At 35.9% G+C, this 144,179-nt stretch overlaps 1 protein-coding gene across 1 annotated transcript; it reads left to right on the plus strand.

Annotated features, from left to right (window-relative positions):
- Positions 1–10,855: 10,855 nt before the first annotated feature.
- Positions 10,856–101,597, plus strand: LOC131054454 (sodium/calcium exchanger NCL2). The gene is made up of 7 exons (XM_057988970.2): positions 10,856–11,638; positions 30,834–31,022; positions 78,798–78,979; positions 99,980–100,122; positions 100,216–100,483; positions 100,603–100,902; positions 101,210–101,597. The coding sequence occupies exons 1-7, from the start codon at positions 11,203–11,205 to the stop codon at positions 101,456–101,458; spliced, it is 1,767 nt and encodes a 588-aa protein (XP_057844953.2). The 5' UTR covers positions 10,856–11,202; the 3' UTR covers positions 101,459–101,597.
- The last annotated feature ends 42,582 nt before the right edge of the window (positions 101,598–144,179 follow it).

Below are 144,179 nucleotides of genomic sequence, written 5' to 3' on the forward strand. Positions count from 1 at the left end.
AAATAGCTCCCTTAGGTTATGCATATTGAGCTAACTTTACAATTTGTCAACAATCAACTCATTTTTGACTAACTACCTTGATGCTCTAGCTAAAGATTGATGTGATGGCTATGGATGATCTTATTTTCACCACTAATTCTTGTGTCCTAGATCCTATTCTCATGCTTCTCTATTGGCAATTTGTTTTGAAGGGTAGTTCTTGAATATCACCTGTTTCAGTAGTGAAAGGTAAATTTTGATCAATAAAAACAATACAATTATTTGCCACTTTTTTGTTGTGGGTGAGGTATAAAATTGCTATTTGATTGGTTGACCATTGAAGAGTGTGATGTTAAAGTAGAGTTGTTAAAAATTGTCATATTTTGACTACTCAAAGTTGGTCAAATCATTCATCAAGTATGAGTGGGTGATATGTATTTTTGCCATTTTTTGGTTTGTTGTGTGATTGAAGGACCAAACATGCTCTTGCGTTGAGAGGATGTTGCAATAACTTTTGTAATCTACACATACCATTGAGCTACAATTTTTTGAGTTAGCTCAAATCTTACATCAAGTGTGTGTTGCATGTAAGTAACTAATATAAAGTAGAAGCGTGAATCAAAACCGATTACAATTACACATGATGTTCATGATTCACTTTAAAGAATACTATGCGCATACATTTTTACTCCAATTTAGATAATGTCCTAATTACTCCAATATCCACTGCCATTTTATCATAGTCTTAAAATCCTTGAGACCATATGAGTATGATAAGATTGTTGGATAAGTTAACTAAAGGGAAACAATATACATAAATTGTTCCATCCTAAATATTGCAACCAAATATAATAGACTTAGAAAAACTAGAAATTCAATCATAAGAATGACATATTTTTCTTGAAGTGACTATACACTCATCATTGACTAGAGAAAATCCAATTGCCATGAAATCAAGTCACCTCTTTCCAATAGAGGCGATGTAGTCAGCAATCATAGTTGCTAAAATTTTCACAAAGCAATAATTCAAATAAAACATCCATCATTTCGAAAAATTAAATTAAAGATTGATAAATGCTAAATCCTACACCTAGAACATCAGATTCATGTCATAATAGATAAAGTGCTAGTATAAATAATACCAAAAACTAATTAGAAAAACTTAGAATCTATGATTCATATTACATAGGTTGTTATCTTCACTGTTTGGGAAAATTTTGAAAAATGGAAAATTCTTTACTAGTGTAGAATCATAAGTGAACCTTATCTTTAAGGATATAGTCAAACTATCATAATTCATTTGGTGACTTATGCTTAATTCTTCACTATTTTTAGTATCAAAAGCATACAATTTTTAATAATAATGTTGATTGGTTGATAATTTTTTTGAAATTTTATGAGAAACAACCCAATTATGAAAAGCTAGCTCATAAAAAGTACTTACACATCAAAGAAAATTAAAACACCCTAGTTGAATTAATCTGCAACACACTTAATAATAAATTCAAGCTTAAATGCCCCCATTCTAGTCAAGTTTAATGACTAAAAGATCAAATTTTTATAAAGATAGCTACCAATAGGTAGACACAAATTACCACAATTGTTGTGTACAAGAAAAATCTGAATATGTCTAGATGATGATAATGTGCATTGACTATTATAGACAATTATTTCCACATAGTGATCTTAAATTTGTTAAAAAATGACACATGAAATTAAACAAAAATATAAGAGAAAAACAAAGGTACCACATAGAAAATAACCATGTAACTTGTTCTACAATCCCTTCATAGTTAAAAACTATCATAACAAATAGTAACTATTAACACTTGAAATCTTCGTGGCCTTTTTGAAGTTATTTGAAGATTTTTGAGGCCACATGTCACTCCTTTTTGTTTTATTATAGGTTTTTGTGTGTTAAGAAGATTCCCGACAAAATATCTTGTCAAATAAAAATTGAGAAAAATATAACTTTTCTTATTCTCTATAATTATTTTTTTTATAAACTTTAAAATAGAATTAAGAAAAAAAAAACTAATGTTTTTTATTGGCTTAAATAGAGAGATTTAATCACTAGTTAAAAACTACCCCCTCAACTATATATTTCCATGGCAAAAACTAATAATTTTTAAATTAAAAATTAAATTTATGTATCTATATAGTGAATAAAGTAAAATAACTTTAAATAAACTACCTTACTTAACTTTACAAAAAAATATATAAAAGATGTGAGAAATATCATTTTTGAGATGTCTATTTTAGATACAAATCTACATCTTGATTGTTTGATTGTTAAATCTTTCATAAACCATACTTTTATGCATGTTTGTCCCCATACCTACTAGCACACCTATTGTAGACACCAATTTTTGTCCACCCAATTAAATAAATGATATATTTGTGTAATTATCAACTATTAATTAAATTAATATTTAATTAAATCATCCTATCTATGTCCTCCTATTAATTAAATAAAATATTCAATTTATTTGATTTAACCCACTTAACCATATTCCGACAATTAATTAAATAAATAAACCATATTTGTTTAACTAACCCACCTCTCACATTTAATAAATTTACATTTATTTAAATCCCTTTATCCTCACAATCACATGCATTTACATTAAATAATCATCTTATTAATTTAAATGCCCTCACTCACTTGCACTTTCTAGAAAATGCAAGTTGCAAGTTAACCCTCCTCCTAATCATTTCTAAACCCCTATTATTAGCCAAATCATTCTCTAAGTGTTTGCACATTCATAAACAAAGGGATTATGGAAGAGTCATTTCTTAAACATTAAGGCTCTTACAAAGTCTTAAAGGCCTTTTGACTTCCACAAACAAACCCACTTGGTTTTTGACCAATCTAACCCACCTTTAACCCTTACACATTTCCCCAACCCTTGGTTAAAGACTTATCCATTAACCCAACCATCCATGGTAACCCTCAAGTCCCTTGAAGCCTTAAAGGCTATAATCAATCTAACCCTTTAACCCTTGCACATTCCTTTAACCCTTGGGTAAAAGCTTTATCCATTAACTCAACCATCCATGGTAACCTTCATGTCTCTTCAAGCCTTTAAGGATTTGTTCATCCCCTCTCAAGTCTTCCCTTGTTGACACTTGTCAACATGCAACTGCTTGAGGAAGAGCACATGGATTGAGGATCATGGAATCCTCGAACAATCTTAGCCCCTCTTAAGCCAAATCAATCTCAACCCTTCATTGCCTCATTTTCCCTATAAATAGAGCTCTTTCCTTCATTGTTAGAGGTCACAAGAGTTATCCATATGCATTGTTACTTTGTTTTTGAATGCTTGTTTAAAGAAAGTTTTTGTATTATGTTTTAGCTCTTCCACTAGTTGGAATTGCTATTTGACATCTAACACTCCATTCACATCTTCAAACATCCACACCTAACTATCATCAACCACGTCCCATCCTCCATTTGACATCCTTTTGTGCTAATGCTCAAGCTGATGGCATACTTCATGCAATAATGAGATCTTTGAAATGAGGAGGACAAGGAAGAGTCATGGCATAGGGAGCATCATATTTGTTTTGTTTTTTTATTTCCTAACTAACTTCTTGTGCTAATCTTCTTTGGTAATGCTTTGAATGGATTTTTCTTCATGTAATGCTTATGGCTGAAGGCTCTTTACTAACATGATTTCATATTGATTTATACTAATCTCCATTTTCATTGCGTTTCACCTATATTTAAAAAAAATCTATGTAAACTACGTCAATCAATATCTAGTTAAAATGTAACCGTAATAATAGAAATATATATTCTCTACCCTAATTGAATGGTAACATTAATTGTAACCATTTCTAAACCTAACATAATCTTAATCTTAAATGAACCCTAACCCTAACCCTAATTAAACCTTAATCCTAAGTCCAACCATGATTAGATTCTAAAAATAATGTAACCATAACTAAAATATGACCCTAAGTCAAACCATAGTTTAACTCTAACCCTAACTCTAACTAATGCTTAACTCTAGAACTAATTGAATCCTATCCCCAACCCCAATGGAAACTATAATAGTTACCGTAGTTAAATACTCATTTTTCTAGTTTAAAAAGATAAGGCTTGAAGAACGAGTTTTTCTCTTTGGAATGTTATCATATCAAATGGATGTGCGATTTTGTCATTTCATTTTAGTCTCATCATTGCTAGTGTAAATCATGAATAGAGATGATAAGGTTCAAAACAGAAAACAACATCCATAGATCTACCTTGTTGCAACAATCACCCAAAGCACTATCCCATCCTCATGAACAAATAATTATGATAAAAAAATATTTTATTGGTACATCGATTCACATCACATGATTTATTATTTTTTCAATCTATAGAATACATTTCATTAATTATGACTATAAATAATCAATACTAACAACTTTGAAGTCATGTCTATTTAAGATTAAATAACACATAATCACAACTATTGAAACATTGTCTACCTTATTAAAAATAGTTGCTCAACTTTGAAACATTAAATTGACATATAATCACAACTATTGAAACATGCTCAATTATCATACCTCATTCAAGTGTCAACCCCAATCATTTCCTTCCTCAAAAGAACTTAGTTGAAATTAACTTAAAATAATAATAATAATTTTTATTAATCTGAACTAGATGCAACTTCAAAGTTGAAAGGATAGTGCTCATTTTTCCATTTAAAATTATTTTCTAATAAATCTAAATGGACATAACTCCATATCTAGACTGTCAATATATGTAAATTCTAAAATCCAATATATTTGTGTCACAACCATTCATATATATATATATATATATACTACAAATGTTACAGACTTGCATAGTAAAAAACCAAGATTGATGCCATATTAAATAATAACATTCATTGGGAATAACATTGGAAAGATAACCTTAAAGTTCATATTAGAAACACTTCATTTCATATTTTAAAAGGTTTTAAGAATTTCACTTTAAGAAATTGTAAATCTTCTTTCCTCGCATCAACTTCTTTTTCAACTTTCCTATAAGCTAGCACTGCATAGCATAGCTCGACTTGTTCAATGTCTCTTCTTCATCATTAACTGCCTCTTGGTCATTCAATTTCAACAATTACATCTCTTCTTCATCATTAACCACCTCTTGGTCACTCAATTTCTTCAAATTTCAACAATTTTTCTAACACCATTGAATGTAGATTCATGAATGTTTTAAAGCAAAAAAAAATGATAATTTTTTTTTAATACCAAATGAAACTCTAGTTTTTTGATTAAGAAAAAATAGGTTTTAAGGGACCCAAAACCCGCTTACAATACGAAAGATGAGCAAGAAAGAAACAAGACAAAACAACTGCAAAAAACTAGCACAAAAACCAACAGCTAGGACCAAAAGATAGCAAAGAGCCAACAAGAAATTGACATCCAAAACCCAGCTTTACATATCAAATGAAAACTTTAATAGACTCCTCAGTGTTTTGAACCAAAAGCATCATAGCCTTCGCAGCTTCTCTCAGATCATTGCTCTCCTGTTTCAGTTGGATGTCTTTCGTTTTGGTCTCCATCTCAGTGGTGTTCTGCCTAGTCCTTCGCCTGGAGATTTGATGAGTGGAGCTGGAGGTCGGTACATCTTCAATGATTACCAAGTTCTTATCCTGATTTTTCCTCTCTAAGTCATCCACCAAGGGATTCATGTTATGGGACAAAACTCTTAAAACCTCAAGACTGTGGTTCATGAAGCTTTTCAAAGCCTTCTCAGTTCGAGCAACCTGAGTGATGATGTTACCTTTATCCTCCTCAACCTGTTCTTTTACAATTCTGATAACATCCTCCAGATGTTTCAAATCCCCTTTTATAAGGTCTTTTTCTAGCCAGTCCTCCATTTCAATTTCCTCCTTAGCTTCACTGGTATCCATCTCCTCATTCTTTTTCCCTGAATTTGTTTCCTTAATCAAATTGTGTATCTTATTTTCCAGGTCCCTCTATTTGCTCTGAATGCTAGTAATGTTGTCAATAACCCATTTTCTGGAAGTTGAAGGATTCCAGAGTACAATTACAGGCAGTATTCAGAATAGTATTCGCCGAATCCCTACCCTGCTCAGTGCTCGCAAAATTAGGGTTGTCTTCCTCCATAGAGTTCAGGGCGACATTCCTACTATCCGAGCCCATAGGGTTAGAATAAGGGTTTTCAGAATTAACATCTTTTTTCCCTTCTTCCTTTTCTCCAACGTTCTCATCCTTCTCACTCTCCATTTTTGTCTCACTATCCTTCCCCTTTTCCTCCTCCAAATCACAATGCACCTCCGTTTCCTCATTATCTGTATCAACTCTCTGTTTTTTATGGGTAGGGGCATTAGACTGATCCTCATCCGACTCGGAACAAATGAAACTCTAGTTGATAAAATGGAATATTGTGATTTTTCCAAAACTTAAGAAATGAGACAAAGACATAACATTTAAAAAAAAAAAATATAACATTATAATTTATATAATATTAATATGTATCATTTTATAAATATTTAGTAGAAAAAATATTAATTTAAAAATTTTAAAGATAGAAATAATTGTTTTTGATTTTTAAAATTGTCATAAATATTTAAAAAAAATGAAATTAGAAAATTACTTTTTACATTGAGAGTCAAAGTAAATGTACATAAAATCTTTTTATTTATTATATAATATTTATTTTTTTTATTTGTAAGAATATCTTTATCTATATCATTCTTATGTTTTTTTAATATGACATAGTTTTTTTATTACTATCATACCTATATTTAAAAAATCTATGTAAAATATATGAAAGTTTTATCCTATAAGCCTAACTCTAATTGAACAAATTGATAAATAACCCTAATTGAAACCAAACCATGATTCTAATCCTATTTGGATGCTAATCATAATCTTAATCCTAATTTATCCCTAACTCTATTTGAACCCAAACTATAATCCTAACCACATTTGAATCCTAACCCTAACCCTAACCCTAATTGAATCCACATGAGATGAATTGTCAAGAAGCTTGATCATGCAAATAGTATTGTTAGGATTCAATTAGGATAAGGGCTAAGGTTAGGATTTAAATATGGTTAGGAAAGGGTATTTGAAGACAACATATAATTTTAAGTTTTAAATAACTGAAATTAATTTCTAATTTATAAAGATTTAAATTATTAAAAACTAAATCATAAAACTTATAACTTAAATAATTTGAATTTTAAGACATAAATTTCTAGGTTATTGAATTGAATTCTAAAACTTAAAACATTATTAATTTTAGTTTTTCATTTTAAAATTTTAAACTTATAATTTCACAATTTTAAGTTAACTTCAAAATTTAAAAGTTTTAATTTTATAAAAATATTTGTTCATTTGAAAATAATTAATACATTTCACACTTTGATTGAGTTGGTGGTGCTTATTGGTAAAAATGAAGGCAACTAAAAAAGAGAGAAAAAATAGTGATAAAGCCATGTTTCATTTCTCCCAATAATGGAGGTATCCCATGGGAGCTTAAGCTTCTATTTTTAAGGAAGAGGTGGTCTCATGAAGATATATTTTTTTTTGCTATAAGATTATTTGGAATCTTTTCTTAAAAATAAGAGCCCCTATTTTTTAGGCATACAAATTTAAACATGAAAAAGAAATTTAACAAGTGAAAAAGGGGTGGCGCTAGAAATTTAGGAGCTTATACTTAAGGTGATATGTATTTCAAAGTTCATGGGACCACCGACTTTAAAATATTTCAAAGTTCATGAGACCACCGACTTTAAAATATTTCAAAGTTCATGGGACCACCTCCAAGTTTAAATGTTTAAGCTCCTAAATTTAAGGATGCGTGAACTTTGTAGTGCACATCAAGTTAAGTTTAAACTCTCATTAAGCAAGTTGGTGGTAAATAAATTTAGTTTTTCCTCTAAAATTCAAATGATTGACAAATGGCATAAAATATTCAAATCATGTAGAATTTTTTTTTTCTTTACCACCAACTGTTTAAATGACACTTAGTGTTTATTAATAAGCTGTTTAAATTATAAATTTCTAATATGTTTTTTTTATATAAATTTAGAAACTTTGTCAATTTTTTTTTAATATTTTTCATAAGATTGTCTTAAATATCAATGCAATTTTGTAAGTCTTGTTGCAACCTATTTTTCTTTTTTATGCACAGCGTCTACTCTTCTATGTCTCCTTTCTTGCTTTAATTCAATATCTTATTGCAAAATAATATTTTATACACAACAAATTTTTTTATATTAAATTGATAAAAAATGTTTAAATATAAATTTTTTTACATTAAACTATTCACAAATTAAAAAAATTGACACTTACTATTTTTATTAAAACGTTAAATGAAAGGCATTAAAATGACTAAACCGTCATAAAAAATTCATGACAGGGAGGGATGAATAGGACCACCTCATCCTTAAAAATAAAAATAGAGCTTAAAGCCCTCTCATGAGACCCTTGCCTAAGTAGGAGTTGCTTATATCCATCTTTATTTTCAAAACTTATTTCAATTTTTAAGAAAAGTTGCTCTTTAAAAATAAGAAAAGATTCTAATTGTTCTTTTTCCATTTATTAAAAATTTACATGAGAATACTTCAGCTACTAAGTAGCCATATAAAAATATAGAATTAGTATTTAATAAATCTCAGAGATTATTCTTTTCGTGCTGACTGATTTAAAAGAAATTATTCTCTAGACATGTATTTAACAATTAAACAAGAGCGCTCAATTACAGTATGATAAAATTTAATATGTTTCAATTTAACCTAAATTTTTAATTACTTTTTAAGGGACATTCTGCAGTGATCACTAAAAAATTAAACGAAAAACGTTATCACTGTCGCTTCTGTGATGTGTTCGCTATATTTGATGTCACTCTTTATTCTGATTGTCTGCCACTTCAAAGAATTCTTCCACTCCTTTGCAATCAGAGATTTCGATGACAAAATGCATCATAAAAACGACAGGCAATGATAACTTTTTGTAACAATTTTTGGGGATTCATCATGTTTTGGGTTTTTCACTGTGTTTTTATGGTTCCTCTATGCATTTAGGTTTCCAACTTTCTAGAAATGTATGGAAAGGTGAACAGGACGTCTCCTATTACAGGAGACACATCCATGCTTAGTTTTATTGAGACAATATGTTGCAATAATTGAACTAGTAACAATATATGTATCTATTCTCTCATACTTTTAGCTGAAATCCGACCTTTGTATGATCTCATGACAATACTTTCAAAACAAAATGCAGAAACCAATTTGAATGCGCGGTACTGGTATTAATTTTAAAACCCTAACCCTAAGTAAAACACAAAATGGTCCTATAGACAGTACTACTCTAAGAATCTGCCGTGAGATGCTTTATTACGAGCAGTATCCTCATTCTTTCTGTGAATTTGAAACCGCAGATGCAATAAAACCTCGGAAAAACAACTTGAATAGCTGGATGATTTCCAGAACATAACATCCAGACCCCAAAGTTAGTTCCTCTGCACCAGGTCGTTATCGCCGATATCAAGATCCGCCATGGCAGATTTCACCTTGGCTAAAATCTGCGAATCGTTGTAGTTCCAAACAGACTGCAAGAATGCTCGAACATTAGACACCGGATTGGAAACCCCAAAAACAGAGGAATTAGTAAAAACCCTATCGTAGTCGATCTGCATCATCATGGCGACGTCGACCAAAGTGGCACCAATTCAAAGGGCACCGATAAATACTTGACAAAGGCATAGGGCTCATCCTTGTCAATAATGTAGGCGCCTCTCATCGGCCAGCACGCACGCTACGAACGGCCTCCAGAAGAGGTAAATTGTTGACCAATATTCCAGTCCAGTGAATTTAGGAAGCGGCTAAATTCAACGCATGTAGTACAGATTTCAAAAATTGAAAAATTGCAAAACACAATAGATTATTTAAAAGTTAAATCTACATAATCTGCATTCTGTTAAATCAGAAAAATTTGAAGAAAAGTGTTATATTTTACAGATCTGAAAGTTTTTTGGAATGTCGTTTTGTATGAAGATAAGCCTGTACCGTGAATTTATTGTCAAGCCAGTGAATTTATGAACACTATCCCCAGATCAGTGAATTTATCGCAGTTAGAAACGAATTTCTTCATACAAAATGTAATGGTGTGCAAATTTACTAACAATAGGTTTCTATGTACAGACTCTGACTGAAGCGCGTTTTCGCGTGATTAATAAATAATATAACATAATATTTTCAATACTAACAAAATATTTATAATTTTAAAAATAGAAATTTAATTTAATATAAATGAATGTTTAAAATTATTTATATATAAAAAGAACATAATTTAAATCATATACAATTTTTATTGATAATGTAACATCAATACGTCTCTCAACTGGAAAAATAAATATTATCTATTTATATTATTAAACTATAAATAAAAAAGAATAAACTATTAAATTTTTTATTAAAAATATTTCTTTTATTTTATAACTTTAAAATATTTTTCTATATCCTCTTCTAATATTTAACAATATAAACATTAAATGTGTTTAAGACTTCTATCAGTTATTATCAACCGTACTCACTACGGAACAACCGCCTTATTTTTTTTATTGTACTTTAATAAAATTCCCGGGCCTGTTTTCTCCTAGAGACTGTGACGTGGACGTCATTAAACTTTTTATTTTACTATCTGAAGGCCGACGAAGGTGTCATTTCATTATTGATAGATGTCGATCAGCTCTTGTAGTAATGCCAAAATTTATGGCAGCCATGACGGTTTAAGGTCAAATCAGCGGATAGAGGAATAGCGTTTAAAACGTTTTCTTCCAGTGAATTTTAAACGTTTGTGGTGGGGGTAATCCGTGTACCATTTTAATTAGGTCTCCTTAGTTGTAATTAAAAAAATCATCATTTCAGGAAGAGAAAAATCCACCAGCCTGTAAGGGTCAAAGTTCGAATTCATTCCGTTATAGAAAATTTAAAAATTTAAAAAGAAATTAATGAAATTAGTGCTCCCATAAAATCTACCTGGTATTGCTAATTTTAGACTGATTTTTTTTATAATGATTAAGGGAGAGGTATGCTTCCGTCCAGAAGATTTGAAACCAATATTTTATCTACGCGGAGGATGCTAACCGTCCACGTAAATATCTGAGGCGTATGAAACCTTTGATCTGATTCTTGTGGTTTCAGTTGGATCTAGTTATTACAGAAACCAGTCTGGAGAAAAAGCTGTTATGTTATGAGATCTTCATCATCTATGGCTTCCATTAAGCTTTTGTTGATTGGTCTGCTCGTTCTGCAATGTGGGCTTGCGCACGGTAGAGGCCAAAACAGATTTGTTCTTCAAGGCCTTACGTCCCAACAAAACTTGGTATCTGATGGAGTTCATAAATCCAATCTAGGGGAACTTCCAGAAATGTTTTTGATAGAGTCGGAATCTGTAAAAGCCAAATCTTCTTCTGAGGTGTGCGAAGAGACTTATGGGTTTTTGCCATGCACAAAAACCGTTGTTGGTAACCTGTTTTTGCTGGGGGTGTATGGATTCTTCATGTTCAAGGCGGCCTCCCTTCTGTCCGATGGGAGCGAGCTTCTATTGAATGTCATGGGCCCAGGCATCGTGGGTGGCTTGTTTCTTCCAATTCTTGGAGCTTTGCCTGACACCCTGCTTATATTGGGTAATGTTTGTGGCCATTTCAGCTTTGGAAATCCATTTTTTAAGAAAGTTTGCCTTGCATGGAATCCAATTAGATCTAATAGTTTTGTATTAAGAGATAGCACCACCGCAGCCTAATCGGAGACTTTAATAGCATGATGGTGGCATGATTCTGCGGAAACTTGATCCTGGAGCACCTTGATCCTTAGCTCTAGCATTGTTTAGATAGAAATAATTTCTCTATTTAGTTATCAAATTGCAGTTTTTAGACGACACATCTGTCATGAATAGTCATTCCTCGAATGATCCATCTTTCATGATTAGTTATTTCATCAATAAGTATAACCCATATCTCATGAGAAATCAATCCTTTAACACCCCATCTTTCATGTGCTTGAATGGTCTACTCGCAATCATTGCATATGGTGACGTTCACACTGGGGAAAAGGTGGGATTGGAAGTGGCAAAGTGAACCATTGCCTGGCATTAGTTGGGACTAATGAACATGCACCCTGCTTCATAAGATAAAGAAAACCCCAGTAGTTACTCTGTTATCTGCAGTTGATAATCTAGCTTCTTACATAGATTATTTCATCAGGTCATAGTCCTGGAAGTGGTTAAATCTGATGTTAAATATAGACAATTCACTCAAGGAGACGCTAGAATAAAAGGGTTATACTTATTATACTTCTGTTTTCTTTTGTCCTGTGATGACTTGTACAAGAAATGTTCGATCCTTGTCAGATTGGGTGACTTGTTAAAGTTTTCTGACGCTTGTACATCTAAATTGGTATCGGGATGGGATGAGGAAATTAAAATTCGGATCCATGCATAAACGTCGGCAAAAGGCAGTCAATTTAAAGGAAAGGGAAAGCATAGGAAGTTAGGTTCTTTAAACTTAGATGGTCAGTTCTAGAGAAGGTTTTTAACCTAATTTGTTTCCTATGATTTGGCCTTTGTTAGATTGAATTTTCATGGCTTTGTTTCTATCTATTTCTTAACTTCTATTTATAGATAAATTGTAACACTCAAAACACCTCAGAAGTTTGAACGAAACCTAGGATTGCACAATCAAGCTTGAAACATTTTGTTTTTGGAAGCCACTATTAATACTGTAACTCATGGGGTTATCCTGATGGGCTTCAACTTGGGTCATCATTATGACAGTCTCTTTCTTACCACTACAGCAAAGCCTACCAGACTTGTGCATTGCAGTACCTGAATTGAACAATCAAGTTTGGAACATTCTCTGTTTGGAAGCCACTCTTAATGCTCGAACTCACGGGATTATCCTGGTAAGCTTCGACTTGGGCTCTCATTATGACAGATCCTTTTTCTTACCACTACAGCATGGCCTACCAGACTTGTGCATTACAGTACCTAAATTGCATATTTGGTCCTTATCATCAGTGTCTGAGGTATTGATAACAGTGAATACTGGATCTGAGGGTTTTGCTTTGTTCTAAGAGGCAGATATTCTTAACATAACTTCTATTAGAGTTATCTAAACTAAATCAATTTGATTATAATTTCTGGATAAATTGCGTCATTGTTTCTGGTCTGATAATTTCAGTAAGTTACATCTCTTATCCTCAGGGAAATATATGGGCAAACTCACTCAAAATGCTAGATTAAAAGAAAAATTCATGTAGGATATCTAATAACTACTAACATATATCAATCTCTGTGAAATTTGCTGTTCTCTAGCAAATATCTTAGTTTCACATTTAGAGCTTGCTTTGTTTTACCGTAAACAACTCTGCCGTTTATCGAGAAGCTACAAGAATCTTGAATTTTTATGAAAGCCTATGTTGTTTTAACAAAATCATTTTTTGTCCAAGGGATTCCGTCAAATAGCCGGGCCTTTATATACATTCTAGAAAAAATCTCTTGTAAGGTGAGCACAGATCATGCGGTTCATAATTCCGCATAATGATGTTGAGACATGGACCAGCTAGGACTCGAACCTAGGACCTTCCATACACTGCTGGAGTGCTCTACCACTGAGCTGCTGGCCCCTCTTGGACCAGTCCATCGTCGGTCCGGGTGTGGCTTATTTTCAACACCAACAAATGAGACGGGCATCATTAATTTGTAATTTTGTAAAATTAAGGAAAAAGTAGTGGATATAATAGGATGTGTCTAGAAAGTCTAAAAAACTAAAAGAGCATGTTTAGCAAACAATTATGCCAAGCACATTTTCTAGTGCATTCATTGTTTGGTGAGTTTGATTATTGTAAGCATTTTTGTTGCAGAAAGCCTGTTCTGCACAAAACTTGATGTAAAGCTGACCTGTTTTCCCCTTCATTTCCAATCTCATTTCCATTTCTGATATCGTGAATTTGCTAATGTGTAAATGCTCAGTTGTTAACTTTAGTTTCATTCCGCATTAAGTATGGTTATTTGTTGTTTAATCATTTTATCTGCTCACATTTATGGCTTATATTTAGTTCTGTTCTCCCAACATAAGCCTGATATCCTTATTTAACCACACAGACATCCCGTGACTTTGAAATCCATTGTTAGGCATGGACACTTCACTCATGTAAAGGAAACTTGGAAGGAACAGGTTGCTATGTTTCTTCTTTCCATCTTCTTCACTTCAAGGACTTATTTCTTGCGAGAGGGATTAATTGAAAACACATTGCTGGCCCATATATATCTGGATTTGTAGCAAGATAGGATAAGGAAATCAGCAATTCCAGTTCCAGGTAGAAAGAAACTACGAACAATCTAGAGAGAAAAAAGGACAATTAAAAGAAGTTGGCCTCTTGAAATTTGCTCAACGTGGAGCAGTTTCTTTTTAGCTATGTAAATTCGCCCCTCACATGGGAGTGGTTTTTACGGCGTTTGTCAGAAAATAGTTTGCTTGAATTCAGTCACCTTGTCATGGCTCCCATTGATGAGGGATCGGTTAAAACTTGAAAGGAAACTGAAAACTCCTTTGCCAATTCATGCTTTATGTTTTATCCTTCACGTAATTGAGGTCTCATAGAGACAACTCCAGACTCTATATATCCTGCTATTTTATTTCCAATGCCCTTAATGACCTTTTATAAGTACACAGAGTTTCTGTGTTTGAGACTGTGGTAGATATATCCAAAATCAAAACACTGCAAACCTCAATTGATTCCTCAATGAATGCTTGATTGGACACCACACGTTGCGTAAAGTATAATGTTCTTTTAGCACTAGATCCTTTCATGAATCCTTGAAGGTGGCATGGTCTAAGAGTCAATTTGCCTTTAACAAAGATGGAATAGAATATTTGTTTATATATATAAATTAAAATTAAGATACAATACTTTTTGGCCACAAGTCCATTTCATAAACTTAAACATTCACTTGTCTTCTCTAGTTGGGCTAAAGTGCTTTTCCTCAAAGAATGGATCATATTCTAATGTCGTTCATTGTGGCCATTTCTTTTAGCTTTTATGAATATTATTGAGGCAATTATGTCCCATATTCAGGAACATATTTTTATGGCTTCCTCATAAACATGGTGAATGCTCTAGTTATGGGAAATATATTGTGCCAGACTTCTACATCTTTGCTTCCCTGTTGTATTCTAAAACTAAAGCACTACTCTGTTTTTTAGTTCTTTTTTTTGTTTTTTGCAATCTATGGTACGTGTGAATGATATACTAATTATTAACACGGCTTATATTCTCTCTTAAACATTCTAAGGTTATCGCTATTATGAATAATTCTGACAATCAATCCTTCATACATATTTTTTTCTATTTGTTTGAACTGATAATAAAATTTGGGATGGAATGGTGGCAAACTGTCATGAAATCCTATTCAACAAACCATTTGCAATTTTTTTGTTTTCATACAATGCCTGTCAATTTTTTTTTCTTTTTTTAAATTTAGTCCACAAGAAATTGTTAGGTTCAACAACGCTAAATGATCAAGAGGGCCTGCCTAATTCAATGTATTGGGTATTATGAATTATCAATTGTATTGTAGATATCTTAGCCGGAGGCTTTTGTCCAAGTGTCAGGTTATTCCTCTAGTGTTCAAGCTTGTTGCCTTCTTTGATTTTATTTGGGAAGAGTTCCCGGAACACACTTCTAGATGTTGGTATGAGTATAATCACCAGATTTCAAATTTGCAGGACATTGCACTTCTCAACTGATAAATTCTTGATCTGTCAATCATTCATCTCTGTTGGATACTGCTCAAGCATGGCATAGCTGTAACTTTTCTGTCCCATCTACTTGTTTCCTATAACCTGTGGATATTAGTATGGGTTGTTTACTCTTTCCTCTTTATGAGATCGATCTGATTGTTTTCCTACTGATGCAATAGCTAACTACGGATAGAGAGCAGTATACAGCAGCCTTTTCCATATATAGTAAATGAAAACAGTTTTATTTTCTGGAATCATATTTTCAGGAACTTTATTAATCTCTTTGTAATGACTGTATGTAGGGGACAGGCTGGTTGCGGTTAATATATACCCCTTTTGATCTTTTATTTCGATAGGCTTTGATACTGAGAGTTATGATGACTGTAGATGGAGGAAACGGGTTGAATACAAGATTCAATCTTCCAACATCCAGCAATGAAGTTTTTCCTGCAAAACACACACATGCAAATTAAAATCTAAGCTAAGAACACACATGCATGCGGTGGTGAGTTTAAGTTTGGTTTAGAAGGACAAGGGTTGTCCCACCGGGCGTGTCAATTGTAGATGGAGGAAAAGGATTGAATACAAGAACAATGATAAATGTGATCCACTTTGGAACAGTGAATAGACATGCATTGAAGCATAATGTAATCTTTGTCCAAAGTTATAGTTAGAAACGAGCAGAAGCAAGGCAAATGCATAGACAAAGCATATCAAAGCTCTTCAAGGTGAACATATAGATAAAGCATACGGATCAGTTTTTTTTTTTTTTTAGATGCCTGCAGCAAAACAAATCTCATAAACCATTCTGTAGAATGCAAGACCTGAAAACAAAAACAAGATTCATAAAAGGACAAGGGTTGTCCCACTGGGCGTGCCAATTGTAGATGGAGGAAAAGGATTGAATACAAGATTCAATCTTCCAACATCCAACAATGAAGTTTTTCCTGCAAAACACACACATGCAAATTAAAATCTAAGCTAAGAACACACATGCATGCTATCAAACTCTACTCCATTGCACTCCTATTCCTCAAGATTTCACATTTAATATATTTGCTCTCAGAAGCACTTATGCAAAAAGCTATGAGGAAATGGAGATTTGAGAATGCAAAGATAGCGAATAAGATGTAAAGATAATGGGATGCAAACTGACATAAGTTCGACGCATAAAGATGAGATGCTCAAATAAGAGAGAGGGGCTTGTTTAAATAGATTTTCTCCGGGCGAGTTCATGTTGTGGGATGAATATGGGATAATGCAAAATGAGTGGTATAGGGAAAATGAGTGGTAAATGGGAAATGGTAAGTGGGAAATGGTAAGTGGTAGGAGGGGATATTTAAGGGTTTTATTAAATAAATAGATAAATGTATATAAGGTGAATGCATGAAGGCATATAAATGAATATGATAAAATATTTTATTTAATAAATTTAATGGATAAATGGTAAGATATTAATAATAATAATATAATAAAAGATGGGAATTATGAATAATGAATTATTGAGAAATAATAGTGTAATAATGACTCACCCGATGTTCAGAGAAATTTGAAATTAAATGTAGACAAATTAGTGGAAATTTTTATGTGTCTACATTTTGCCCCTCTTTGAGACAATGCAGCGTGTCGTGTTGTTTCAAAGAAAATGATCAACTGATATATGCCCCAAAGGTGTCTTATTAAGGGTGATGATTGATTGGTTATGCCCCCTCGAGAGATTGATTGAACAAAATGATGGGGATTGATCTCTTGATAGATCATGGGAGAGAAGATTGGATGATTGATATTGCGCAAGTAATGAGATTGAGATGTACATTTGATGGAAATGTACAGTTGATGAGGCATAACTGAACAATTGATGGAAATGAACAGTATAGCCAAGTTGATAAGATGATTAAGCTGATTGAGCTGATTAAGCTGATAGGGATTGATGCTAGCACAAGATAAGGTGATCCAATGATTGATTGATTGATTGACTCCAGGGGCATTGAGATGGCACGAAGCAAGTTGGTTGAAAAAGACATGCATCAGTTGGATAAAGTGTTTGATCGATCTCACTGCAATAAGAAGAATGAAAAAGATGATGAAAAAGATAGATGAATAGGAGGATGAGAAGAGAAAAGTGATGATTATGAAGAATGATGAGAAAGAGGATATGAAAGGTGATGAGAATTCTTGTGCTTTTTAAGTGCTTGTATCATCATCGAGCTTATTATAGCATAAGGCAAAAAATATCTGGATATCAATTAGATCCAAATGAATCAGTCACACCAATTGTGTGAAAGAAATCATATCAGACAGTAAAGGAATGCCTTAGTGTGTATCGGACCAATATGTCCTCAATGATCTTAAGTGATCATGTCCTAAGACGTGTCGTCATATTCCTAAGGAACATCCCGCAAGCAGCAAACAAGTGAACATGCCCCATCCCCGCCTTTCTAGTCAAAGACATCCTGGAGACAAAATCTCTAGTCAGAGACATCCTGGAAAAGCTAAAAGACATGTCACCAAAAAGGAAAATAAAAAACAATAAAGAGAAAATAAGCAAACAATATGTTTCACGTTGAATGATTTTTTTGTTCACAGTTGATGGGTTCGGGTGTATAAGTTGATCAGATGTTGTTCTGTTTGCTCAATTTAAGTGTCGTCCTGTCATGAGTCCGTTGAAATTCCAAAGTTGCATGCTTGTCCGAAGTGTTTGTGTCATTGCAATGTTTATTGCATGTTTTTAGGAGTTTTATGATTTTTAGGGTTTTATGAATGTTTTAGTTTTTAGGGTTTTTTCAGGAGATTTGATAATTTTAAAGATTTTTTCAGGACATTTTATGATTTTTAAGATTTGTTCAGGACTTTTTATGATTTTTAAGATTTTTTCAGGACATTTTATGTTTTTTAAGGTTTTTTCAGGACTTTTATAATTTTAAAGATTTTTTCAGGACATTTTATGATTTTTAAGATTTTTTCGGGACATTTTATGATTTTTAAGATTTTTTTTAGGACATTTTATGATTTTTAAGATTTTTTTAGGACATTTTAGAAGATAGTTCCTCCGACCGTGAGACATCGACTATCCCAACCCATTCCTAAGTTTAAGAATATGCCCCAATGAGGGATAAGACTAGCGTAGTATGCACGAGAAGTATTGCGCGGGGTATGCAAACAATCCACAAGCTATGGTGGGGGGGGAAGACTACCATGGAATGGGAGAGCAGATATGGATAAGGCATTGATCAAGTAGAGTACTGAAGGAAAGAGGAGCCAAATCTTTACACATGGCGCCGATTGCTCGGTTTTCACCATGGTACTTGCCCAAGGCGCCTGTTTGCCATGTTTTCACCAATGGATGAACTTTTTTTTTTAAATTTCTTCAGGATCTTTTTCTCATTTTTTTGTATTTTTTCAGGGTCTTTTTCTCATTTTTTTTTGTATTTTTTTTTTCAGGATCTTTTAAAGAAAAAATTTCTGAAATACTCAAGCATAGAATCTACGAAGGTGAATGCTATTGATTGGATCTTCAAGCAGTTCACCCTCGGGAGTTGCTAGTTGATATGCTCCTGATCCATACATAGTAGTGATAATATATGGACCAAGCCAATTAGGTTCAAACTTGCCTCTTTTCTCTCTATCTTGTTGGTTTTTTGGATTTTCTTTAAGGACAAGATCACCAACCTCAAATGTGCGAGATCTGACTCTGTGGTTGTAACTTCTACACATGTGTTGTTGATATGCTTTGAGGTGATCAAAAACAGTTTGTCTTCTTTCATCCAACAATTCTAAGTCATGCAAGCGGGAGACTCTGTAGTCTTCATCACTGATCAAGTTATGCAAAGAGACCCGTAGGGAAGGTATCTTGACCTCAATGGGTCATATAGCTTCAGAACCATAAACAAGGGAGTATGGAGTGGCACCTGTGGGAGTACAGACACTCGTGCGGTAAGCCCACAAGGCAGGGTTCAATTGGATATGCCAATCAGGACCTGCTTCATTGACCGTCTTTTTGAGGATTCTAAGGATGTTTTTGTTAGAGGCCTCAGCCTGGCCATTACCTTGAGGATAGTATGGTGTGGAGAAACGGTGTTGGATATGAAATTTCTCACAAAGCTCACGGACATCTTGGTTCTTGAAGGGACGACCGTTATTAGTAATGATGGAAAGGGGGACACCATACCGACATATGATGTAATTCAAAATAAAGGTGGCAATTTGTTTTCTAGTGATATGGGTAAGAGGAACAACTTCAATCCATACCGACATATGATGTAATTCAAAATAAAGGTGGCAATTTGTTTTCTAGTGATATGGGTAAGAGGAACAACTTCAATCCATTTTGTGAAATATTCAGTAGCAGTGATGATGAATTTGTGCCCATTGGATGAGGGTGGATGGATTTTGCCCACGAGGTCGAGTCCCCACTGACAAAAAGGCCAAGATGTAACAAGCGGTTGCAATTCTTGTGTTGGTGCATGTATCAAGTCTCCATGTATTTGGCATTGCTTGCACTTTTTAACAAACTGATAAGCATCCTTCTCCATAGTAGGCCAGTAATAACCATTACGCAAGAGTTTCTTAGCCAGGGTAGGACCACTCCAATGCGCCCCACATATACCTTCGTGCACCTCTTGCAAGGTAGTGTTGGCTTCGTCACGCTCAAGACATCTAAGTAAGGTACCATCAAGACCCCGACGATATAGGGTGTCAGCGAAAATGGCATAACGGGCGGCTCGACGAATAAAAGTTTTTCGGGCTTTGTTGGATAGATCAAGAGGTAAGGTATTATCATGTAAGTAGGCATAAATATCTCCATACCACTGGGAATTAGGACCAACAATGAGGCATATCATTTCAGTTTGTGGTACATTGTAGGTAGGCTCCAAGAGCGGTTCAACCAAGAACTCATAGTATTTGGCATTACTTGGCATTATTACAAGGGAGGCGATTGTAGCCATTGCATCAGCTGCTCTGTTGTTGTCATGAGGAATTTTCTCAAATGTGATTGTGGTAAAGTAAGTCTTGAAATCATCCACCATTCTCTTGCATGGCATAAGCTTTTCATCCTTTGTCTTATAATCATCATTAACCTGTTTGATCACTAACTGGGAATCACCAAGAACACACAAATCTAAGATCTTCCATTGTACAGCCATATGGAGCCCAGAAAGTAATGCTTCATATTCTGCAATATTGTAGTACAAGGAAATTGTATTTTATAAGCCTTTGGTATGCAATCCCCTTGTGGTGTGACAAAGAGAATTCCAGCGCCAGAGCCACCATGTGTGAAGGAACCATCAAAATATAAAGTCCAAAGGTTTGAAGATTCCATGTTAAAGATTGATTCATCAGGTAACTGTGTAACAAGTGGATGATCATCTGTGACAGGAGCATCAGCGAGTTGATCAGCTATAGCTTGTCCTTTGATTGATTTTCTTTCTACAAACTCAATGTCAAACTCGCTAAGAATCATGACCCATTTAGCCAGTCGTCTTGTAAGAGCTGCTTTACTCAGAAGATATTTAAGTGGATCAGTTTTTGCAATGAGCTTTGTTTGGTGTGTAAGCATGTAATGTCGCAGTTTTTGTGAGGCAAAAACTACAGCAAGACACGCTCTCTCAATAGTACTGTACTTAAGCTCATATCCTACTAGGGTACGACTGATGTAATATATTGCACGTTCTTTTCCTTCAGAGTCATGTTGAGCCAACAGTGCCCCCAGTGCTGTAGCAGTTGTAGATATATACAGTAGTAGAGGCTTGCCATCTGTAGGAGGTACTAACACTGGTGGTGACATTAGGTATTCTTTGATCTGTTGAAAAGCTTGTTCACATTTGTGATCCCAGTTGAATGAAACATTTTTATGTAGCAGAAACTGAAATGATTGACACTTATCTGCCAGTTGTGCTATAAAGCGACAGATAGATTGGAGTTTCCCTTGTAAAGATCTCAATTGACGGATATTCCTTGTTGGTGGCATCTCAAGTATGGCTTTTACTTTTTCAGGATCAGCTTCAATTCCCTTAGATGATACAATGTATCCAAGGAGTTTCCTGGAGGTTACCCCAAAGACACATTTCTTTGGATTCAATCGTACTTTATATTTTTCCAACCTTGTAAAGATTTTATCCATGATTTCTAAATGTCCCTCTCTAGTGTAAGATTTTCCAAGCAAGTCATCTACATAATCTTCCAGATATATATGCATCATGTCATGAAAGATAGTGGTCATTGCACGTTGATAAGTAGCTCCAACATTCTTCAATCCAAAGGGCATGACATTCCAACAAAAAGTTCCCCAAGGACAAGTGAATGTTGTTTTGATCTGGTCTTCAGGAGCAATTTTGATCTGATTATAGCTCGAGAACCCATCCATGAGGGATAGCATCTCGTGTCCAGTTGTGGAATCCACTATCATGTCAATATTTGGAAGTGGGAAGTCATCTTTAGGACAAGCTTTATTTAAATCTCTGAAATCTGTGCAAACACGGACACTCCCATCAGGTTTTGAAACTGGTACCAAGTTTGAAATCCATTCAGCATAGTCAACAGGTCTTATAAAGCCAGCATCTAGCAGGTTTTGTAATTCTGCTTTTACCAATAGTGCCACATGAGGATGCATTTTTCTCAATTTTTGTTTGATAGGTTTTGCCCCCTGTGGTAAAGACAAGTGATGCATAACTAAATCAGGGTCAAGTTCGGGCATGTCTGCATAGGACCATGCAAAATTAACCTGTCTTTCCTTGTAAAACTGGATATGCTCTACTCTCTCTTCAGGGGTCAATGATTTTGCTAGATGTATAATCTTTGGTTGCTCTTTTGTGCCCAAGTTTGCCGGTACTGTCTTTTCCACTAACATAGATGACTTTTCATGGTATAATGCTAGGGGAAGCGTGTCAAGCCTTTCATCCTCAGGCGCCTTAGAGAGGTTTTCACCTCTGGATACGTCCTTTATTTTTACTTTTTTGGGGTCTAATAGTGCCGCAAAGCAGTTTTCACTAGAAAACCTATTGATATTTTCCATAATTTTGCGACTGAAAGGCTTGGCACCTTCTCCAAAGTAAGCCGCACTGTTGAGCTCTATGGTGAATCCAGCCCTATGATCTGCAAGGGGTAAACCACTTCGTGCTCCAAGAAAGTTTATGATTGCCTCATCATTTTGAAAAACATCTAACTGGGGGTCTCCCTCATGGTCCCAATCAATAAGTTGTGAGTGCACAAGAGGTAAAGGATCATGATTAGGTTCAAGGTTATGAACAGGCTCAAGGGTACAAATAGAATCATATTCATATATATCAATGAAATCGTTAGAGTCATCGATGGTACCTTCCTCATCAGTCTGTGTTGCATTAGAAGACTCCCCTACCTCACTTGAGTTACCCTTAGTACTCAAGGTCTTATCGTTCTGCGTATCATACTCTAGACCAGGAACCTTACGCCCACCATTAGGTTTAATCGGTTCAAGTATACCTTGTTTGTGTAAACCAAGAGGATTGTGACCATCATAGCCATATCTTTTCATTATGTTCAATCCCTTTCCATATTGCTCAGCGGGTATTTTGACTTAAGGTTCTGCAATTTGTGCTTTCTCTGTATCTTCATCTTTGTATAGCCATTTCAAGAGGTCCTCTTCTTCCATTTCATCATACAAAGCTCCCCATTTTCTAAAAACAGTAGGTTTACAGACTATAGTAGTGGTGTCTGATGTGGTCTCAGTCATTTGTGGTTTTCCATAAGTGCGAGGGGACAAAGGTAGCTTTCCAACGTAGAGAGCACGACTCATAGAATACTATCCTATTCCATGGTCTTTTACTTTTATTCTAGTCTCAGCTTCGTTGGATTTGGAAGTGGATGCTTTTAAGGATTTAGGATCAATGTATGCTTGGGAAGGAGGTGCTTCACGGTTACTGGGAATGATGGATTCAGTCTTAGAACTCAAATTGTTGCAATACATAAAAGGGTTTGGATCTCTTGGTATAGTTACTTCAACACCATTGTATGGAAATTTAATACATTGATGGTAGGTAGAAGGTATAGCTTGCATTGCATGGATCCAAGGCCTTCCAAGGAGAATGTTATAGGTCAACGGGAGATCAAGGACTTGAAAAACCACATCCTTCACCACTGGTCCCACTTTGATAGGCAATGTCACTGATCCCTTTGATGAGCGTTCCTCTTCATCATATGCCTTTATTGTAATCTTTTTTTTCGGATCAACTGCCTTTTCATCAGATCCAAGCTCTCTAATCAATTTCAGAGTACAAATATTTAGACCTGCTCCTTCGTCTATCAGAACTCGCTTGATCTTAACTCTATGGACAAGGACTTCAATATGTAAAGGTGCATTATGAGGTTGTTGCATGGACAAGTCATCATTCTTGGTAAAAGTGAGGGTATGAGGGGAGGCAATATGTCCCACCATAGCTTGAAATTGATCTACATGTAGGTCTGTAGGCACAGTAGTGGTAGTGAGCGCTTTATCAAGGATGGATTTATGCTCAGGGGATAATCGTAGCAACTCAAGTATAGAAATCTGTGCAGGCGTCTTCCCTAAATGCTCTATAAGGTTGTATTGTGAAGATGGTGTAGCAAGTTTAGAATTAGATCCCTTAAGAATAAATGTGCCTTTGTGGGTGGTAACATTGCAATCAGTTTCTTTCCCTTTATGATAAAAGTGTTCACATGATTATCGACCTCTCTGATGTTGTTTATGGTATAGTCATATTTAGCATTGGTATAATTCACACTATCACCAAATTTTGGGGCCTTCCCTTTATCTTGGTCATGCTTAGGGAAAGGATTTTTGAATATCTCACGATCGGAGTTACTGGAAGGAGTATGTCCATCAACTGAAATTTTTCCCTCATCAAGAAGGTCTTGTATGACATGTCGGAGTTTATTACAACTATTAGTCTTATGACCCTTGTGTCTATGGTAGTCGCAAAAGTGATCATCATTCCACCATGGGGGTTTAACTTGAGGGTTGTATTCTCGTATCTCTGGCAATGTGATAAGATTATTTTCAAGGAGTTCTTTCAATGCTGATTCAAGTGGTTGTCCCAATGGTGTAAAATTTCGTTTAGGGAAGCTTCTTTGTTTTTCTTTTCCTTTGTCTGAGGATGAACCCTTAAGGTTGTAAACAGGTGACGATGTTTTAGTATTCTTCGCATCAACAACTCCGTCATTAACCACATTCTTGTTCTTGGCCCAAAATGGTGTTTTATGATTTGAACTTGATCCTTTGTAATCTTTATCATCGTTTATCTTTATAGTACCATCGTCAATAAGTGTTTGTTTGATGCGGAATCCCATGTCTATGACCTCATCAAAGGTGTCCAAACACTTGAGGCGAAGTTCTCTTCCAATTTCCTTGTTTAAATTGCTACAAAAGAGGTCAACGAGTTGCTTATCGGGAATGTCATAAGGTGCCCTTTTGGTCAAATGTCTCCATCTTTGTAAAAATGATATGAAGGATTCTCCTTGCCTTTGTTTTGTGTTGAAGAGGTCCATCATGGTCACCTCATGTTCACAGTTGTAGGCATAGTGTGAGACAAACTTATCAGCCAATTCTCGAAAAGATTTGATAGTCGGAGGTAATCGCGAGAACCATTCCATGGCACTTCCTCCAAGACTACGAGAAAAGAGTCTCATGAGGTACGTTTCATCTACTGCAAATTCTAAGGTAGCGGTGCAAAATTCTCTCAAGTGATCTCTAGGGTCTCCATTTCCTCTATACTTATCCAATTTTGGTATTTCCCAATGACTAGGAAAAGGTGGCATCGAAATACTTGGATCAAAAGGATAGGGACATATGTCCTCAATAGAAAACTTGTGTGACGATGCCTTCTTATTCTTGAGAGTGTTTATTTCTTGTCTTAATGCTCTCAATTCACTCAAAATGGGATCATTGGTATGCATAGGTCTCAATGTTTTCGTAGATCTCTTGTATCCTAGTTGCAAGTAGAAAGGTCTATGATCTTTTATCCTCTCCTCATTGTTTGTCCTCGCAGGTCTAGACTCACTAACTCTCAGTTTGTCGTTAATTGTGAGCAATGATATGTCAAAATCAGGTGGCAATTTAATTCCCTCGTCAGCAAGGGCTTTGAAGTATGCTTGTGGATCACGTTTAAGCACCTCTTTAAGGAGTTTAGTAAATCTATGGCCGTGAAACACTTCGTCAATAGTGGATTGATTTATTTCTTCATCGCTTGTTTCACTAGTTTCACTGGTCGCAATGCTAATGTGGTCTTCTTCATAAAAATTAATAAGGTCATCTCCATCTTGAAATAGATGATTTTGAAACATTTTGATTCTCGAGTTAGGAGACAAACGATTGTTCTGATCTTTGACCTAGGACAATGTATGAGACTCTAGATGGAATGAAAACCCTAAAATGCAAAGGGGGAACTATATGATATCAGTGAAATTGGGATGCAACTAAGGATCAATGTAAAGATGCAATCTATGTGATACGACTACTATAGGATTGATGCAAAAGTGCAATTTATATGATATGAAAGTGATGTGCAGCTAAGCCTTAAATGGGATATGAGAATGAATGATGCTTGATGCAAGGACTAAGGATACTCTAGGTCTGAAAATATTTCCAATGTGGGATTTGACTTGTGCTATGATGGATAGACACAAGGATAAGTTATCAAAGAGAGGGCATGCTATGATAGGAGATGATGAACTCCAAGCGGAATACCAACTCAAAGACACTGATAGATTCCCTAACTCAAGGAAGATGCACCTCAAGTGATAAGGGGGATTGATGATCAAAAGTTGATGTCAGACCTAAGATGAGAAATCCTAAGTGCAAGCAATGTTTTTGGGTTTATTTTTTTTGGATTTTGATATGCAAATAATAATGAAATTCTAGGACCAATGATGAAATGACCTAAGGCACTTATGGAAGGTTTAAGATTATGTCCTAAAGGAATGATGGAAGGCTATGCAAAGATCATGGGTATTATGCAAGGGTACAACCTAATGGCGGTATGCAAAGCTATGCAAAAGTTTGTTCTAGGAGTGGTATGCAAAGGACTAGGTATAATTAAATGAGATATGCAAGGATGAAAGGTGAAACTAGGTGAATACTATGCGAGGACCTAAAAGGTATGAAAGCTAGAATGATGTGGCTATGTGAGGACCTAAAAGATCAGAACTTCAAAAGCGATGTCTCAAGAGATTTGAAATGATTGTTTTGAGAACACAAGTTCAATGTTTCAAGGACAATGTTGTTTTACAATGTGGATGGATACTCCAAAGCTTAGACCAAGGTTTTTGTAAAGTGTTTCAATTTCAAGTGTGGTGTTGATTGTGAAATGTTCTTGTTTGTTTGCACACACATTCCGAAAACATGGCAGACAAAATGTTTGTTTGATTTTGCAATAAAAACACATTCAAGCACAATCCCAAGGCTGGCCAGGACAATAGTTGTTGAATCTCACTTGGGGGGTTACCTCGAGCTACGCAATTCAGAGTGGATACTTAGATGTTTGACCCCATTGGCTCCACCCTCGGGACTCACTTCTTCGGGGCAGCCAAGCATCAGTCCCCACGAAAACTCCCCGTGGCGAACTTTGTATCTCTACTAAGAACCGTAAGAATGTGAGCCGCTTCAGAGGTCCGACCTCCTACGTCAACAACTAGGAAGGTTTTTGGATTCTAACACAAAAGGTGTCTAGTAAGGGCATCCATTCGAGTGGCCATACATGTGGCGGCATACGCTCCGTTAAGGAAGGCTCCCAGCCTATAGAGGTTGCGCTCTATAGGGTTTATGGGGAGACATGCTGTCGGTATGAACTAATCAGCACTCGTTGCTTGCAACTTTCGTCACAAACACATTTATTTATAGTGGTTCGGAAGATCTTGGCTTTAGCTCGTTACCACTTGGGTCGTTCCCTCTCACGGAGCCTTAAGGGCTTCTTGGGAGGCAGGTCCTCTAAAAGGTAAACACAAAAGAGCCTAATGCTCAAAACATGAAAGACACTGGTTAATTTTAAAGCACCAATTCGAAGTGAGATCTATTCTAAAAATCAGACAATCGGTTTCAAATCACCATTTCTTCGACATGCGTCCTGCATCAAATGACAGTAGTTTCAAGAGATTATCTTCAATGCACGAGATTAGATGCCATAAGAGAGAACCTGCACAAGCACACAAAGCAACAAAGATTAGTTCATAAAAAGAAATCAAAACACAGTGACACAAAACTAAACATTAATCTAAAAAAAATTAATAGTTTAATCTACTTAACAAAAAATAAAAATCTAAACTAACTAACAAATTAAAAATCTAATTTCTATCTAAAATTAAAATCTAATCTAAATTAAAATTAAAATCTAATCTACATTAAAATTAAAAATCTAACCTAATAATAAAATCTAAATTAAATTTACTTAAAAGCTAAATCTAAAATCTTAAAAAAAAATTAATTTAAAAACTAATTCTTAAAAAAAGTGGATAAAAACTAATTTAAAAAAAACTAACATAAAACTAATAAAACTTATTTAAAACTAATTTAAAGAAACCTTTTTCTAAAACTAATTTTAAAAAACAAAACAAAAAAAACTAAAGACTAATTTACAAAACTTAAATTAAAACTAACTTAAAAGTAAAATGTAAAAGAACAAGCCTCACGTGGGCTATGAAATGGCTCTATGTGGGCTATAAAATAGCTCACATGAGCTGTTAAACAACTCCACGCAGCACTACAGGATTTTAAAAAGAAATGCAGATTTCTGATAAAAATGAAATGAGGACAGGCTGCTTGACAGAAATGTGGTCACACGGTCTAAATAAGGTGCAAAAACAGAAACTGATCCAAAACAAAAACTCAATCAACAAGGCCAGCAATGAATACAGGCACCAAAAAAAATGTTATAGCTGGAGGATAGCTAAAACAGTGGATAGCCATGCTTGCAAGGTATATTTAAAATGGACTGATTTTCAACCTCCACGCTCATGATATGGTTGCATGTGCTTTTCTGTAGGTTGCGTGGGCTGAAAGAACAACTGCGTAGGAGCATAAGTAAAGCAGATAAACAAGGCAATGACGACAGAATATGCTCAAAATAGATGTGCTAAAACAGTTCTCTCAATAGACAAAAGTTTCAAAAACCTTCAAACAAATACAATCGGTTATAAGCGAGGCTGAATTCCAAAACATTTGCTAGTAGATTTCACACCTTTGTTAAAGATAAAAGCTTTGGAACAGTGAATATAAAGAACAATGATAAATGTGATCCACTTTGGAACAGTGAATAGACATGCATTGAAGCATAATGTAATCTTTGTCCAAAGTTACAGTTAGAAACGAGCAGAAGCAAGGCAAATGCATAGACAAAGCATATCAAAGCTCTTCAAGGTGAACATATAGATAAAGCATACGGATCAGATTTTTTTTTTTTTTAGATGCCTGCAGCAAAACAAATCTCATAAACCATTCTGTAGAATGCAAGACCTGAAAACAAAAACAAGATTCATAAAAGGACAAGGGTTGTCCCACCGGGCGTGCCAATTGTAGATGGAGGAAAAGGATTGAATACAAGATTCAATCTTCCAACATCCAACAATGAAGTTTTTTCCTGCAAAACACACACATGCAAATTAAAATCTAAGCTAAGAACACACATGCATGCTATCAAACTCTACTCCATTGCACTCCTATTCCTCAAGATTTCACATTTAATATATTTGCTCTCAGAAGCACTTATGCAAAAAGCTATGAGGAAATGGAGATTTGAGAATGCAAAGATAGCGAATAAGATGTAAAGATAATGGGATGCAAACTGACATAAGTTCGACGCATAAAGATGAGATGCTCAAATAAGAGAGAGGGGCTTGTTTAAATAGATTTTCTCCGGGCGAGTTCATGTTGTGGGATGAATATGGGATAATGCAAAATGAGTGGTATAGGGAAGATGAGTGGTAAATGGGAAATGGTAAGTGGGAAATGGTAAGTGGGAAATGGTAAGTGGTAGGAGGGGATATTTAAGGGTTTTATTAAATAAATAGATAAATGTATATAAGGTGAATGCATGAAGGCATATAAATGAATATGATAAAATATTTTATTTAATAAATTTAATGGATAAATGGTAAGATATTAATAATAATAATATAATAAAAGATGGGAATTATGAATAATGAATTATTGAGAAATAATAGTGTAATAATGACTCACCCGATGTTCAGAGAAATTTGAAATTAAATGTAGACAAATTAGTTGAAATTTTTATGTGTCTACAATGACTTAGTAATTGTGACTGGAAAGAGATTGTCTATCTTTTCCCAACTGTTATTATCTCCTTTTGTGCATTCTTTACGTTTGATATTCTAGTGGAAGTTATTATTGCTTCTTATGTAGATTGAACATTTAATAAATAACATGTTATCTAAGATACATTTCTAACCTGCAGATCCTTCAATCAGTAACAGATTAAGCTATATATTTGTTAGTATCTTTTCATGGAAAACACATGTTTCTGACTTTTATATGACCAATTTCATCTTTTTGTGTTGTCGTTCTGATTCTGAAGTCGTTCACTTTATCATCCTCTCTTGACAGGTCAGATCTTGTATCAATATTGTAGAATGATTATGTCCATAACAATTTTTTTCATTTGTATATCTAATGTGATAGAGGAATTATGATTGTCCTATGTTTCAAAAATTGCCCATGAGTAGTATACATCACTAGAAGAGAAATACCTGATATCTTTGGGAAGATAAGACACGTCTTTTTAAAATGCTTCCATTTATATAGTGCATTTGCTGATATTTTTTTATTCTGATGTATATGACCTGCAGTAAAAATTCTGAATTCTAGTAAGGGGATTAGTTGAATTGACCTACAGATTTAATGTTTTTAAAAGTTTCTGTTTACAAAATGTACTTTGAAAATGGATGAGGTCATTCTTCTATAGACTGAAAATGAACTTGCATTTGTTTGAATGGGGGAGAAAGCACCCTCTTGAAGCTAATGTCATGTGCATGGCTTATCTGTTGCACTTTGTAGATAAGGATTTTGCATGAAATGTCAAACTTTAAATTTTTAACCATTTTAGTGTGGGCTGATATTGTGTAGTGTCTGGTATATCTGGAAGTAAGGAGACTGCTCAACAACAAGTGCTCATTGGAATGGGTCTGCTTGCCGGGTCAACTGTTATGCTGCTGACAGCTTTATGGGGGTCCTGTCTTGTTGTTGGGAAGTGTGATCTATCTGGAACATCAGGGGCAATTGATTCACAAGATACAAAAGGCCTCAGTCTCTGTGGTAAATGCCTTCTAAACCTTAGAAGCTCTGTATATGAGATAGACTAAAAAATAAATTGTTAATTTTTTGCATTTTAAAGGTAGGCGAGTTTTAATCTCCTTGCTTTATTAGAATTTTGTGGAGGAGATGCTTTTGCACTTCTTTTCTGTTACTTCAACTGACATATTGGTCATTTTGGGGATGTTCATTGTTCATAGACCACTTTAGTTACATTACTTTTTCTGAGTTATAATGCTTGATAATAAAAATGCTTAATAGTGTGGTTGATTCTTTGTTTTAAAATCATTAAACTCCCGCGTGCTAAGGAGAGTCATTAATATCATCCAGCCAAGCCCACGATCAAGAAGCCACGTTAGGATTACACACTTAATCCAAATTTGAATTTGAAAAATGGTAGACCCTTTCTGCCCCCTTTGTTTAAAAATCTTTTTGAATACCATGGTAAGTTTTATTAACAAAGGATTAGAGTCCTTTAGAGAATTCTGACCCCTCTCCAAAGAGAGAATCTCTTTAAGACTGGCAGGGCACTGAGAAAACATAAGGAAGGTCTAGTTAGCATACTTAAGGCCATGATTGGTCAAATCATTGACCTCTCTATTTCCTTACCAAAAAACATTTTGAACTTTAGATTGAGGGAAGCTTTGAATCAATTCTTTACTGTCTTCCATAACAATTTTAATTTCCCATGGGCAATCCAATTTTCCATTTAAGCAGTCCACAATCATTTTGGAGTCCCCTTCAAGGATAACTTTTTGATAATTTTTCTCCTTGAGTCTTTTGAGGCTTTGCCAAGCAGCAAAAGCTTCCACCCGATTGTTGGAACCCCTGCCTAGGTTCATACAACATCCTTCAATAAGGGCTACCTGCCATCTCTAAGAACTTTCCCAGCACTAGAGTTCCCCAGATTACCTTTAGAACAACCATCAATGTTGCATTTTATCCACCTTTCTTGTGGAGAGGATCACTTGCACTCCTTAAGGATTAGCTTATTCCAGTTAATCATCATAAGATTATGATTGATCTCCCAAATTTGTTTAACTCTAAGATCTTGAAGGCTTGGCATAGTTTTCAACAACCCGAAGGAAGAAGCTTTCACATTTCCTTGATTTGCTGTTTGATAATCTAGAATAGTGTATAGCTGTTCCTTTCAGTGTCCCTGAAGATTCTGTTGTTTCGCTCCTTCCATATATTCCAAACCATGGAGGGAGGAATTTTAGACCAAAGGTTACGAATAATAGGATGATTGAAAGGGCGGTGACCCCAATGCTCCATTAAACTTCTCATATGCTTGGGAAGGAGCCAAGAGATCAACAATGCAGCAAAAACCTCAGACCAAACCTCTCTGGCATATTGATAGTGCAGGAAAATACGGTCAATGTTCTTTGAGTCCTTGCAGCAAAGGGAGCACCTGTTAATAAACAAAAATCCCCTTTTATTCAGATTATCTATGGTCAAAATGTTGCTCTGAACAGTGACCCACCAGAAGCAATTAATTTTGGGGATAAGGCTAGTCACCCAAATATTATTCCAATTAAAATTATCCACCGCTAAGTCCTCCATGGTCCTACAGGTAGATTTGATCGAGAACGCCCTCGAGGATTGATATCTCCAAATCCAAATATCCTTCCTATTTGTAGAAAAGAAAGTGCTAACCCCAAGATACGATTGCAGCATGGTAGTCTCATCTTCCAATTTCTTAAGATCAGAGTCAACAATACCTTTGACATCTCTTAGCTGGTTCCTGAAATTCTTCCATCTCCCATGGCTGCCCTGCTAGCAAAGGTAATTATGCAGCAAGGTCCCATTTTTCTGGATTAGGAAATCTTTAATCAGATTAAAACAGTTAGTAGCGGATAGGGTCACTTCCTTAAACCATAGATCATCCCAGAATCTATTATTTTTCCCATCTCCAACAATCTTCTTACCCCCTTTTTCCAATACATTTCTAATTTTCAACTTATTATTCCAGATATAATATCCTGAGGGTATGCCAATGTCATAAAACAGATTATCGCAAGGGGCATTACGTAGGTATTTGGCTCTGATATTTTTCACCCAATCCTTATCCCCTTCAATAATCTGCCACCCAATTTTGTATAGAAGAGCCTAGTTAAAAGGTCTAATTTTCCTGAGCCCAAGTCCGCCAAACGTTTTAGGCTTGCAAACTCTGTCCCAAGCAACCATAAAAATGCTAGACTTTTCTTTAGTCCTAGTTTGTGATGTCCCCAAACTGAACCCCATCAAATATTGTTAATATTAAGAAAGCTCCTTGTATTATCTTTATGAATGACGAGGATGAAGATAGTGAATAAGCCTATGATTTATGACAAGTGCACTTTGTATATTAAAGAGAGAGAATTGTTTATGTTAGTCAACCTTATGTAATAGTCAATTTTCTAAGACAACAGATAAATAAATATGTGATTTACTAGTTACAAATAAGCAACCTCGATATTCATTGTGAAAAGAGCAGATCATGTATGGCACATACGATGGGAGGTAACAAGTAAAGGGACATTGCCAAGAGATCGACATAGTAGCAGAAGCAGTTGACTCCATTGATTTGCGATTGGCAATTATATTTGAATAACCAAGGCTGAGCGGATTACTTACAACATGGTCGACGTCCCTAGTTATGATGACTGTGACTTAAAGATTAAACGGGATCTTGTTATTAGAACAAATAACAAACATTGATCAGCGATTATAATCTTTGAGATAGCGATAACTAAAGAATTGATTATGTTTGTCAAAGCAGCAATGATTAATATGTTTACATTAATAAACTCTAAGGTGGCAACTAATGTGTTACGTCAGCAATCATATAGAAGAAAGAGTATCAATGATAAACTAATTTGTGAGTCGATATTATTATGGCACCAACTATAATACTATCGTATAATTTGTGGAAAGGCATGAGAAACAATCTATCGATGGAATTCATAACTGCGATTACAAGGTGACTGTTTGGCATAACAAATCGGAACTGAGGTAGACAGTGGACATGTCTCTTGAGGACAACGCATCCTATGGTAAGGTATAAAGAGGCACTCGATATAATTCCATTGGGCATCAATGGTTTTATATACTGTTTCCTATCACAGTTTGAAAGAACCGAAGGGAAGATTGTTTTGTATATAACTCTTATCCAAATTTGGTTCACGGAAGGGAGTTCATTTGTGGCACTTGAAGTAGTAGAATAGATAGGAAAATGCCACGATCTTCATGAGTAAGAAGACCCCACAAATAATAATTAATATACTTGACGGCCAGACATTAATGACACCCTCCATTCATAGTGAAGGTGCGATGGGTACAAACAAAAGTATATTGGAAGTAAAATACGTGGAGTTTTGTATTCCCGATATCGAGCAAAGGGGAATTTACTTTGTGTATTGTATTGGATTTACTCTGCTCATTGGAGCACTATCAACCATGGGTAACGATTTCGTAATTCAAGACTATCCCAGGTGTAGCACCAATACATGACGTCAGGCTATATTCTTGGATTTTAGTAGACGAGTATACTCTAAATGATTTAGAAGTAGTTATCATTTTGGAAGGAGCGAACTAAAGGGTGATTAAGACAATGAGCAATTTGGCGAAAGGGGGCCGATTAGTCAAAATAAACAAAGCATCAACTCATATTAGTGAAAGGGTGTTACAAAGAGTAGCAATTATCTAAAGGAGTCACAACCTTTTTGAGAAAGATTATATTAACGAGGAGATGAAAATCATTCCTAGAGAGGAAGCAAAAGGTAAAATGTGGTGGTATATGTGTTGGAAGACAATCATTATATACATTGAATTGTAAGAGAGTTGGCAATGAAAGTATTATATCAGAGGAAGTGACAGCAATAGATTTGGATTATGTATCATCTACCCATAAGAAGCTGTCAAGATAAGTTCTTTCCTCTAAACTATTCTTAAAATTTTATGTTAAATATTATAAGGAAATATAATCAATTTTGATAAAGTTATTTTTATTAATATATTACAACTCCCATATTAAGTTGGAATGATTGTCTCAGGACTAAAATACAACAAACCTTAAAAGGGGACATTACATAGTATAGAGAAACCTTCTTTGAATTTTTTCAATTTTATTAGCAACAACACCGGGAATTTTGAACAAAGAGAGATAATAAATCGGGATATTCTAAAAACAGGATTTAACAAGTTGAACTTTGCCTGCAAGGCTTAATAATTTTCCTTTCCACTCCATAAGCTTTTTTTGAAATCTCTTAATTAGACTATTCCAAAAGTTGTTAGGAGGACATTTCGAAATAAGAGGGAGACCCAGGTAAGAATCTAGGAAAGAAGCATCGCTGCATCCAAGAATCTTGGTGATCTTGGCTTGTAAGGAGGGCAGGACATTGAAGAAGTATATTATGCTTTTATTATAGTTGATATGCTGTCTAGATAACCAAGCATAATTATCCAAGATCTCTCGCTGTCCTTTAGCTTCAAAACCATAAGCCTCACGAAAGATAATGGTGTCATCCACAAACTACTGATGGGTAATAGGAGGAAGATGGGAGGCAACTTTGACACCTTTGAGCCAATTCTGATCTCTATATCTCTGAATGTTTCTTCCCAGGACTTCAACAACAATGATAAACAAGGTGAAAGGGGGTCACCTTGTTGAAGCCCTCTACCATAGGAGAAATAGCCTTTTGGAGAACCATTGACTAGCACCGAGCACATAGGAGAGGTAACACACTCGTTAATCATCTTCAAAAATCTACTTTAAACCCAAATTTTTTTAGCACCTCAAAGAGAAAATTCCAGAAGACTCTATCATAAGCTTTGGAAATATCAAGTTTAAGGGCCATGCCTGCCTTCTTGCTATATTCCATAGAATGGGTCATTTCATGGGTAGTTATAACCAGAACATCCAAGATATGTCTGCCTTTAACAAAGCCTTTCTGGTTATCAAAAATCAACTTATCCAATATAGTTTTTAGCCTGTTAAGCAAGATCTTAGACATGACCTTGTAAAGGGTATTATAGAGGCTGATAGTTCTAATATCTGTCAAGGAAACATCATTTTCATACTTGGGAATTAAAGCAATAAAAGTAGAATTAACTTGTTTAAGGAGTTTACTAGTTCTAAAGAAGTCTCTTCCTGCATTGTAAACATCCATCCCAAGCACATCCCAAAAGTCTTGAAAAAAGGCTGGTGGGAAACCATCCGAGCTAGGGGCTTTATAAGCTCCAATTGAAAAAACTGCCTCCTTATCTTCCTGAAGGGAAACTTTTGAAGTCAGTCGTTTCAGGTCCAGATCAGTAATCATCTCAGGGGTAACATCCAACATCCCCCGGCAATCCTTGGGTTAATTTTGGCAATTACCATGCGATTCAACAAAGAAGGAAACAACCGACCTAGCTATCTCAACATCATCCTTTGTATGAGTGCCATCTTGCCTTTGGACACGACTTATCTTATTTCTACTCCTATGCTTCATAACTGATTGATGAAAATTTTTGGTATTCCTATCACCCTTAGTAAGCCATTGCACATGAGACTTTTGTTTCCAAAAGACTTCTTCCTGTTTGTTCAGTCTAACCCATTGATCTCTGAGGGATTTCTCCTCCATACTATCTTCCAAATCAATCTATCCTAACTCTAATCTATCTTGAATGGAGATCTATCACGTACCGGCATTAATCATTCCTCTATGATCGTATTTATGTAATCAGCATCTAATCTTGCTTAGCGAATATTGTAATATAATGTGATATGAGGCTCCGATAATTTATTATTGATTTATATTGAATGTTTATTATGCATTGTTCAATACATGTAATAAAAGAATTTATTAATAATTAAAGAATATGTTAATAATTAAAAGAATATATTAATAATTAAAGAATATGTAATAATTAAAGAATGTGTTAATAATTAAATATTCATTTGGGCTGAGTGTGTATTAAACCAAATGAGAAGATTAATTAATGCAAGCGAATCTCTTATATATCATTTAAGATGGGACGATGTGACTCAAGATTACGTCACGACCCTCCCATTGTTTGTGCCCTTCACTCACCATAAAAGCTAAGCTTGCGTGGGAGTCAAAGGACACATAGAGGGAAGAAAATAATAAAGAAAAAAGGTAGACTAACTTTAGGAGGACAACAGATCCAGCAGATACGTAAAGGTCTGACTCTACTTCACCATGAACAAGTAAGGAAAAATGCTTCCATGCTTTTATCAGAATTCACAGCACACACTCCAGTATTTATATTAGTCAGATTTCTATCAGTTTTAAAAATATCATGAATGCTGGTAATGTAAAGTGTATTTTTATACTGAAATAATATTGTTCTGGAAGTTTGTATATACTGTGTGAATATGTCTGATTTCTCACTGTCTGAGAACATACACTGTAATAATATTTGAGATAAATGCTGATTGCTCAGTAAGGAGCTTTAGGAACTGTTAATATGTCCATCTTGGTGAGAGTATGGAGAGGGTTTCCAGTGGTGAGGAGGGGCTTTCACGTGGTCATAGAACCCATGAGGTCAAGAAACCAGTTACTTTCTCCATACCAGTCTTACCAAGTTGGAAAGGATTTAAATGTTTAAAGGTATAAAGCTTGGAAGGATAGCAAACAGGGCCGCCAAATCTAGCAAGGGGGTTTCAAGCAACCATCCCTTGGTCTTGGTAGACAACGGACCCAAGCTGTCCCTTCAAGCCTCTTATACTTTCTTTGTGTTTGTATTATTAATAGAGTAGTGTATGCTGATCAGAAATAAATATGTTTGTAGGTGTGTATGCTTCCTTGTGGTTGCAGGTTCTCTCCAATCAAGTCTTTTTTTCCGGAATAAGGTAAGTTATGAATCCTACTTTGGATTTCCAAATTTTATGAATTAAATGTTAGGTGATTAACTGATTGATATAGTAATCTTTGGTTCAGAAATTCACTATAATAAGTTTAATTAGAGTTTGTCTCCTAAATTGAATAGGTTGTTTTAAATTACAAGTATTTTGAGTTAGTCAATTATTTTTAAACAGACTCACTACTAGTAGGGAACATTACAATTTCAGTTTTGAGGCAATAGATTTCTTGTGATCGAAGATTCTTACCAAACAAACATTTATTCCACCCTTTCAGATTATTTTTGATTATTTTTTAACTTCTCCACCACACGGAACATAGGAGTCCCATCCATTGGAGTGTTCCACCACTGAACCACCAAATTCCTAATGTCTGGATGGTGAGTCCACGTAATCTCATATCTGAAAGGAAAGGGACCTCTCTTTAAAACATCCTCCCAAAAGAGAATAATAGCATTATGGTCAAACCCTGTTTTGGGCAGAGTTTGCAGTGAAAGAGCATCCACATTATCCTAATTGCAAGAGACAAGAAACCTGTCCAATCTTACTTGGATTAAATGATGACCCTGCCTCCTATTAGACCAGGTAAATTGAGAACCTTGTAAACTAATATTCATAAGGCCTGCAGTAGTGATAAAGTTGGCCAAGACACTCATACTTTCAGAGAAGTTATCAGAGCCTCCGAGTTTCTTTGGAGGGTATAGGGGCGAATTGAAATCTCCACCCAACATTAGGAGCATATATATTACCAAGATTCCACCTTTGGCCAGACTTTAGGTTTTGCATCTTAACAATTAAGCTGTTCTTGGAAGTATGATACAAGGTTCCTGTTGATGTATTTTTTATGCACATGCAAACACAAACTAAAATACCCAAAAGTATCTTATCCTCTCTTGAACAAAGCTACTCAGATGCTGAAGATTAGCTTATGGATCACTTGAGATAACTCCAAGGTTTTGGTATGTCGGGTCACGATGTGTGGATAAGCTCGTTGGTTTGATGTGATTATGCTGGAATCACAAGGGGACTTACGTTTGAATGCTTGATTTGCTAGAACTTTGGTCCTATCTATTCATTTGGAAGATAAAAAAGAGCAAAAGAGATGGGGTTTGAGCAGTCTACGCTACTCCTAAAGCCTAGAATGTAAGAAGATGAGTGAATGACTAGATGGAATCATACTGGGCAAGGTCTCACCATCAACCTGAACAATTTGACACAAGCCCAATGCAATCTTCTAAGGATAATTCAAAGATATTCAAATTATTACCATCAAACATTGATTATCATCCAAGTTGATGCATAGACAACAGACACATAACAATTTGAAGTTAGGCTCATATCATTCCAGTTGACCACGCAAGGCACACTTACAATCAACAAGAGCCTTATGGTAAGGGCTAAACAGATTCCACACAAATGCATTCAACAAATTCTTCCATTCAATCTAATCAACACGAAAACAAATTAGAAGTAGAAACCATGTGACTTGTTGAAATAACACATCTCACCATAACTTCAATGAAAAGAGCATCTCATTTACAAGTCTTGACAACAATTCCTCCTTCTATTCTAATCTAACTTCTAAGGTCTAATCTATCTATTCCTCAATTAACTTCCTATTGTCTATCCTCTTCCATTAACCTTTACAAATGAAGATTATGAGCTTTATATAGAGAGCTCATTTACAATGAACGACTAGGATTGAATTTCCATCAATGGCCAAGATTTTACAATGAAACCCTAATTAGGGTTTGTTACAACAAACTCTCCTAAGTCAATGAGAAAATTACTTTCAGTGAATGCGGACCAATAGATATTGAGGGTAGGTACATCTGAGTTTGTGCATTCATGGGTGAGCTTGGTTCATTGAATCAAGACGCGCTGATGTGGACCTCTCTGATTGGTGGAGTAGCAACTGGAATGCCACCTCAATCCTGCACTTGTAAATTCGATCAGATTCTTCATCTTGAAAGAGTGATGAGCATTATCTCTTGATACTCAACGTTATCCAGTTTGCTCAGTGTATTGATGACGAGAAGCGGACTTTGATTAACTGTTCTGAAACTATCTGCTCCCTCGATCATGTTCGATGTGGGCCTTGTGATTACTTTGATTGATTCTTCCTTGTTCTTGATATACTTGATGAAGGGTGCACCTGGTTGAATGTAGCTCTTCAATATTCTGACTTTGATTCTTGGATTCCCGAAGGGAATTCAAGATTGTCAAACATTGTTCGATCATGTGGGTTATCTTTCTTTATGTACCACGGCCTTGAGGTAGTTGAATGATCTTTCTTTACAGTCTGTGATATCCTCATGCTACCATGATGTGGTGAAAGCCTTCGAACACCTTGAGATCTTTTCTTCTTTGATGTTTGTGATGAAGTTCTTTGAAGGCATTTTTCTTGTATCTTGACCTTGATGTTGAAATTCTCTCCTCGAGATACTTGCTTCGATCCTCCTCCAACCTGGTCTCTCTGATTTCTTTCCTTTCCTGCTGCAAAACAAACAAATGAGCATCAAACACATATGATATACAGCTTATACAATCTCTTAATTTGACCTAATCTCTGATTTTATGTGATTTGCAGATCTGATAGGTGCAGGTTTAGGTGAGGTCAATCCTTTGCTTGAGCAAATTTGTTCTTTTGATGAATTCACAAATTCCTTTGTGAATTTGCTGTTGTTATGATAGAATTCACCCTTCTTGATTACTGGATCTGATTCTTTTGTGGCTGAACTCACCCTTGTACTGATTGAATTCACTTTTGGAGAAGAAAATGTTTTGAAGTGATGTCCAAATTTAATAGTGGAATTCGCTCCAAATGGAGGGCAAAGGACATACCTTAGGTGAAATTCACTCTGATTTAGGTGCAAGGTACAGTCATGAGCAAAATTTGCTCCAAACATGGATCAAGGTACACAATTCTAAAGAGATTCGCTCCAATTTAAGAGCAAGGGACAGGTTTGGTTGAAAATTCACCCCAAATATGACGTAAGGTACATGACCCTAGATAAGATTCGCTCCAAATATGATGCTAGGAATGGATCCAAGATAAATTCGCTCTAGTCCCAGAGCAAGGTACATGAGTTTAACAAATTTCACTCTCAACTTTGTACGAGGTACACGATTTTGACAAACTTCGCTCCAAATATGATGCAAGTACATGGCTTTAAGGAGAAGTTCGCTCTAATTTGTGAGTGAGGTACATGTCCTTTGATGAAAATTCGCTCCAATTAATGAGTATGGTACATGTCCTTAGCAAGGTATGGGGTTTCATGTTCTACCCCATGTCCTTAGCAAGGTATGGGTTTCATGTCCTTAGCAAGGTACGAGGTTTCATAGAAAATTCGCTCAATTTGGGGGGCAAGGTACATGATCTTGAACAAATTTTTAACTCAATTCCCCAACTTTTTTTCACTTTATCGAATCATAGCCCAGGTCTTTAAATCACCCCAACATGAAACATATCAGATTTTGACCTTTAGGAAGGCTCAAGGAAGAACTTCGCTCTAAAAATGAGGCAAAGGACGAGATCTTAGGAGAAGTTCGCTTGGATTTTGGAGCAAGGTACAAGACCTAAATGAAATTCAAGGAGGACACTATTCATTCAACCAAGGTTTGCTCTTGCAGCTAGAAATATGATTAGATAAGACAAGAAACCTAGGTATGATCGAAGGGGTTTTCAATTGCTCACCTTATCTCTACTCACCTGACCTTCTTCATCATTGAATCACTGTCAAAAACATGCTTGCTGACTTACTTCACTCCACTCACTATAAAGCATAGAGAAACTAAGCTGAGAGAAGGTAAGACATGAAAAAGAAGGGGGGTCCCCATCTTGATGGGGCAATGTGTGAGAACGTCACAACAGTTCTCGAAAAGGAGGCTGGGTTCCACAAAGTAGCAATACCACCTAAAGCATCCTCAACATCATTAGCAAAATAATCCGCAAAAGGTCAAAAATGTTTGACAATATTTTGGAATGCTTCTTTTTTCATTTTGGTTTCTTGTAAAGGAAGAATATCAACCCTCCATTCCATCAACAAACAATTGAGCATATGTTGCTTAACAAAGCTATTTAAGCCTCTCATATTCAATGACGAAATCTTCATCTAAACAACTAAGAGTATAGATTGCTCAACCTTGAGCTGCCCTAAGGTCTCTTCACCTGAGGAATCCATCCATCACTTCTTTTTCTTTTGTTATTCCGGGAGGCTATCAAGGGTCCTCTACTTCCCACTGGCCACCTCTCTAGCTGCATCCCTACTTCTCGTATCCATTTGAGAAGGTCTTCCAAGCTTGGAATCCCCTCCCACATCTGCCTGCTTTTTCTTCTTATGTTTTGTACCAACTTGTGTCCATTCCATTTCTGAATCTTGCTCATCCAAAATCTTCTTAGATTTACTTGGAGGAGGAGTAGAAGAGAACCCTAACAGATTTAGGTTTTCTTTTAGATTCTTAAACCTCATCTCAACTTTTTTATTTTCCACACTTAAAACTTTATCAAGATTAACATTCTCCTTATTGTTCGGGCTAGAAAACATCGTCTGGTAAACAGTATCTTTCATTGTCTGTAAAGGTCAGGAGACAGTTAGACTATTATCTTTTTGAGAATCAGTTTTAGGATCTAGAGGAAAGCCATCAGGCTCTGAACACATATGATCAGGTTGAAGTGACCTATGATCAGAGGAGACTAGATCCACCACAACCTGATCAATAGTATTACCAGAACTTTCTTTACATTGACCCTTCATCCTACTCTCTTTTTGACATGAATTGACCTCCAGCCCAATGACAGACTCCTCACACTGAACAACATGATGTAGCGCATCTTTACCCCCAATACACAACCAAACCATAGAGGTCTTTTGAGCAAGGTGGTCCATCTTGGAAGTAGAAGTAGTCAGATCATCCAGCTGCCTCTTTTTATCTGCTTTGTGACTCTTTTCCACTTCATTCACCAAAGGAATGCCTTGGCCTTTCACACTATCCAAAGATGGCATCGGGCCCTTGGCTGAACCATTGTTCACAGTAGCAGAAACAAGAACAACATTGTTAAAGGACAATTGCTTCCTAATGGGCTGTTTTACATTCACTGCTGAAATGTCCATATTTTTTACAAACTTGACAATAAGCCTTAGCATTCTCATGCTCAATAGGCTGAACCTAAGAACCAAATCTAGAATGAAGGGTAAGTTGGGTGGCGAGGACAGTGTTGATAGCCACATTAACACAAATTCTAGCAAAAATGAGCCTAGATTTATTTTGGGTTATTCTGCCCACTGCCAAAAAAATGATTGGGTTATTTTGGTATTTTTTACAAACTTATAATTATCGAATAATACAAAAAAGAAAAGTATTATTGTGCAAACTTTTTGACGAGAGAAAAAAAAATGAAATGTAATGAAAACTAAAGCTTAAACGTCAATGTTAATATTTGACAAGAATTGATAGATATTCATTGATTGATCTTTTTCCTGACATGCTATGGTTTTTGCCATCTTGTCACAGTATTAAAGTTTACATATGGTGGCTAGACGACATTTTCAATGGTCATTTATGGTTTAGGGGAGGTAAATTTAAAAAAAAAATGCATACATGACTAAGCAACTGCAAAACGTCTTCGGAATGCTACATCTTACTTGGTATCGCCCAGGTACGTGCGATTACTATTCCAGACAATTCCAACTCGAAAAAGTTTGAAGCCTGGCCCTTCCACATATTCGATATTGGTACGACTTGTAGTGGGAAACACTCTATTTTCATGATGATTCAGAAACATAGGTTAAAATAAGACCATTTTCAAAAAAAAAAGGGAAGAACTATTACTCTTTTTCCATGCCAAATCCAGTGAGACAAAAATAAAATTTACTTTTTTTAATGCCAAATACGAGACAAAAATAAAATTTGTTCAATGTTGCCAATTTCAAATTATTGTCTCCAGCCTAGGCTCTCAAATTCTTAATGCGTCTAAAATCTAAAGCGTTAGGGTTAGTAACTCAATAAACTTGATTTTTTTTTAAAAGTTTGGGTTCAGTGTTATTAAACTATAAAATAAGTTTGGGGTCAAGGTTATTGAACCATAGCCCAAAAAATCTTTTGGGGGAAAAAATATATAAGTACAAGATTTTTTTTTAAAATGAGATTTTAAATGGGAAAAAATCTGATTTAGAAAAAAGGTTAAAAAATGTAGAAGAGGCAAAAACTACTTGTTTATGAATTTCAAAGAGATCTACACAGCATAGAGATATAAAGAGCGAATAAAATAGAGAGTTCAGCTCATGAATTGTCCAAATGAAAATTTTATTTAAAATAGTAGAACAAAGTGTAGCATGTAAGCTTTGCTAGTAAATGATTATTTGATAAATTTAGTAGGAAGTTGATAAAGTTATTGCTAAGTTAACAATAAAACATTTCTTTGAAGATATGTGAGTAAACCTCTAGTCTTATTTATGATGTGAGTTGATGGTAAAATGCTACTAACAACATTGCATTCCAATATATTATTAATATTTAAAGAATGTTTAATCATAGAGATTGCACTATCATAACAAACTCTAAAACCATCAAAAACTTACTAAGGGCAAGGTTCCATGGGGGGGGCTTCCTAAAAAATTTGAGTGGGCGCTGCTGAGAATTTTTAGGAATATTTTAAAGATGACAGTCCCATGATTTAGTAGTGCAGATCAGCTTAAAAGCTTAAGCTCCAAAATTTAGGGAAGTTGGTGATCTCACGAAGAATGATGCAAATAAAAAATTAATAAATGGACACCATTTTCCTTCTATTTCTTTTCTGGCGAGAATTTAAAATAGTAGCTAATTGACAAGTGGTATAAAAAATCCCTAAGCTGGTGGGGCAGTTTCTAGCAATGAAGCAATAGTCTGCAAAAAATCGCGATTATACCCGATTAATCCTGAATCCTGGAGCTAGCTGCTTTATTCCCCCAAAAAATCCCGATTCATGAAAAAATCGTTGACCAAGCGTTGACCCAATTTTAAAAGAATTTTTGCTTTTAAATCATGCTAAAAACCCCAAAAATGACAAAAAAGTGAAAAAAATCATTGTAAAAACTTGCAAAACCCTAGAAAAATGAGTGAAATTACTGAATTGCTTAGAAATAGGGCTGGTCTGAGACAAAATCAGAGTCAATTTGGAATCAATGTCAAAAAAGTTTGTTATTTTGGCCATTTTCAGGGGGTTCATCACTCCCCACACTTGCTCAAACGCACGAGCTCAACGACCCAACAAAGGTAGAAAGCCCACGAGCTCAATGACCCAGTAGGGGTTTGAACCTTGGTGACTACCTCACCAATGGAGTTTTTCTACCACTACACTAAACATTCAAAGGCGTATTTAATATATGTAGATATAGATATATGATTTTTAATTTATAATTGATATAGTTAATTTTTGCTCAAACAAAGACATACAATTCATAATGTGAGCAATATATCTAAAGTGCTCCACGAAATAAATCTGAATGACAACAAACAAGCTTTCATAGTTGTAATAAAAAAGCCTCCAACACACAATCATTAAAATTTGTCTCTATCTAAAATAGTAGTTGCAAGCTAGGTATTGCCAAAACCAGTGGCTTGCTAATCTTTTAATTAAGCTAAACAAATGCCTTTTGTTGAATTCTACCCCATATAAAAGACTTACCAATTGCCATCAGGGTATATAAAGCATTGCAACTATGGAATATGATTTGATAAGCTTTCTCAAATATTGAACTACCCCTAGAAAACTCCTTGACTCAATCACAATGAAAGTCTTGGATCACTTCAAAATGGCTTCCACTTTTACTAAATTCCTAACGATTGTTGGATCTCTGTCTAATAAATTTTGATCTCAGCTACTTCATAGACTTAGCTAATCTTTGATCTCAGACTTAGACAACTATTTGGTGTGTTTGGTGAACTGCCCTTTTAAAAAGTTAAATGAATATTTGCCTATGTAATCAGCAATATGAATATAAACAACAAAAATCTGTTTTCTACAATTCATGGGTTAAACTCCTTGTCTCACTCACAATGAAAGTCTTGGATCACTTCAAAATGGCTTCCACTTTTACTAAATTCCTAACAATAGTTGGATCTTTGTCTGATAAATTTTGATCTCAGCTACTTCATAGACTTAGCTAACACCCCTAGAAAATTCCTTGCCTCAATCACAATGAAAGTCTTGGATCACTTCAAAATGGCTTCCACTTTTACTAAATTCCTAACAATAGTTGGATCTCAGTTTGAGCTAACTTCATAGACTTAGATGATCTTTGATCTCAGACTTAGACAACTATTTGGTGTATTTGGTGACTGCCCTTTTAAAAAGTTAAATAAATATTTGCCTATGTAATCAGCAATATGAATATAAACAACAAAATCTATTTTCTATAATTCATTGGTTAAACTCTATTTTATTTACTCTCCATATCTCTATGCTATGGAAATGCGCTTAAGTTTAAAAAAAAAGTAGTTTGTGTCTATTTTTCTACAAATTTTTACGATTTTTTAAAATCCAATTTCTTACCCATTTTTTCAAAAAATATTATACTTTTGGTTTGCCAATTTTTTCCGCAAATGATTTTTGTTACTATGATATAAAGCATTGCAATTGTGGAATATGATTTGATAAGCTTTCTAAAAAATTGAATTAACCCTACAAAACTCCTCGCCTCAATCACAATGGAATTCTTGGATCACTTCAAAATGGCTTTCACTTTTACTATTTGTCTATTAACTTTTGATCTATGTTACTTCATAGACTTAGTTAATATTTGATCCGACTTAGACAACTATTTGGTGTATTTGGTGACTGCCATCTTAAAAAGTTTACTGATTATTTGCTATGTAATCAGTAATATGAATATAAACAACAAAAAATTATTTTCCACAATTAAAAAATAGTTTTTTTCTCTTTTTCTACATTTTTTTATGTTTTATTAAAATCTGATTTTTTCCCAATTTTTTACCGATTTTTTCGAAAAATCTTATACTTATGGTTTGCCGATTTTTTCTCTAAACGATTTTTGCTACTATGGTTTCTAGCCCCACCCCAATTGCACTTGCTAAAATATGCAGTCCTAAAATGTAGGGGTTTCTATTTTTCAGAAAAAGATTTGAAATTATCCTATAGCATAAATTTAATTGATTCATGGGACCTCTTGCTCTATGAAAATAGATCCGGAAGGCCCCCTCATGGGACCTTACCCTAATACCTCGAAACAACTACAATAAACATTTTTGCATCTTAGAAGGTTAAAATAATAATAAAAAAATTATCATTGAGAAATTGTCGAGTAGAAAAGTTAGAAGAATATGTCGTCCAAATAAAAATCTAATCAATTGATAAAAGAGAAATTGTTTCTCATAACACGGAGTCAAATGGGCCTAATCTATGCATTTCACAGATTCAAGGTACAAAACCAAGTCACATTCAAAAGCTTTGCTATCAAACCAAACATTCAAATTTAGTCAAAGTATTGATCATTTAAAGGAGTAGAAGATAGGCACAAAACATATTTTAGGATAAATATGCATAATATCAAAATAAGCATACAAAATCACAATGACCAAGATTTTGATGTTGCAAAGATTGCACATCTTGGGGCAATATTGAGTTACATATAAACATCAAGCTGATGTTTTTATGCAGCTAAGTGTTTTTGTACTACAACTTGAGAAAAAGGATAAAATATTATGAAGACAAAGATGACCTACACATAGCATTATCTCTTCACTTTAGTAATGAGACTACGTAAAAAAATGAAACAATAGCATTGTCATATTCATCAATCAAAGCAATGACATGACAGAGCCTAATTTAGCATTAAATTCAAGCTATTTTGCTAGGAATACAAATTATTTCTTTCAAGAGAATTGTTTTACAAGGCTACCACTATAGAAAAAGATAGACCATCAAATGTTGTTTAGATCAAATAACGAACCAATCTTCAAAATAACAATTTATGATTTCAAGTTTCCACAATACACTGTGTTGTATAGAGTAAAATCTTCATTTTATTGTGTTGAAGTTTTTGCATCAACGTTTCAGATTACACTCCATGATCCATCACCAAGATAGTAGAGAGCTGGAAGAGAAAAATGATTTGTTGTAGATCTAAACTAGCTGAAAAGAGAGAGAGAGAGAGTGGAGAGGGAGAGTTGAACAAGTTTTGAGGACAAAGTTAAAAAATCCAAAATAATTGTTGACAAGGAACCCTTTGAGGAGAGGAGAAGAGAAGAGCCTAATAAGAATAAACGAGAAAAACTCTACTATCTTTATGATGGATCATGGAGTAATCCGAAACGTTAATGCAAAAACTTCAACACAATCAAATCTAGAAATTATAATGAACAATAACAGTTTAGTTGTGCAAAAAATCAAGAATGATGAGGACTTTCGATTGTAGATTAGAAGTAGACACAAAATTACACCATTTATGAATAGCATATTGTTAGTATTGATAGAAGTCCTCGCATCTAAATATAGATAAAATTAAACCATGATAAAGTAGACAAACCATATGAAGCATGAACAACAAGCTAAAATATATCCTCGAGATATAGACTAGTCACCAGTCATAATAGTAAAATACTCTCTCTTTGGATGGAAGCCCCACCAAAACAAAATAGGTTTAATGTTCTTTATGTTGTTAATTTAAGTTGAAAGATCATTGTGATGTGCACATTGAAAAAAATATTTAACAAATTATTCATCTATTTGTACATGATGGTTGAATATTGTGTAAATACTATTTATATGGCATGAAGTTATAAAATGTATTTGTAGTAGTGTTACAACAAAAAATTGTTTATCTCCAACTCAAATGCATTACCTCTAGACTCCCTACAAATTTGCAACTAGTTATGCCTTCTATGCGTATGAGATGCGGGTATATATATACATACATACAAACAAATTTAATGAAATATATAGATTTGTAAAACTAAATTCATTTGATAGTATGATACTTCATCATTGATCAATGCCAAATGCCAAAATGGTAGTGATAATGATAAATATAAAATGCCAATTGATAGTTCATAATTTCAATGTGTGTGTGTGTGTATTTATATGTGGATATATGTATATGTGTATATATATGTATATGTATGTATATATATATTTGTGTATATGTATATATGTGTGTGTATATGTATATGTATGTATATATATGTATATACATATACATACATACATACATATATATATATATATATATATATATATATATATATATATATACAAAAAAAATTAATGAAATATATAGAATTGTATGATACATTTGATAGTATGATACTTCATCATTGATCAATGGCAAATGCCAAAATGGTAGGGATAATGATAAATATCAAATGCCAGTTGATAGTTAAAAATTTCAATATATACCATATAATATATATATATATATACCAAAATGAGAAAAGAGAGAGTGAAGAGAGCAAAATGATCTTTGTATTGGGCGAATGATGCTTTTAGGGATATTTTAGGTTTTTGGATGCAAAAAAGAAAGTTAAATAATATCCTATTTTGTAACTTTTTGGTGCTTAGTGCATTTGGGGATACCACGGGTATGCCTGGTGGGGGTACCTGGGCATAACCTCGTTTGCACCCGTACCTAGACATAACCTTAGTCAAACATGTACCCAGATGTACCTGGTATGGGTGTTGGGTATGTTCTAGGCATACTCGACAACTTAGTTAAAATAATTCACCATTTTAGGAGTTTCAAGGGTTTCATGGATGGGCGGGAGATTGATTAAGGTTTTAAATGTAATTTAAACATAATTTTTACACAATTTTGACGTGAAAACATTGTTGAAAATTGCAGTTGGTTGTTTTTAAAAAAAGGGGGATTTTTTTTTGTGAAAAAATCACTTGTAAGACTGATTCGCAAAAAATGAGGTATAATTGAATTTGTTTTGTAGTTTTTTGCTTCTATGTATTAAACTATAGGATTAAAAAAATAGTCTAACCTTGACACTAAACTAACAACAATTTTAAATTTAGTTTTAAGATTAGGGTTAGTTTTAAACTCTATTTTTTAGGGTTTATCCTGAATATTAAATAATAATTACTAGTTATTAAAGTTAAGCTTTCAAAAAAACCAAACCTTACCCTAACCCAAAAATGGTATGAACTTAAAAAAAATTGCCCTTACACTATTGTGTGGCAGCTGCTTGTTTCTAGTGTTTTTTCTATGTAAATTATGGAAAGTTGAAGAGATGTGCAAAATTAAAACAACAGAATAGATTTGCCTTGGGGTGTGCTTTAATTGTTTGAAGTCAACAATCCTTTGAATCATTGATTTGCAAATTCTACAGTGCACCTTTGCGCTGAATTTTTTTGATTGTTGAGCATATAAATGAAGTCAAATTGAAAAAATGAACTTTATAAAGCAAAGGAATTGAGTTATCGAATAGCTCATAGTTTTTTGACCAAAAAACCTGGTTTTATGCCGGTGAGTCAGTTCTCATGTTTTTAACTTTTCCATGGTGGTCAGCAATTAGTCAATGGGTTTTCTGCTGGTTTTGCTTTTATCGTTCAAGAGTCCATGCAGGAAGAGGTCATGATCAATGGCAGAGTCATAATCCTAAGCTCCACTGTTTTTATAAGGTTTTAGATAAATAAAGCTGCAAAGCTCAGAATTGTCAGTGAATACTGTAATCATCAATCTTAATGCAGTCTTTATGATCTCCAAGTAGAGGCTGTAAAAATACATAGATGTCTGTGCATGGATCCCCTTTATGAGCATGAATTATTGAAGAACTTGGAGTTGTTTTTCTTGAACTAGTGGAAGATCCATCTTTCAAATTTGTAATTAGCAGCTGCAAATTCAGTTGCACTTCAGTAGTTTTGTCCATAATTTATAGAATTGGACTCAGCTCAAACTTGACAAACCACAAATTTCTGACTTGGTGGAAACACAACAAAACTCAGCAACTTATAAAACAATTAAATTATTGAAAAATGAACATAAATTTTATGCAAAATACAGCTACAAATATGTCAAATGCTTATAAGGAGATGCTTTGACCTAGGAGCTTCATTATCAGGACCTGCAGTTCTCTATTGTAGCTCTCTTCATAGCAGCGAGAGTCACTGGCTATGCCTGATTTTTTTGAACTTTATACATAGTTTGTAGATCAACTATGTACAAAGTAGATTGTAGTTGAAAATTTGATAATTTTGAATAACTATCAGTAGCTAGATATCATTTATGTACTATGCATTGTGCAATGAAATATAATCTGTGATATTGTTGACGTGTATTTTGTACACAATCATACACAGAATAAAATACCCAAGGGTACCTTATCCTCTCTTGAATAAAGCCTCTGATTGCTGAAGATGTCGCAAAAAAGGATCAATCAGGGTGACTCCAATGTTCTTTTATGTAGGGTCTCTACGTGTGGATAAGCACCAGTGGTCGTTGTGAATGTTGTTTCATCAAGGGGCCTTACGTCCTCCGAGCTGCAAGAACAAGATTTCCCTAAATTAACAAGTTCTCAAAAAAGATCAAAAGGTAGAGTTTGCAAGGGATGAATTCTAATCTAATCCTAAGAATGACTCAATGTAGGCTAGACTTGGTAAGATTCTACCAATTTCAATATTGCCATGAAATAACAACTCAACTGAAATTGATGCGATCTTCTAAGGTAACAAATGATCTTTCAATTCATCAAGGATCATAGACACTACCACAAAGGCACACAATGACGATTGAAGGTTTAAGTAATTCGAGTCTCTCCAGTTGACCACACAAGGCGTTCCTACAATCAGTAAGAAGCTAGTGGTTTGGAACGTGAATCTCACCAAAGATCAAGCCCAACACTTAGTCCTTCAAACTTAAATACTACTTTGACTGAGAATGATTCAAGAAAGTAAACAACCATGAAGATAGCCACAAGAATTGCAATAAAACACCATAACTTCAATATTTTATTGATCTCAAAGTCAAAATAGACAACAATTGCTTGAAATTCTTTCTTCAATGCTCAATCTTGCTACAAAATAACTTTCTTCTCCAAAAGCTCTAAACTTTAACTATTTCTTATTGCTAACTATTACAAAATGAAAATGAGTGAGGGTATATATAGCATCCTCAATTACAATGAACGACCCAGATCAAAAGAAGATCAACGGCCGAGAGTATGACACTTAAACCCTAATTAGGGTTTTATTACAAAAGTTCCCCTTTTATTGAACAATATTAAATGCATAGCCAAATATTTAATTTGGCACAAAAATATAGGAAACATAGACCAATGATAATTAAGGTGCCATGTCATCTATAACAACCTCTCTTCTAGAACCTTATTCCCTTTCCAATGCCCCTTTTTAGCATATGCAATGAATTTAGACACGAAACCTTCAATCTCAGCAATTGGAATCTCGGGAAGATTCCTCATTCGTTCCTCCAAGTGGATGACCTGATCGAAAGCCTTGAGAAGAGCCGCATCCCATTCAGGTTCAAGTTCTTTGATCTTCTCAATCAGGAGCATGGTAGCAAACATTTGATCCCGTTGCTCATCTGTGATAACATTTTCATCTTTGCAAAAGATGACCTTGACTCTTTCTTCTAATTCTTGAAGATCCACATCTGTCTCAACCTCGATCCTCCTGCCAAGAATAGTACACAATACTTCAAACACCTTGTCTTGGATCGGATGGATAATCTCTTCAACTTGATTGCATTTGTTACTGATGTCCTCAAAAAGGACTTCCTTCATCTGAGTAAAGTTGACCATTGGAGTAAACTATGGGATCCTCCATCCATTATCTTCTCTTGTGCTAGGATCTTCCTTGATGTTTGTCTGATTACTTGTAGGACAAGAATGATAACATCCTTAGTATGAGCGAAAGCAGCTACAGTTATCATTAGGTTGTGGATGGTCTCAAGAACCTGGATAGCTCGGTGGATGGTCTGCATCATTCTTGTTGCAAATTCAACAACAACTGTATGGGATTTGTCAATCCAAGAGCTCATAAGCTGGACCAAGCTCTTGACTCTCTCTGCCTCACCAACTGACTCAAGGGGAAGTGCTTGCATGGGAGATACTGCTGGATCCTGACGCCCAAAAGGCTGATTGAGATGGCTAAAGTAGCCTCTCCATGCACCGACCTCTCTCTCAAGCTTTCTATTTTTCTCCATTTCTTCCCTAAGCTTGTCTTTTAGTGCCTCAAACGAATCGGTTGCCTCATCCAATGTTTGCTCAGCGGTGAGTGGACCAAGTTCAAATATTTCTACATCATATTCCTCTGCGAGGATTTCACCTTCATACTTGTCCACCGCTGGTGTAGCTATCTGCAATTTCCTGGATCCTGCCTCGTCTCTGATCATCTTGGACATCTTAGTGGCCTTCTTCTTTTCTGTCACTTCCTGAGAATTTCCAACAAGGCTTTCTAAATCAATCACATTATCTTCGTCCTCAATCACAATCACCCTTGTTAGTCTCTCCTTTAACCAATCTGGAATGGCAGACCTCGTCTCCCTAACTTGTATTTCTTTAGGCAATGTCTCTTCTTCTCGGAGGGGAGATGTCACTTCGTCATCATTCTTGTCTTCATGTAGCTCATTGACTTGGAGAGATCGACTTGATGAACGTTGAGGTGCCTGTCCTTCTTCATGTTTATCGTTCTGGACCATTGATTCCATAGATTCCCCCATTTCAAGTGTCCTCTTCTCTTGTCGAGAAGATGTGCCAGATGAGCGATCTCGATTGACCTCTGGCTTCTTCTTGGAGGATTCCCTTTTCTCAGGTCTCTCTTTTCTCTTTGAGCCTCTAGGATGAGGATTGCCTTCACTTGCGCTTCGAAGGTTGCCCTCGCTTGTGTTTCTGGGGTGAGGATTGCCTTCACTTACACTGGTTCCTCCTTCCCCTGGCCTTTCCTCCAAAGTAAAAGTCATAGATATGTTCTGGTCTCTCAGCTTCTGATGTTGCACATCAACCCATCTGCGAGTACAAGACAAAACTGGAGCCATCAAAGCATCTAGATCCAAAATCTCAGGCTCATTCCAATCTATCTTCACTGCTTTGCTTTCTCGGTCATAAGATGATTGGAGATGTCTGCCACTGTCCTGAGCTTGATCGGCCACTCTGTAGATTTTGCATTTCCTGATGAAATCTAAAGGCAATCTGGAATGCATCTTTCTTTTAACTTCAAAATCATCTGAGAGATTCATTCAAAAGTCCTCTACCTGAGATTCATGTTTGTACTGTCTACCAATTGTCTCCTCTATGTACCCATAAGGATCAAAACTCTCTCTCAAGGCAAAGAATGAAAATGAATATAAGGCCAATTCCCTCTCTGCATCATCCATGGCTAGAGCATTAGGACATACCTCAACTGAATTTCCTAGTATGATCGGCACAAGAATTCCATTTCCATGCTTGTGTCTGAATGCCTTTGCATAACTGTCTAGTCACCTCAAGTAACACTATTCTGTCTGTTGGATATCTCGGCAACATGTAGGGAGGTGAAGGACATCCATGAACTCTAATATAAGTAAATTTCTGAAATTGGATGAACCAAGCACCATACCTCTTTACAAGCTCTTGTGCGTCTTGAGATAGCCGATTGTGAATCCCGCCTTGCAATGTCCTGGTGATGTTCATCGTGAAGGTATCATTGACTAACTTGTAGTCACTTCCTGGTGGATGATGCAAATGAACATAGGAATCACAAACTCTGACTTCCCCGGGCCCTCTTCCGATCACTCCTTTGTGAGGTAGTCCTGCATATTCAAAACTCCTGATCAAGGCATATATGATGTACGAGCTCATGTGGAATGACTTGGTAGCCTTCAGTCTTCTTAACTGTACGTCCAAGCAATGGCTAATCATTCTAGCCCAATGAATTGTTCCTTTTCCTTGAACTATCACTTGGATGAAGTAGAACATCCACTTCTCAAAATAGAAGGCTTGAGGAGCCCCTGTGACTCGGTTGAGCAAGGTTATCAAATCTCTATACTCCTCCTGGAAGTCGATCCTATGTGGTGTGTTTGGAATCTTGCTCAAGCAAGGACGACTCTTGAGTAACCAATTCTTATTGATGATGTTCAAGCAAGTGTCTGGATCATCTTCGTACATGGACCTGGCTCCTTCTAAGCTTTTATAAATCATATCTCTGTGCTCCGGAAGATGGAGAGCCTCACTTATAGCCTCCTCTGAAAGGTAAGCCAAAGTGTTTCTTTCCTTGGACACGATCGATCTTGACTGTGGGTCGTAATGGCGGGCACACTCGATCATCAGCTCATGGCACTGGATTGCTGGAGGGAAGCCGGCCGCCTTGATAATGCCACTTTCAATTATTCTCCTTGCGACAGGTGATGGCTTGCCAATGTAAGGGACCTCTCGAAACTTCTTCACACTGAAGTTTCCCAAGTTGGTATCTCCAATGTTGCTCCACTTCGACACGATCTTGGTCTCCAGTTCTTCATTCTTTTGATCTTCCTTCATGAGAGCTGGACGACTAGTGGATGCTCCTGTCTTTGGGGTCGCCATCCCGATACCTGCACAACATTTCATAATGAGTAATAGATTTTGTAACGTAGAAATATAGATTAGTAAGAAGATTTAAGTTTTAAATTAGGAAACTTCATGATAAATCTTTGAATTATCATTTCCTAAATTTAACTAAGCCCTTGAAATTCAAAATTCAAAATTTGGACAAGGGAGATCTCGCCATACCTCCACTTGAGAACTAACTTTAAGAAATGATGCAAAAATTAAGAAATTCGCTAAGCAAAATGAAGATCAAAGTCCTCTAGCAAATGCGCCTCCTTCATCAACTTTACCACCCTTTGGGGTCTTCAACGCCTTGAGGAAGACTCGCTCCACCTCCAACAAAGTTCGCACTCCTTCTTGGATCAAAATTCGCACTTCTATTGCTTCTCCAAATCGCATTTAAATAAATGATTGAATGATGGATTAATATGTTTCAAAATACCTCTCTTATATAGGCGCTCATTATTGCAATTGCCCATAGGCCGACTTGGAAAATAGGCCCAAAAAATAAATAAAATTTAATAAAAGAGGAGGCCGACCTTGCAAAAAAAAAACATTAAAATAATACCCCAAGCACACTTTTTTTTATTATTTAATTTATTAATAATTAATTTAAATGCCTTTGCAATTAAAAATTTCGATTTTTTAAAGGCTTAAATCAATTATTAAATGCCCATGCGTTCTTATTAAATGCTAATTTGATTAAAATATTTGGTTTTTAATGCAATTTAAAAAATATTGGCGCCTAAGTATGGGAAGAATAAGGGACATCAACAACATCGCTCTGGTCCCTGGGAGAGGGACAGGAGCGCTCATGCATTTTTAGCCTTGTGTTTCTCGCTTTTCATGTTCAAAGTCTCTTCCTGGACGTCCAAAATAGCATTCTTGCTTGGCATTTTGAGTTTAATTCGTGCGACCTTTGGAAGGAGTGTGCCTTAAAGCACTTTCGCCTTGGTCCCTTGGAGAGGGACAGGAGCGATTTTACCTTTTGTCCTTGGTCCTTGTCTTTTCCAATCGCCAATTCATGTTGCAGGGCAATCAATGATCTTCCTTGTTTGTTCTATGCATGCCTAACTCGTTTCTCCAAGACAAAATGAGCTCTTCCAAGGATATTCGCCCTGGTCCTTCAGTGAAGAACAGTGGCGATTTTTACACTTGAGCCAAAAATTGTCGATTCTTGGGGATGTTTCCTTGTCCATCGTTTTCCAAAAGGCGTTTCTCATTTCGTACAACCTTGCCTTGGCGTGATTCTGGAGGGAGATGCTTGATTTTATGAAAATCGCCTTGGTCCTTGAGTGAAGGACAAGAGCGCCTTCTAGTTTATTGAACAATCTCCTAACCATATCAACATCTAACTACCTTCAAGGTGCAAAACATCATTCCTTTTTGCGTCTTGGGTCTTGGCAATGAAAGTAGCATTTCAAACGTTAGGCTTTTTAGGCAATTTTGAGGATTTCGCTCTGGTCCCTTGGTGAGGGACAGGAGCGCCTTGGCCACTTTGAGCTCACTTATGTTTTGCTATCTTTCCGAAATTATCTTCAATGGATTGATCACGCCTCCCTTCATTCATGTCAAACTTGAAACGCGCTTTACCTTGGCCAGAAACTTGTCTCTTGAGAAAATCGCTCTGGTCCCTTGGAGAGGGATAGGAGCTTCCTTTAAAAATTGCTCTGGTCCCTTGGAGAGGGATAGGAGCGCTTTAGTTACTTAGGTTGATTTTCTCCTTCATAAGCCACTCAAGTTATATTCAACGAATAAAACATACTTCTCTTGACCTCCTCAAATCGCGAAATCATTTAAATCTTGTGAGGATAATGTAATTTAGGAACTCAAGCTCCGGTCCTTCAGTGAGGGACAGGAGCGATTTTGCAAATCCAAGCTTATCCGTCCTTTGTTAGCCTTCCAAATTATATTCAATGGATAAATCATGCTTTCCTTGGTCTCTTCAAATCATAAAATCGTCTTGATCCTGCAAGGACAGTGCAATTTTGAAAATCAAGCTCCGGTCCTTCAGTGAGGGACAGGAGCGCTTTTTGTCCTCAAGGTCAAATCTTTACAATTTTCATCTCAAATTTCTTTTGCTGGGGAAGATACCATCATTTTGCAAGCTATGAACAAAAGCCCAAATCCAAAAAATGTCCAAGAAGGTGTGTTTGAAGAAAATCGCTCTGGTCCCTGGGTAAGGGACAGGAGCGAACTTGTCTTGCTAGGCCAAAAGTTCAACCTTTCATTGCCAACGACTAAGTCTGGATACTCCATTATGCTCGTTTCATCCTTCATTGCATCCTTGATGCTTCAGTTCGATCAACTAAGGCCAAAAATGATCTAAGTAGGCTATTTCGCCTTGGTCCTTCAGTGAAGGACAGGAGCGATTTGGTCTTAAACTTTAAAAACTTGTCATTTTTGAGTCTTCAAAATCTTCAAGATCTTCAATTTACGTCCAATTGCATCTCCTGGCGACCCTGCACAAAACAATTAAAACAAGTCAATAACCAAGATGCACCAAAAATCACTTTCGCCCTGGTCCCTGAGAGAGGGACAGGAGCGATTTTGCCCTTATAAGCCAAAATATCAAAAATTTAGGTCTTCAGATCACTTCATCATGCGGGCTAGGTCGTCTTCAAGTCCAGGAATCGGTTACTTTGCTTTCAAAATTTGGTTAAAGTTTGCCCAGGCAAAATGTATAATTTAATCATTAAAATGCTAACACTTAGACCTAACTTGAATTTGCCCTCAAAATCCAGACTGGACCCATCCCGAGACACACTTGACTTCCTGGCAGGCTCATCCTATTTCAAAATTGCAACCTTTGGGAGGAGGCTTAATAATCTTTCAAAATTTGACTGGACCTCGGCTTGAAAATATCCAAAAGAAACCCCCAAGGCTTAACCCTAGTCCAGACGACTCACTCACTTACTCAAAACCTAAAAGCAAAGAGAAGAACAGGCAAAACAAAAGCAAAAAAAGAGGGGGTCCCCGTTCTAATGGGGCGATGTGTGAAATGGTCACAACAGATATGAAGAAAAACTGGGAATCTATATTTCACAATTCATGGGATAAACTCTCATTGTGATTTGCTTTCTATATGTTTCTGCTATTAAAATGCTTTTAAATCTAAAAACAACATCTCTCTCTCTCTCTCTCTCTCTCTCTCTCTCTCTCTCTCTCTCTCTGCAATTTTCTATGTTTTTTGAAAATATGATTTTTTAGAAAAAATTTTGTGTTTTTGGTTTGCCAATTTTTCCCAAAATGATTTTTGCTGCTATGGAAATACCAATAGAGATGTATTCTAGAGTGATAGTGTTGCCTTTTTAAAAAGCTGATGTCAGTTGCTAATTTACATACTAATTAGAACACAATTCTCAAAATATATTGCAAATTCAGACTATGTTGCAAGTCAGCACTGGTTAATTTATACCATTTTTGCATAAATGATATAAAATGCTGCCCTTTTATTTGTTGGATTTTCACTTTTCCATACTGTTCATGTCACTCTCCATGCTACCGATGTTGTACTTGGTTTTTGTTAGGTCCCGAAGACAACTGAGAAGGGGGGGGGGTGAATTAGTTGTCTATTAATTTCAAACCCAGACAAACTTAACCAAACTTAATACATAATACCGGTAAACCAAACTTTAATGCTGGTAGATAGTTTAGCAGTTAATAACAGTACCGGTAAAGTTTAATGCATGAAAGAGAAAGAGAAATTACATACACAACACATAACACAGTTATTTGTACGTGGAAACCCTGTAGGGGGAAAAACTATGGTGGGAAACCTTACCCACAATCAGATGATACTACTGCACATGCAAAAGGCCAACTGCCTAGAGCTCACTGCTCAATCACAAAATGGGAGTCACACTGACTACAATTGGATGGTTAAATCCAATGATAACGTACTGCTCAAAATAACATCTTCATATGTTGGATTCAGTACTGGTTAAGCTTTGTTTGTCTTCCTCATACCTTCCTTGAATCTTCAAATGATGTCTGCATGTATAGCTCTACTTATATTCGCATATACCTTATTACAATCCTTTTTTTTTACACTCTACATAATCTCACAAATGAGATCTTGCATATATACCAAAACCTAAGACCAAATGTGTAGGTCGGCTCACTAAGATATTACAATAAAATCAATTACAAATGATCAATATGCGATGCATGATATCGGCTCAATGCATTTACAACAATAACAAATCATCTCCATAACATGCCGTGCTGATCTGGAATAGATAATGCTTGCCGGTCCATAACCTAGACCTATTTGCTAGTAACAACAAATATGCAAACTCGATTGTACCAATAATGAAATCACCAAAACCAAGTGTCCAAACAATGTCTTCGACATAACCAAGTAATCTCCAGATGATAACAGATCATCCTCAGTGCCGGTGAACAATATAACCTGCCGGTGAACTAGATACCGATGATTGTGCATAAGTCATTGAACATGCCGGTGAACATAATCAAAGATCTCCACAAGGATAAGTGTTGACATCAATGACAAAACCAATGCAACACATCCATAATACCAACAATCTCCCCCTTTGGCATTGATGGCACACAAGATGGAAAAACCATCTAAGTGTGGGACCTTGCACAAAGGGGTTGAATCTCTGGAGAAGACCGACTTCCTTCTCAATCCAAGTGTAGGTGTTGAACCAACTCAACACTCTAAATTCTACTTCTAAACATATCCTACAACTTGCAGAGGAAAAGGGAAAAAAGAAATGCCAAAATGAAAGGAGGTGATGCACCAAGATAAGAGATGTTTCTCTCCCCACCCAAAAATGACACAAAGAATCAATTGAAATACCAAGGGGATGCACAAACTTCAGTTGTATGAATGACCCCAAACGCATGTATGGAGGTTAGAATTTGCTGAATTTTAAAAGGGGAGAAGGTTTCCCACAAGCCACACCCAAAACCAAGTTAACTCAGCATATACATGAGAGAAAGCCACAAAACATGCACTTACAATGAAGGTAAGAAAATATACACAACATGCACAAGTTCAAGAGAGGCAAGAATGATAATTTCAATTCATTTTTCAGGCCAATGGAAATGCAAGAAAATATACGAATCTTCAAAAGAAGTGAAAGAGTAGAGAGTAGCTCCAGCTAGCAAGGAGAGAACCCTTTACAATGAGGCTTAATAGCCTATATATAGCAAACTGGTCATAGAGGAGAGACCAATGGTCAAGGAGAGGAAGGGTGGATTTGAAGAAATTAAGCAAGCAATTGCTCAGGCCCCTACTCATGTCAATCCTAACTATGAAAAGGATTTTATCCTCTATACCTTCCAGAGGAGAATCTAGCATCTCAGCTGTCCTAACACAACTTAAAAATGATAATTGGAGCAACTCATTGCCCTTTTTAGTGAGGGATTAAAGGATCATGAGCTTAGGTATAGCTATGTAGAGAAGCAGGTCCTCACTATTGTAATAGCATTAAAAACGTTTAGACACATGTTGTCTAACAATAGGATCCACCTCTTAGTTCCACTTGCAAGTGTCAAGGATTTCCTTCTAAACAAAGACATTAGTGAGAAGAGGGCTGGGTGGATAACCAAGGTCATGGAATACGACATCAACATTAAGATCACCAAGCTTGTAAGAGGCAATGGCCTATGTGAATAGTTGCTCCAATTATCGTTGTTCAGCTGTGTTAGGACAACTGAGATGCTAGATTCTCCTCTGAAAGTATAGAGGATAAAATCCTTTTCATAGTTAGGATTGACATGAGTAGGGACCTGAGCAATTGCTTGCTTAATTTCTTCAGATCCAGTCTTCCTCTCCTTGACCATTGGTCTCTCCTCTGCGACCAGTTTGTTATATTTAGGCTATTAAGCCTCATTGTAAAGGGTTCTCTCCCTGCTAGCTGGAGCTACTCTCTACTCTTTCACTTCTTTTGAAGATTTGTATATTTTCTTGCATTTCTACAACTGTAAGCATAGTTGAAAATCTCGGACTCGCCTCGGACTCGGCAAACCAAAATTTTGGACTTGGACTCGGACTCGGACTCGTGAAAGACTCGCGAAAGACTCGGCAAAAAAGAAAAACCGTAGTTTTACAAAAAAAACATAAAGAAATTAATGCATTTAGAGAACATAAGTGCCATAATTGAAACATTACACATGTCATATGATCTACAAAGTACAAACACGCAATATTTGAAATTTCATCATTCATGGCAGCATATTCAAGTTTCAACTTTCAACTCTAAAATGTATAATGGCAACATAAGTATATAAATGTTCACAAAATTACATACAATGATATGTCCAAGTCCAACTACAAATGTGAAAAACAACAATGTGAATGAACAAACCAAAGAGAAGACTACATCTTCCTCTTTGTATTTTTCCTAATATAGCTCAATTTTTCAGGCCTTGAGCTAGAAGTAGTAGCAGTGGGTGTTGTGGTATCTAAATGGTGAGATGATTCTTCTTCAAAGTCAAAGTCCTCATCATCATCCTCATCTTCGTCCTCATCTTCATCCAATCTTGCTCCTTCTGCATCTTGTGCTGCTCCTCTCTCTATTTCTGCAATTTCTTCTTCGGTAAGGAGGACATCATCACCATCATTTTGTTCATTCATGGTCCAATCACCATATGGATCAATTTCATCCAAGTCAATGGCCTCATGTGAAACACCCTCCACCTGTCTAACTCGAAGGCGAAGGTTGTACCGAACAAATTCTAGATCATTGAGCCGCTTTTGTGACAATCTATTTCTCTTCTTTGTGTGAATGCTCTCAAAGACACTCCAATTTCGTTCACACCTAGAAGCACTGCACGGCTGAGACAAAACACGGATAGCTATCTTTTGAAGATTAGGCGTGCCGGCACCATAATTCTCCCACCATAAATCTACAAAAAACATTTAGAAATATTAGAATTGAGAAAAAAATGTAGCAATCAAGTTTGTAGGTTTTTTCTTGCACTATTGAACTAAGTTACTAAATTTTTTACCTGGTTGTTGTTTTCCTCTCCTATCAATTGCTAGTTGTGATGAGAAGAGTCTCCCCTCTGCACTTTTGTAGATCTTGAACAATGAACATTTCCAAATTCAGAAATAGATACTAGATAGTCAAGGTGTCAAACTCAAATTCAATAATGAACATTTCCGAATTCATAAATAAAGATAGAGCAATTGCAAATGTCAAATCTCACCTCCAACTCATCAAGAACCTTGTCTCTCAGCTCAGGATCAGGTGTCATCTTATCAATGCATGTAATAACACCTGCCATGACCTCCTCATCAGCCCTAAATGAATCAGAGAAGTAGAATTTCGGGTTCAAAAAGTAGGTGAAGGCATGTATCGGTTGGTGGAGTTGGTTTGTCCACCTACGATCAATGATGCGCCAAAGGATTTCACATTTTCTTGTATTTCCACGATAGTAATGTGAAATGGCCTCTTTGGCCCTATCCATGGCCTCATAAATGAAACCCATTGGCATGCCCTCTCCATCCACCATACGAAGAACCCTTACCAAAGGTTCTGTCACCTAAAAAAATGAAAACAAATTTTAAATTAGTAAGAAATTAACCCCTAAAAAATAAAATCAGCAAATAGACAAGATTGTATAAAGTTTACTTTTGTGTTTGTTACTTACCGCAGTCAACTCCTCTCCACTTTTGGTGAACCCTTCATCAAAAACAATGCAAACAATCTTCTCTGCTTCAGGTCTTTTGGAGTATGCAGACCCCAACCAAGCATCTGACACAAACATTTGCTTAAGATGAGGAATGGCACTAAGAATGCTCTGCAAAGTGATGAAGTGGCTAGCAAATCGTGTCACTCCAGGTCACACAAGGTCCTTGCCATTTGTGTGTTTTCTCATCAAAGCAAGCACCCAAGTATGGTTGTAGATGAATTTGGTGACACTTTTTGCATCTTCAACCACCTTCTTCACCCATCCAATCTTCCCAATGTCCTCTAGCACCAAGTCCAAGCAATGTGCAGCACAAGGACTCCATGTAATCGAAGGATGCCTCTGCATAAGCATTCTACCTGCAGATACATATGCAGCTGCGTTGTCCGTGATAATTTGGACAACATTCTCAACGCCAACTTCCCGAACCACACCATCCAACAGATTACACAAAGTCTCTACATTTTTTATTTCATTTGAGGCATCAACAGACTTTATGAATACCATTGCACCATTTGAAGCCACCAAGAAGTTGAGAAGAGTCCTATTCCGTCCATCTGTCCATCCATCAGATAAAATGCTGCATCCTTTTCTCTTCCAATACCTTTTCTGATCATCAACCACACCTTCTGTATTTTTCATAGCTTTCTCTAGCAATGGCCCACTGAAGTCATGACCTGTTGGGGCCTTAAACCCCTTACCCGCCACTGTACATGCATTAACAAAACTTTCCCAATACACATTGTTTGCTGCATTGAAAGATAGATTATTGTAAAACCAAAAGTTTGAAGCTGCTATCCGTGCTTGTTCATGCTTCTCTCTATTCCATCCTGTACCTTCAAGTGAAGGTTGTGCACCTGGAACATTGCGTGGTACAAAAAAATTAGGGTTTGATCGAACAGGAGTGCCACTAGCCTCACCCTCATTGTCACCAAAAGATGAAAGTGACTGACGACCCTGACTGTGACCAATGGGACCCGAAGTGGACAATGTGGGATTCATTGCAGCTGCCATGGCTTCTCTTGTTTTTGGCCTTTCTTCCTTATGCATATCATTCTCAGCAAAAATGGCCTTCATCTCTCTAATAATTTCAGGAGTTGATTTGGGGCATGCCTCCACACCATATCCAAGTATTTGTGCAAGGTGGTATTTTAATCTATTGATTCCACCAGTCATCCATTTTGTGCATTTGGTGCAAGTGACCTCCCCCTTTTTGCTTCCTGCAATCCCATATTTCCAAGCTTTATCTCTTTGTCTTCCTGACCTTGGGGTTGCCCTTGGAGTTGAACTTGCCATTGTTGATTTAACATGAAAAAAAAAAAATCAGCAGGGTTTTATGGAAAATCAACAAAAAAAATGACAATGAATCATTTGGGAAAAATAGCATTCAAAAACAAGAAAAAAAAAAGAGGAAATAACTTAGGAAAGAAAATAGAAAAAAATTTGGCAGCATATCACCTTGTTTTTCAAGATTTTTTTCAGTTTCAAAACAATGAAATGATTCAAATGAAAAAAAAAAAGAAAGAGAAAAATCCTTACCTAGATCTCTCTTGCTGATTTTTCCTTCTTCCCTCTACTCCTCCAAACCCTTCTAACCTGCCACAGCAAAAAAAAAACCAAAATGAAGTCAAAAATATAAAAAAACACTTGTTTTTAACCCTTACGGGCGCGTTTTTCTGGGCCCGCGAGTCCTTGTGAAAGACTCGCGAGTCCGTGCGAAAGACTCGCGTGAGTCTTTGCGAAAGACTCGCGAGTCTTTTGCAGGGACTCGCCTGGACTCGCCTCGCGAGTCCTAGGCGAGTCGACTCGCGGCGCCAAAGGACTCGCGAGTCCGTGGCGAGTCCGCGATTTTTAAAACTATGACTGTAAGTTTGGCCATTGGCCCGAGAATGAATTGAAATTATCATTCTTGTCTCTCTTGAACTTATGCATGTTGTGTATGTTTTCTTACCTTCATTGTAAGTGCAACGTTTTGTGCCTTTCTCTCATGTATATGCTGAGTTAACTTGGTTTTGGGTGTGGCTTATGGGAAACCTTCTCCCCTTTTAAAATTCATCAAATTCTAACCTCCATACATGCGTTTGGGGTCATTCATACAACTGAAGTTTGTGCATCCCCTTGGTATTTCAATTGATTCTTTGTGTCATTTTTGGGTGGGGAGAGAAACATCTCTTATCTTGGTGCATCAACTCCTTTCATTTTGGCATTTCTTTTTTCCCTTTTCCTTTGCAAGTTGTAGGATATGTTTAGAAGTAGAATTTAGAGTGTTGAGTTGGTTCAACACCTACACTTGGATTGAGAAGGAAGTTGGTCTTCTCCAGAGATTCAACCCCTTTGTGCGAGGTTCCACACTTCGAGGTTGTTTCCTTGTTTCATGAGGTTGCTGAGTTGATAGCTCAGCAAGGGTGCAAACTTTTGTGACAACAATGCCCAACTCCTTAATCCCACTAAGTTACCTTTTGGAATTGGAATTGGAATTTTGCCCATCTCTTTTTGTTTTATACATTGGCTTATGTGAATAGTTTGTCTCATCTTTTGAGACTCCTTTAGAGATCGCCCTTGTGTTACAAGAGGGTCAACCAACTAGCAACGATCTTTAGGTTAGTTGGGTGAGCAAAATCAAGTCAATAGATTATTAGAAGAATTTCATGATGGCTCTTTAGGGTGCCACTTCTCTACAAGGACTACAACTATCAAAATAATGAGGGTTGGTTATTACTGGCCAACCTTATTCATTGACTCACATAGATGGGTGAAGAATTGCAAGAAATGTGCTTTCTTCTCACGAAAGCAAAGGCTAGCTGCCCTTCCTCTCCACCCTATTCAATCAGATCAACCATTCACACAATGGAGTTTAGACTTCATTGGCATGATACATCCACCTTCTAGTGCTGGCCACAAGTGGATCTTGGCCGGAATAGACTACTTCACCAGGTGGACAAAGGCAGTTGCATTGAAAGATGCCACTGAGGCCTCAGTGTTGGAATTCCTTGATGGAATTGTGACAAGATTCAGTGTCCCCTCCACCATCATATCAGATAATGCTAAGGCATTTGTTGGAACCCAAATGAGTTCTTGGGTAGTTATGCATGGTATATACTTAAAGACATCATCCAATTATTACCCTTATGATAATGGCTTAGCTGAATCTTCCAACAAAAATCTCACCAGGATAATCGAAAGGACAATTGAAGACAATCAGAGGTCTTGGCATACTAAGTTGAGGATAACCTTATGAGTTGACAGGATCACACCCAAGAGGGCGATTGATAACTCCCCTTTCATGTTGGTATATGTAAAGGAAGCAAGGTTCCCATCTTCCCTAGAGTTACCATCTCTTGAACTAGCACATCAGCTAGAGTTGACAAAGAATGATGCCATGACAGTAAGGTTAGCTAAGCTAATGGAGATAGAAGAGGTTAGAGGTCAGGCTATGCATATGTTTGAGGCTCATCAAGAACAAGTCAAAAGAAGTTTTGACAACAAGGCTACTAATAGGGTCTTCAAAGAGGGAGATCTAGTTCTCAAGTGGGATGTAGACAAAGCCATAGCCGGGCGACACTCCAAATTTGATGCTATCTAGAGTGGTTTGTATGTCATCACCACTTGCAAGGAGGCCAATGCATTTCATCCCTTTGAGCTTGATGGTGAAGTTATTCCAATCCTAGTGAATGAGATTCATCTCAAGCCTTGCTTCTAAAGAGGGTCTTGATGACAATGTTATTAGATTAGAGGTTGTTTTTCTTTCATAAGTGCTTTTACACATGCTGCATTCTCCTTAAGAGAATGTATGCCTTAGTTTCTAGCTTCCCTCTAAGTGTTGGCACACACATGTTTTGGGTACTTCTGGTGACTTAGTGCCCAATGGATGCTTAAGGCTTTTGGATTATATGCTTAGCAGGCAAGCATCCTACAGAGGTCGCCAAAATGTTGTCATTTTATGGCAACCTTGGTCCATCAGTGAGAACCGATCATAGATATGTTAAATGGACTAGTGCTGCCCTAGTTGATCAAGGACAAAGCCAATGGTCATGAAGTGTGAAGTGTTGTTTTGTCGGGAGGTAGGTTCCAAGCCTTATCCTCATGATCCCGAAATCCCGGAACCTCCAGGTTCCAAGCCTTTTCCTCATGACCCCGGAATCGCAGAACATCCAGGTTCCAAGCCTTTTTCTTCATGACCCTGGAATCCTGGAACCCCCAGGTTCCAAGCCTTTTCCTTCATGACCTCGGAATCCCAGAATCCCCAAGTTCCAAGCCTTTTTTTCATGACCTTGAAACCCTAGGTTCCGAGCCTTTTCTTCATGACCTCGGAATCCTGGAAACCCCTAGGTTCCAAGCCTTTTCCTCATGACCCCGGAATCTTGGAACCCCCAGGTTCCAAGCCTTTTCCTTCATGACCTCAGAATCCTAGAATCCCCAAGTTCCAAGCCTTTTTCTCATGACCCCGAAACCCCAGGTTCCAAGCCTTTTCCTCATGACCGCGGAATCTCGGAACCCCCAGGTTCCAAGCCTTTTCCTTCATGACCCTGGAATTTTGGAACCCCCAGGTTCCAAGCCTTTTCCTTCATGACTCCGGAATCTCGATAACCCCCAGGTTCCCACCCTTTTCTTTATGACTCTCGAATCCCGGAATCCCCAAGTTCCAAGCCTTTTCCCTCATGACCCTGAAATCTTGGAATCTGCAGGTTCTTGACTCCTCTTCACTTGTGGAAGGGCCTGATGTTCGACTTCCGATGGCTTGCAACACTTCCAGATGACGTGATCAACATTCAAGGCTCTTAATGCTCCACCAACCCCTACGACTTGGCTACTTTCATTCATTCGAGCTACAGGGGTGCATTTAATGCTTTTGCAGGGTTGCCATCATGTGGAGTCCAGGTCCATGCTTATTTATGGTTACTTGATGGCCTTCATGTTAGGCCTGCATGCTTTGACTTTGGAATGTCAGGCAATCCACCTTCTAGAAGTTTTTCTTTCTTGGGATTGCCTTGTCAGGGTATGGCTAGGTTGCTTGCATACACACTGTGTCAGGTCTGTGCACGTCCTTGCCTTACCTTACTGACATTCCTATGTGCACACTAGAGTCAAACCTTCCTCTTCTTGACCATTGGTCTCTCCTCTGCGACCAGTTTGATATGTATAGGCTGTTAAGCCTCATTGTAAAGGGTTCTCTCCTTGTTGGCTGGAGCTACTCTCTGCTCTTTCACTTCTTTTGAGGATTTGTATATTATCCTGCATTTCTACAATTGTAAGTTTGGCTATAGGCTTGATAATGAATTGAAATTATTATTCTTGCCTCTCTTCAACTTATGCATTTTGCGTATGTTTTCTTACCTTCATTGTAAGTGCATGTTTTGTGGCTTTCTCTCACGTATATGTTGTGTTAACTTGTTTTTGGGTGTGACTTGTGGGAAACCTTTTGTCCTTTCATACATGTGTTTGGGGTCATTCATACAACTAAAGTTTGTGCATCCCTAGGTATTTCGATTGATTTTTTGTGTCAATTCTGGGTGGGGAGAGAAACATCTCTTATCTTGGTCCATCACCTCCTTTCATTTGGGCATTTCTTTTTTCCCTTTTCCTCTGCAAGCTGTAGGATATGTTTAGAAGTAGAATTTAGAGTGTTGAGTTGGTTCAACACCTACACTTGGATTGAGAAGGAAGTCGGTCTTCTCCAAAGATTCAACCCCTTTGTGCAAGGTCCCACAATTTGGGGTTGTTTCCATGTTTCACGAGGTTGTTGAGTTGATAGTTTACCAAGGGTGCAAACTTTTGTGACGACATGCATTAGATGAAAGGCATGCCAGTAAGGAAAAGTGCAAAACTCTCACAAAGGCAAGGGAAATGTTGGGGGATGGGGAAAATGGGTTCCAAGAAGGAAATCTTTGAATTCTTGAAAAGAAAAGGGGGCAAAGGTAGGGGGCAATGGATAGGTATGCCGGATGGGAAACTGTAATGTCCCCAATTTTTCAAGTTCTCTAGCAAGCTTTAGTAGCTGACACTCTGGGTTCGCGTTAGCTTGTTTAGATGAGTAATCTGATGTTTCCGATGAGCTCAGGTGGTTTAGTAGTGTTATACGCCACTTTCCGAAGTGATTTCTAGCCTCCGGATTGGTCTCCAAGAATCTTGGAGAAGCCGTCTATTTTTAGTAAGTCGCCCGATCGGCCTTGTTTGCTATTATTCGTCATCATGATCACTTCGGTGTGATCGGAATTTGATTCTGATGTGTTCTGACAAGGTTTCACAAATTTGGTGCATTAATGAGTTATTTTAATTATTTTACTAAGGTTGCTTAAATTTAATTAAAATATTTAATTCCAACCTTAGTGCTATAGCTCGTTGGAATCGGGGCGAAAAGTTTCAAATCTTGGGTGCAAAAAATAGTGACCTTAAGTGTCTGAATATAATTATATTATCGAAAGGGGTCATCTTTAGAGGAAAAAGGAGTTTAAATTAATAAAGTGACTATTAAATTAAAGTACATTGATTTATAAAGTCACTTTATTTTCAAAAGGTACACTTTATTCACTTAAGAGAGAAGTAATATTTTTAAAAGGAAGTTATTTATCCCACATTCAGCGTGCATTGGTAATTGTGCCCAAATGAAGTCTTAAATAAGGGCATTTAATGCTGGAAAAGACATCTTGGAAATTTAATATTTGAAGTCTGAGTTTCTAGAGAAATTCTCTGGAGTTATTTTTCAGGCATTGGAGGACGAATCCCCTCTTTTGCAGCATTTCTCACAGCTATGAAAGATCAGGTCTGAGATTTTCTAATACAAATTGGCATTGATATTTATCAACATGTTGGAGTTATCACAGCCTGCAGGTACTCGCAGTATACAGGTAATCTGAACCAGTATTAAACATTGTTATTTTGAGCTGGTAGTGTCAAGTAGAGGGCTCTGTTTAAGTTTGTGAAGGGAAGGCATTACAAGCTGGTTGCGTAGTGGTTTAGAGTGAGATCGTAGACCAAACTCCATCTTAAACGCAGAAGTCTTCAGCCAGCCAGCACGATATAATAGCAGATCCCTCCACGCCATTGGAGACTCTTAGATATTTTGTTGATTACGCAGGAGCAGTAGGACAACGTGCAGTCACAGACGTTGAATGAGTAAGTTGTAGTTAATGGGAGAGTTGAAGTAGCTGCTGGGGCGTTACAGACAGATACAGAGACTAGTCACAGCCTTATTTCACTGTGCTGGTGAATCAACTGGTGTTTGGCATCATTTGCATGGAGCTGCCAAGACATATCAGACCATAATAGGAGCTTTGATGTAGAAGATTGGTTTCAAATATTCGTGGTCTTAGCTGCCCAAAGGAAGATACGTTGCTGATCATCAACACACCGTCCAGGTTCTTGAGTTGTTAAAATTTGGGTTAATTGCTCTTAAGTGGCTATGTAATCATTTACTGAAGTTTGTATTTTGAGTTGAACTGGAAGAAGTATTTGCAGCCTTGACAAAGAATTTGCATTTTGAATATCTATTAGCTTTATTGGTATTCCAAGCTTTGAATGTCTTGGTTAAATATATGTATATTAATATCTTTGATGGAATGTTATGTATGCACCAAACCATAAACTAAAACGCACAGGTTCCAGCAAAACCATAATTTCTTACATCAAAAGGGAAAAAATCAGAACACAAGCAGAGTGCATAACAACTGTTTGACAAAATTCCTCCTATACTGTTTGAAGGAAATTGCAGCGAATAAGGCAGTCCATTACAGAAACCTTGAAATTTTGACAAAAATATTCACACTTAGAGAAATGATTAGAAAAAACCCCAAACTTGGAATTTTATTGGGCTTTTGCAATTGCTAACACATGATAAGCACATGGGGATGGGTGAGATCAACACTTAGGCAAATACGACAAATGGAGAGCCATTGAAAGATTTCTTAGTTCAGTTATATGTGATGTGTAAATGAGGGCTAAAGGCACAAAGGAGTTGGGACTCTAGCGAAATTCAGAAATGTTAGACTGAGTCCCAACATTGGCTGTGGTTGGGGATGTGTGTCTCTTGTAGCCACAATGAGAATCTAAATCTTCCAGAGCAAACCACAAAAATGGACACAAAAATGGAAACCGAGACAAATGCAGTTTATCTTGATCCACAAGTGTCAAGATTGCACAAAGAAATGACACACACGCAACACAAGATATACACAAGGTAGGACATGATTACTTACAAGAAATAATGCTAATCCACAGTGCCATGAAATAGTAGCATCACATGATACCAAGTGAAACTCTTGAGGTAGCGCACATTAACATTATTCTTATTAGCAATTCCATATGGCCATACGACGAGCCATATTGTTCTCATTTTGAGAATTTGAGTAAAACCCATTTAAAATATTTCCACAATAAACCAAAATGTATCAATGCATACGTTTGGAGCTGCAGCTCAAGTGTATCAATGTATCAATGCATACGTTTGTTGATTATCTTTCCTTGCAAAGGTATAATTCATGCTCTCCAAGAAAGTATATTATCCTTGAACCTTGGATCATCATTGACACGACAAAAGGTGGATGCACACTTAGAATATCCCTTATCAACCTCTGTTGCATTCAGATTTACACTTTGCCACGTAGGGACATCAACATAGCCTCTTCACATGTAGTCTTAGAAACCCATGGTGCATACCCCCATTTGTTATCATGCAATGACTTGTTGATAAATGTAATAAGCTGCTCATACCCAACTTTATTCTTTTGAAGTAGAATAGCAATAGTAGTATAAGACAAAGTGACAAGGGAAAGGGTTGAGGAGGCTCATAAAAGTCTAGGGTTATCAAGATTGATGCATCCTAAAGGTCTTCCTTGATTTGCACATATGCATTCTCTATCTTGCCTTGGGCCTATTGAAGATATGAACACTTATATCACATCCCCACAAAGGAGACTAGGACTAGCATCAAAATATGGTGTTTCATTTTTAGTCTCATAGCTATCCTTTACAATGTCTAGTAGATTTTCTTTTCCTTGTAGGTTGACCTCTTCACATGAAAAGGAAATTTGATCACTTGGGAAGGTCGAGTCATTTTCACAAAGCATCCAAGGCATGACTTGACCACAAGAAAGAACACCTGGTTCTTCTTTTCTTCTTCTGCACATTGTTCTTCTAGTAGTTGGGAGTCGGTACTGCATTGGTTGCACCTCATCATGAGCCTTTACCTCATTTTTTTCCCTCATTGCCCACTACTGCATTGGATTTTTGATCTCCCTGTTACCTTCTTTGGAGCACTGTTGCTCCTTATCTTATTCTTTGTCCTTTGCTTCTCATAACTGATGTACATGTTATCTCCATTTGATCTATATTTTGGGAATGCTCATGCCCAACTCTTGGTTGATATTCATTATGAACTCGCACTACTGCTGCATTCATATGGACTGTGATGTTGTCATTTGATGGCTTGGACAATTGGGATGGTTGCATGAGTTCCCTTGGATGTGTAACTCAACTACCCATGTGTGGGAGAGAGTGACACATGTAACTTAAGTGTTTAGCCACATGTCCTCATATTAACTATTCCTAATAAACCTAAGCAAGCTTAAATAATATGTGTAGGAAAAATGAAGTACCCCCTAACATACACTAACATTATTATGAAATATTTTTCTTGAATCTACTTTGTTTCAATATAAATATGTACATTAGTTTGAATATGGCATCCTTGTAAGTTTTTTCAATATAAATAATTTTACATAGTTTCAAATTGGATATTAATTTGTTTTCTAAAATCAATAAAGCAAGATTTTTTTTTTTTTCTAGTGTTTCATGGGGATGTGTTCCTAGGAGTTTGGGTAACATCCTGGATGCCTTAGGGATTTGGAGATGTGGAGGGAATGTCTCGCTTTTTAAGGATGTGACAGCTTGTACTATTTGATGCATATAAATAAAAAAGTAATGTTTTAAGAACATTTTTTTTTTTTGTTTTTTTTGATAAAAGTGGATAGAACCACTGAACTATATTAAATTTTAAAAGTTTAAGAACATTCTTTTGTTAAAACCTTATTTTGTATGAGATTTTGGGGATGACAGTTTATATATATATATATATAACAACTTATGTTTATAACTTTATACTAGTAGTATAACAGCAATAACAGTTGTATTATGGTAGAGATAGAGGGGAGACACTCAAATTTAATCATGATAGCAGTATAACAGTATTAAAATTTAATCATGACAATATTATAACAGCAGTATTTTATATAACAACACCAATATTTGATTGTTTACATTTTGAAGTTTGGAAATTAAAATTAAAACTTAAAAGTTTAAATTCAAGTCTCAAACAATCAAACTTCAAAATACAATTCTCATTTGGGCAATCAATATCAAAAGACACAGTTTGTCTCACTCCTTTAAATTCAAGTCTCAAACAATCAAACTTCAAAATACAATTCTCATTTGGGCAATCAATATCAAAAGACACAGTTTGTCTCACTCTCTAGCTAAAGTAGAGGTTAATACAATGGAATCTTGACCAATCCTAGTTGCACCTCCTCATCAATTTGCCTAACATTTTTGGGTCGACATCCCAACATGTTGCTGGAGTTTGTGATGCTCAGTAGTTTGTTGATCCCAAAGTCTGTTTCGTATAGAATCTCGAGCTTGGAACAAGACCCTATGAATTGATACTAGCTTTTTTGCCTGCTTAGAGGTAAGCCTATTTCTCTTGATTGAGTAGATGAAACCATAGGTGGACCAATTCCTCTTTGTAGTAGAGGAATTAGCAATCTGTGATAGTAGACAAATAGCAAGTTGTTTAAAATTCAGTGTGTCATTCCTGTGAAATTTCCACCATTACTGTGGCTTCTATCCATCTTAACCTCTAATTTGTCATGTATTTTATGAAGGGCCTTCATAAACCCCTCCATTACCTCATCATCTTTAGAAGGAAGAATTCAGCTAGCTCTAGGTGCATACCACTTTGGATTAAGAGAATAGGCAACCATCTAAAGAGGGGTTTTCATTGTGTTCTACCTCTTTGTGACAATAGGTCTATTATGCTCCTCATACAATTGTAATCTGGGATCCTTGTCACGAATTGCTTGCTTCATTTGATCAAGCATGCTATCAAAAGTCTCCTCAGTCTTTCTAAGGCTAGGAGAGTCTATATTTGGATACGTGATTATCCCCACAATAGGAGATATGATAGAGCATATATATCTATCTATAAACAACACTTAAAAATTATGATAATAACACTATTAATAATGTAATTTAAAATTTAAGAATAAAAGTAAAACAAAGTAGAACATCAAACATATTAACTATCAAATAACATTTTTTAACTGAATATTGGGCAATCGAGTGTCATTATGAACGGTTTCTCTCATCACCTTTCCTTTTTTTGCCTTTGATCGAGCCCACTTTTTTCACACTCCACAAACCATTATGGATTATAGCTAGCAAAATAAAATAGCTAGCATATCTAGTTTCATTGGTTTAAGGAATTTTTTCTTTGAATAAGATAAGAAGAGTGCAAGTGAAGTGTGATGGTTACATCCAAACATTTGTATGTCTCTAGCTTCAGCCATTGCAATCTTCATCAATCTATTTTACTAGTGTATTTTAAAGCATTATTCAAAGCATGTACCAATGTTATATCCACACAACCTCTAAACACATGTCCACTCTCGCCCAATAAATATTGTGTAACCCTACTATAGCTTTTGTGATAATTAGTTTTTTCAAATATGACATAACCAATACCTGGTGCCCCTTTATTTTTTACCCTTATTAATGGTTAAATTGGTGGCAAATTGACGCAATGGATTTTTGGGGTTGAAAGGGCCTTTTGCAAATTTTTGAAGAGGGTGAAAGAGATATAAAACGGTTTCATGGAGTTCCAATAGAACCTGCATTTGGATTTTCAGAAGGAGAAGAAAGGTCTATTCAGTTTACTTCAACTTCTTCACTACCCTCATTCACATTGTCGTCATTGTTGCTAGCACCAAATTTTGTGGTGTATTTTGTGACAACAAATTGAAATCAAAACATTTTAAAACTAATTACAAACCTTGTCTAACAAACTAATTTAAAAAAAAAAGAAGACAAAATGACATTCTTTGATGCAATAGTTGCAGCTGAACTAGTTGATGTGCTCTTTGAATTTTTCAGCCGTAAGATTTTACTTGTTTGTGTCAATGATTAACTATCTTGAGGCTGCCAAGGTCATTTTCTTTTCTGAATATTTCAAGTTTCAACCTATGAGAGCATGACAAATGAGGCACAATGTTCTATAGAACTCAAGCTTATTCTGTTTTTCATTTCAAAGTTCAAGTGTGTTGCATGGGGAGGCGTCCCCACTCCTCAAACCCTTGGCCCTGTGATTGTGATTGTAAACATTGAACAGTAATAGTAGACATTTTAATGGTCTCTAGCAATAATGGCACAACCTCTAGCACAATCAATAAAATTATAAAAGTTAAAACACAATGTGTCTTTTGCATATTTGGGTGAATAAGGGGCATGGGAGGGCTTTTGGGACAGTTCAATAAATATTCATGTCTTTTTGAAAAACGTTGAAATATATGTTCTTTTCTGTAGGGGATACTTGGTCCTCAATGAGATGGTCAAGGTGCATTTGAGACATCCTCGACTGCCTCAGAGACGGCTAGATGACTCTTATAAATTTCATCTTGTCCTTGAATGTAGGGATGTGCTCTAGGATGTTTCCTGATTTTCTCAGTTGGGGGATGACCAAGAGACATGCCCTAATGTCTTGTTGTGTCTAAAATGCCTTAGAGGATGATGATAGGCATTTGAGGGGTGGGGAGGTGTTCCTATGTAACATAGTTAAAAACATCTAAAAGAATAAATGGGGAAGGATTGCCATTGCTAGTTCAACACATTGTATTCACTTCATAAATTTTCACTTTTATTTAGCTTGTTAAAGTTACTTTAATGGCTGTCTCCACACCCTCCCCAAAATTTGGAATTTTCTGTGCCATTGCCGAAATTTTGTTTGTATACCCCCATGTTTTGCCATCATGGAACCTTGGAGAAACATTGGTTAACCTTGGCTTTTTATTATTAATAGTGTAGTTGAACTACTCGCCAAAACCAAAAACTCTCCAAGGCCCGAGAAAAACTCGGCCAATACTCAACAACTTAAAAAATTGCTTAAATTTAACTAGAAATGCATTTTTTTTTCCGCAAAATTCAATGAGAAGGTGCATCGAGTGAGTCTAGATATATTTAAATGCAAAGTGGGTACAAAATTGCATCCTCATGAGGAATGTTGATGGTTGGAAGCAAAATAGTAAATAGTTTTTGTAGAACTAAAAGTAAATACATCAATACAATTACATCTTCCTCTTCCCAACTCTAGTAAAAACTAGGGGAGAGGTAGAACTAGAGGGTCTACTCCTAGAAGTCTGTTGTGGGTGTGACTATGCCTCCTCGCTCGGTATGACTAGCTCAGGCTATGGTTCGTTCTCCATCTTGGATGTAGCTCTACCTCTAGCTGCACCTAGCATTGGCAATGACTCCTCATCCTCTTCAACCTCCTCAATGTCTTCCAGTCCGAAACCAAATCCACCCCCCTCCTCCTCCGTGGCCTACCTCTCCAAATCATTAATGTCATCCTATGTAAACAATAGAGGCTGCTCCTGCGATGCTTAATCATTGTAAGGATCTATATCATCCAAATCAATTGGACCAGCCGGTGCTTCCTCTACCTTATGCACAACTGAAGATAATATTGCACAAAGACAAGGTCATTGAGGCATTTTTGAGCTAACTTGCTCCTCTTCTTCATGTGGATGGCCTCAAACAATCTCCAATTGTGCTCACCACTGGATGAACTACATGGAAGACGTAAGATTCTGAGGGCAATTTTTTTGAGATTTGGGGTATTTCCACACCAACTTTGCCACCAAGCATCTGCAAAATAAAATTAGGTTGAGGGTAGCACCCTTTGCGGGGGTTTGAGGGTGAGAAAGAGAGTGGTAGAGAGATAGGTCTAGATCTTGGGGGAGAGAGGAGAGAGTGAGATGAAGAGTGATAGGGAGATAGATAGGTCTAAAATTTGGGGCAGATAAAGTGAGTGAGATAGAGAGAGCAAGAGTGTTGATAGGAGCCTACTGATTACTGAAATTTGACCGTTTGAAAATTTAAAAAATCTTCTAAAACCTAGAATTTGCATTATAGCTTCTAGAGATTTGAAACCACTCTCAAACATCCTATCAATATATACATGAAATATAACTTAAAGTATAAGAAAGGAAAAAGACATTGAAATGTGACTTATACTAAAATGTTATATTTTATGTATACATTTTGATGAAGAGAATGAGCCTTTTCTTTTAATGCAGTCGAGTTTTTTCTAGAAACTCGCAGAGTTTTTGTGAGACTCGCCAAAAACACGGCGAGTTTTTCCCAAGAATTCAACGAGTTTTTTCTGCGAGTCAATGGCATAAATACTCGCCAAGCAAAAAAATTCGCGAGTTTTTGAATACTCGCTGAGTTTTCAGCGAGTAGTACATCTATGATTAATAGTATACAATATTCTTCAGCAATAATGATAAGAGTGAGGATATAAACAATCATAGAATCTTGACTTCTAATGCTAGCTGAACTCTTTGTTTATAGTATATTTGTCATCTAATAATGGCCTTATCTTTTCTTATAAGATGTTCCAAAAGATTTTATGAGCCAAGTTTTCAAAAAGGTAGAGTGAAATGGAAATATCATGGAGGTTAGGTAAAGATTTATAAATAATAAAAATTAAAAGAGCATTAAAAGCCTATACATAAGGTCCAAAAAGCAAGTTTGAAACATTTTATCCGATATAGATTCTTGAAAATAAATAATTTATCAATAGATAAGTATTTGCAAGCAAGATGAATTGCCTAAATTGGTTTCATCAGTTATTTCCAATGTTTCAATGATTTTCTAAGAGGGGATTGCAAGGGGATGTGTTTCAAGGTCAGCATTAAACATCACAAAACATTCTAAATTGTTGAAATTCAAATAATATCATCAATGACATAGAATAAGGAATATTCAAGATTGACGATTGAAAATTGAAATCGTAATTGAGGGAAACACTAAAATATGAATATAAAATTGTAGATATGAAAGTCTGATTGTCAATATCATTAAACATTGTGAAATAAATGTTCAAAAATGCTCCACTTCTGTCTTTCACAAAATGTGATTTTTTAAAAACAATAGTTGAAATGGGGATGTTAGGACATCCTTCTTTTTGTCCCTAGTAGATGGGGGATGTCACTTGGTGTCTTGGGTTCATTTGAGCATCTTGGACTACTTACCCTTAACATAGGAAACATCTTTGGGATGCCATAAAAAACTTGAAACGGCACTGGGATGTGAGAAAAACTGCAAAAAGGGGGATGCAGGAGGGATGTCCCCTTGGCTTCTTTGAACTGTCTCTGATGGCACTAGAGGACAGGGATGTGTCCTTGTTGGGCACTAGATGTCTCAAAAAGAGTTATGGTTTTTTTGTGGGGCTTGCTATTTTCTTTAATTAAAATACATCCTTTAAAACATATTTAATGTATTTTTTTTAAAATATCGTATTTAGTTTGAAAAAGCTAAATCAATGTTATCATAATGTTGATTATTTGGATCTCATCCAATTTCCCTAGGTCAGATTCATTGTTTGTTAAATGCTTGATACATTGAAATATTTCACCATCTTGGGGACAAGTTGAAACATTCTCATGCATGCATTTTTTTCTAAATTTCTGCATTGGCTGCATTGGCAGGATCTGGTGTCACTGTTGATGAGTCCACTCGCAAAGCTTCTTGGATCATGATGGCAACTGTATTGCCTTTCATTATTGCACAAATCCCATTGATTTTTAAATTGAAATCAGGAAAGCATGCAAGTGTTTTGGTTGCATGCATTGTAGCACTTGTGTCGCTGTTGGTTTATTGTGTATTTCAGGTATGCTTATTTCATTTATTACCCTCATGAATTTTCCTTTTCCTTTCTATGATGATGTGAGTAGTATAAAAGGAAATCTTTTAATCTTTCAACTAGTTATGCGTTTAGAGTTGTCTAGTCTGCACCAGTTCTAGCGATTCTTTAATATGTTTATTGTTATTTGTCAGCTTGGACTCATATAGCACAACACTACTACGAATTGATCCTTGTTTTACACAAATCATTAAATCATTTCCTATTTATGAAACTAACATGTGTTTAAAAGCAACTAACTATATAGCTTCCCGTAACTGGATTTTTATATCTTAGCAGCCATATATTTCAGAGTTAACTCTAAAGTTCCACACCAAAATGTATTAATTTTGTTATTTCTGCATCTGCTTTTGCATAGATCAATATAATAAATCTTCTTTGGCTTATATAGCAATTGTGGTTGTGAACTACGAAATTCCAAATTCAGGGTAAATTTGTAAGTTGATCAGCTGCTTTGAAGGAAGGAGTGTTAATGTGTTTATTTGTTCATCACATTGAAAGGGGCATAGTTCTTCTATTTTTAAGGACTCGTTTAGGTAGCCAATGCATGAGTTGCCAAACATCTGCGAAGGGGTATTATAAAATACTGAGAAAAGTTAGAAGAAATAAACAAACAGTAACAAAAGCAACAAACAAACACTGTTAACTAATATGTTATACAGTGGTTGGTGACTCTATTAAAAAAGTGAAAAGAGATAAATGGCACGAGAGATAAAGGTTTCAATTAGGAGTAATGAACTAAGCCCCTAAAAAACAATAAATTTTATTTTAGATTCCAAACAACCATCATTAACATAAATAGTGCAGCCCAAATACGTTCATGTTGATGAAATTAATATGAAGCTAAGATTACCTCATCAGACAACTAAACCCAAATAATGACAACAAATATCACCGTAATACAACTTTCATAGGCATGTATAATAATAAGCCTATCAATGTTCAAATTACAGCAAAACCCAGAACATTTTAATACCTTTAGAATGAATCAACACAATAAGGAACACGTTTGTCAAATGATCTCTTATGACAACTCGACCTCCTATTAATCCAATCGAAACTAATGGAAAATAGATCAGAACCTTTCAAAATAATAACTGCCAACCCCTTAGACAGAGCGGAAGATCCTTAGACAGAGCGGAAGATCCATATAAATGCATTTTTGGTGGGCAAAGCCTCAAAATTAGTTACATACTCCCAGAATATGAATAGACCATATGTGACTTGAAAGAAAAAACATGAGAAAATTAAAACCATGGTACTCCTGTGACTTTGACTTTACAGTTTACGCTACTGATAATCCAAGTCAATTTGCATCGGGTAATTGATCAGGCGGTTTGACATCTTTTCATCAGTATCTTGTAAGATATCTTTAAGTTTTTGGACTTTCATTGGGGTGGAGGCTTAGACTTGAGCAATGAAATGCGCCTTCTCCCACAACTGTAAAGCATTTACAAAGGATAACTGGAGTTGATCTTTCACTTTGGAGACTATTGCAGACACTCCATGTAAGACCAGCAATGCAGATTACATGCTTTGCAATCCTCTCTCTACATTCATGCTGAGGGATTCTAGGAATACCAAGATCACAAATGACAAGGAGATAGAAAAGATTAAATTCCAAGCATTTTGACTTACATGGAATCATAAGAGTCTAGCAATTTGTCTAATATGAGACAGGTTTTGATGGGTATGAGCCTGCATATCTGATTGTTTGAAACAAACATGTTGATGGTGTTTGGGTGATTAAAAATTTGATAGGTTAAGATCTAAGTTACTGGTTTCGGCTTGGGCATGCTAGCACAACAATTTTTTTGGTAAATGGATTTGTTTTGGGTATGGCTGTACAAAAAAAGAAGAAAAGCCATAAATATATACATATTTGCATCCTAAAATAGGAATTAAGTTCATAGCTTCAAATAGCATGCATATAATAAATAAAACCTTAATGAAAAAATACCACTTCAATGTCAAATTGTCAAACTCATATTATGATAGATATCCGATGTACCTTAAAATACTAAAATCAACAATCATTACCTTATTTGTGATGATGTATTAAGGCAAGAGTGAAGGTAGGGATGAAGAGTGGCACACCTACAAGAGAAGGTCAAAGATAGTGCAAAAGGCAATGGAAGCTTGGCTTACAATCTCCTTAGGATCTTTCTCTTTCTCATTTACGATGGCCTTCGTTTTCTTAATCATCGAGTTGATGCCATCATGTATCTCTCTCAAATACGGTTTACCCATGTTAGTATAACAAATCATACTCAATTTGGCTTGATGAAACTAAGAAGTTATTCTACACCATCCCACCAAGCTTTATCTAGGATCATTTGCTTAATATTCATTTTCCCTCCCACAATTAGATTGCTTCCATATGAACCGATGTCGGTTGATGACCATGCTGGAAAGTGATTTCGACTCCTTAACAAGCAGTCTAAAGATGATTTTGTCCTTTCTAGATGTGGTGGTTGGTGACAAAGATTTGGATCTCTTCGGCCTTAGCATACACTTGTTTGTTCTAATTAAATTTGGTTGCCCACGTTTTGTAGCATAAGTTTGAGCAAATTGATAACGCAAGGTGCTCAAAAGATTTGTGAATAATGAGATTCAATCAATAAACCAACTACTCTACATTTTTTCATTGTCTGTTATGACTTGGACAATGTTACTAGGCCCTCCTTCCTCACAGACCACAATGGGAATGTTAGCAATAAGTTGTGCATTCTTTTATCTACTCTTCACAATCCACGACATTAAAAATTATTGCTTCTTTAGGGAATAGTGCAATCACATTTATTAAGGGCCTATTTTTGGCGTCCTTTCATGCATCAAAAACAATTGACACTTTTGTCTTCAGCCATGAATCCTTAATTGGTTCCAATGAATCTTCTACATGTTTCACTTCCTTTACCAATAAGGTGCTACTCAACTTCTAAAAACTTGGGCCCTCGTAGCTTTTTGAAGCATTATTAATTTTCTTAACATTTATTGCCAATATGGTGAGTGAACAATGAAAACCAAACCATTTGCATATATGCATCTTACAATATGTTGATTTTCGATCTCTCAAGATTCATTTTGAAATAGCTTCTCCAATGGTCCCTTAGTTCTCTTATGTTTAATGGGACCTTCTTATGCATGACAAAAAATGGGTGGCTCATTATGTCCACTTTAGGAGTAGATGGCGAAGTAGGGGGGGTCTCATTGCTTGAGATTCTCTCATTGACAAAGGATGACTTGTTCTATTGACAATTGCTTCTTTTGGTTGCATCCACTCTTTAATATGTATCAGCATTTGGCCATATCATTTTTTCTTGGGCAAGTTTTGATGCCTTTTCTGAATATATTACAAAAATATGGTTTCACTCAGTTATATGAGCTTGTATTTTTGTAAAGGCACAGCTCAATCTACTCTTCACAATCCACGACATTAAAAATTATTGCTTCTTTAGGGAATAGTGCAATCACATTTATTAAGGGCCTATTTTTGGCGTCCTTTCATGCATCAAAAACAATTGACACTTTTGTCTTCAGCCATGAATCCTTAATTGGTTCCAATGAATCTTCTACATGTTTCACTTCCTTTACCAATAAGGTGCTACTCAACTTCTAAAAACTTGGGCCCTCGTAGCTTTTTGAAGCATTATTAATTTTCTTAACATTTATTGCCAATATGGTGAGTGAACAATGAAAACCAAACCATTTGCATATATGCATCTTACAATATGTTGATTTTCGATCTCTCAAGATTCATTTTGAAATAGCTTCTCCAATGCTCCCTTAGTTCTCTTATGTTTAATGGGACCTTCTTATGCATGACAAAAAATGGGTGGCTCATTATGTCCACTTTAGGAGTAGATGGTGAAGTAGGGGGGGTCTCATTGCTTGAGATTCTCTCATTGACAAAGGATGACTTGTTCTATTGACAATTGCTTCTTTTGGTTGCATCCACTCTTTAATATGTATCAGCATTTGGCCATATCATTTTTTCTTGGGCAAGTTTTGATGCCTTTTCTGAATATATTACAAAAATATGGTTTCACTCAGTTATATGAGCTTGTATTTTTGTAAAGGCACAGCTCAATCTGATTAAAACAATACTTTTACAATATGCATAAGAATAATATCCTATTGTAACTTATTTACTATGTTTTAGTCAAAGTACTTAGGAATTATCATTAGCCAATTCAAGCTATCTTGTCCAATTTAGGACAACGAATTGTTAGCAAATTCCGGCTCTTTTGTCCAGGTTTACTCATTACAAGACAATCGATACAACATGGTCAATTTAGGCCAAGAGATCATCTAAAACTAATGGGCAACTTAAACGACCATACAAGCCTATAAAAATAGGAAAAAAAATCAATATGCTTTGGCCAGAGTATATCAATGACTCATTTTTTTGTAATTCTTTGATTTGGGTTTGTATTAAAAAATGTCAATACGTAAACCTTACAATGTCCTTTGTACCTATGTACTAGATACATTATATTTTAGACTGTTTGCATATCTTGTATCCACGGGATCAAGGTATATGAGAACCGTTATGCCTAGTATGCAGTTCTGGTTTTATCAATGTTGATTCAATTGTATGAGTGGGTATGAAACCCTTTCTCGGGTCCTCTTTCCCTAGACAATTTTTTGTTGATTGCTACCCACATAGATAAAGCAAAGACAAAAACCTAGAAAACTACTTGCAAACACCTAAAGAGGTGTTTGATGTAAATGTTTTCAAGTTTATCTAAAACGTATGTCTTGTTTGAGGAAGATTTCTTGTTTTCTTGGACTTAAAAGATTTTGTTTTTCTTATATCTACTTGACGATTTAAAGGGATGTTGTCATAGTTGTGTTAGGCTACAAGCGCAGTAGTTAAAATGCGATGACATGACTCTTAAACGTGAATTAGAGGCATCATTTATGTTGAACACTATGATAGGTTGAATTTTTGCATAGGAACATTCATTCTTTTTTTATCAACAAGATCCCTAATGGGCAAGGTGAAAGCATACGATAGATTAGTGTTTTGAATTTCACAATATCACAATTTAAATCTGAAACCTTCTCAAAGTATATTAAATCAAATAAAACCTAACCAAAGGATGAGACCTGTTTTTTGATAATCAATATCCCTAATGGGCGAGGTGAGAGCATACAATGGTTGTCTAATCCAGTTGGGAGGTCTATTATGCAAACTTGATAAAGTTAGAATAATTCATATGTTCCACTATATAATCTAACAATTTCCTTTGAACTTAGATAATCATGGAATTAAAAATCAGTGACACCAAAGAGTTTATTTTATCCATGGAAAACCAATTTAACCTCCCAATTATTTTTGATCGATAAAATTAGGTTTATTTTATTAATAATAAAAAAAAAAACTTAATGGAGCCATCTATTCAATGTCAAATTATCAAAGTCTCAGCAATAACCTAGTTTTTGAGAAACAAAAATGTACAAAACCGTTGTTACACCGAAGGTGTACCATATATGAACTTCTGCAGCTAACTTTTGAGATCGAAGGTTCATATTGAAAGAGAGATTGTGCAAGACGATTGCAACGTCTACAACCGTCCGATCATTCCCCGCAAAGAAAGTGATTGATCCGACCAGTGAAGATTTTATTTCGTCGTTTAATACACCGCCCACAATGTTTTCCCCGTTGCTTTCATTAGTTTTTTATTTTTCGTTTTGAATTTAACCTGAAAGAACACGACAAAGTCGTTAAGAAGGTTGGAGCCCTAATAAAAGCACAATGCATAACGCGAGAGGGCCCCCACTCAGCAAGAATAAATCTTTGTGTGGAATAAAATATTTGGCACAAAGAATCCCCAAAATTAAATAATAATAAATATTCCACATATCAATTTTTGTTTAAAATTATTACATGAGTGATATGCGATTTTGTTTAATATTATTACATTTAAAAAAATATGTTTTTAATTTTATTTTAAATTTTTAAGTTTGATGTTTTAATTTTTTAAAATTAATTATATAAGAATCTAATTATCTTTTCATTCAATTTTTTTATAATTTTAATTTTGTTACTATTAGTAATATTATAATATTTTTAATATTAATTTGTTACTATTTAAGATAAATATATATAATATATATGGGTTATTATATACTTTAAATGTTTATAAAAAATAAATAAAATAAATAATTCTTATTCTTATTATTTAATTTATTTTTTATAAATTAAATTATAAGTTCAAATAAGAATTTGATTGAAGGTGAAGTTTAATATTATATTTAAAATAAATTAAATGATGAGTTATAATTAATATTATATAAATATAATTAAAATAACAAATCTCTTCCTCTATCAATATCATTCTTTCTCTATAAATCTCTCTAATTCTCTCTCATCTCTCTCTTTCACTCTCCCACTATATCTATATATATATGTGCACATCTATCTCTCTCACTTAGATGCACATACTCCTCGTTTCTCCCTCCCTATATCTATCTCTATATCTCTATATTTCCCATCTTTACCTCTCTCCCCCTCTCTCTATTAGCACCTTATTTCTCTCTCGTTGTTGCCTCCCCCTCTCTCTCTCTCTCTCTCTTCATCTCTCTTTCTCTTTTTATCCATATATTTGTAGCTTTATATACCTATCCATCTATCTTTGTCCCTATCTATCTCTTTATATTTCCCTTGTCTATGTCATTCCTCTTGTCCCTCTCAATAAATTGGTCTCTCTCTTATTCAGTCCACCTCTCCTACTCTATTTCTCTCCCTACCTCCCTCTCACTCATCTCACTATCTCTTTCTACCCATATATTTCTCTACCTCAATTTCACTCCCTCCCTCTCTATCTCTCCCATGTCTCCTCCCTATCCCTAATTTATATTTCTATTTATGTGTATTTCTCCCATTCTCTCCCCATCTCTCCATTTATCTCTCCCCGTTTCTCTATCCCTCTCTCTATATCCCCTATTTCTCTCTCCCTCTTGATATCTTCTTACATCTCTATCTCTTTATCACTTTATCTCTCCCTCTCCCCCTTCCTTTATATATCTCTACCCCCCTACCTCTCCCCCTCTACCTCGATCTCTTTGTCTCCCTCTCTACCTTTATATCTTACCATATCTTCCTTTTCCCCTCTATCTCTACACATGTCTCCCGTTTCTAAATATACCAAAATTTTCTTTAATTGACTCTCCACACCTCTTCGGTGTACCCATTGCACACCAAGATACGAACTACTAAGAAATAAAAACTATATACTAGGTCGAACCTCCATCTACCCCAACTCTAGCCCTGGACACCCAATACTAGATAAGATTACAAAATTTATAGCCATCTCAAACTACCTCCTAGTATGCAACAAAAACCATTAAGAAACAGGACCAGTATCAAAACCAAATTCCATCCACCATCGTAGATTAGCATCTGCACACCCGAGACTCGTGAGTTGACCTCAACTCTTTGTGTCGCCTCGACTATAAGTCATGTTTGACGCAAAAGCTCCTCTCTCATCTTTTTGCTTCTTGATATACTTGGACCCCACTAGCTGTCCTGCTTCCGCTTGGTCTCAATCTTCTCCTTGCATTTCTTCAGAATCTTCTCTCGTCCTTCCCCCTCTCTCTCTCAAAAAGTCTTTAATGGCACTTAAGCCCAATTGAGCTGCCACTTTTCGCACCTCCTTATTGCATGAATCATTCCATAAGAAAAACGACCGGAGAGGGGGAATGAATTCCCCTTGGAGCCAATCGTTGGCCAGGCAACGTGTATCCGATTGGCCTGGGTTCCCTTTTGAAGTGCAATCAAAATTTATTTGATCCATCCATAGTCAGGAGCATTCCATTCCGCCATTTTATCATTCGAAGGTGATGGATTAACCCATTTTGGCCCATTAACAAGCTTTTAACTTGGAATTGATCATGATGTTATTAACCTCCTAAATATTATTAAGAAACCTTGGAATTGTAATTTAATACAAACATTAAGCTATCAAATCCAATAGATCATAATCTACAAATTGTCCTAATCTGAAATCAATTAAAATCAATTGATAATAGATCAAATTCACAAGTAAGAAATGGTATCATAGTTGATTTCATCGTCAACTTCTTGAATTGCAAGTTATTAATGTCTTCATTGATAAAAAACAACGCTAAATGTTAGGGTTAAATAACAACACAAATGCCGAAGCATTTCCTGTAACAATGGTTTCATTTTGGACACTACCATACATCATTTCTTATCAAATAAAGGATCTTGTTTTTACAATACTTAACTTTGAAAGTCAAAATGTATGATAAGTAATGATATAAGGAACATTGATATTAGTGAACGTTATAAGAAATCAAGCGGATCAACGTACGTTTGCCTTTCAACTTAATTCAAAGTGATAACCTATATGGTTGAAATGACACAACTAAGAATACCAACTAAGATTATTTAGATATATTAAAATTTATTAATCCAATTAAAGTGATAATTGTTCAACTAAAGATAATAAAATCTTGATACAGTATAAGTGACACTAATTGCATTTCCATGAATGCAATTACTTCAATGGCACAATAATATTCAAATAATCAATGACCTACTTTCTGTTCAGTTTGCAACAAAATTTAATAAAGATAACAAATATTTCAATACTTTTTCATCATATCCTTTTATCTGAAATCCATGCAAATGTTATCAAATCTTAAGATGAAAATTTAGATAACAAACAATTCAATACTTTTTCATCATATCCTTCCGTCTGAAATCCATGCAAACGTTATTAAATCTTAAGATGAAAATTTTCCAATACTAAATTTTGCTTATTGATCCGTTTTATTATGAGCTTTTATCTCCAAAACCAAGATCCAATGTAAAACTAATCTCATAATCATCTCATCTCTGATAGATATGATCAAAATTTAAACGGAGAACTAAGACTAAATCAATATAAATATTGAGATGTCTAATAACATTCTATGTATATCAAGTGTCCCTTACACAAATTAACATCTGAAGTTCATGCCAAAAAGAATGGAAAGATAAGCAAATTGTTCTGCCTCTTTATTCTTTTCTGAGGCGTAAATCCTAGAATCTATCTTAAATAGTAAAGTATAGAAGATACAAGGAACACTATAGTTATTTGCACAGTTAACAGCTACAAATGCGAGGTAACTATTGAAACGTATAAAAGCATGCGAATCAAAAGAGGTTTGCAAGTATATCGGCATTGAGCTTGTAAAACTTTACATATGACAAATTATAAACAATACATCATATCCGAGATATCCATTCTTCCTCTTTGCGCCTTTCTTCAGGTCAGGCCTGAAATTTGACGGTCACCCCAACATATCCATTCTTCAGGTCAGGCCTGAAATTTGACGGTCACCCCAACATGTGGTATAATTTTTTTATGACGTCTTTCACTTGACATTTTAAATGGTAAAAAATATTTAATTTATGAAGAATTTTATCTAAAATTTTCTATATTTAATTTTTTTATCAATTTTTAAAAATATTTTATTATGTAAAGTTTAAATTAATTAAATATATATTTTTTTTTGGGTAGAAATCATAAATAGTAAAAATATCAATAAATAATAAATTATTTTTAATATTATAATATAAACTTTTATATAATTTTATTTGTTATATATTAAGAAATATTTTAGACAATCTTATAAAAAATGTTATGAAAATTAAATTGTTCTAAATTCATATTAGAAACTGTTTCAAAAATCTGTATGAAAAATATTCTAAATCAATTTGTATTTTTATAATAAATATTATTATTATAAATTAAAATATTATATTATATTTATCTATAATAAATTTTTATAGTTTACTAATAATGGAAAGTGATATAATGTTATAAACTTTAAGGTTGTAATATATGATCTTAAATTATAAAAACAGTCATATAGACTATCAAATTTCAGGCTTGCTTCAGGGGTAAGCTAGTTCTGCACTCTCCTTCCTTCATGCCTACACCTATTGAATAACCTTTATTTTTATAAAAACTAGCATTGTACTTAGAGGAGGTTCAAGGGATAAGTCAATTCTTCCTTTCGAATGTGATTTCTCTTTTCAAGTTTATTCATCTTGATGATGGTATTAGATAAAAGAATTTATTGACCAATTTAATTAGGAGAAATATAAATCTATTGATCTAAGGAAAGGAGATATGATTATGGAGAGCTATAATAAGTTTAATATGCTAAAAAAAAAAACGAAAATAAATGTATTCAATAGAATGATATATAGTATAAAATCCCCTATACCAAACCTGCCACTCTTTTGGGTAAAACTGTAACAACGTACCGAGTTCTTAGGTGAAGAACGTCACTTCATCATCATGAAAAGTAATAATTAATAATTATGCCTACAACAACATTTAGTCTGTTGCAATAGAATCAAAAAACTCCGCAGAAAACTTTAGATGGGGGTAACCGCGTCCATGCTCTATACCATTTTTGTGAAACTGCAGAAAACCCGTGCTGTAATAATTAATTACCACTGCCGTAGTTTAAGGCGACGGTAGGGGTAAAATGCCTTAATGAATGCAAGTTGTATAGTTATCGTACGAAATACATAAAGGAAAAACACAATGACGAAAGCAAGGACCGTTTCGTGGAAAATATTAATTCGTCTTGTACTTCTCTTAACCCTCACGTAAAATCATTCCTGTGTTTGTCATTTATGCACATATCACCTCAGAATATTAATGAAGCGCAGGCAGAAACAATCGGAGGAACAGGAAAACGTGAAAAGTAATAAGCCTTCATTTTGCTTTTATAATCATGGAAAAATATTTGGCAAATTAAATGAAAACATTTAAAGGTTTTGAGGACAATTTTTGGGTGCTCAGAGCCCGAATCTACCCCTCTTAAATGTTGCAGTTTCTTTTAGAAATTAATGCCCTCGTCACCTAATAAAAGCTTAGGGTCGACACAACACATAATAATTTAGACTTTTCTAAGAATTTTTTTATTGGAATATGGGAATTATTTGTATATCTTTTTTAAATAGGGGAAGTATACTAGGGAAAGAGCACGAGTAGTTGAGCATGTATCAATTGTTGTGAGGGGGGTTGATACTTTTTGTTCCAAAAATTGAACAAATAAAATCTATTGTGAGAAACATAAAATATCAATTTTTGTTAGGAAATGTACCAATAGTTGTTAGGAAATGTACTAATATTATAAAAAGTAACGAATCAGGGGATGCCATATTAGCTGCACAACTATTGTGGTCTCTTTTGCATGCCTATTGGTCTCACTTTTTTTTTTGGGCTGTTTTGGACACCTTGGCAAAAAGCATGGTGATGTGGCACCATACTTGATGATGTGGTGCTGAAAGCTTAGTTATAAATAGGGGACTTGCCAAGTAAGCTACTATAAAAAATTGGGAGTGATTTGAAATTTCCATGTAGGATTTTGAGAAGCGCGAAGTTAGGGTGGTCAACTACTGGTGCTCTTCCCCTAGTAGTCGTTATAGCTAACTTCATGTATCCACCGATTCTAAACGATGCATCAGATTTCAATGATTTGTTTTGGTTGTGTTTGTATGCGACTTAATTGTTTATAGCTATTGTTTTGGCTTTTGGATAGTAACGACGCATGTTGTGGGATTCGTTATGCACACAAGGATAAAAAAGTAGTTATTTCAAAGTATTGTCTGATACCTACTTATAGATGCCCAAATCACTGTACACTACAACTACTTAAAAAATTGCCAATACTAATGCGCAAATGCCCCATGCGCTATGGGTACCAATAAAGTTCCATAACTCCTCCAATTAAAGTTTACAAATTCTAACTACTTGTTGTACAAACGGACGACTATTGATACATGTGAGATTTATTAATGGACTTTTTGTTATCCCTTTTAATAAGTTTGATTTTATTTTTAGCATTTTAAGTTTGATTTTATTTCTAACTTTTAATTCAAAATACAAAATTTATGCATTAATATAGTTTTTTTAATTTAATTTATTTAAAGTAATTTAACTATATTTATTTTTAATTTAATAATGAATTTAAATTTCTTAATATTAATTTTATATTGTTAGTAATATGTTAATTATATTTTTAAGTGTATATTTTAATAATATTTCATTTCTAAGAATTTTTTTGTATTAAGTATGATATAGCAGCTTTACAAAATTCAAGAGTCTTGGTTGGAAAACACACAAGCGTCTTATAGATAGCACTCATAGTATCAGTAAAATCATGGCTGGAAAGCTCACAAGTCATATCATGTGACCATTACATACAGGATGCGGATGATGCATAGGAATAATACAACTATATCCCAAAATTTACAAAATTATAGTTTTGAAGGACGCATATACGCAGTATAACATAAAGGAAAAAGCTTATCAACTAGCTAAAGAAGATGGAGGAATCGGGATCAGTATTATCTCCCAATGGGGGGAGCCATGCAGTCCAACCCAATTCGCCCTCACACCACACCTGTACATGCCCCTCGATGAACTTGTCTCTATAAGGGTGTGCAGGTAGACCGTCCAGTTCCATCTGAATGAAGTCTTCTCTCTGCTGTCTTGCCTCCATTTCCTGCATGAATTTCATTAAAGCTTGTTCAAAGTTGTCTTATTACTTCCCATTCGGTCCCAAGTGAAGCCATGCAACAGTTCTATGATGAAGACATATGTTGAGCCATCGTTCAACCACCTGTCAAATTTGCCCTCATCAAGGTGGAGAACCACTGTGACTTGCATAACAACAAGGTAAAGAATGAGAGTCTCCTAAGAGACTCAGTGAGGTATCTACCCTTGCCAATAAACACATCATCATTCCTAGATTTCCAAATGATCCATAGAATTTCCAGGGAGAGAACAGACCAAAAGAGATTAGCACATTTCTTGCCACCTTTAATATAACCAAGTACCACCTCATCAGTAGTAAGACATTTAGTAACAATTGAAAGACCAAACAATTTCCACACCTCTTTGGCGAAATGACATTCAAAAAAATATGTAGGACACATTCGAGGAGATGACACAATCTATACAATAGGGGGTTGCCATTATTGTCTTTAAGAGGGAGCTTGTGGAGCAGAAGTTTCTAGGCAAAGAATTTCTTTTTTGGTTCAGACGGGGCATACCAGAATCTCAAGAGAGCAGAATGCCACTTTTTAGAATACCAAGTGAGGTTCCAAAGATTATTGAGATGAGTTACGATATCTTCGAAGTTAGCAAGGGAGGAGTAGACAAGTTTGGCTTTCATTAGAGGGAGGGGAGAGCCGTAAACCCAACAGAGGGAAGAAATTGGGGAGAGCGTAGGAGGGGACGATGAGGAGAGGATGGGGTCGAGTGCATTTTTGAGGAAATTGTAGGTTCTGGCTTGGGAGGTGGGGAGCTTGAAGGCCGAACTAAGAGCATCCCAAGAAATTAGAGAACCGTCTTTCAAGATGTGTTCAAAAGTTACAAGTCCTAAGTTGTGCCATTTCAAGGCAGAGCACCCTTGAAGGTAGGCTCGATGCTTCCCATTGTGCAGAGTATTCCACCATATGGATCTGTCCAAGTTAAGAGCACCCTTATTATCAACAATGCGTCTGTTACTGATGAATTGTTTGACATGATTCCAAGCCCTCCATATGGGCTTAAAGACCTCTGAGCCCGCAGGAGAGATCTCAAAGTTGCCAACAATCAAGTCCCACATGGGCAAGTTCCTCCATTTCTTTGCCTTTTTAGGGAGGGAGCACTATATATTGTGTCTGATTAGAATTTTCCAAGGTTCATTGCCATCAAGGGCTTTAAAATTTCACTTGGCAGCCAAGGCAATGCCCTGAATTTTGAGGTCTTTGAGGCCCATGCCCCCCTACAACTTAGATTTAATACACCAATCCCATTTTACTGCATGCTGTTTCCTGTTCCCCTTCCCATCCGACCATAGGAATTTCCTGATTTGTTTTTGAAGATAATTGAACTGGTAATTACTGAATAGCCAGATTGAGGAGCAATAGATGTTGTATGAGGACAAGATTTTTTGACAGACCTGAAATCGACTTGCTAGGGAGAGGAAGTTTCTGTTCCATTTGTTCAGTTTTTTATCCACCTTATTCCTGAACCACTCCCACATTTCTTTCGAATTCGGGGAGACAGAGAAAGGGATACCCAGATATCTAGTGACCATTACATGCAGGATGCAGATGATGCATAGGAATAATACAACTATATCCCAAAATTTACAAAATTACAGTTTTGAAGGACGCATATACATAGTATAACATAAAGGAAAAAGCTTATCAACTAGCTAAAGAAGAGGAAGGAATCGGGATCAGTATTATCTCCCAATGGGGGGAACCATGCAGTCCAACCCACAAGTCATATCATGTGTCCATTACATACAGGATGCAGATGATGCATAGGAATAATACAACTATATCCCAAAATTTACAAAATTACAGTTTTGAAGGATGCATATACGCAGTATAACATAAAGGAAAAAGCTTATCAACTAGCTAAAGAAGAGGGGGGAATCAAGATCAGTATTATCTCCCAATGGGGGGAGCCATGCAGTCTAGCCCACAAGTCATATCATGTGACCATTACATACAGGATGAGGATGATGCATAGGAATAATACAACTATATCCCAAAATTTACAAAATTACAGTTTTGAAGGACGCATATACGCAGTATAACATAAAGGAAAAAGCTTATCAACTAGCTAAAGAAGAGGGAGGAATCGGGATCAATATTATCTCCCAATGGGGGGAGCCATGCAGTCCAGCCCAATTCGCCCTCACACCACACTTGTACATGCCCCTCGATGAATTAGTCTCTATAAGGGTGTGCAGGTAGACCGTCTAGTTCCATCTGAATGAAGTCTTCTCTTTGCTGTCTTGCCTCCATTTCCTGCATGAATTTCATTAAAGCTTGTTCAAAGTTGTCTTATTACTTCCCATTCGGTCCCAAGTGAAGCCATGTGACAGTTCTATGATGAAGACATATGTTGAGCCATCGTTCAACCACCTGTCAAATTTGCCCTCATCAAGGTGGAGAACCACTGTGACTTGCATAACAACAAGGTAAAGAATGAGAGTCTCCTAAGAGACTCAGTGAGGTATCTACCCTTGCCAATAAACACATCATCATTCCTAGATTTCCAAATGATCCATAGAATTTCCAGGGAGAGAACAGACCAAAAGAGATTAGCACATTTCTTGCCACCTTTAATATAACCAAGTACCACCTCATCAGTAGTAAGACATTTAGTAACAATTGAAAGACCAAACAATTTACACACCTCTTTGGCGAAATGACATTCAAAAAAAAAATGTAGGACACATTCGGGGAGATGACACAATTTACACAATAGGGGGTTGCCATTATTGTCTTTAAGAGGGAGCTTGTGGAGCAGAAGTTTCCAGGCAAAGAATTTCTTTTTTGGTTCAGACGGGGGATAGCAGAATCTCAAGAGAGCAGAATGCCACTTTTTAGAATCCCAAGTGAGGTTCCAAAGATTATTGAGATGAGTTACGATATCTTCGAAGTTAGCAAGGGAGGAGTAGACAAGTTTGGCTTTCATTAGAGGGAGGGGAGAGCCGTCAACCCAACAGAGGGAAGAAATTGGGGAGAGCGTAGGAGGGGACGATGAGGAGAGGATGGGGTCGAGTGCATTTTTGAGGACATTGTAGGTTCTGGCTTGGGAGGTGGGGAGCTTGAAGGCCGAACTAAGGGCATCCCAAGAAATCAGAGAACCGTCTTTCAAGATGTGTTCAAAAGTTACAAGTCCTAAGTTGTGCCATTTCAAGGCAGAGCACCTTTGAAGGCAGGCCCAATGCTTCCCATTGTGCAGAGTATTCCACCATATGGATCTGTCCAAGTTAAGAGCACCCTTATTATCAACAATGCCTTTGTTACTAATGAATTGTTTGACATGATTCCAAGCCCTCCATATGGACTTAAAGACCTCTGAGCCCGCAGGAGAGATCTTAAAGTTGCCAGCAATCAAGTCCCACATGGGCAAGTTCCTCCATTTCTTTGCCTTTTTAGGGAGGGAGCACTATATATTGTGTCTGATTAGAATTTTCCAAGGTTCATTGCCATCAAGGGCTTTAAAAATCCACTTGGCAGCCAAGGCAATGCCCTGAATTTTGAGGTCTTTCAGGCTCATGCCCCCCTGCAACTTAGATCTAATACGCTAATCCCATTTTACTGCATGTTGTTTCCTGTTCCCCTTCCCATCCGACCATAGGAATTTCCTGATTTGTTTTTGAAGATAATTGAACTGGTAATTACTGAATAGCCAGGTTGAGGAGCAATAGATGTTGTATGAGGACAAGATTTTTTGACATACCTGAAATCGACTTGCTAGGGAGAGGAAGTTTCTATTCCATTTGTTCAATTTTTTATCCACCTTATTCCTGAACCACTCCCACATTTCTTTCGAATTCGTGGAGACAGAGAAAGGGATACCCAGATATCTAGTGATTAGGTTCGCCCTCCCTCCCCCTCCCCCCATTCCAGGTCAAATTTAGATAGCCAGCTAGGAGGGGAGTCAGTCCATCCTAGCAAGGTTGATTTATGGAGAGCAATTTTGCTGCCTGAAGCCTTGCAAAAGATTTCAATGTTGTGCAGTAGGGAGGATATCTTCTATTTTAGTTTCTTTAGTATGTCCCCTACATGCAGCCAATTCAAGGCCCTGTCCAGAGACACTGTTGGGGGTATCTATTAGAGGTGATGCACCCCTATCCAAGCTCTCAAGGCCAGGCATCTGCCATGAGTAGGCTTCAATTTCCAATTTCTGCTTGTGAAGGTTTTGCTCAAGAATCTTCCTAGCTTTAGCAGCTCTTCTCAAATTTTCCAACACAAGTTGTTGTGCATTTTGGGATCTCGGGCCCGAGGGAAATTCAGAGTTAATAGCAGGCACAAAGGGTTCAAAGGGGGGGGATTGAGCAGTGAATAGGGCATCTTCATTAGCATTACTGTAGTTCAAGATAGAAGTAGCCATCGAGGGAGCCAAAGAGGAAGGGGGGGGATCGGGAGGGTGTTGGAGAAGGGGGGAAGATGTTTGACGGGGGAGGAGTGGGGGGATGAGAGAGAGAAGAGGTAGTCAGAGGGGGTTCGAAGGGAGCAGTAGGGGGCACGGTGGGCGGAGGACCAGAGGAGGGGTTTTGGCCTTGATATTTGTCTTAGTCAGTAATGGGCATTTGCTTCTGAAGTGACCATTCACTTTACAATAATGACAGACATCTATACCACCCATGTACTCAATTGGGCAACAAAAGGTTTTATCATCAAAGCAAATATCAATTTCATGGGGGTATACAAGCCTTGGTTTTAAGGCTATGAGTAACCTAGCGTCGAGGTGTGGAAGAACCGAGGGGGAGGAATCAATTTCTACAATTTTGCCCAAGGGTTCAACTATCCTATCTATACAAGACCAGAGAAAAGGGGGAATATTTTGATAGTTATCCATTTTGGACTAGAGAGGGCCAGAATTTCATCGTACTGCCTTGAAAGTCGAATTCACCATCGACCAGTACTGTTTATTAACAATTTTGCTTTGGCTTTCCTTATTATCAAAAAAATTTAAGAACAACCCCTTTTGAGTCATTCTACAAAATGAAAAATGAAACCCTAGTTTATTGACCCAAACATCTTGCAGCCATTTGTTCATATATTGACGAGATGCTACCTTATTTACATCAAATGCGACAAAAAAAATAGCCGAGTCCCTAAGTCTAGAAATCTCAAAAGAAATTGCAGAAAGCATTGAACCATTGGGTTTAATGATGATGCGATTGGAGGGGGAAACCTCACCTTCTTCTTGCTCGATATGGGTTGCATCTTCATTCTGAGACGTGGCCTCAAATCTTGCATCAACTGGGAAAAGAAGCCATTTGCCCTCCACCGCTTGGCTGAAGGTCTTCCGTTTCGAGCGCTCCTTCTCAGTGGCATGAAGAGTGTGCGGTGTTTCATTGCCTTGGGCTCCTTTATTCGTCTCCATTCAATGTGGTAGGTCTGCAATTAATGTTCGAGGGCTGCCCAACGAAGCCAAGGAGTCCTCACACGCGGTGGCGGCTTGCAACCAACGACACCCTAGGAAGATGTGCCCTAGTTGTAGAGCGTTCCTCTCCCCAACCAACCAAAAAAAATGTTCCTTATTTCTAAGAAATTAAAAAATTAGTTATTCTTTTATTTAATTATTTATTAACATAATAAATATTATTTATTATTAATATTTTAAACTTATTATTTGAATTTATGTATATTTTGACTTTGTGTTTATTTTATTTTATTTTAATTTTTAATTTAAATTTAAGTTTGAAATTTATTTTAATATTTATGTATGAATTTATAAGCAATAGTTAAAAGTTATAAGAATTAATTTAATCAATTATTATTTGTCTTATTTAAATTTTAATTATTTTAGAATAATTATATTTTGAATTTTTATTCTAATCTATATAATAAAGTAAAATTCAAACTTAATATGAAGTTATAGAGCTAGAGAAATAAGTTAATTAAACTATAATTATACTCAATTCTATAATATTTTTTATTTGTTTTTTATTAGATAAGTAGGGATTTTGAAAGGGTCTTGATCCCTTGTACAAAAGAAAGATGAAGCATTAAGCCCATGAAAACAACAAACAACAAAATAGAACAGCTACAGAACAAGAGAACAAACTAAAGCAAACATGAACCATCTTAAAATCAGGACTGGTTTAAAGTTCTTTGGTTGAGCACAATGGAAGGATCCTTTTCTCCAAACAGACAAGGAGGTGTCATAATATCATTGGCACATCCATCATTAGACCTCGAAGCATTATCTATCCTTGAACAATCCAAAAGGGAACTCCCTTGATTTAATACTTTTTATTTATTAATATTAAGTTTATTTTTCAATTAATGTAAATTTGTTTATAATATATTAATTATATTTTTAGGTTCATATTTTATTAATATTTAAGTTTGATAAATTAGAAAATAATACTCTTTTATTTAATTATTTATTAACTTAATAAGTTTATTTTTTATTATTAATTTTTTAAAATTATTATTTGGATTTTGATATATTTTGGCTTTGCATTTAATTTATTCTATTTAATAGGCCAATGATGAATCATTATCATAAAAATATGCATAATACATATCCCTTGTTGCAAATATTTGGATATGTATAGTTAAAAATATTTGTAGGGAGGATGCAGGGTCCTTTGAGCCATAGACTTCTAGTAATTGTTTAGATACTTGTTTGGAACATTTGATGTCATAGATTTCATATTCCATGAATTTTGTATATGTTTGACAATGTTTATATATTTAAGTCTACTATTTTCTTCAACTACGATTCATGTTTATATTTATCTGATTGATATATACTTGTGTATATGATCAAATTAGCTTCTATTTGATGATGTTATAGGTCTTTAAAGTTTATTAAATAAAGGGTGAATGAAACAAATTTTAAATCCTTAAAAATCCCTAAATTTCTTGGGTTTTTCACTTTGTCGAGTTTTTGCCGATATTTTTCGCCAAGCCCAAAACATGCTTGTTGACTCTGAGTCGAGTTTCTTTGATATAGACCAATTTCTTTACTTTTTTGCATCCAAATGGTTGTGCTTGATTGAGTGGATGGAGTATGTACTCCAATTCCGCTCAGCTGAAGAACTTGCAACTTGTTGAGTTTGCATACAACATTTAGTATTTAATTCAAGAATCAAAACTTAAAACATAAAATATAATATATAACATGATAACATTGAATGAAAAATGAAAAAAAACAAAAACAAAAAGATATATACTTGGGAAAGAATTTTAATTGCAAGAGGCTGCAAGTAAATGTAGCCTTGACCATGTAAATACCACCACTCCTCACCACGTTTCTATATTTGTCTAGGAAACATCATGCTTTTTTGAAGCGATGAAGTGGCCAAACTTACTCAACACAATACTTTGGATTTCTTCCCTTGAATATATCTTTCTAAATGCACTGGAAATACAACCTTATAGTCAGCAGAAACCCCATCTCTATAGGGTAGAGATTGGATGGGTACAATCCAATCTCTTTTTGTGTCAGGTTTGAACTTACTAGCAAGTCTTCTTAGTTATATCAATTGAATTGAATTCCAAATATTTTTATGTTCAATTAGGCGAATCCTCTTTGGATGTGTTCTGTTGGACATACTCTTCACTTGACTTTTATATATGGAATCTGTTTATATACATGCAAAGCAACACATTTAATGATAAAGATGGCCATTATCTTGTTTTTTTAAGACTTGGTGAAATTATGTGTTTATATCTATGGACACATAATAATACTAACTAGAAGCTGTATGCAAGATTGAATGGTGGGATAAGATTTATTATTGCCAATGATGAGGGTCCTTAGTCAATTTAATCATCTCATTCCTCAAACGGAAAGTAGTCATCTGAGAGATTCAGGCATCCAGGTGTGATTCCTTGTTAATTCTCACCGAGATGGTCCAAAGAAGACTACAGGATGAAATTTTCTCCAAATACAATTACTTCACTGGATGTCAAGAACATGACATCCCCTCCAAAACTAATGGATTTGATAGCAATAGGGCAGACATCGGCAACGAGTCTCAGGTCAGAGGAACTGGAACTGGTTAAATTCCAAGGCTCAAAGGAATTCTAAATTTTACACTTCCACTGTTAAGATTTGAAAGGCAGCCAGTTTATTTTCTGGACTACAATGCTTTCTTACTATCATTGTTATAGCAACTAGAGGATCCTGAACCAGATTAACTTAACTTTTAAGTTGAGCTGGAATGTTCAAATGTATTCTTCTCCTTCAAATTCCTTTTGTTTGCTGTATTTGTATTACTCTGTCAATAAATTTAAAGCTTGATTAGAAGCCAGAACCTTAACTTTTTTGCCCTTTTATGTATAAGACAAAATTATTATTATCATTTTTTAAAAACAAAAGTGAATTCTTAGATCCCCAATTAATGATAGGGTCATCTCTTCTCTGATTGCCTTGATTTTTTTGCATGCAGATCATGGAACCTTGGGTTCAAAAAAGACGATTGGATTTTTTAAAACATAGACATATCATATCATCCATTCTAGCTAAGCATCATAAGCGTTTTGGAGGACTTATGAAGGATAATGGTGAACCTGATAGCGACGTCATTGAAAAGTAATTTTAATTCTTCGCTAGAATATTTGTAGAGGATGTAAGGCATTATAAGGTTCTGATTAACGGCCATGTTGATCTTTGCTTGAGAAACAGAGTTTTCAGAGAACTTGATGCTGATCATGATGAACATCTGACAAAAGGAGAGTTACGCGGTCTCATTGTTGGTCTTGAAATCGACGCATTAGAAGATCAACATGAAATTCAAGAGACTGTGAATAGAGTAATGTCAGAGTTGGATGTTAATCCAGATAATCGGCTTACGAAAGAGGAATTTACAAATGGCATGTGTAAATGGATTCAAATTGCAGTTGATAGTGTTAATGAATCAGATCGTGGCTCAATTGTACCTACTTTTCACAAGGTATACGCTAGTTACATCATATTGAATGGCATTTACTAAGCCCTCTTGATGGATTTACGTAAAGGTTTTATACAAGAAATTTTCCAACATTATTCATTTTTATGTTTCTGATATTGCAGAAGACTAAAGAAGAGTTTGAAGCTTTGATGGATAATAATGAAGGAAGTGAAACTGTTGGCAATAAATACAAAGTCTATTTGAAAGCTTGTTTACTACTTCTGGGAGGTGCAGTTATAGCTGGTGTCGTTGCTGATCCACTCGTGGACGCTGTTGATAACTTCTCCGATGTCACAAACATTCCTACCTTCTTCATTTCTTTCATAGCAATGCCTTTGGCTACAAACTCCAGTGAGGGCATTTCAGCACTTATTTTTGCAAGCCGGAAGAAAAAACGAACCGCTTCGTTGACCTATTCTGAGGTGCATCTCTCTTGTCTTTCAATTTCTTTGATACATGACTAGTTCGAACTGAGAATAGGGACTAGAATGAGAGTAGAAGAGAGAGTATTGTCTATGGGGTCTCTCTGATTGCGTCTTCTTTACATATATATTCTTATGCTTGTTTGCCAATATGGGCACCTGTCAGGGCCCTGCGTGCGCTGTTTTAGAATTCTAGATATATTGCTCTCTTAAGTTCTGCTTATTCTCTCTTGCTTTCTCTTTCTCAAACACATGAACAACGCTAATTTTCAGTCAGTTTTCTCAATATTCAGATCTTGTTTTGTAGATATATGGTGCGGTGACAATGAACAACACATTGTGCTTGGGAGTTTTCTTGGCCATTGTCTATCTTCGAGGATTGGATTGGAACTTCTCAGCGGAAGTATTGGTGATATTAGTTGTAATTGTGGTGACAGGGCTCATGGGCAGCATCTACACCACAATTAAACTTTGGATGAGTTCCATTGGTTTTCTTATGTATCCTTTATCTTTGGTTATAGTTTATGTCCTGGATTATGTTCTAGGATGGTCATAGACATATTGCCTTCAGCCCATATCTAGATTTCGTTCAAACGACTGTTAGTTTTTGTATGGCATATGGAATGCAAGGCAATTAGTTTTATGGTACATTAAGTGCAATTTAAAATAAAATTTTGGAGGTCCATTTGTAGTAATACGATTTGTCATGATTTAACGTATTAGTGTGGGATGATCTTTTTAGTTTAGTTATTCCATGTTACAGTTGTTAGCTGTATTGTTGTGTTCTGTTCTATTGTGTATTGACATGAAATGGAGGTACAATGTCATCCAGGTAACACGCATCTTGATTAAAAATGCTAACATGTATTTCAAGAAACCAAGCTTCAGAAACTGATGGATAAGCCTACAGACTACTGGAAATGCCTAATTGTGAGCACATATTGTATGTGTGAACTTTTTCGCTTTAATAAATTTTTATGGCATGACCGTTCTTAGCATGTAGAAGCCTCAAATTCCATTGTTTGCTAGGTCTTTTTGTTTTTCCAATTACAGCTTTCATAATTTTTGTGACAAACGTTTTGTCATGCTAAAAGGGCATCTTCCAGCCGATTTAATATTTCTTGTAACCCTGGGTGCTGGTCAGGTGCAGAAGATTAAATAAAAGGGTTGAAGCATGCTTGTTATGCTAAAAGTTCCATGGAATAAACCAATTATTTGTGTAAGAACTTTTGAGTAATTTAGGCACTTAAATAAGATAAAATCCCACAGCTATTCCTTTTCTTTTTCCTTGTCATGGTATGAAAAGTTTTATACCTTCAATAAGAGTCCTCTACTTTAATGAAAGGTGAGTGCAGGAAACCTTACGAGGTGTTGCAACACTTGAATGTAAATGGAAATTAAGAAATAATTAAAAAATGTTAGGGAGTATTATTCCCAATTTACTCATTTCCTTGAAATAGAAAATGCTCTGGAATGTATTAGAAAGAATGGGATTACTTGAAACATCCTATAAATGGAAGGCTTGTTTCTTAGATATAGAGGGGAAAGTGCAATTCTTGTTCAATCAACCATTGTTATGCCCTTAACCTATTATTTAATTTGGGATATGTGAATCTTTATTCGAGTCATTTATTAGTTTCTAAGTATATTGATTGGAATTTAGGTGGACATAATTGGGATTATGTTATCAAACAAAGAATAACAATGGATTCATTTATGCATGAGATTTTTAGGTAATCTCAAGCAATCCAATTCAAAAGATCCCTACTTATGGAATGGCAATCTTCTCTTTCATTAGGGCTAGAACACTTAACCTAATTTAACTCTTCTAGGGTTAGATCCTACACCTAAATTGGAGTCTATAGCTCTTAGTGGAATGATGCCCCACGCATGAAGTAGGGAGACTTATTATAGATAGTAGGGGATCCCTTGGCTTTCCATAATGGAATTGTTTTTAATAGGGAATAGTGGATCATAATTATTCTTATAATGTTCTAAGGGTAAGTTGTAAGGGCACCCATGCAATTAATGATTAATTCATCATTACAAAATAAGACAAGGGTCAACCTCTTCATCACTAATGCAAGATATGGTACTCTTTGGGAATTACACAAAGGCTAGATATTTAGAAGACTTGAATTGTATTAACTATAGAGGGATAATGTGATTAGTTTGTGCCATTGTGGTGGATTTGGGGAAATGATGTAATATCAAACTTACCATGGGGGACCTTTTGACCAACCTTACATTTGCCATTCCTATGGGGAGGGTAGATATAGTATTGGGAGTCACGACTCAATATTGGGCATCATTGAGATGAATTTCTAGGAGTTCATCATGTGCTTTCATTTAGAGGGTAAGGTGTTTGAACTAAGGGGATTGCATGCAAAGGTTCCACAAATAGTAAGCTCTCATCAAATACAAAATATTGCACCAAAAATACTCCAGTTTGTGCGAGATCACTAAAAACCAACAATTACTTTTTGGTCTTAAGGAAAATCTAGCCATGTTGCCAAGTTGAATGAAGCAACAAGTCTATAACACGAGTGAAAGGAATTTTGAAGGGGGAGATTGGTTTTTTTAAGGTGAGAATCATATTATAAATTTTACTTGAAGTAGCAAAAGAAGGATAATAAGTCCCCACCTAAATATTATGGCAAAGTGATTCTAATGAGAGGGGAAGGATTAAGCATAGGAAGGGTCCATGGTGATCCTCAAGAAAGAAGATATGTATAGGGCCACAAGTCTAATGTGTATAAGGTATCTAGTTGAGGAAGCATGAGAATGGTAGTCAATGAATGACCTTGAGGGTACCACATGATGGTAGAATGCAAGAATTGAAATATAAACTAAGTTTGTGGGGACACAATGACTATAAGTTAGCATGTTGAGGCACTTGTTAGTAGCACATACGATTGCCCAACTAGGTGAGGGAGTGGAAAGGGGGACACACAACATGAGAAGAGGAGGGTGCTCTGTTGAGGCTTCCCATGTAAGATGACACATGAGAAGGATAATCTCCACTCTGTAAGTTAAATAAAGAAGAGTTTTGTTTGAAGGAATATAAACGAATGAGGGCAGAGAAATTGGATCTCAAGAGATACTTTTGATTCAACATTTCTAAACCTTAGAAAATGACTTTGAGGGCTCAATGGTAAGTGTTCAAGTAATTTGTGCAATTGTAAGCATTTGTACTAAAATTTGGAGTTATGATGATAGTGCACAAATATAAAGCATTTTGTGTGGTGTGGGAAGTTGATGAGTTAAGTGGACAAGTATGAATGAATGCTTGTTGAACACAAAACAAACGATGGAGAGAAATGCAGAGAAACAAACATGTGAAATTCACATAAAATACATATTAGCTTTTGTGGGGCATCTATCAAGATGAGAGGAAACCACTAGAAAATTTACATAAGGTTTGTTTAAATGTAAATAGAAGATAACCATTAATGGATGGAAAAATGATAATGAAGATTAATATTTGAGGTTCATTATCAATGAGCTATTTTTTAGAGCAATTACTGCAGGTTGTGAGGGTGGTCACCCCTTGGATGTGGTGTACATGCAAGAATGTTGACCAATAACAATGTATTTGGTTTAATTTTAATTGAATAATTTATTTTACACAAGCACTCTTCTGATTTGTTGCATGAATGGATGTGATAAGGGTTATGCATAGATGCTAAGCAGTGGAAGAGTAGAGAATACTTTCTATGAAGCTTTTGGAAACTCTATTGGCCATTTCTTGAAGGTTGATGGATCCAACTCCTTCATGGGGCAATCTACTTTTCACCATTTTCTCTGTGGAGGCGTGGCTTTGATGGTTGCAACAAATCTTCAACTCAATAAGTGGATTATGGTGCTTTTTGATGTCATCGTTGTTTTGCTATTGGTCATTTGGCCTCAAATTGTTCTAGGGAGAGGTGAAGGAGCCCTACTTGGTGGCAGCATGCTACTGATGATCATTTGAATATTGATGATCATGTTTCCATTGGATGTAGTCTCTTCTCAAGACTCCAATGGGCTCGCTTTTGGGGTGGCTTTGTCTAGCCCCTTGGATGCTATAGTGGTTCCCCCTTTTGAGTGATCTCTTCATGTGTCTGCACTTGTTGCTTTGACTCAGTCTTCTTTGGTGGATGTGGATCACTTGTTACTTTGCCCTCGTGTTGTTCCCTCTTCATCTATTGATTGTTCTCCTCGTGGCTTGCCCTCTTCCCCTCTTGGAGGGATCTTGGACGATAGCATTACATGGACTGTTTGTTCATAGACCCATGAAAGGTCCCATGTCCTCTTCTCTCCTTCTTTCTCATTCCATGAATACATAATTCTTATTATGGGGTTGGGACCCTTGTTTCCCACTGGTTCTTAAGCTTCGGTCAATATTTCTTCATCTACATCTACTTTTCTAACCCCTCATGAGATTCTCTCTTCTTTTCTTTCTGGTATTTTGGTTGTCTCATTGCTTGTGAGATCACTCTCTTCTGCTTGTTAGGCTATAATGTAAGGGTTTTTCCCCTATTCCAATTTACCTAATCAAAATATTTATTAATTATAAAGAAAAACAAAATATCTAAGTAAACAATAATTTATTTCATATAACTATAATTTCTAATTGATTAAGCTTCTAAATGAGATGCATTTAAGATGTCTATAATAAGCTACACTTTAAAAAAAATAGATATATTGTAAAAAGATTAAATTTTCACAATTCATATTATTATATTGTTTTTGATTAGTAAAGCAGCGTTAACTAGGGCACTGACCCTTAACATAGTAAAAAACTATCAATAGAAAACAAACAACATGAAGAGAAATGATGTTGGCAAAAGAACAATTGCCCATAGGCAGTTAGAAACAAACATAGTTAGACAGGCAAGGAATCCTATCCAACTAGAGAACAAAAAAGACCCCCTTCAAGGGGGATGAGACACCCAAACCCCAATGAGGGGGGTTTTGGGTAGGGGAGAAGACTTTCCCTTCCGCATACGAGAAACCACAGTCCACACAATGCTGTCATTAGGTCCATCAAAAGAGAGATCAATCGAGAGGGGCCTCGTAGGGTTACAATCAGTGGTGTCAACAAGGTGTTGCAACAGAGCAACAAACGATTGTTGTAGAGCTGCAACAGGTTGTGATGAAACAACAACAGCAGAAGAAGATCCAACAACAGAAGAATGTGGTTGCAGAACAAGAGAAACATAAGTGGGGACTTTAGGAGATGAGGCCACAAAAGGTGCAATAGGAGGATCAATAGCTGTGAGGGGCACAACATCGACATCATCCTCATGAGAGGAGCCAACAGACATAGAGTTAGGAGCATTGACTGTTAAGTGATCAACAATAGCATTCTTCCACCAGGTAGAAACACCTTTGTGGCATGCAATAGAGCAATCCGAAGCAAGATGACTCGTAGAAAAGCATCTTCTGCATCGCAAGGAGAGGCCTTCATTATTGATTTCACGAATCATAGAGTTATTTGTTGAAAAAAATATATACACAGTCATCCAAAAACAACAAGCTAAATAGACCATTTTATTATTTATCTAGCACAATTTGAATTGGATGACATCTATCCAAAAACTGAGTCACACCTTCAGAAATACTTGATAACTATGGGAAGCTCCAATTGAATTCATATAAGAGTTGCTACTCTGAATGAAAATCTGGTAGCTCAATATCATTGCCATTTTAATCTCCATAAGAAAAGTAACAAAATGACAATATACCAAGTTTTAATAGAGAAAACTCTCGTATGTTTTCAAAGAAAATTTCATAGCTCAATATCACTATCATTTAAATCTCCATAAGAATACATCTTCTTTAGCATGTGATTGTGATTACCATTTTAATCACTACAACTTGTGATAACTTCATCTATGTTTGATGACATACCCAGAGAATCGGTTTCTCCTTCTGAAGAATGGTCTTCAAGTTTTAGTATGCCCATTGTTTTCCCTTGAGGACTGCAATAGTTGAAAAAGTTGATGTGCAAGAGAAGTAAGGAGTGAGAATATATAGAATTGAATAGATGATCAATAGGCGTGAAATACAAATAGAGGGATTCCTAAAGGCTCAAAATTCTTAGTATAGATTTCATTACATGTGACATTAGTATAGATTAAAATATTTGGAGGGCACAATTAGATTTAGTTTATGTTATTCTTCACATAAAATGGTACACTTTCAAAAATTCAAATCTGCATAACATAATAGTTTTTGTCAAATTTTTGGGTTTTAATAGAATTGTAGAAGTAGATGATGAGGATTGAGATGGTGTAAATCACGTAAAAATTCATTGCATTTTGCAGATTTTGGTTTTCGTATGGATGGTGTTTTTGTTATATGGAGATTAGCTGCGTGATTTTAGTGGTAAGAAAGTAAACTTCATCATGATACAATCTTCTTTATATTATTCTTAAATTGTTTTCCATTTGGTAACATTATGTAAAGAAAATGAAATATTTTCTCTAGATTGTTAGAGATCCAAGGTTATATTCAAGAACAAGGCTTAAGTAAGCATCTCTTAATTCATAATTCTAAACTTCATAATGAATTAGAAAAAAATGAGATTTAGGAGAAATTATGTGTATCATTTAGTAGCTTCTAGATTTGATTGTGAGATTTTTTTGCATCAACACTTCGGATCACACATTGTGATCCATCACCAGGATGATACAGAGTGCCAAGAGATGTATAATTGTAAGTTGATGCAAAAAAATAGACCAACTTACAATTATACATCTCTAGCACTCTCTATCATCTTGATGATGGATCATGGAGTGTGATCCAAAACGTTGATGCAAAAAATTCACACAATCGAATTAGGAGCATCTAAATGATAAAGTTATGGATTGTGGAAATCTGATAAAATTAAGAAATTATATGGCCAAAAAAACTTGTGCTAAATGGTTAAAAGCAAGCCACATAATTTCTTCTCTTTTCCCTATTTTTGTTGTGGCATTGAAACATGTTAACTTTTTCAAGGAGATTTAAAGAGATGAGAGGTTCGGGATTAATTCCATTCAAGATATATAATTAGAGGTTCTTTCTAATTTTTGTGAGTTGGTCAAAGTCCCCATTGATTTTGCTATAGTTAATAGACATATCATTTTGAACTATATTCCTATACTTATCTTCCCTCGCATCGAAATGGATTTCCTATTGAATTCTTTTAAACATTATGGGATATCAAGATGACATTTTACAAGCTTTTGAGGAACTATATACCTTAGATTAAATGTTAAAATGTCGCAGTAACTCTTTTCTAGCTTCAATTCCTAAGAAATATCATGTTTTGAATTTTTTTGATGTCCAACCTATAACTCTTTGTGATATCATCTATAAGATTTTTTTCATAACTATTAAATGGATGAAACAAATCGTTCCTTTTATTATTTCTTGAAATAGAAGAGGACATTCAAAGACACCAAATCTTCAATTGAATTGGTGTTGTGAGTACGATGTTCACTCTATGAATGTTAATAAGAAAAATTCTATGTTCATGAAGCTTGATCTTTGTGAGGCTTATGATAAGGTTTACTACAAATTTCTAGAAGATATCTTATGAGTCTTTAGTTTTGATGATAATTGGATTCAATTGATTAGGGACTATTGTACCTCTCTTTTATTCGACATTGTTAGAGTAATCTTTTATTAGCTAATAATTATTTATTTAATTATTAGTCTATTATACTCTATAGTTAAGCTAAGCTTAGGAATCTTATAATTCTTTAGGGATTTCACCTTTAGTGTTTCGAGTATCCTCTTATAAGGATTCTCTCTTTGTATTTTAATAACAATTGTAATTATTGAATTGCATTCTTGTTGTACAATCAATATGACTCCTCTTTTATGGATTTGAATTTTGGCCTCCATAGCTTTTTTGCTTCTCTCCTTCCGTGACAATTTTGCATGCAGGTGATCTTTGGGAGCTGTAGAGTTGATTTTTTCTCAACTCCAATATGGTATCAAAGCTCCAAATTTGCATGCTCTTGTTCTCTTCATGAGAGATTTTGGGTTTTGTTCTTCAGATATGTGTATTCGGGGGTTTTTATAGTTGTTTTTTCTCCATTTCTAGGGGTAGCTATTTTTTTTGGTACATTTTGGTGCTAAAAGAACCTTTGAGTTGGATTCAAAAGGTTGATTCCATAAATTTTGATGTATAATTTGTCTATTTTCGGTGACAGAGGCATCTGGGGCATGATTTTTTATTGGCATGTTTTTTGAGGCACACAAATCTGTACGACTGTACCTGCAAATGCGTCAAAAAATTTTCGTCAATTTTTTTTTTGATTTTTCCTTTTTGATGGTGTTTTTTGTTGTCAAAGTCAGAGGTTCATTTTTGCACTCTGGGAGATATAACTTGAACATTTGACCTTCGTTTTTTGAAAACTTTATATCGTTGGAAAGATTATTCTGTGTTATTTCCATTCATATGAGTTTTCTTTCCAGATTCTGCTCTAGGTATATTTTATTTAGTTTTTTTCTTTTCAGCACTCTGGTGAATATCTTGGATGTTTTGGGTCTTGGGATCTCTTTCTTTGAGTAGGATGTCTTGTCTTTGGTTGTTATTTCTATTTCCAGTCTTCTGTCTTTTCTTATCATTGTAGCATTTTATTTATGCAAACACATTGAGATAAAGTGCCATCATGGATTGTATATTTGGGATCTTACACATCTTGTGCGTACATGCACTACTTATAAAGTGCCATGGGGGGGTTGATGTTTACCTTTTGTTTGCCATCTACCTTTGTCAAGTGAGTGTTCCTTCCAAGACACTATGTAATTTCTCTGCACCTTCGTGTGTAGGGGAAAAAGTGACACTAAGCAAACATGCCCTAATCTCACTTTCAATCACACACCTGTGGAATACCAAAGAGCCTAGAGGTATCACACAATTGGCTACTTCTTTTTGTGGAAGAGAGAGCCACGGGCTACCTATTAGGATTTCTATTCCTTTGTTGCAAATGATAGATAGAATGATGCAAGTTCAACTATTAACCCTAAAGTGTAAATATGAATAGTAACTTCGAGCACAAGATTGTAGAATTGAGATTTAATGATGAAAAATTGTAAGGATAAGAGGAGAAATGTAAATGTGTACCTTGAATGGATTTGATTCTACAAGATCTGCTGCTGAAGCCAGAAGCCTGAAATACTGAAGCTGCTACCTTTGAAACTTGCAAAATTCACTGAAATGGACAAGGACCAGGGCACCCAGTGCCCCTGTCCCAGGGACCAGGGCGCCCGGCGCCCCTGTCTTGGCAGGACCAGGGCGCCCCACGCCTCTGTCCTAGCTTTCTGGGTTGGAATTTGGTGTGAAGTTCTCTCTCGGTCTGCTTCCGTCGGATCTGCAACTTGTGGTGTCCTTCGAATTAGGAAATCTGCACTTATATCTGAAAAGGTATGGTGGACGGCTATATAGGGTTTTGCCTTAGTCAAACCCCCCACTTTGGTGATTTCCACCTCCACGAATAGCCAATTTGTATTGTAAAAGTAGTGTGTGTGCAAGATCCTAAAATGCAAGTAAGCAAATTAGAGCAACCTAGAAAGTAAACCCTAATTGCTTGTAAATGATAATGTAAATGCTCCAAACCAAGATACAAAGTGATCTAAAGCATGAATACAAATGATATAATGAGGCTTATGCAAAGACATGAAAATAACATGAAATCATATCCAACCCCAAGGGAGGGGTACAAGCCAATCTTTAGTCGGTGATCCCTTATTGCTCTTCAATGCCTTCAAAGCCCTAAATGGATGAATGAAATTGATGAATGGATGTTGAATGTTATTGAAGTCTTCAAAGATCTACTCTTTCGCTGCATATAAGGCCCCTGAAACCAAAATTCTCATCCTTTCAAATGAAGAAAGAGAGCTCTTATATATGAAACCCTAGGTCTTAATTTCAACTTTTGGCCGACCTAGAGTTTGAATCTCCTGCCAATTTCTTGGGGTTAAGCTTTATTTTATGATTGGATCGTGCTCCTAAAATTTCGGGAAAAATGTCCGGGACTGTGTGCACTCCGGGCGCCATGGTCCTCTCCGAGCGCCATGGTCCCGACAACTTTTCACCAATTTTTCAGGGCCATCGGATATGATAATTTTAGAGAGAATCCCGAAGTTACAGGTGATTTTGAGATGTTTTGACCCCCGAAATCAAGCCCCCAAGTTTGAAATAGGACCTAATTAGGGTTTTTGATTAAATGCTGTATTGGAAGAATAAAATGAAAGGGGGACACTTTAATGAAAAGGGCCCAACTTTATGATATGGGAGATGATAAAATAGAACCTTAGACCTAATTAATTTAATTAATTAAGTGCTAAAGGGGAAATACAATGCAAAATGCAAAATGCGCCAAGGTGGGTGCTAAACTAGGTGTGAAATTGTACCACCCTAGCAAGTGCGTACAATTTACGATGCTACATTTAGCCCCCACTTTAGCGGTCATATGAACACTACGTGCATATGCAAGCTAAAGTACAAAAAAGTAAACATTATTTGAAAAATGATATATCCATAAGTCTGTCAAACGAAGCCCCCAGAGGTATCTGCAGTACACAGTTAGGAACCGCACCCTACAAAACACACGTTAGATCACAAAATCACCTAATGCTTACTAAGGAAGGTGATGAAAATTCGAGGGTAGCTATATGCCCCCCCTATTTCGGCTTGCTAATTTTAGTGAGTTGAAACAGGGTATCATGTTTACCACTTCGAATTGTTAAAGAATATTGATGACAAATGCTCACAAGAAGATTTGATATGAGATAAAAAACTAATGGAGAATCATTTGGTAAGAAAGAGGACTAAATCTCAATTCCAACACAACAAAGAGTGTGAGGATTTGAGAGTTCTCTAACACAAGATGAAGGATGTAAATGGAAACAAAATGCAAAGAGAAGAAAAGAAAGGAAAAAAGCATGAATACACACATTGGTGATCCATGAGAAGAATAGTGAGAGAGAAAACATGGACTTCTCACCCCTAGATCTTGTCTCGGTGATCCATGTAAGGGAGGAGAGTGAGAAAGTCTAGCCTTATGCCACTAGTTCCACTCAACCTCGTGCATGTGTGTGTAAGTGAGGTTAGAAGAACCTCATAGGAGTCTATGCCTGAGTATGCTACAACCTGTATATGTATAGTACAAAAGCATGACATCTCGCTCTAAGAGTCTGTGCTCTGGTTCCAAGAATAATCACCTTGCATAAAAGAAAAATGGAGACATCTCGCTCTAAGAGTCTATGCTCTAGTTCCGAGAATGACCCATTGCTCAAAAAGTGTAATGTTTATGTCATAAGCAAAGTAGAACAAGGATACCTACCTTCATCACAAAAGAAGATACCCCAAAAATGCAACAATGTCATAGATCCAAGTAAGAGAGTTTTGCACTCTTTAAGCAAGGATAAGATAGTTGAAAAGGGATATCTTGTAGTATGTGTAAAGGAGATCCTTAGAGGAGAAGAGATCTTTATACAAAAGACACCTATCCCCGAGAGGAATTGTCTTAGACAAATATAACATCTTCTAGAATAAGACAAAGAAGAGAATAAGAAAGCAATACTTCCTTCTTTTGCGAGGTGAAAGTGATTCTTAATGAAGGATGACGCTCCTTTTAACCCAATTGGGAGAGTGAATTCATTATGGATGTATTTTACCAAGTGCAAAAGAGGTTGTAGTCAAGGACTTACACCTCTTGTAAGAGAGAATCCTTGAACAAACAACAACAAATGCATACAAGGAATAACATCAAGTAATAAAGTTCGCACCATCCACGAAATAGGAAAAAGTGGATCCTTAGATAAAAATAAGGAAAGATCATTGCCTCCCAAGGATAAGGACAATGAGAAGGACTTACACAATCTTCTAGGGAGAGATTTAGACATAAGCAAAATGTACTACATACTCACATGAGTTCATGCAAGCAAGACATTAGTGTATGTAAAATGCTCCTCACAAGAAGTGGGTAGGATAAGAAAGAGGATACACATCTTCTCCCATATCTAGGAAAAGAGGATTCTAAAGAAAAGATGATCAATATTTCCACACTATTACCCCAAAGGGAAATTTTAACCATAAAAAGAAGAGATGTATGAAATCACTCTTGTCCCCATAGGAACAAGAGATAACATAGAAAATTAGGCTATTATGTTGCTTCAAAAATATGATTGCACTTGAAATTGTACCATCATGAATGACAATGAGCCCCCAGTAAATGAGCTACCAATGTCACATAATGATGAGCAACATAATAGCCATTAATGCTATTTAAAGACATGATAGATTGAATGAGGTATTTGAATATGACATGCTAAATGCTCAACTATAAGTGAGATCAAAAACATGTATAAAATGATAAAAATTGAAGAAGAAAAGTCACAAGAAATCTTAGAAAAGGGATGAGTGTAATTTATTAGAGCCTTATCCCTGGAGGAAAGGACTTTATGATGAATAGGAGATAAAGATTCATAAGTGGATTTAGAAATTTGAGGGGATTCATAAAGAGATTTGTTCATCGCCAAGATTTCCTTATGAGGGGAATGAGAGTTGATAGAAGTAGAAGATGATTTAGTTGAAGTGAGATCATCATCACTACTAAATATAGCATTCACATTGAGACATGGTCTTTTAGATGCTTTGGTGCGCTTGTAGGGATTATAACCAAGTCCAAAGGTCTCATCATAAAGATTATTCCCTAGAGGAACCTTTATCCCTTGTTCGTGAGCGCCACAACCATTTCCATTATACCCATACTTAGCTAAAATATGAAAGCCACGACTATAACGATTAGCCATTTCAGAAAGAGAAGGTGGTTTTTCATAAGACAGAATCAAATTCTTCAGAATTAGAGGTGTGAGGAGAAGAAGTTTGAGAAGTGGCCACAAAATTATTGTTCATAGGTTCAGGTAAGGTTGATTGATTTTTAGTTTCTTCCTTCTTTTTAACTTTAAGCTCTCTAGGAGGAACCCTATACTCACCTCCAAAGGTGGGATTAAAGTCAAGAGATCCCCAATCATCTTTTGCGAGAACCTTCTCAGGATCAAAAGCCTTTTCATGTGTAGATTCAAGTTGAGAAGAATCTTCTTCAAGAACTTCAGACTCATCCAAAGAATTTTGATTATCAGAAGGTGATGATTCATCCATAGGTATCTTGTTTAAAGAGTCATCACTAGAAGAGGAAGGTTTAGAAGAACTCCCTTTGGAAGTAGATGTTTGCAAAAAAGCTTGAAAATTAGTATCACCTATCAAGGTATATGTCTTATTGTTATAAATAAATTTAACTTGTCTATGCAATGTAGAGGGGACAACTTGCATACTGTGAATCCAAGGTCTCCGTAATAACAAGTTGTATGTTAGATTTCCCGACATAACATGGATAGGAGTAGGCAAAGTAACAGGTCCCACTGTGATGGGTAAGGTGATAATACCTAATGAAGACTTAGCCACATTATCAAAGCCTCGAATGGGACAAGAGTCAGGCTCAATAAGGGATGTATCCACATTCATCTTATGCAATAGATTAATGCTACACACATTAAGGCCAGAGCCATTATCTACCAGTGTTCGTCTTATAGCAGTGTCATTTATGATAACCACAATCATCAAGGGATCATATTGATGTTGAATTTCACTAGTAGGCAATTCATCTTGAGTAAACACAATTTGAGCTTTAGGATTCATCACAGAGTTAACCAAAGACACTATATTACTAGATGTATTAGGTGGAGGAACATTCAAATCTTTCAAGGCATCTTGTAACATTCCATGATGAGCGGAAGAAGTTTGGATCAAATCCCAAAGGGATATCTTAGCAGGGGTAGCTTTAAGTTGTTCTATGAGATCATATTCCTTAACAATAACTTGTGAAATACGTGGAGCTTGCGGAAGAATTGGTTGAGGATTAGGAAGAGAAACTGGAGTAACAGGAGGAGGATTAGGTTGCCTATTGTTTCTTGTGTTATAGGTATGAGCAACCGCATTATAACTCTCTCTAGTCAGTTGCTTAGCATACTCATAAGGGCTCTTAGAAGAATAACCTCCTTGCACAGTAATAACAGGTTTCTTAGGAGTGCAAAAAGAATCATTAGCATAACCACCTTGAACCACTAAGATAGGCTTATTTAAAGGTTGAGAATTTTGAGAAGGACAAGCACCTTGGACAGTGAAGAGAGGTTTGTTAGGTGTTTCATTCACATGTATCAAATTGATTGAGGATGGTTTAGAGGAATGAACAAAAGTGTTGGAAGAATTATTGATAGTCTTCTCTTGCACTAAAATCTTATCACGGATTAAATCAATTTTAGGAGAGAGACAAGGGGTAGGCATTGATGTTCTAGTAGGAAGAGTAATACTAGGAAAGGTCATATCATCCTCTATCATCAAAGGATCTACATGGGGAATAAACTCTCTAGGAGAAAGATCAACATTACTCTCTAAAGTCTCACTTTTGAGAGGGAGATCTTTGAAAGAGATGTTAACCATCTTGCTTTGAACTAGGGTATCCTTATGAGTAGAACCAAGTTGAGGAGAGGGAGATGCTTTATTTTTAGAGGGAGAATAATTGAGATTCAAGGAAGGTGAGAAACTATCAAGGGAGTTTTCAATCTTGATTTCATCCCCTTTGGCTAGGGTTCTCTCATGGGATAGAGAATAATCTACACCTTCTTCTAATGGTTCATCCCAAATAGTGAAGTGGTTGAAAGGAATGTTTGAAGTATTGTCAATTTCAGGAGAGGAGATAACATTGTTTATTAATTCCTCATCCTTAGGAGGGAGAGCATCAATAGATGTGTTAAACTCATCATCTTTCCTCAAAATATGTTCAATATGATCTTTAGGGGAGAGAGAATTAAGTAAATTGCTTATTATTTCATCTTCTTTCTCTAAGGGATGCTTATGGGTAAGACAAACTTTAGGAGAAGGGTAAGCATTTATCATTAATTCATCTTCTCTAGTGGGAATTTTGTTGGAAAAGGAAATGCCATCACTAGGAAATGTAGGGATAATGTCATCTTCTTGCACAAAAGGATCCTCATGAAGGGAGTGTTTTTTAGGAGGAACACGAACATATTTCAAAGATTCATGCTTAGGAAGGAGATCTTTGAAAGAGGTGTTCATAACCTCTTGTTGCACTAACATGCCCTCGTTGGAAGGACCAACTTTAGGAGAAAATAAGTCAATGTCCATCAATACCTTTTCACTTAGAGAGGCATCCTGTAGGGAAGGTGAAGTAACATTAAGAAAGGTGTTTATGATATCATTCTCTTCCTCTAGGATAGCTAAATAGGAAGGGCACATTTTAGGAGAATTGTCAAGATCACTCTTAAAGTCTTCATCCTTAGAGCATGGGAGAGTCTCAAAGGGATTGGTAGCAACTCTTTTAGGCACTAAAATGTTGTTATAGATGGGAGGTTCTTTAGGAGAAGGAAAAATTGAAACAAGGGAAGCTAACCCATTATCACATCTATGAAATGAATGCATCATGACAACAATTTTCCTTTTTCAAATGATAACACATGCAAAATAGAAGGAAATGTTTAATTTTAACCAATGCAAGCACTTAGAATGTAGATTTAGAAAATGAAATTTATGATTCAAATGAGTTCCTAAATCAGATTTGAAATTTTTGATCCCAATTAAGCTATCCACAAGTTCAGCTTTGAATTGAAAAATTAGGGTTTTAGCAAAAATTTCCTTTAAAATTTTGAATCTTGCAAGAAATTAAAACTTGTAAATACAAATTTGAATTTGAAATAGCATAAACACTCAAATTTGAAAACATAAATCAGAATTAGAGAAGATTGGAATTCACGTCGGGTTCACCAAAGATGTGTAGGGGAAAAAGTGACACTAAGCAAACATGCCCTAATCTCACTTTCAATCACACACCTGTGGAATATGAAAGAGCCTAGAGGTATCACACAATTGGCTACTTCTTTTTGTGGAAGAGAGAGCCACGGGCTACCTATTAGGATTTCTATTCCTTTGTTGCAAATGATAGATAAAATGATGCAAGTTCAACTATTAACCCTAAAGTGTAAATATGAACTAGTAACTTTGAGCACAAGATTGTAGAATTGAGATTTAATGATGAAAAATTGTAAGGATAAGAGGAGAAATGTAAATGTGTAGCTTGAATGGATTTGATTCTGCAAGATCTGCTGCTGAAGCCAAAAGCCTGAAATATTGAAGCTGCTACCTCTGAAACTGCCAAAATTCACTGAAATGGACAAGGACCAGGGCGCCCAGCGCCCCTGTCCCAGGGACCAGGGCGCCCAGCGACCCTGTCCTGGCAGGACCAGGGCACCCCACGCCCCTGTCCTGGCAGGACCAGGGCACCCCACGCCCCTGTCCTGGTAGGACCAGGGCGCCCCACGCCTTTGTCCTAGCTTTCTGGGTTGGAATTTGGTGTGAAGTTCTGTCTCGGTCCGCTTTCGTCGGATTTGCAACTTGCGACGTCCTTCGAATTCAGAAATCTGCACTTATATCTGAAAAGGTATGGTGGGTGGCTATATAGGGTTTTGCCTTAGTCAAACCCCCCGCTTTGGTGATTTCCACCTCCACGAATAGCCAATTTGTATTGTAAAAGTAGTGTGTGTGCAAGATCCTAAAATGCAAGTAAGCAAACTAGAGCAACCTAGAAAGTAAACCCTAATTGCTTGTAAATGATAATGTAAATGCTCCAAACTAAGATACAAAGTGATCTAAAGCATGAATACAAATGATATAATGAGGCTTATGCAAAGACATGAAAATAACATGAAATCATACCCAACCCCAAGGGAGGGGTACAAGCCAATCTTTAGTCAGTGATCCCTTATTGCTCTTCAATGCCTTCAAAGCCCTAAATGGATGAATGAAATTGATGAATGCTTGATGGATGGATGTTGAATGTTATTGAAGTCTTCAAAGATCTGCTCTGTCGCTGCATATAAGGCCCCTGAAACCAAAATTCTCATCCTTTCAAATGAAGAAAGAGAGCTCTTATATATGAAACCCTAGGTCTTAATTTCAACTTTTGGCTGACCTAGAGATTGAATCTCCTGCCAATTTCTTGGGGTTAAGCTTTATTTTATGATTGGATCGTGCTCCTAAAATTTCAGGAAAAATGTCTGGGACCATGTGCACTCTGGGCGCCATGGTCCTCTCTGGGCGCCATGGTCCCAACAACTTTTCACCAATTTTTCAGGGCCGTCGGATATGATGATTTTAGAGAGAATCCCGAAGTTACAGGTGATTTTGAGATGTTTTGACCCCCGAAATCAAGCCCCCAAGTTCTAAATAGGACCTAATTAGGGTTTTTGATTAAATGATGTATTGGAAGAATAAAATGAAAGGGGCACACTTTAATGAAAAGGGCCCAACTTTATGATATGGGAGATGATAAAATAGAACCATAGACCTAATTAATTTAATTAATTAAGTGCTAAAGGGGAAATACAATGCAAAATGCAAAATGCGCCAAGGCGGGTGCTAAACTAGGTGTGAAATTGTACCACCCTAGCAAGTGCGTACAATTTACAACGCTACACTTTGATGTTATTGGTTCTTTGTCATGCAGTTGTTGTTGGCCGTTCTTTTCAGTGTACCTGTCCCTCCCTTTTTCAACATTATGGGGAGGTTTGTTCTGTTGTTCTAATTCTTCTTTGGTTTGATTGATTGGCTCTTTAGGCTTTGGTGTTTCATGCCATTTGATTCGAGTAGTGTCATTTGACGGCACTCATGCAAATTACAGTCTTCTCTCCCTAGTCATGTTCTATTTTAGTGGAGGTTCTTTAGATCAGTAGTTACTCTTCGACAATGTTTGCAACTATTTCATGCTTTAGTGGTGTTATTCATTCTCTTCTTTTTGTTCCTATATTTTGGAACACTCTTGTTTGGAGGCTTTTTAGTCCTTCACTTGAGCTTTCATCTCTTCTTGGAGAGGAGTTTTGTTCCCACAGGTTTTTCTCCTTTTTCTCCACTTTAGAAAGATTTTATTGTACTTGGGTACCTCATCGGGCCTAGTTGTCGGGACTCATTGTTGCTTTCCAACATTGTTTACATGTTTTTTTAGTCCTTAGTTGTTTTTTAGCTACTCCCTAAGTTCAACTTAAGGGGGGGGGGGGGTTGTTAGAGCAATCTTTTATTAGCTAATAATTATTTATTTAATTATTAGTCTATTATACTCTATGCTTAAGCTAAACTTAGGAATCTTATAATTCTTTAGGGTTTTCACCTTTAGGGTTTCGAGTATCCTCTTATAAGGATTCTCTCTTTGTATTTTAATAACAACCGTAATTATTGAATTGCATTCTTGTTGCACAATCAATATGACTCCTCTTTTCTGGATCTCTGAATTGTGGCCTCCATAGCTTTTTTGTTTCTCTCCTTCTGTGACAAGTTTGCATGCAGGTGATCTTTGGGAGCTGTAGAGTTGATTTTTCCTCAACTCCAATAGACATGATTATAAATGGTTCCCCTTATACTATATTTCATTCTAAAAAGAGGCATGTGTCAAGGAGGTCCTTTTCTAGTGAAAAAACTTGGTAAACTTTTAAAGAGCCTAAATTTTTTGGAACTATATGTGGCTTTCACATTGTGCATGGAATGGATCCAGTCTCTCATCTTTAGTTTGAGCATGACACTTGGTTTGTGAGAAATGCCACTATTGAGAAAACTATTACTCTTAGGTGATCCCTTGACATTTATATCAATGCATCTAGTCAACTCTTGAATGAATAACAATATCAACTTTTATTCTTCCATATAGACCATGGTCTTTACACATGTTACTAGTATTCTTCATTTCTTACTCGCTTCTTCCCATTTTAGATAATTTGTTATCCTTATTTCTCCTACTTTTGGGGGGAAGTAAGACTAGAATGCTATGTTGGATTTTCTTCAATTTCACAAGTCGCTTAACATAGATACATTTATTTGGTTGGTTGTACAATCCTTAAAGCAACGGTTCAATCTCTACCAATTTATATATTTATGACTCTGATAGCTTCAAAAGGCAACATTTATGGTTTGAACCATAAGATGAGAAATATTTTTTTGGAAGGAAAATTAAAGAAAAAGAAATGATATTTGGTTAATGGAGACAACGATTTGTTAGCCTTAAGAGAGGTGGTTTAGATATGGGATCTACTATATTTGTTTGAGCCACTTGTAAAGTTGTACACAACATTGAGCTAGATACTTTACTTTGGTCACACATGGGAAAGTTATTTAATGTTTGTAATAAAAAATAAATGTGGGGTCAATAGTTTTGTGGACTCATCATTTTATATTGCATTCTTTTACCTTACCACTTGGTTGTATTTTGTGAGCTTGCGTTTATAAAAGAAATCACATGTTTAGTGGTTTAAGGTTGGCTTGCTAGGGTTTTGGCTTGGTTATCATTGTATTGAGTTTTCTTCTAAGGAGTGCATATGTGAAGCATGGAATGGGAGATGTGCATACATTCTTGGGATATGCGCATACATTCTTGGACACATGTAGGATACATTGGAGAGGATTGATGTTACAAAGGTGTTCATGGAGGCTTTGTAAGTGTATTGTGATGTTTCACTATTGAATTATACATTGAACATTGATGCTTTTAGAGATTCTTATTTTCCATCTATGAGGGTTTTTCTAAGGTAAATATTGTGTTATTTTGTGATATGTCTTTGATCTTTGCATTTGGTTATATATGTATACTTGTATTCATTCTTTTCTCTCATGGGTTTATGCAGGAAATGAATTGATCATCATGGTTGATTTTTCTAGCAAAAAAGCACCCATGAAACACAATTGATTTATATCTAGAGTTTTGGATAGTATGCATTCTACCTTTCTGCGAAAACATTAAATTCTTTTACAACATAAAAGTGACTACATTCATGGAAATTAGCTATAAAATTCCCAACTTCACTCCAAATAAGTCATATCAAGGGATATAGATAAATATGGTTTCCACTAACTTGGGTCCAACCTAGATTGATAAAGTAATGGAATCTATTGTAGGTAAAGAATATCATTATGTATATGATTGGGCATCTTGGTGTTTTTGAATAATGTAAATGGGGAAGGGCCCCAACCCATTACAAATTCGACTAAAAACATCAAAAACCACAAACTGTTAAGGGACCAAACAACAAAGCTACACCAATGGCCATCTTTGTGTTATCATATGTATATTTATGAAATCTATTGATATACTTGGTATTTCTTCTTTAATAATATTGGCCTTGTTGACAAGATCAACACGAACACCATTAATGGTCATCTCATTAAAACAAGCAGACATGTAAAGAGGTCCATACTACATATCATAGAATAGATCACTAGAAAAGAAAGATATAATAGGAATATTGATGTCATGAGATTGAATTGATGGTATGCAAATGCCAATCATATTAATTAATTATTTATATTTAGGATAAGTAGAAGATGAGGTATCATTTTTTATGAAGTTGGTAGAATGAAATGGGAATGGATATGCATAGATTTTTAGTTGTTGATTCTACTTGGCAACTAGCTTGTTAGGGTTTTCTTTCTTATCATGGATTTGGATGTTACTTGCACCGAATGACAAAGATCCATATACCACTCAATATCATGTCCAAAAACATGATGACATTAACAAATATTTTTAAATCATACCAAGATGGATAAGATTTGAATATGTGCAGGATCTTGGTGGGCCAAATAGGCCTTTAAGTGGCAATGAAAATTCAAAAAAACAGAGTTAGGCATCTTGATGTACAAAATTTGAATAAGTTATCAATATTTAAAAAAAAAATGTAAGAATAGAATCTATAGCAAATTGAATGTAGTTTCTAAGCTACTAGTTGTTTTTTGGAAAAAAAAAGTCTATTTGACGAAAATTTGAAATTTCAATGTAGCAGTACTAAAATTTCAGGAAAAAGATAAGAAGTATATGTTTGTCTAACCACCCTAACCAAAATCAAATCATAATATTTTTTTTATAATATTTTAAATATAAGTAGAAGACTCGTGTTCTGATGGGACACATATTTTTTGGTAACTTTTTTGAAGTAAATAATTAATTATGAATTTTTTACTACAAATTTTTAGAAATATAAAAACGTGTATGTTTGACCACCTTAATTTGGTGAAAACTTTATAAAATTCATTTTTTTTAATCTTATAGTATGTGAAGCCATACTATTAAAAAATGTGATACCATTTGAAAGTTGTAGATGTTTTTCAATCAACCTATCAATCAAGACTTTAGTCAGAATTCAATTAGAAAATGAATAATAATAATTTATTAAAGTCAAAATAAGACAAAACTTATATTGTTAAAAAGTTGGGAATGTGCTTAAAAAACCCTTTTCATTTCATCAATTTTAGCTAAAACAAAGTCATCAGCCACCAGGGTGAAGTTTGGAAAAGAAAGGAAGACTCAAAAACACATTTTTTGTTGACTTTCTAAGTATGGCATGTCCTAGCCAAATCCCAATGCAATCTTGAGGCAAATACCAAGGTCACTGATTTATGTCAAAGGAATCGGATATCCGATATCTGATTTTTATTACTTTTTATTATAAATATAATTAATAATATATAATAATATATATTATATATTAGTATTATAATATTAATATATTAATAATACACAGTCTACACAATGGAGAAGAATTATTGAACATTCAATTTGTGGATGATATAACAAGTATGATAGACTTGGAAGAAAATATTTTTTGTGTGTTAATGTTTAAACTTGATATTTTTTGTGATGCATCTGGAAGCAAGGTTTCCCTACCAAAATCCATTATGTTGGGATGAGATTTCCACCCACCTACCTAGTTTAGAAGATTCCCTCTCATGTGGGGTGGAACTAACCACCAAGCTAGGTACTTGGGCATTGCTTTTGCTATCAACCCTAACCTTAAGGAGATGTGGGAATGGGTGAAGGCCAAAATAGACAAGAAGTTGAGAAAATGGAATAGGCACTACTGCTGTTTGGTTGGGAGGTTTCAAGTTTCTCAGAAGATTCTATTATCCTACAACATCTACTATACATCGGGGTGGCTATTTAGTAATTATCAATTTTCATTCATCCAAAAGTTCAGTAGGGAATTTTTGTGGTTTGATGGTAAAGGGGGTAAAAAGAGACATGTGGTTAGGTGGATATGGTGCACCATGAGAAAGCCAAAGGGGGCATTAGGCTTGAAAGACCTGAGAGTGTAATTTATTGCACTTGTAGCTAAATGGATCTTCAAAGATCTGCAAGGGGAAGAGCCATGGAAGGTACTAGTGAGGCATAACATTTCCAACTCAATCCTCAAATGAGGTCCCTCCTAGAAAGGCCTTTCATTTCATGACATGGTTGTTGAGAATTGCTCCAATAGGTTTAATAGTATTCAAAGTATTTTGGAAGGCATGGGATAGTGTGAGACACCTTATCTCACATAATGATATCATCAATGATGATAAGAAGATCTGAGGGCATAGGTCAATATGGTGGAATTTGATGCATAAGGACAAACCACTAGCCTTATTACAAGGCTGCTCAACAAAATATTGGATAGTGAAAGGCATTCAAGTATTTGATAATATCATTAAAATGGACAATTGTTATCTTGGAAGGAAATCAACACCAGATATAATGTGTCATTGTGCCAATTCAAGACATATTTTGTTCTGAAGGCTACTTGTTCCTCACTCCCTTGATATTCCTTTCCATTGATAGCAACAATTTATTTTCTTCCTTTAAGTGGATTGATGGATCTCCACTACATGCAATCAAGGCAAAAGCCATATATAACCTTCTTGCTGATAATGATGGAATTCTAGGCCATTTGAGCTGCACTTTGAATTTTAACCCTAACCTAGAGGCATGGTAGAGAGTTTGTGAACATTATTGGCGTAGGCCTATTGAACCAAAAAATAAGTTCTTCATATGGTGTTTGTTGTTGCATAGGTTTCTAATTAAAAATCTAATTGGGAGTTGAATATATGCTCTTTCTATAAACTTCCTGAAACTGTTAACAACTTGTTCTTTGATTGTTTATTTGTCCAATAAATTTGGGGTATGTTTGGCCTTTCCTTTGATAATTTATGTGGATTTGTGGCCAACCTTAAGAAAGCTATTCTTTCAACAAATATTCTTTAGACTATATGGAATTCAATCACAAAACTCTAGCCTAATAACAACAAAGATCCACCATAACATATGAAGATTACCTAAGACAATGCAAATCAAATTAAATCACAAAGATTATACCATCACATGTCCAATAGAGTTTGGATCTCCATTCTTCCTATCTCCATTGATCTTGCTTGATATATTTGCTCTCAGATTTTGTATGTGTGCACAAGAGCTCAACAAAGAACATAAATGTGGTTGCAAGTAGGCTTGATCGCATATGAATGTTCAAAAGCGTAGAGTAGTCGGGTAGTCAGTGGGGGTTTGATAATGAAGGAAGCATCTCTTTATATAGAAGACACTGTAGGAAATGGAGGGATAAGATTGAGAGGTGTAAAATATAAATGGTCGGCTAGGCTTAGAGGGTAGGTAGAGAAAATAAGAAAATAATGAAAGGGTAGGTAGTGTAGGAATTAAGAGATGAATGACATGTGTCATGGGTGGTTAATGAATTAATTAAATAAATAAAGATTTAATTAATTAATAGAAGAAGTGGGATCAATTAAATAAATAAAAGTATTTATTTAATTTAGGAAAGAGATAATTTAAATAAATAAAAGTATTTATTTTAATGAGAAATAAGGCTAGAAGAGGATAAATGAATTAATTAAATAAATAAAAATTTATTTAATTAATAGAAGAATTAGGCTAAAGTAATTAAATAAATAAAGATATTTATTTAATTAGACATGACAATTTTAGGTGTCTACATTTTGCCCCTATTTGAGATAATGCAACTTGTCGTGTTGTTTCAAAGAAGATAAGATGAACTGATACAAAGTTGCCCCAAGATGGGAATGATATGCCCCCTCGAGAGATTGGATGAAAATGTCTAGAAAGATCACAGACAATCTCTCGATAAGAAAGAAAGGCTGGAATGGACTGACTAGATAGGATAGAGTAATAGAGTCATGGGATAAAGAAGACCGACTCAGGAGACTAGGGCCAGGGTAGTCTATAAGATAGACTATGAGGGAAAACATCCTCATTGTCATCCAGACATCCAAGAGATCATAGTGCAGAGAGAGCATAGAGTAGCAACAGTCATCAACGATAGCATTGGTTCACAGATTCAATTGTGTTCGTCGATTTCAGAGGCTAGCAGATGCAGGAGAGCCGGTGAGTACCACAAAATCTCTGTGTACCTTGCTGCATTAATATTTGTCATAAATGCATGCTAGGTAGGGCAATAAATGCATTTTAGTTATGTCTAGAAAAAATGTCAAGTGGGGTAAAAATGGTAAGGTGCGTCTGTGTTAGTGCCAGACGCGTCTGGGTAGGATAGGCGCGTTTGTGTCATGAATGCACATTTATGTCAAATGCGAGCGTGTCTACATTGTGGAGGCGTGTCTATGCAGAGCAGGCATGTATGTGCAGTATGTAAGCGTATTTATGTCTTCAAGGTTGAATCAATAGTTCTGTGATAAACATACATTGTCAATTGGATAAGCTGCTGAGAGGATACACTCAAGAAGGTCCTCTAGGGAAGACTAGAATAGCAGATAGGGATATGTTTGACAATTCTGTGATAGAACATATGTTGCGAATCAGGAAACTACTCAAGTGGATACACTCAAGCAGAGGCCCTAGGATAGGATAGATCGAGGCACTTTGAGATGAACATGAAATGCCAAAACATAGTACTTTGTGATGAACAGGGAGTACTCAAAAGAGCAACACTTTGTGATGAACAGGGAGTGAAAAACACGTAGTACTTTGTGATGAACAGGGAGTACCAATAGGATAAAAAGCAACACTTTGTGATGAACAGGGAGTGTCACTAGGATAGAGTACCATAAGCACTAGGATAAAAAGCAACATTTTGTGATGAGCAGGGAATGCCACTATGATTGACACAGTTGATTTTCTTGACTGCAAGAGGACCTACCTATGCTAGAGTCACGAGAGAGATTCCCGTCGACTCATAGTTTGCGAGAAGAGCTGACAGGTTTAGGAGAGAGCAGTGGTTCAGGCTATGGGCCTGCGACATATTTTGTATGTGTCTGAGTTTCGGGCGAACATGGGGTTGCTGACTGTGCTAGCTGAGAGATGGCACTCATAGACTTGCACATTTCATTTGCCGATGGGTGAGATGACAGTCACCTTAGAGGATATATACAGGATACCGATCGATGGGGAGTTAGTTCCTTATGATTGAGACGGAGATATGGATGCACTGAGATGAGTGTTCCAGGATCCATGATTGGAGATGAGGGCTGGACATGGATAGCCATAGGAGAAGCCATAGGGACAGGGGGAGGTGGGAGGAGAGGAGGATGAGCTAGAGTCCTTGATGGAGATCTGCCAGGGACAGGCAAATGAGTTCTAGGATCTGGAGAGGGATACAACTAGGATCAAGAGATAGCTAAGGGACACTAAGTGGGAGAGGGATCAAGTTGTTCAATGCTATACAGAGGATAGGACAACACTGAGGGTAGGGAGGCAGGAAACAGAGGACACAGGGGCCGGATATGCCTATGTTCTGCGGGCAGGGGAGGAGATAGGTTACTGGAGAGACCTATACTATGGAGTGGTGCCATCATAGCAACAGGCTAGGAGCTTCTGTAGACCATTGCGGACTGCAACGACCACTGGAGGGAGAGATAAGAGATAGGCACCTAGCGATGGGGTGATGGGTCCTCCACCACCACCAGATAGAGGGGACATGAGAGATGATCCTGGGACGGGTCCTTCCAGGGATCAGACTCTGTTGAGGCCAGTTGGATCCGAGGGAGGGACTTCATCATAGCCTTAGAGGGCTCCCTATGTATCAGTTTTGTACCATTTTTTGTATGATGACACCTTTGGGTGATTGTAGCCATATGTATTTTGACATCATTGTACCATGACACTTATGATTTTGATATATATATGAGATGATTCATCCTTGTGGCAGATATATGCATGTGTACCGATGTGATGCATGTTTCTATGTGGTGCTTATGATATGGATGCAAATATATACATGAGGAAATGCAATATTTTTGTTCTTTTATGTTTTTAATATGTTATGCATGATGCAAATGTGAATGTATGAAATGCAGATGAATATGATAATGCAAATAACTATTTACATGATGAGAATGTAAAATGGTTCTAACATGTGTTGTGTGAGGATGTGATGCAATTGTGATATCTATATGTATGTATGAAATGCTTAATATGTGGTAATGTAGGTGCAACTACATAAGATACAAATATTTTTGGTGTGTCATTATACTCAGTCATGTGATAGAAGGCTACACGGAATCGGGAAGGACGATGGAGGTCAATCAAGAAAGGGGGATGGAAGATAGAAGATATGAAAGTGAAAGAGCTTCATGTGCGTTATCATCATTGAGCTTTATTATGGAAAATAGGTTATGAAAATCCAACTATATGTTCGACCCAGAAAGTCATTGTACCCGTTTGTATGGAGATAAGATAGTTGCAAACAAGGAATGCTCTAGTTCATACTAGACTCACAATGTCCTCATATCCTTGGACAATTCATAGCATTACTAAGAGACAATCCACAGACAATAAAGAAAAATAGGTGACGATACCCCATCCTTGCCTTTCTAGTCAAAGACATCTTGGAGATAGAATCTCTAGTAAGAGACATCCTAGAAAAGCTAAAAGACATGTCATCAAATGATAAAATCAAAAGAAAACCAAGAATCGACACCAACATTCACTGTAGTCCTCAAGTTTAGTGTCTCTTGTCACTTGTATAAGTCTTATTTGATTGTGGTCACAATGTTTACTTTCACAAAAGGATTGATAGCACCGAACCATAATGTTGTCTGAGTCTGTTGAAAGATTTGATTTGTTGAAGCCCATTGCTGTCGTGTCTCATCTAAAGTTGACTGAATCCATGCAACTGATACTTTATTGCGGAGAATATGAAACTTTATTGCGGATTGGTGATGAAAATGTTGCCTTATTGTGGATTGGCGATGCGGATAGACCGAAGAAAGTTGGAAGAAACTATACTCCTCAGAACGTGTGATGCTCTTAGTTCCACACCCATCACTAGACATAGGATTTACCTTAGCCACAGATAGGAGCTGATTTATTATGGATGGAAAGGGGTGAAAAGGGAGGTTTATTATGAATGGCTAACCAATCTTGGGTAGATCAATAACAAGCCATGATGGGAATGGGTAAGTTTATTGTGAATGAATAGGTTGTGAGTGTGTGCAAAGTGAAAGGATGAAATGGAATCCTAAAGGAGGGAGGAGCAATGTCCCTACACATGGCGCTGATGACCCAATTTTCACCATGGTACTTGCCCAGGGTGCTACCAAAGTGGTTTTCACCATTGGACGAAATTTTTTTCTGTTATTTTTTTTATTTTTCAATTTTTTTGTGTCACAAGGCACCTATTTGCCAGGTTTTCACCAAGTAACGATTTTTTATGTTTATGATTTTTTTTGTATTTTTGAATTAGGATACTCTTGAAGAACTATGTGTAAAACCTGTGAAGGTTCATGTTGTTGATAGGATCCTCTAAAGGTTCACCATCTGGAGTTGAGAGCTGATATGCACTGGATCCATAGGCTACTATAATGATGTAAGGACCAAGCCAATTTGGTTCGAACTTGCCCTTCTTCTCTCTGTCTTGCTGATTTTTAGGATTTTCTTTGAGAACTAAGTCACCTACCTCAAATGTGCGAGGCTTTACCTTATGATAGTAGATGCATCGTTCCTTGACTGAATGATGTGTATCTCAAGTGATTGTCTTCCTTGATAAAGGAACTGAGATAGAATTACTAGTGTGTAGACTACATAGGCCCATATGCATGTCACCTAAAGAAGTTTGGGCAACCCTGATAACAAAGTCCCTTGAGGAAGTTCCATTAAAGGTCCATGATGTATCGTCAGAAGGGAAAGGATGTGCGGAACAAGCGAATGAGTGATGAAGGCTTGTGATTGCGAAAAGAAGTGAAAGTAAGATAGCATGATGGATACTTAGGATCAACAAGTATGCTTTTTGACTTAAAATTTTAGAGCTTTTTCCCCCAGTTATCTAATATCTCCCTCTCTCTTTTTCCTTCTCTCTCTCTCTCTATTCCTTCCCCCTTCTCTCACTCTCCCTCTCCCTCTCCCTCTCCCTATGCCTCCCCCCCCCTCTCTCTCTCTCCCCCCTTCTTTCTTTCACTCTTCCTATATGGAGAGACACTTAAATCTAATCCCCTCCCTCTAATTAATATCTCCCTCCTTCTCTCCTTAGATCCCTTTCCCCTTCTCTGTCTCACTCTTCCTATATTGAAAGATATCAGATATCAAATATTTATCTAATATCTAATCCATTTCCATTTGGGTGCCAAAGAAAATGTTAGTGCCCATATTAAAAATATGTTTAAATATCAGATATCTAATACCTGGTCCATACAAAATAGGACACTGAGATGTTTGTCCATTCCAAAGGTCCTTATATTCTTTTTGTAGGTGAAAAACATGAGTTTTAAGACATAAAATGATAAAATTCTGCTTTTTTGAGATTCTTTTAGACAAATTTGTCATTAGCAATCATTTTTAGCATCTTTGTCGAGGTATAATGGGGAGCAACAATCATTGAAAGTGTAAATGTAAAAAAAGGTTTCAAATGAGCAAATCAAAGCATATAGACAAAGAGATAGAGAAAGTCATATGAAGTGAAGACAAGGTATGCCAAATATTGGTGAAGCCTCTGCAAATGTTATTTCAAGTGAAGAGGAAATTGAATATGTAAATGTTGAGCAAGATATTGAAAATAAAAATGTAGATATGTATATTGGAAATGTTGAACATGATATATTCAAATTGGGAATGAAAATTTTAAAATTGATATTCAAAATGTTCAACATGATATTGAATTTGGAAATGAAAATGTGGGAATTGATATTGAAGGTGAAAATTTTGGAATTGACATTGAAGCTAAAAATGTTGGAATTGACATTGAATGTGCAAATTTTAACCAAGTGAACATTACGTAACACCAAATTACATGAGAAATGAAGACCCTCTCATGGAAGAAAGACAAATTCCAAATTCAAGACCTTCAAGAGCCCCAAAATGATTACTTGAAATTGATGAGAACATTATAGACAATCTTGAAGGCAAGAGTTCAACATGAACCGTTCAATTGTGGACTACGCAATTTTTCAACTGATATTTTAGCAATAAGTCATTGACCGAGCAATGCTAACTTTTCGTTCAATTATTAAAGATGCAAAAGATGAGACCTTTTCTAGCCAAATTGAAGATTCATGTGAACTAGAAGATAGAGAAAAATTCTATTATTGTCAAAAATATATTTAATGCTCTCAATTCCATTGGAAATAATATCAAGGAAAAAGATAAGAGAGTTTCTCGGAGAGTGATTACAACCTCCTTAGTAAGCCATCATTTGAGAAAGACTCGCTTTATGAGACAAACTTGTGTTGATTTGAACATAAATTGTAAAACTTTGGATAGAGAACTTGCAAGAAGAGAAAGGTTCAATGATCCTCTTTAAAATGATACATGAGATTTTGGTGGGAGGCTTCCACGTTTTGATAAAAATTTGACCGATAATGTAAAGGAGGAATCAACAATTTTGGCACTCTAACTCTAGAGTATCACTTAATGTAAATGATGTTTTAAAGTTAAGAATTGGCAATCGAGACCGCACATCATATTCTTAACATTTCTTGGAATCAAGCCAAGCAATGTTGTAGAAAAGGTTTTGTGAAACACATCTGGATCTTTTCAATTCTCACAAAGGGATTTTGAATATTTGATTTTATTGTGTACGTCTTAAGATTCATAATACTTGTTGCAAATACCATGTGGAGTTTTCAATGTACCATGAACTATTATGCTATATTTTTTCTACTTTGTATACTAACAAAATGATGTAGGAGTGTGGTGCAATGCAACTTCCAAGATCATCGAGAGACTTGCTAGATCTATTTTTATGTCCTAGAAATGATAGTTTAAATGAGAAGTGCTCACAATGTGGTGGCTTGCCAAAGTTTGTTTCATGTTTTCATGAGGGCAGCAAATTTTTTTTTGGAAAGAATATTTTTGAGAAAAAGAGATATGAGATAGTCAAATATACTTTGAAGAGTGGAGGTGAAGGTTCTAGATGCGAGTTGGTCTCCAGAGAACTTAGTGTTGCTGATTTTATATCAGATTTTAAGGAAAATCTTTTCTACAAGTATACAAGGGATACCCATAGGTATCGGTGGTTGGATCAACAATTCATGATGTGTAAGAACTCTTTCCTGATTGACACTATTATATCAGTGGTCGATTTTATAGAAACTACACTTGCAACCACAAAATGAAGTACAGGCTCAATATTACAAGTCCATTCAGATTGCTATTTTTTTCACATAACATATAAACATGCCCCTAATAGCACAGAAGAGGACAAGAAGATAATAAGAGAATACCATTCTTATTGAGTGATGATAGATCTCACTCCTCCAAGTATGTGCAACATTGTTTTGAGAATTTTTTTGAATTATTGTAGGAGAAAGGTATTGCAATAGATCGACATCTCATATGGTTAGATAATTGCATTGGTCAATTCAATAATTCTTGTATGTTTTATTGGTTGATTAGAATGCATGCAAAAGAGGGGTGTACTTCAAATTTGGAGTTTGTTTGAAGCTGGGAATGGGAAGGGGGAGCATGCTAGAGCAGGTGCATATTTGAAGAGAGCTCTAGCTAAGGAGCAATTGAGGATTTTTGGTGCTAAGTTCTCTGATGCACGTTCTATTGTTGATTGGTGTAGTTGAGAAATGTCACAGGGAGGGATACTTGATTCAATAGTGCGCAAATTCTTTTGGTTGGTTGAGGAGGGAATAGTGGGAGACAAATTGGATTGTTAGATAATCAAAGATTCTTCAAAGATGTATTTATTTCATAGATGGACTATTTGGACACGAGAGCTGGCTTATTTTTGTCAGAGTTGTATTTAGTGTGATTGGGACCAATGCAAGTCAAGTGAGTGGGTGGATACATGGGTTCCACAATATCTAACTCCTTTATCTCAAACAATATCCATGTCAAATGATGACATGGAAAATTCAGTTGAGTATGACCGTATTTTGGATCTTCGACAATTAGGACATGTTTTTGCAGTTGTTGTAGTGTAGAGGAATGATGAGAGGTCAAACTACTAGTTGGCATGCTATGTAAAAGGAAAGAAAAAGATAACACAACTGATGGCAGATGATGATGGGTTCATGTATCCTACAAGTTCAGTTGTTGTTATAGGAACTTGTTTGCGAACATACATGATTAGAAAGAATGGCATACATTCATTTGAAAACTACAAGAGACACAAAACCATTCTCATGTATTCACACCTTGGTATAACTACAAATGTTAAGTTGTTGGAGCATCATGCAAGACCAAAGACAAAAGAACCATGGACAATTAGTAGAGTTGATCAAAAAGTAATACTGGATACACTTAAGCAAAGAGATGTCTTTTTAGGCACACTTGAGTAGCATATCTATCTCATATTTATTGACTGTAAGGAATGGAAGGTACAATGCATTGTTAATACTAACATCCCTATGTTTTGTTAGGTTTATTACATGTTTAGATTCATAAATTTGTTTTGTTAATAAACTTATTCTACTCATGGCTTGTGAATGCAGGGATTATGAAACTCATGGACACTTGATTCAATAATGCACATATTCATAGTGTTGATCATGAAGCATATCTAGCTCATACCAATTGACTGTAAGGAGTGGAAGGTATAATGCATTGTTAATACAATCATCCCTATGGTTAATTAGGTTCATCATGCTTAGGTTCATTAATTTATTTGGTTTATAAACTAATTTATTATGCTCTAGAATGCAGGGATTATGAAAAATCATGGACATGCATGATTCAACTACTTTAATATGAAAATCGGGGATTAAAAAAATCACACACATTGGAGTTTATGTTAGTTTCATTGTTAAATTACTTTTACTGAGTATTCTTTTTTTAATACTAATATTTTGTATAATATTGCAATGTAGGTTTCTTTGAGAGTATTACTGGTTGGAGCTATGTGTTAGGAAGCACATATATCAGATTCAAATGTTTTATTTTTGTATGTAGGATTGGTTGATAGCGTTGATGTATTTGTACATGATAACATTGATGTGATTGTATCGATAATGTACGATGTATTTTTACATGATGACATTGATGTGTTTGTATTGATGATATATGTTGCATTCGTACATGATAAAATTGATGTGTTTTTATTGATGATATGAGATGTATTTGTACATGATGAGATTGATGTAGTTGTATTGATGATATACGATGTATTTTATACACATAAATGAAGTTTGTAGATGTAAATGAAATTTTGTGATGAATTTTGTTCACAATGGTCACCTCTATGTGTAATGATGATTATGATTATGCTAGACATAATATGGTTGTAGTTATAGATAATATAGTTGTTAGTAGCAACAGTTCACGCCCACGATGAACATAACAATAATTAGGCTCCGTAGCAGCTTTTCAATGAATTCCTTTGATAATTTTTTCATCAACTGAAAAATTATTGCCCTAGGCTATTGTAGAGGGGGCTCATGTTACCTTGTAGGTTTACATGGATCATTCGCAAGTGCCACAAATTACGAGAAATAGCCTATCAAAGTTTGACAATTTTTTGCACTTAGGGCGCTCAAGGGTCGTCACCGCTGCAATATGACACTAAGCATTCGATCGACTTGGGAGGAAAAAAAGGAGCATGCCTAATGTAAAATGGCCCAATCAAGTGTTGGAATCGATGGTTTGTGCTCACCATGAACAAACTGAGAATTAGGTTTCGTTGCAATTTTTCATTGAATGCCTCTCATACTTTTTGCATCAATTAAAAAATCGCTGCCCTATGAAATTTTTTGTGAATCTTGAAAATCCTAGATAGGCTATAATAGAGGGCCCTTATGTGACCTTGTAGGTTTAGACAAATCATTTGCAAGTGCTAGGGATTTCAAGAAATATCCTGTAAGTTTGATATTTTTTTGCACTTAGGGCGCTTAAGGGCCAATGCCACTACGATATGACACTGAGAGTTCGATCGACTTGGGAGAAAAATAGGAACATTCCTAGGGTATAACTACCTCTCTGAACTTGTTGGCACCAACAGTTTGTGTCCACGAGAAATAGAATGAGAATTAGGCTCCATTGCAACTTTTCATTGAATGCACTTGATGATTTTTGTGTCAACTGAAAAGTTGCTTCCCTATGAAAACCACTCCAAATACTGAAAATCAAAGACAAGCTATTGTAGGGGTCCCTCACAAGACCCTATATATTTAGATGGATCATTCACAAGCTCCATGGATTCCAATAAATAGCCTATCAAAGTTTGACAATTTTTGCACTTAGAGTGCTCAAGTGTCAGCACCGTTACAATATGGCATTAAGCATTCAACTTACTTGGGAGGAAAAATAGGAGCATTCCTAGAGTATAAAGACCTATACGAATGTCTTGGAATAGACGGTTTGTGCCCACGTCCCACAAAATTATAATTTGGCTCTATTGCAACTTTTCATTGAATGCATTTAATGATTTTTGTGTCAACTAAAAAATAGTTGCCCTACAAAAACCGCTTTGAATCTTGAAAATACGAGATAGATTATTATAGAGGGCCCTCACATGGCCCTGTAAGTTCAGACGGATCATTTTCAAGTGCCATGGATTCTGAGAAATAGCCTATCAAAGTTTGACAATATTTTGCACTTAGAGTGCTCAAGAGTCGACAATGCTACTGTATGGCATTGTGCGTTCCACTGACCTGGGAGGCAAAACATGAGCATGCCTAGGGTATAACTTCCTATCTGGACATGTTGGCACCGAAGGTTTGCACCCACAATGACTTTTGAATTTTTTTAATTACTTGTCCTCTGTCATTACTAAGAGTAGTTAACCATACTTATTATGTGAAAATATATCATTATTGATTGTAGAGAAACTAGTAAGTTTTATACATATTTTCTTATCATTTTATTCATTTTGAAAAGATTTCATATACTATATTTACAACTATGAAAACAAATTGTGTTATATGTTTCATGTAGCGCATTCCTCCCACTTTCCCATATGGTATTGCAAAGTCCAAATGGATAGGAGTGGGATTTGGAGTTAAATAATGCAAATCATAAAGTAGAATTGGACGTGGTTGCAAATAATTTGCCAGTTATCACAATTTGAAAATGGGAGATTTTGTTGTGTTCAAATACATAGCGAAGACATACATGGAGGTTGATATGTTTGGAAGATCTAGGTGTGTGAAAAACATCAATTCTTGTCATTTTGAGGAAACAAAGATTGATTCAAGTAAGATATGTCCTTCTGACAAAATGTGTAGTTTAGATCATTAAAATTGGTAAGTTTCCCAAGACAACCAGATTTAATAGTTAAGATTTGCATTGAACAAATTATATCGAATCTCAAGATTATACAAATAATATATTATTTTTCATTATTTAACCATTGTTCATTATTACATTCAATATTAAATTTTCAAAGAAGGAATCCATGCACGAGGAATAAATTATATCAAATCTCAACTTCTATATATCAAATTATCAAATAATTACAAGTGTATGTCCATATACAAAATAACATAACGCCAACTCAAACAAAATGTATTTCCATATATGTAAATGTATGTCCATATACAACATATGCATGCCAACTATATATATGTATCCAAAAATGTCTCTATCACATCCTAAAATACTGATGAATCATCAAAATCGATCTTCTTCGAAGCACTCCTTGCCTCTGAAGGATCCTGCATAAGAAAAATTCAAACCACAATTGAGATTAGTTATATTATATAATTTACATTTGGAAATTTAACATCAAACTCAATATACATTGAACTATAATTGAACTCTAAAATTGAATTTTTGATTACCTCAAGTCCATGTCTTCTCTTAGGACGGTCGAGAGCCCTAGACTGTATCATCGAGATTTTCATAGACAACCTCTATATGTTCACAAACATAACATTGATACAAGTTAGCATATAATTGTTCATGATATGAACATATCTACTAAACATAAAATAAAATAAACACATGTACCTGTGGTATCTCTTCTTCTGCTTCTTCAAGTATTGTGGAAGCAATCAACAAGGATGTGAATCCAACAATTCTTTGTACATAAAAACAACAAGTATGTGAAACTATCAATCTACGTAGACATGTATAATCATTATAAGTTCTTTAAACTCTTAATTCAATCATATTTGCATTCAATTACCTTTCCCTTGTCTCTAATTGTGCTTCCAAAGTTTGGATCGCAAGACACCACACTCACACTAGGTGTGTCCTACAAGAGTAAAATAAGATAAACATGTAAGTTAATATATAATTTAATTAATGGAAATTTAAATGAGTATACAATAAAAAATGTAAACAACTAGGTGCAATAATATATACCATATAGCTGTCAAGGCAAAATGAAATGATTGTGAGGGTGTCATCATGGACCTATGATAAGTCCTCCTCGGACATCAACTGTTAAATAGACTATGAATATAAACATTGTGATAGCTCATCCTTAGACATCAACGGTTAAATAGACCATGCATATAAACATTAGTACTTAATACTATCTCTTATAAATATTCATTTAAAAAAATGCATTATGAAATTATAAGTTAAGTCTTACCACTATATTGTCAGTGTATGGTGAAGGTACCTCCTCATCTCTAGCATTTTAGGACTCCCTAGGGTGTGGTCTAGTCCTTGTCGTCTCATCTAGTGCATCAGCCATATCATGCACCTCATAATCAAATGTGTCCATGGGATGATCAAAAGGTTGTCCAAGAGGACCTAAGCATACATGATAACACATAATGCAAGTATGCGGCACACAAATATGTGAAGGCAAGGAGGATGTGCCATCACCACCTGATCCATCGCTAGCATCACCCTCATGTGGTTGAGCTAGTGTCGTGGACTAAGAAACCAAAAGGATACTCAAAGAATGAATAGTCGATATTGTCTGTGACGTTGCCTCAACAATAATATCTAGAGGCTATACTAGAGGTGGGTGATCAATGAGAGGGGGAAACTATGGGCCCTATACTACTTGAATTTCCCTAGGTCTATCCTAGGGTATACCTTCCCCCATGCCTTTGAAATACTTGATGTCAAAGTTGTTGACATGATGACCCAAAACAAGCTCCTCATATAATTTATTTATGAAGTATAAAGGAACATCGAGATTGTTGTTGGGTGGTCTATCAAAAACCATCCACCAATGATCCTAAAAGTTATTTTGAATATATTATTTTAACACCATTTGATGGAATTTCTTGTTTTTTTCACATCTATGAGCTATTGGGTGCGAGGATTAACAAATGGGGTGGCAATATCGGCTTTAGGTATTTCGAGGTTCTTAACCTCGTCATAAGACAAGCCATTTATATATTTATCCCTCATGGCCTCTCACCACAAAAGAGCACCATTGTGCTCAGTGGTGATGATTTCTACATTCACGATTATAGCATTTAGTGCATCTAACATGGGGGATACATGATGGATTCTGTAGTCACATAAATCTGTCCATTTTAATTAAATAAATATTCGCTATTTATTTGGTTAAAAATCCACTAGCCATCAGTTAATTAAATTAATATTTAATTAATTCATCTCCAAACATTCTTCTATTAATTAAATAAATTATTCAATTTATTTTGATTAATTCATTAAATCCAATTCCAATCAATTAAATAAATAAAATCTATCTATTTAATTAAATCCCCCTTTTCCTCTTTTAAATAAATTAACATTTATTTAAATCATTTAAACACCCCCCCCCCCCCCCCCCCCCCCTACTTGCATTTTCCTACAAATGCAACTTGCACACATTTATTGAAATAAATAAATTTTTATTTTAATAAAATCCTATTTTTCCTCACCCACCAAATCCACTTGCAAATCTAATCCTCTTCTAGATTCTTCTAATCACTTCTAATTAGCCTAAACCATCTTCTAAACTTTGTCACATTCCTAAGCAAATGAGAGGTCTCTTCTCAAACCTCAAATTCTTTGATAGCCATTAAAGGCTTCCAACCTTCAACCACTTAATTCTTCAAAGTCTTTGATAGCCATTAAAGGCTTCCAACCTTCAACCACTTAATCCCCCAAAGTCTTCAATAACCATTAATGGTTAACTCAAACCCTCTTACATGGTTAAAACATTTGTTTTAACTCAACCTTCACCCAACCCAAGGGTCTCATCAGGACTTTAATGCTTTGACCACGATTATCTCTTAATCATTTGCACAAAGGTTTATCCTTGGATTAACTCTTAATCCAATGGGTAATCCTAATTTAGGCTTGACCCTTACCTTCTAAATAACCATGAGGTCTCCTCAGGCATTTAATGCCTCCAACCCCTTCTCTCAACCCAACCCTATGTTGACACTTGTCACCATTTCGTTGGTGCAAATTGTGCATATGGATCCCCAACTTTCAAGCTTGGCCCTTGATTAAACCTTTCAATCCTGGCCATCCATTGCTCCATTTTTCCTATAAATAGAGCTCATTCCTTCATAATCCAGATCCTGAAAACTTGTATGCATTTAACCTATAGGCATTTTAGAGAGCATTTAGCATAAGCAATCTAATATCTTATCATTTTGGTTAAAATATATCATTTTAGCATCAATAGCATAGTATTAGCTTTTCATTTCACATTTAGAGCTATACTACAATCTATATCCTCCATAAGCATCCATAGTGCAAAAAGCTGCTGAGAGCTACACTATTTTGGAACTTGGAGAGGAGAGGAACAAGGGAGAAAGGGCTAAGAGCATGTTATGAGGTATTTGGAGATGTCTCATCATGTTTGCTTTGATAGTTAAATATGCTAGCATGTTTTTAGTGTCTCTCTTGGTATGCCTTTTTAGATTAGTTTTTGATTGACTAACACTAACAGTTTCATGTCTTTTGTGTTATTTATCGTTTGCTAACCTTGTGCCATTTAGGAGGGCATCATTTGGTGAACCCGACGTGAATCGAACACCAAAAATATCATTGTTTTTAGGAAACTAACATGTCTGACTATTGACAGTGTCACATACGTTGCGCTTTGGCGCTATCGAACATGTTCTAGCACTACCGACATTTATGCAATTAGCGCTATTGTCCTCATCTCAGTGCTTTTGGACTTGTTTTGGTGTGTTTGTGGTTATTTTGGCACTGTTGAAAATCTTCTAGCACTTTTGCCTCTCTGTCTCTCCCCTTCTTTAAGCGCTTTTGTGTTAAGTAGCGCCTTTGCTTAAACACAGACTAGCGCTATTGTAACAGAGTGTCGTCCAAATTGCCTTGTAACCAAAAAAGTGGAAATTCTTAGGCTTGTGGAAGCCCCCCTTGGACATCGATTTTACGTTTTTGTTTGTCCAGGTTAAAACTCACCATTAAAAATCACAAACTTGTCTTTTTGGTGCATTAAAACTTGAAAAACACAAAATTTTTATTGCTTTCTAGTTAGGATAACTTGTCTTTTGGTGCGTTAAAAACTTGAAAAACACAAAATTTTATTGCTTTCTAGATAGGATAACTTGTTTTTTTCAACAAACAAATTTGATTTCCTTGCATCAAACTTGAAAAAAAAAAAAAATCACAATCCACACTTCAATTTTTGGGCAAATAAAAAGAACAATCCACTTGTTTTGATTTTTGCAAACAAATTTTACTTCAAGCAAATGTGTTTTCATTAAGTTGACCAGGATTTTTGAAATTCTAGATTACAAAACACATTGCTTTTGAAGTTAAAAAGAACACCATGGCTGTTGGAGCAATATCTCCAAATAGTTAGATCACATTGGCGATGATGGATTAAAAAGAACAAGTGAATTTTGTGTTTGGCACACTTGTGTAAAAAGGTCAGTCGAGTGGTCCTACCTCTAACACACACTATCCTCTCCCTTGGCTCTCGTGGTCCTAGGTGCAAGAGAAAAGTGTTAGTAACACTCAAAATTTTATCTTTTTAAGAGAGGCCTGCCAAGGGATCAATACTCTTGGGAACGATCTCGAGCGGTAAATCCTTCGAGCCGCTATAGAAATCAGGTGAGAGCAAAATCTATAGCCTTGGGTATAGCTGTTCCTACAGTGTAACTGGTCGAAAGGACAAATGGGCCCCACCACCAGTTACAAGGCTCTTAAGTGAGTCACTGCAGAATGAACTTATGTCCAAAAACATCAAACATGACTAAACACCTTTAAGTAGTAGCCCACCCATTCTGTTGATTGAGGATATTTGCGATATAATTTAGTGCAAGAGCATAGATGGTTTTGCTCCCAAGATACTCACCATACATATTTCCTTGAGTAGAAACATAGCTTTTTGAAAAGTCACTTGTGGCTTGATAAAAGTGGTGACTCCCCCATCATAGGGATCATCTATTTGTTATGCTCGCGCAAGACTTAGTATATCACATCCTTACCTGACACGATGGGATTCATAAGGTATGTAGTACCAAAGTCGAAGAAATATCAAGATGTGGGCTAAATTTATCACAACTGGCCATTTGACCTTAGGGATAAAAAGTGTTTGAAGTGTGTTCGTTTTAAAGACCTAGTGCAAATTGAGCCGACTTCAGGCTTTGGAAATACACCTTAAAATACATCTAAAGGAAAGGTCAAAAACAAGTCCAAGGATTGGGTTGATCTAGACCCATACTCATTTGTGCCTTTGAGGCTACATTCTTGTGTTTGTGTGCTTGCTTTGTTTTCTTGTCAAAGAAAAATCAGAAAATCAATCCCAAAAACAAAGTATTCATCCAACATCTTACAAAAACAACCCAAACACATCAAAAACAAAGTACAAACAACGAAGAGTCAAATTTTATGACCATTCTTCACATCTTGCGAAAGAAGAAGAGTCATCAAAATATCAACTTGAAAAGAAGACCATTAAGCTCAAAGGCTTTGATCAAAAGAAGGAAGTTCTTCTATACAAATAGACAAATCTTTGTCTCACATAGAGTCTTTCTGCATCGCATGCGTCTCTACCTTCAAGGCAAAACAAACGAATTTGATTCCGAGACATTGAACCGCAAAGCTTTTATGCAATATAGAGCTCTGAGTTATCACAAAAACCAAGGAGGCAAGATTAACCCCAACTTTTTCCCAAACATCTGTATCACATACAACACAGCTCGAGAAATACCACCAACACCCAAAAGAGAAGAGGTAGAGTTTGTCCCATTTGTGACACAAAGTTTTTATTGAAGTTGAAAACATTTTCATCCATCATCTTACTCATACATCATCACTTCATCATCATCAATCCGTTCCAACTCTCAAAACATCAAGAGGTTCTTGTCCCAAAATTCTCTTTTAGATATTGCTTGAATCAAACACACCACATCACTTTTTAGATTGTTTCTACATCTAGGATAAGCTCATCCTAAGAGACACATGTACGTAGGTTAAAACTAGTTCATGAGTGAATCCTCTCATTACTAGGTAGTTAAATCTGTAACACATTTCAGATTTCTCTACACCTTATCACAATCAAACTTATCAGACAAGCAAGCAATTCAAAAAAGGAATTTCGGTTACATCTACCTTAAAGTGCTATAGATCTACATACAATACAAATCACCAACCATCAAATCTCATTACATTAAACAACTCATCATCATCTTCAATCAACTTTAAAACAAAAACTTGCAAGCAAAATGGCTCAAACCCGATCATAGTCACGGCAATGAGAAATAGAAATTGAGGAAGAAGAAGACAAAAATCTCAATGAATTTCAAGAAGCACTTGGAGGAAATGCGAATGACGAAAACCCAAGTACTCCTACTCCCGCAACAATAGAAAGGGCCCAGCATAACGCTCTCTTTAACAGACTGTTTGACGAAATACTCATGAGCAATGCGGATGCTCACTTCTTAAAATTCGCTTAAGAAGGAGAGCCAAACTCCCCTCTGACTTTGATCTTGCCCAGTTAAGACAAGCATCAGAAAGACAAAGTCGCCATGAAGAGGAAAGAGGTAGAGATCCCATCAGATATAACATTCCTTGAGGTAACCCACCACCTCCTCCTCCAAATGAAATGGAGATGTTGCGGCAAAAAGTCGAGAATCTCGCCAAACAACTTCATAGTGGTGTCAAAACTAACCAATTCTCACTCAATGACATCTGTCCCTATCCTTTTGATAGGAATCTTTACATGCCACCATTTCGACATGGGTTTGAAACACCCAAATTTGAAAAATATAGAGGAAAGGGGGATCCCCGTGATCATGTCAGAGAATTTCATTCCGCTTGTCTTGAAGTGGCATATGTAGACACCTACCTAATGCGCCTTTTTCCCCAAAGCTTGGGAGGAACAACCACATCATGGTTTTCCTGAGTACCAGGTGGCATTAGAACATTTGAGGAACTCATCCAGAAATTCCTCACTCATTACTCTCATAAAATTGAATGCGACATCACCATGGCTGATCTGTGCAACACTAAACAAAAACTAGGTGAACTATTCTCAGTATTCCTGCAACGATGGCGCCAAATGTCTAGCAGACATTCTCTTCAGTTACCTGAACGAGAACTAGTGGAAATTTTCATTTCCAACTTAACGAAGAAATGGAATTTCACCTGGATGTCAAAGACACAGACTCTTTTAATGATATGATCACCAAGGGTTTAAAATGTGAACGGGCACTCATCAAGAAAGGACTCATCAAAATCTTTAATGAACCAAAAGATGGTCCTCACCCACGCTTCAATAGTGATAAACCAAGCTTCTGGAACAAAAACAAGAATATCGTCAACGATGGGGTTGTGGATTCTCGGACTGTCCAAACTGCACAACCTGTGGTTCGATTTGCAGGACAAAATCCTCCACCTTAGAACAACACAAATGTTCCTTCTAATCAAGGTCGCATCACATCTCATGATGAACCAAGACCTCATCAGCAAAAACAGAAACGCACATACACTCCCTTAGGGGAACCCATTGAAACGGTATTGCGACAACTCATTTCTCAAAATTTGGTCACTCTACCTAAACTATCAAACTATGAGCCTTAGGTCAAACCGGCATGGTGGAGAGATACTAAACACTATGAATTCCATCAAGGAAGAGGACACAAGACAAGTAATTGTCACCGATTGAAAGATCTTATTCAGAATCTTATTGATCGAGGAGAAATTGAAATTGAAGGACATGACCCAAAAACAACAAATAATGATCATCTGATGTTCAAAAATCCACTTCCATCACAAGATCAAAGGGGTCCTTCCTTTTCTAGGCGAGGCACTGATACCACTGATTATACACAGGCTATGTATAATTACACTGTAAATCATCTGTATGATGCCAATGAACAAGTTGCAACTATAACCTTTAAAAATCCCAACTCAAATTGCAATGTTGTTACATGTCATGGCAAAGTCACCATCAAAGCAGCTCCACAAGGTACCACCTCCATCCCAAAGCAGTACAATCTTGTGGAACAATTAGACAAAATGCCTGTGCTTATATCCATTTTAGAGCTTTTGCGTCTATCACCATCTCATAAAACTATCTTGGATCAAGCACTCCAAGAGGCGTTAGTCCCTATAGATCTGAATACAGACCAATTTCAAGCCATGGTTGGAAGTCTAAAGTCATCACCTTGTCTCACTTTTTCCGAAAGTGACAACTCTTCCTTCCAGCAACCTCATAACACCTCACTCCACATCGAAGGATTTATTAACCAACATAGGATCAAGCGAGTCTTGATAGATAATGGAGTAGGTTTGAATATTTGTACACTATAGTTGGTCACAACATTGGGATATGCGATAGAATCAGTGGATCCTCGCAAGAAGATCACAATCAAAGCCTATGATGATGCAGAGCGCTCATCCAAAGGAGCTGTGGTACTACCAATCCGAGTGGGCCCTGTGGTAAAGCACATCATCTGTCAGGTTCTAGACCTTCCTCTACCATACGATCTATTATTAGGGAGACCTTGGATACATGCCATGCAAGCCGTTCCATCTACCTACCATCAATGTATCAAGTTCCCACATAACGGTGTAGAGATTACAATCCTGGGCGATGCAAATCCCTTTGCATTTTGCCATAATATCAGCCATCAACTAGAGATTACTGTTCCTAATAATAGAGAA

Source organism: Cryptomeria japonica, chromosome 2 (assembly GCF_030272615.1).
Source record: "Cryptomeria japonica chromosome 2, Sugi_1.0, whole genome shotgun sequence".
NCBI lineage: Eukaryota > Viridiplantae > Streptophyta > Pinopsida > Cupressales > Cupressaceae > Cryptomeria > Cryptomeria japonica.

What these genes read in the sequence shown, in the direction of transcription:
- LOC131054454 (XM_057988970.2), top strand. Translation starts at nt 11,203, where the DNA reads ATGAGATCTTCATCATCTATGGCTTCCATTAAGCTTTTGTTGATTGGT. An exon ending in TTGTACCTACTTTTCACAAG is followed by an intron (nt 100,484 to 100,602) that starts GTATACGCTAGT and finishes CTGATATTGCAG; the next exon opens with AAGACTAAAGAAGAGTTTGA. An exon ending in CTTCGTTGACCTATTCTGAG is followed by an intron (nt 100,903 to 101,209) that starts GTGCATCTCTCT and finishes CTTGTTTTGTAG; the next exon opens with ATATATGGTGCGGTGACAAT.